This window comes from Azolla caroliniana, unplaced genomic scaffold, assembly GCF_043228905.1.
Source record: "Azolla caroliniana isolate FFs.n. ecotype wild unplaced genomic scaffold, voAzoCaro1.0.p SCAF_21, whole genome shotgun sequence".
NCBI lineage: Eukaryota > Viridiplantae > Streptophyta > Polypodiopsida > Salviniales > Salviniaceae > Azolla > Azolla caroliniana.
The window spans coordinates 1,005,000-1,149,178 of NW_028230456.1; the positions used below are offsets into that span (position 1 = coordinate 1,005,000).

Genomic DNA, 144,179 nt, shown 5'->3' on the forward strand with positions numbered 1-144,179 from the left:
TAGTAATGGTGGATGCTGACGAATGTTCTGCAATTGAGTATTTTGATGTGAGAAAATACGATCAATACAATTAGTTTGTAATTGGTGGATCACATTTGGCTGAAGCATGATGACAACTTGTAAGAGAGCACCCAACCATTTTTTTCTTCAAGTATGTCGAGTGTAAAATATACGTGGGCCTCACAACTGAAGAGGCAAAACTCTTGGCATGGGACCACAACAATGACAACGATTGCCGGCAAAAAATGTCATCCATCGAGCGGATAAGGTTCTTCCACCATGAGTACTTGGACGTCAGACAAAAGTTCGGCGTAAAGCTTCACCCTAGACTACGACGTCAATGTCTTCGTGAGGTCGGGATTGTTGTTGACGATAATGTTAAGTCAGATGGTCTTCGTAAGTATGAGTCATGGTTTCAATTATCCTTTATAGATGGGGAAGTTTGGGACCTTCAAGATCAAATTTTTTCAATGTGGGAGAATAAGGAGGTCAAGGGTCAATGGCAAAAAAAGGGTAGAGTAGACCCCCAGCTCAAATTGAAATCACAAGCGGCGAAGAAAATTGACCTGACAATTGAAGAAGCGGCCGACGACATGAAGCTATCTCTATGGAGAGCAATGCAAGGCATTAAGGATGAGCACCTATTGGTGTCAGTGTTGTCAAGCGTTGGGGCCAAAGAATTGAGCTTAGAAGAGATGGTCATTAAATTCAACAAGTCTTGTCAAATAGTTAAATGAAACAGTTATGGTTTTATATAAAGTTCTAATCTCTATTGGTGATTTCACGGTCATAAGGTATATAAAGATCCACGAAGTTATGATGAAACAACGTGGATGTATAACTTGGGAGCAAGTGATTGAGGATTATCCTCTGATGTCTTCATGTAAGGCGTTATCTAAGTATTCATTGCATTCAAGGATTGGGTTAGTATTAGTCTCTATCATAATGATTTCTTAATATGTAAATGTTGTGTATTAATAGTTGATGTCTTATTTTCTCTATTAGAAACCTTGTCGTGGCAAGAAACCAAGAGAAGTCAAGGATATACACGACTTTCCAACATCCTTCCTTACACATCTCAAGAGAGCCAGAAAAGAAAAAGACCGCCGCTTAGTCAAGGTGTACTATGAAATTGAAGAAGATGGCTCCTTCAAAACATTTAGCCACATGAAAGACATTACAAAAGATCTCTACTATAATGTGATCTATGTCAATGTTGTAGAGATGATCTAGAGAGTGCCAAAGAAAGACTATACACTTTTGATTGCAGATATACCTTATGGATTTCGAATGGCTGGATCATCATACGACGATGAACCGTTTAGGTTCAAACAATTAGAAAAAATGGTTAAAGATTTTGCTGAGCTTACGACTGCATCCTTGTGGAGGATAGTTGTGTTTTATAGCATGGACCAAGGGTACTCGGTAGCTCAAGCATTGAGATCTCGTTGCCACGACATCGAGAACCTTGCTTGGTAAGGATTATTTATAAGTCTCATTCACCATACTTTCGTTCTTAATTTATCGAATCTATTCTTAACTCGCCTACTATTCATTGTAGGATAAAAACCAACATGAATAGAGGACCGACCTTTCGACGAAATAAAGAATCAAAGAATCAAGGAGCATTATAATGAAGTTGGAGGTTCAAACCTGCTAGTATATCCAACAGTCACACACAAATTGCAACATGTCACCATGATAGAACGGGGACTTGTCAACCCATACGGAAAACCTCAACGACCTATGATGCACTTGCTAAATGTTCTCGAACGAAGGAGATTGGATATTAGACCTATTTTTTCGCACATGTATCTTTTGAACTGGGTTTAGGTTGCTAATATATTCAATATTGATTCTTATGGTTGGATAATTGAGTCTTCTTGCCCATTTCTTTACAGGTACAATGTTTGCATGCACATTGAAGCTCTTTAGAAATATTGTAGCATTGGTGAAGGACGAGAAGCAGGTTATATTTATAAATATGAGGACTAAGGCCTTGTGGGAATGCCCAGACTATGACGAGAAGGTCAGTGCAAAGCACATCGTTGATAGGGAACGGTTTCAACTAGCTTCCCGACAGCCTATTCCTCCGTTAGTTGGGGAACCGGGGGAGCTAATTGAGCTTGATGACTAGCTTACAATAGTGGTCCAATTCCTACCACAAACCTTTTAATTCATTTGCATACTCGGTAACAATCATGTTACCTTGTTTTGCTGAAATAGCTCGCATTCTTATCTCATAGAGTTGTGTTGCATCACATGCCTTTGAGTATGTCTATTTAACTGCCTCCCACATTTTTTGTGCGGTGGACAAGGTAAACAAGTATCACTTATCTCCGATATCATTGAATTCCACAACCACACCATAATAAGTGATTTTTCTTCATCCCATGCAACGAATTTGGGATCACACGCTTTCAGTCCATTTCCAAGTATATGCTTTTGCTTCCCTCTTCCTTTTAGGAGTGTGTGGACTATCTGTGACCATTTGAAGTAGTTTTTTCCATTGAGTCAATTTGCAGCTGGAATAGTTGGTAAGTCTCCTCCACCTAGTTGAAACATAGTAGTTTCGACTGTATGTCCACTAGGTATGTTGCTCGCATTGGATGTCTCAGACATCTTGAGAATTCAGTTATTGGAGGGGAAGGTAAGAAAAAACTCAGCGATGAAGTCTGATAAGAAAGAGATTCTTGGAAATGAAGAGAAACAATGAGGGCTTAAGAGAAGAAACAATGACAAGGAGATTCTCAACAATGAGGGCTAATAACAAGGGAATTCTCAACTATGAAGGCTAACGAAATAACAAGGATAGGAGTGTATCAGTTTGGAGGCAATGAAGGCCTAAGAGAGAGCAATGAAGGTTCTTTGCTCTGATACCATGTTAAATTGAATGAAAAAGAAAAACTACCCTTATCCTTTTACATAGGGAATTGCCCCCCTTTTTAGTGTCTATTTTTAGAAATTGTTACACGAAAGACTGTTACAACATTTAATATTTAAATACTTAAATATTAAACAATTTAATATTTAACAGTTTTAGCTAAAACGATACTTTATAACAAAGTCCATTGTTGTTAGCTATTGTTTCTCATCCTTTGTTAGTAACATTGCCCAATCTTGTAGCCAGAGGTGATATTGTGGGTTTGCATCTTCCTTCTAATGGACATTTGGTGGCACAGGCATTGGCTAATGATTCTTTTATGTTTCTAGAAGCCTCAAAAGAAAAACTTGAAAGGAGTATCATGCAAGTTTGGGATCAATTTGCCTTGGTTTTAGGGTTCCATAAAAATTGGAGGAAGTCTCACCTTATTTCTTGTGCGAAGAGTGCTTTGGAATGTTTGGGATGGCGAGGGTTAGTGATTACACAAGGATTAATTTATCGGCATTCGGGATATCCATTAGGTGTTGATGTTGAAAATGTTCAACTTATTTATTGGATTAGTCGTAAACTGAAGGAAAACATTATCTATTGGAAGTCTCAATTATGACCCTTTCATGTACGACTCAAAGTGGTGCAATGTATCTTGATAGCCATGTTATTATATTTTTTACCATTGCTTCTTTGGACTAAGAAAGCATTACATGTAATCTTTACATTGATATATCAATAGAACGTAATAAACGTGTTTGTGCGAGCATACAAACGTTTGAAAACGAATACATTTGAAAAGGGAAAAATACGTTTCCTTTTCCTTTATTTAGAAATTAGCTCACCCTAGTGGAAAGTTGTTGTGCTACTATTGCTTATGTCTTGGGTTCGAATCCCAATTTTCTCACTTCTCGCTCTCCCTCCCTCCCTCTCTCTCTCTTTAATGTCATGTCATGTTTTCTTCATACTCTCAAATATACGTTTTATGAGTTTTTGAACATTTGATTATAATTTATAATGACATATTTTGATTCAATCTCTATAGTTCATACTCATTTTTTTGTAAAGTTCTAAAGTGGAGAAATTGACACCTTCACTAGTTGCGAGATGAGAACATCGATAATTGCAAGATGAGCTCATCATCAATACAATTATGTCTTTGAATTATTTGATTTTTATATTCATGCTTTCTAATGTTTAGTACTTAAGTAATTCCTAGGTTTTGAACTTTCAATTATGTTGAAATTTGATTCAATCAATATGTAATATAGACCATAACCATTTTTTGAAATTCCAATCTTTATTTCTTTTCCAACTTATAAATCCAATCCAAGATTGAGATGATTTACCATACACGTTTGATTGAATCATTCTCAAATGTGAATGCACAATGTTTACGTATGGTTTATTCTATGGATATATGCATCTACTTGTGTCGTTTAAGGAAGGTGATGGTTTTTAAACGATTCTTTGATTGCACTTAAAGTCCAACCTTAGATCTCAAATCCAAAAATGGCTCACATTAATTCTTATGCAATTGGGTACCATCGAGTGTCACATCTATAAAAACGTGTCTTGCAATGAATCTAATTATAGAAACACAGTTCAGTTTGAAGACATTTATTTGGTAGTCTTGGCAAAGTTTCATTTTCACATTTCGAAATAAGAAAATCAGTGATCCCATAGAAATTTATATATCATGATGTCTTTTATGCCTATAGAGTGTGATTGACTTTTATAATTCCATAATAGATAAAGAAGTTGATAAACTCTATTCATGTCTTCGAAGTCCAACATGATCCAAAGTGTAACATAATAATGAAATATGACCTAGAGAACGAAAGAACAATAGATTTGTATCATCTATTTAAATTCACGTTGTCATTCCTTTTTTGTTTGAGCTGACAACTTCAAAATTCCACGTGACATTTGGTCCATGATACCATTTCACAAACTCTACTCAAATCGTCGAACGTTGTCGTGATGTTATCGACACATAGTGCAAAACCACCCTCGAAAGAGAATAAAATAGTAGTTCAAATAAACTAATGTTGTGAAGTCAACTATTATAATAAACAAAAGGATAAAAAGTTAGAGGTGGTTCTTTCAAAAGTTGAAAAAGTTGAAAAAAGTAGGAAAAAAAGGTTAGGTGTGGAAATGAGCAAGGTAGAAAAAAAAGCTCATAATTTCCTCGTTCGATGTCCAAATTAGAAAAGAAAAGATTCATAAGAAAGCTAACATGGAGGGTTTTCCAAAAATAGGAGCTGACAAAAGAGAAATAGTGATAGAAATAAAAAATGCCTCATATAGACAAGTTTTTTTATAGGAGAAAAAAAAGCAAGCCATAAAAAACCTATAATTAAGAGCTATTCTTGAGAAGAAGGGAGATATGGATGGGGATTTGAAGAAGAAAAGATTTATGTTTCCTCTCTGATACTCTTATACCCTAAAAGGGAATTAGATTGATCAATTGAGTAATAAAAAAATTTCCATGTTTCCTCTCTCATACTCTCTTACTTTAACTTTGTTTATGTGTAAGTATAATTAAGTGTTATTCATACTTTCTTACTCCAAGCGTTCTTACTCATAAGCATAATTAAGTATTATTAGACCTCGCATAATCTCTTACTCGAAGATTTTCTTGTGCATAACTATAACTAAGTATTAATCAATCTCTCATACTATCTTACTCTTATTCGAGGGAAATATCTTGTCTTAAAACTTAAAGTGCATAAATCATTTTGCCCTAAATCCTTACGGTCCAGAACCTTGATGGTTTCGCATCACGATCCGCATTAGTTGGCAAATTTTCACAACAACGTCTACATGATTGAAAATGTAAAATGAATCATGAAATATGGCCTAAAGAAAAAATGGTATGTATAGAAATGTCGTTTAAGAGACTATAATGGCCTATAAGGCCAAACAAGAGGTTGCTTTAGAAAATATATTATACTCATGCTAATGGTAAATGGAGATAATCTAACATGGTTCATTAAATGACTTCTATCGTTTATTGTTTAAAAAGATTCATGTAAATTGAGAGCCAAATATACATAAAGTTCGTTTCATAGTTTAGACCAAGAATTCTAAATCTCGACTATAAATATTTGGTCAAGTTTTTTATTATCTTATATCATACAATTCCATAATAATACATTGCTTGCCTTGAGAACAAACTTACTTCTATACAAGAAGTGGGTAACAAGTCCTCACTCTTAGACTTTAAGCTTCTCCTCATTGTGACAAGAAAGTTGCACATTGTGCGCATTTTTGTTTGATCGATTGTATTTCATATGGCTCTTTACAAGGTGACCAGCAGTTAAAGCTGACATTAGCGAAAGCTCTCCAGCAAGCACCGCTCCAGCTATAATTCTTGCCAAGCATTGAGCATTCGCACCCGGACAATCTACATTGGATCCTTTCACACCAAGAAGATTCAAACATGCAGATTGAGCAGCTAATTGTGTCCCACCACCAATCGTGCCCACCTGAAATAAATAATGTGTAGGTTAGCAAAGGACATCAAGGTTCATACACAATGGATTAGGACCTTTGTAGGGAAGACACAAAACAACACACCCACATAGACTTATCATTTGTACACTAGACAAAACACAAAATCACATGGGCTCTTTGCCACCTAGAGATTGTCTAAAATTTAGTGTTTGTAAAGTTTATAACTAATCCACATCGGGAAATCTCTATAACTTCATGTACATATCCCAATTAATCCAATGGAAAAATGATTAGAAGTTCTAATGCATAACAACTCTATGGGAAAATGTCTAAAAACATTCTCATCCATAATACCTCTACTTCACATCGGAAAATGTCTAGAAAGTTATATGTGTTTATGTAATATTACCTCTAGTGTAGGCATAGTAACAGATATATATAAATCACGAGCATTGTTTGTTGGTTCCATCAATGTGATGCATTGTGAGCTCTCAACATTTTGGGCTGGATCTTGGCCAGTTGCTATAAATAAGGCGGTTACAATGTTAGATGCATGTGCATTGAAACCCCCAATGGCCCCAGCTATTGAAGAGCCCACTAGATTCTTCAAAACATTTAGTTCGATAAGATCCGGAACGGTTGTCTTGAGCACTTTCGCCACAACATCTTCCTTAATTATAGCCTCACATACCACAGATTTTCCGCGTCCGTGAATCCAATTTACGGCTGTGGCCTTTTTGTCGGCACACATGTTGCCTATGGCAAAAAAACATGCGAGAAAGAGTTAGAAAATAAGACATATTTCTAGATATCCTAAATAGTATGAGAATGTAAAGAAATGCATTATCTATGTACATACCAGAAATGCTCAAAACCTCCATGTCAGGAAACATCTCCTCGAGATAATGTAGAACATTTTGAACCCCCTTGGAAATCATATTCATCCCCATAGCATCACCGGTGGAGCACACAAACCGGATATACAAATTGCGACCGGCCAAAGAACCTTGAATACTCTGAAGCCTAGCAAACCGACTAGTTCTGCATCAAATTTCTAATAGTGTGTTAGTGCAAATCCCTGAATGTCATAATGATGCATTTGAGGAAACATGCCTCTCACCCGCAACATCTTGTTAAGTTAGGTGATGTAAGAATCCTAATGGAAGTATCTAAGACTTCTAGGGTTTAATGCAGCCAACCCAGTCTGGGCCCTACCTAGGCCCAAAACACTATGACCTTGATCAACAATGCAAGACTTGTAGGAGTGGCAAGACATTGTGTAACGATCTAGTGTGGCACAATTCACTCATATATAGGCATAACGCCAACAATATCTACACTACAACGGACCGTGTGATCATAATAAGGAATACAATACAATGATAAATATTACCTATTAAACATGGTGGCGAGATTCTCGAAATTGTTGGGTTGCTCCAAGAACGACTTGAGTTTGTAGGCCCTAAGGGCGGTTGTGAAGCGAACGAGGGGAGCTCGTGTCATGCCATCTTTGAGAAGAACGCTAGTTGCACCCCCGGATAGTAGTATAGCCTTGCAACCCCTATTGGTACTAGCGACAAGGCACCCTTCCGTGGTGGCCATGGGCACCATATACTCGCGGCCATCGAGAAGAAGAGGGCCCGCAACGCCCACAGGGATGTTGACGTGACCGATAACCATCTCACAGCATTGGCCGAGCACGGAAGAGTAGTCGAAACCCGACGACTGTAAGGCGAGGCCTCGGAGGGAACGTCCGGTCATAATCTCGACCGCGCGGTTTCGCACTACGGCGCCGTGCTCGGGGCCGAGCTGGGTTTCGAGGGAGTGAATGGGCAGTAGCCCCGCATGGACTGCCAATGCAATGTCTTCATCACTATATGTTTCATCTACACAGAAGGCTTGAGCAATGGCTGGATTTGCCCTAAGAATAGGTTGACCATTGAGGTGGGTGGTGTGATGAGCATAGGCATGACCATCCAGGTTCTCTTCTCCTTCATCTCCTCTGCTTTCTAGTTCTTCACTAATAATAGTTCTGGTGTTGATGAGGTTCTGGACATAGTGAATACCAAAGAACCCCCAGAGGTATACAAGGGATGCCACAAAGGCGAGCAGAGCGATGAGGTCTGGGAGCGTGAGGGAATGAGTGGCCCGTCTGCTCATGCTAGGACTCATGGTCTTCTTCCTCTCGTCCCAACGGTGGAGGAGGAAGAGAGTGGCGGCTATGAAGAGGAGGAAGAAGAATTTGTTGGTGAGGGCCATGGGGAGAGGAAGAGCATCAGAGGCTAAGCCCCCCCACCCCCCTTTCACACCATCACCATCACCATCACCATTCCTATCCCTACCTATTAACGCCTTCCTTGCCACTAAATTACAGGACCTCTCCAATGGCCTACATGATCTATCAATGCGATTCAAGCCTGACATGATCAATGGATATAATTGGATGTAATGAGGGATTAGGGGAGGTAGGAGAGGGAGGGAATATGAAGATTAAGGGTGAGCTTCAAAGCTTGAATATTGCTATCATTCTTCTTCTCCTTACTTAGAATTAAGAGCTAGGCATAAGGTTATATATATATAGATAGATAGATAGATAGATATGCAAGATATTTTGTGGGGGAGGAGGAGGATATATATGCCCATGACATGCCAAGCTTAGTTTCTAGCAATTATCACACCCAAATTGCTTCTCAAAGCAAACACCCTCTTCTTCTTCTTCTTCTTCTTCTTCTTTAATACAATCATTTTCCTTAACTTTTATGGCTTCATTTTCCTCACCTAACATATATATATATGCAAGATATTTGTGGGGGAGGAGGAGGAGGAGGAGGAGGAATTACAGCACGTTTTGCTGGGGTTTAGGAAGGTTGGCGGCATATTTTGCCTGCCTATTGGCCATTCTCAGAGCATGCCCCACTACCCCCTGCAATTGTGGTACCATTCCATTGATTGGTGTTGTGTGTTTTCCACACGCATGTTATTTATATGATTGTGTGCGGTTTTTTTTCCATAAGACAATAAAAATCGCCAAACTCATTATACATGCACATGTATATGTATGATTATGTGTGGCTTCAGGATACATCACTTCTTTTGTCACCCTTGCCCTGCCCCCATCTCTCTCTCTCTCTCTCTCTCTCTCTCTCTCTCTCTCTCATCATGTTCAACTTTGGCTTGCCTTACTCCCCTTTTTTGGATGACATTGATCCAAGAGTTTGCATTTCTCCCTATCTTGTCATTGGTGTTACACTAAACATTGCACATGACCTTAATTGCACATGTGCCATGACTCATGACCCTTCGACCATCTCAAAGGTTTCAATGATTTGTTGACCATCCTTCTCTACCCTCGTCCTACTACATTTCACCTACATATGTGAGAGTCTGGAGTCTGGATTCGCCTACATATGTAACTTTTATTTAATTATTCAACTAGGGAAAGAGTTGAAGGCACTTTTTTTTTCTTCGATGAATAGCTGGTGGAAGTTCAAGTTATTTTCATTTCTTTGAAATTTTATGATGAAAATAGTACGTATGATATCAAGATTTCTGTTATTTCTATGGTTACAAGTTGGTATTGGTTTCTAGGAGGAGCAATAATTTACTTGTGTCTGGTGTCGTGGATATGATGCTTTAACTAGCAATGACTACGAGTGTTACCGGTCACCCATCTTTTAATCGATCATATAAGTTACCTCCTACACCTAGAATGAGTGTTTGTTCTCTTAGTATCAAAAGTCCAACATTGCAATTATTCCTTTAGGAGGAGGCACAATGTTTAAAAAGATGTCAAATGAAATTGTTGGTAGAGATATTTTAATATAAGCATGAAAATTAAGAAACACATAAGAAAACAAAGAGACAAATAGAGAAAGAAGGGCGTCAGTCCACCCGTCCATGCTCGAGCGAAGGGATCAAGAAGGACTCAAGCCTTGAATGGCATTCCACACTACCGTTATGGGCTCCAAGTTGTACCTTGTACGAGAATGCGCCTACCACAAGAGTACGTTTACCACAATATCAAAGTCTTGACAGTGTAATTGAATGAACCCCCAACAAGGTTAGCTACGCCTAAGGGTCATCGACAAGCTCACACTTGACCCTTTGGTTTGTCTCAATCCCTAGAATTAAAAGTAATCATCCCTTCTCTACATTCTTGATTAACCCTCACAGTCTTTATCTTCGTGTGTAGAAAACTATGGTACAAACTACCACGGGATAAGTTATATATGGTTATGCCTATAATACTTCCCAAATCATGACACCCTAGAATGAAGGCATAGTATGCTGATTTCAATGATATATAGATAGATAGATAAATAAATAAATAAATAAATAAATAAACATAGATATCTATAAAATTGAAATTATTTAATATATTATCGTTTACATAGGGATCAAGAAGAAAACCAAATAATTTTTTAACATTGAAGGTCTAGAAAGAGAGTTTGAGACCAATTGGCAAAGGAAATCATAGAGGTGAAGATTTTAGACAAGTCTAAAGGGATTCAAATCATCCTAGTTGTTGCTAAACTCATTGATGTTTGATCATATGCCCACATGTTGTTATAATAATCATATTAATGTTTTAGTCTCCAAAATTACACAATGTCTTAAGGGAACATATCCACCAAGGATACACACGTAATCATCTGCAAATGGGAGATTATGTTGTTGTGTGGTTGTTAAGTACATTCCGTACGAGTCATTGCCAATGAGGATATTGGCATTGGTAGCGAACACATTGATACCAGTATCATACATTCTCAAATATACTATGAAAAAGGTTTAAAATCCACCATTTTCTTGATTTTAAAAAAAAAACAAAAAGAGGAATCTCAAAACGTTTAGGGTTTAATTTATTTCACAAACTTTACAACCAATGTTTTTTATAAGAAGTGATATTCATAGGAATCAAATGAATTCAAAACACATGCTTTTATATTACTCGATTTGTTACAAGTGGAAGGTAGTTACACTTAATAGCCAGAAATACATTCATGATCACTCCTTTACGGAGAATCATGACTATAACTAATATACAATGAGGATTCTTCCTTGTCATCCTCGAATGTACCAATCAATACATTATCTTCATCATAAACCAAATGGTGTGACTCTAGATTATATGTAGCAGATCTTGTTTGCCTTTGACTCGAGCCACCCTTTAGACATGGTAATTTTTCTTTTATTATATCTATTGTTGACTTCCTTAAACATCTAGTTGTTGTAAGCATGAAGTCGTACATGATGATATCCACATCAGAGATATCAAGGGTCGAGGTGTTACGAATGTTTCGCTTCCTCTTCCTACGTCCCCTTGTTGTCGAGCATTCCATCATCTCCAATGTATACTTACCCGTAAAAGCATTTTGACTTCTAGTGTTGTACCAATGCACTTTGATAGACTTGATCGTGTTTTCTATTTCATGCATTAGCACTTCTAGAATTTTACCAATCCAAAATTGGTAGCCATGTGAGTTCTCATCAGCAGGTGTTGCAATCAACATCCCCGATGTGAGCTCTTGCATTTTGACTTCTAGTCTTGTACCAATGCACTTTGATAGACTTGATCGTGTTTTCTATTTCATGCATTAGCACTTCTAGAATTTTACCAATCCAAAATTGGTGGCCATGTGAGTTCTCATCAGCAGGTGTTGCAATCAACATCCCCGCTGTGAGCTCTTGCAAATTGCCTTACCATCTAGCTTCAACTGCTTTGGTCATCCTTGGTCCCACATAAATGTCTCTTTGTTGTGGATGGACCAAACTGTCATTAATCACATTTTCTAGTTGCTCCGGAGTTTTATTTACACAATCATGTTGTAGCGACCATGTGAATGGCGTTTCCAAGGTCCAATTATCACCAGATACACAATTGTCAATAATTCCTTTCTGATCACTAAAAAATACATCCCACCATGACGTCTCTTTTTGTGCGGCATATTTCTTTGTGGTTTCAATATGCTTTCTTTTTTTTGTTAAGGTTTGGAGCCATAAGTGTTTTTATTCTGATACCAAGTCACTATGCAACTGTCCTTTCTTCTGAATTGGCATTTGTTTAGCTCCATGGACTATTGTACTCAGCATACAAAGTAAGAACTAGCAACCACCTTCAGGTTCCCATTTTGTAGAAGATGAAAATTGTTTGGCATACAAAAGCATAGAACCACTTATTTCATTTTTCTTTATCATAAAAATGTGATTGAAGCTTATATTGTTTGATTGGGCGAGCACTTTAACATTCCCAACACCCCCATCTGATATATATCTCTTAAAGTCATATACCTCCTTCAAGTGTAACACTTTTGGGCGTGGTGTATATGCATCACAAATGACATCAAATAGTTTAGGTAATGTGAAAGCATCATGCCGAGACAACTGTCTGGAGAATGTGCTAAACATCTTATCTATATGATCATGTGTGTGGCCAACCAGAAGAAAATTAACTTTCACTTTTCTAAATAATCCTTGGTTGACCAACATACTTAGATAGCCAAACACAATTGAAATTTTGTTCTCTCTAGCAGTATTGTCCAATTGAATGTATAGAACAGGGGGGAACGGTTGGCCCCAAGACATCAAAACTCGGTGAATCACTGTAACTGTTAGGTTAGGGTCATTGTGAACATTGGGGTATGTAATGAAGACGTGAGGTCCAACTAACCTATTATAAGCCAAGCATCCCACCAAGTGCATTTGAACAAGGCACTCATCATTGACATCTTTGGGGAGCCTCCGCATATGCGGCAAGCACATCTACTTCTGGTCCATGCCATCTATCATTAAGCATGTGTATTGTTCGGGCCTCTTCAAACACTTCTCTCTATGATGCATCGCCTTCTTTCTTTCTAACGATTGTGCCTCACAATGCTCCTGTAGTAACTTCTTACTCATATCCTTTTCCATTGATGTCTTTGCACCTTTAGCCAAACTTTTAAGATTTGCACAAATTGAGCAATACCCCGTGTGTACTTTACGCGGAATAATAATATTAGAAAACCATGCTCTCCACAATCTTGTGAATTGGTTATATGTGACATATTTATTACTTGAGTCCACCATATCTAATCAATATACATCATAAACTTTCCGACGTGTGTAATTATCAGAGAGGTGCATCCTGCTTGTAGTGGGCATTACTTCACAATTTAACTGAAAGTAACTTTTCATCCAACCAATAGCATGTCTTCCAATTGCACCTTTCATACTTGGGAACCTCTTGTTGGGATTACGGTCCCTCCGGATGGGATGGTCGGATGTCCGGGAATCGGAAATGAAGACCCGAATGAGATGAAGACCCGGTTCCGGATCCGGATGATGAAGACCCCGGCTACGGAGCCGGATGACGAATGTACCCGGAGAGAGATCCGGATGCGGGGACATATTTGTGAATATGTTTGCCAAGGGCCCTTGAGGCTATATTTGTAAATAGCCCGAAAGTCATATGTGTATAAATATGACTTAGGGCAAACAGTTTTTAGTTGTTGCTCATTTTTCTGTTTTCCGCTTAGAGGGAGCGAAGTGAGAGCAGCCGAGAGAGAGAGTGAGAGAGAGAGTAAGGAAGAGGTCGACGCCTCTGTGTAATACCGCCGCCTGTGGCGAGGACAGCGAGCTCAAGGTCGTCGCCTTGCAGCTCGCCATTGTACATTCCCTGCGTATAGTGATAGTTGGAGTCTTGCACTCCCGTGGTTTTTCCCGTCTAGGGTTTTCCACGCTAAACCCTGTGCATTCGAGTCTCTCTCTGTGTTTTCAATTTACTGCTGCATTGATTCGTGTTTCCTCGGTTGTGGCCGAGAGGTGAAGGTTTTGAAAGCGTCAATTTCTAACAATCTGGTATCAGAGCGACTGCAGTGCAGAAAATGGAAGGCGGCAGCAGCGGGCAGCCGGGGATGATGGTGCTGAATGCGCAGAACTACGCCGACTGGAAGATAAAGATGGAGGATCTGCTCATTGTTCGGGACCTGTATGAACCGATCGACAAGTCGGAAATACCCAAGGAGGTACTTGAAACGGAATGGAGGCTTCTGAACCGGAAAGCCGTTGCAACCATTCGGCAATACGTCGACGTGAGCGTTCTACAACATGTGGCGAACGACACCAACGCATATGAGATGTGGCAGAAGCTGTCGGGCCTCTACGAGAGGAAGAATGCGTTGAACCGGACCTCCCTGATGAGGAAGATAGTGAACCTCAAGTACCGGGACGGCGAGAGTATGGTGGAACACGTAAGCACGTTCATGGGATTCGTGAACCAGCTTGCGGCGATCAAGTTCCCGTTGGAGGATGCAATGCAAGCCATCATGCTGATGTGTACATTGCCGGATAGCTGGGAGAACTTGGTGGTGACTCTCAGCACCTCCTGCACCGAAGATAACTTGTCCCTACAAACGGTAAAGACAAGCATTTTGAACGAAGAAGCGCGTCGGAGAGATAAAGAACCGGCCTCCGATCCGAAGATGTTGCTTACCGAATCGGATCGGGGAAGACAACGGAACCGGAGTCCGCAAAGACGGGAGAAGTCGGGGACCCGGTCGCAGTCAAGAGGAAGGCCCACATGCTTCCACTGTGGGAAGCCGAGGCACTTCCGAAAGAATTGTCGGCATTACCGAAAAGACAACGGAGCCGACGACACCGATTCGAAGAAGTCTTCGGAACGGAACGGTGCTTACCGGGGAGCCACAGACCGGAATGGTTCGGATCGGCGAGGGCAGGACCAGAAAGGAACGACGGCACTCGCGGCAAGTGAAGAGGAGATCATGCTCATCACCGAAGAAGGTGAACTAAACATTGCCGGCGATGAGACTACCTGGGTGGTCGATTCCGGAGCGTCGTTCCACCTGACCCCGGAAAGAAGATACTTCTCATCCTACACAGCCGGTGAGCATGGCTGTGTTCGGATGGGAAATGAAGGTACGTGCCGGATTGCCGGCATAGGAGACGTGTGGTTGACAACCTCGACCGGATGCAAAATGTTGCTGAAGGATGTCTGACACGTTCCGGAGGTTCGATTGAACCTGATTTCGGCCGGGAGGCTAGACGATGAAGGCTACACAGGTAGCATCCGGAACTGCGTAATGAAGTTCAGCAAGGGGAGCCTGATAGTGGCTCGGGCCCGGAAAGTCAACACACTGTACCTTATGAATGCCTGGTTGTGTCCGGAGGAGTTGAACGTGGCAGCCGACACTGCCGGTGAGCTGTGGCACAAGAGACTGTGCCACATGAGTGAGAAGGGGATGAAGAGGCTTGCAGAAGACAACCTCATTCCAGTGAAGCATGTGCACCTGGAGAAGTGCACCGATTGCCTGGCCGGTAAGCAGAACCGAACCTCCTTCCACTCAAGGCCACCGACGAGACGTAGCGCACCATTGGAGTTGGTGCACACTGACGTGTGTCAAGTAGAAACGAAGTCACATGGCGGAGCCCAGTACTTCGTGACATTTATTGATGACCACAGCCGGAAGCTGTGGACGGCACCGTTGAAGACAAATGACCAAGTGTTGTGCGTCTTCAAAGAACTCCACGCGAGAGTGGAAAGGGAATCCGGCAAGAAGCTGAAAGCGATACGAGCGGATAACGGAGGGGAATACCGGGGGCAGTTCGAGGAGTACTGTCGCTCGAAGGGAATCTGGCTCGAGTTTACTGTGCCGAAGACGCCGGAACTGAACGGGCTGGCCGAGAGGATGAACCGGACCATAATGGAGAGGGTCCGGAGTATGCTGGCGCATGCGAAATTACCCAAGGGGTTTTGGGCTGAGGCAATGTCGACGGCGACATACGTGATAAACAGATCACCCTCAGTACCTTTGGACGGAGACACGCCGCAGAGAGTGTGGACCGGTAGGGAAGTATCCTACCGGCACCTGAAGGTGTTCGGGTGTCTCGCATATGTGCATGTGGCAAAGGACCGGAGAGGAAAGCTAGATCCAAAGACCCGGCCATGCATATTCCTCGGTTACGGCGATGACGAGTTCGGCTACCGAGTATGGGACCCGGTCGACAAAAAGATATTCCGGAGTCGTGATATCATCTTCATGGAGGACAAGACACTCGCCGACTGGGAGTCGGAGAAGAAGATGAAGAGCTCCAAGTCGACCGGTGAGGATCAACTCTACGAGGAGCAGTCCCGACCGGCAAGGGACCGGTTAGCACTCGAGGATGCGGCCGAAGACGGTGAAGAAACAGAACCGGCCGAGGAAGATGAAACTGATACCGGAACCGGCCCCGATCCCGAAATGGATTCGGATGAAGAGGAAACGGAGGAGTCGGTTACCGAAGCTCCGGAACGGAGATATCCTCTAAGAGAGAGAAGGGCTCCCCGGAGATTTCCGGAACCAGAGCACGTGCTGCTAACCGACGAGGGGGAGCCAGAGAGTTTTGAAGAAGCAAAGCTTGACACCCATAGCCGCAGGTGGTTAAGTGCCATGCAGGGGGAGATGGATTCCCTGCATGAGAACCACACATATGAACTTGTGGAGTTGCCGAAAGGAAAGCGGGCACTTCGAAACAAGTGGGTGTTCAAGCTGAAACCGGGAGATGCCGGAAACCCCCCGAGATACAAAGCCAGGATCGTGGTGAAGGGGTTCCAGCAGAAGAAGGGCGTCGACTTCGACGAGATATTTGCCCCGGTAGTGAAGATGACCTCCATCCGGACGGTGCTGAGCATAGCGGCAAGCATGGACCTCGAGGTAGAACAGATGGACGTGAAGACGGCATTCCTTCACGGTGACCTCGAAGAAGAGATCTCTACATGCAGCAACCGGAAGGATTCGAGAAGAAAGGGAAGGAGCACCTGGTATGCCGGTTGAAGAAGAGCCTTTACGGACTGAAGCAGGCTCCCCGGCAATGGTACCGGAAGTTCGACTCTTTCATGACCAACGAAGGGTACCACAAAACGCAGTCCGATCACTGCGTGTTTGTGAAGAAGTTCGAAGGAGGAGACTTTCTAATACTCCTCCTGTACGTGGACGACATGTTGATCGTCGGACGGGACCAGGTCAAGATACGGATGTTGAAGAAAGCGCTTCACCGAACCTTCTCAATGAAGGACCTGGGTCCGGCGAGGCAAATACTAGGGATGCACATCATCCGGGACCGGAAGAAGAAGCTGTTGTGGCTGTCACAGGAGAAGTACGTGACAAAGGTGCTTCACCAGTTCAACATGTCGGAAGCAAGACCGGTCGAGTCAACCCTCTCGGCAAACTGCAAGTTGTCCAGCAAGCAAAGCCCCAAGACAAAGGCTGAGAAGGAGGACATGATGAAAGTACCATATGCCTCTGCCGTCGGAAGCTTGATGTACGCAATGGTGTGTACAAGACCGGACATAGGATATGCAGTCGGAGTAGTGAGCCGGTACATGAGCAATCCCGGCAAAGAGCACTGGAACGCGGCCAAGTGGATACTCCGATACCTGAAGGGCACGGCAAACGTGTGCCTCCGATTCGGCTCCGGTAAGCCCGAACTCGACGGCTTTACCGATTCGGATATGTCGGCTGATGCAGATACCAGCCGGTCCACATCAGGGTATGTGATGACGTATGCAGGGGGGGCTGTTTCGTGGCAGTCGAGGCTGTAGAAGACGGTTGCATTGTCAACCACGGAGGCGGAGTACATGGCGGCTGTTGAAGCCGGCAAGGAAATGATATGGATGAAGGACTTCATTAGAGAGCTCGGTATCCGGCAGGAGGAGTACCGACTCTACTGCGACAGTCAGAGTGCCATCCACCTTGCGAAGAACGCGGCCTATCACTCCCGGACGAAGCACATCCAGCGAAGATATCACTGGATCCGGGAAAGGATAGAAGACCAGGAGTTCATGCTGACGAAGATCCACACGGACGAGAACGGGTCAGACATGCTGACCAAAGTGCTCACACCCGACAAGCTGGAAGCATGCCGAAAGAGGGTCGGACTGGAAAGACATCCCATGCCGAAGTGAAGGGGGAGTTTGTTGGGATTACGGTCCCTCCGGATGGGATGGTCGGATGTCCGGGAATCGGAAATGAAGACCCAAATGAGATGAAGACCCGGTTCCGGATCCGGATGATGAAGACCCCGGCTACGGAGCCGGATGATGAAGACCCCGGCTACGGAGCCGGATGACGAATGTACCCGGAGAGAGATCCGGATGCGGGGACATATTTGTGAATATGTTTGCCAAGGGCCCTTGAGGCTATATTTCTAAATAGCCCGAAAGTCATATGTGTATAAATATGACTTAGGGCAAACAGTTTTTAGTTGTTGCTCATTTTTCTGTTTTCCGCTTAGAGGGAGCGAAGTGAGAGCAGCCGAGAGAGAGAGTGAGAGAGAGAGTAAGGAAGAGGTCGACGCCTCTGTGTAATACCGCCGCCTGTGGCGAGGACAGCGAGCTCAAGGTCGTCGCCTTGTAGCTCGCCATTGTACATTCCCTGCGTATAGTGATAGTTGGAGTCTTGCACTCCCGTGGTTTTTCCCGTCTAGGGTTTTCCACGCTAAACCCTGTGCATTCGAGTCTCTCTCTGTGTTTTCAATTTACTGCTGCATTGATTCGTGTTTCCTCGGTTGTGGCCGAGAGGTGAAGGTTTTGAAAGCGTCAATTTCTAACACCTCTTTACAATTGAGCATCTGATCCCCGCAAGGAAGACGTTGTTGTACTCTATGTAGCCGCATGTTACTAACACAACGTAATTTTGAAGGCAACTCTACAGATCTGATGCGCATGGAAGATATAATACTCGAATGATACTTTGATCCCCGTAGATTTGTCAAACACCAGTTGCATATGTGAACCGAGGTAAATGTCTTGCTCATCACCAATCATCGAGAAATAATGCCACCTTAATTCTCGCAACTTTGATTTTCCAATCATAGACATACACCCACGTGCGCAACATGTTTTGCTAACATCAAATCCTATTTGCTTATCTGATGTCACCGAGTTAAATCTGGCCATACGAATTCTACGTGGGATTCTTCTAATATGCATAGGGCTTCCAGATTTCTCTTCCTGCACAGAAGTTGGGGTAAACTTGTTACAATCGAATTCATTGTTGTCACCATCGCCCATGATCTTCAATGTTTCATTAGCACTACCTTCATTCTCTGTATCTTTATTAATATCGTATTCTTCAATAGAGAACTCTTCACATGTGTCATTATTTACATGTGTTGTAGGTGAAGATGAGCTCAGACAATATTCTTCGATAGAAAATGGTGAATCTGTCGACAGACAATACTCTTCGGTAGAAAACGAATAGTCTGATGACAAACAATATTCTTCAATCGAGAACGGTGAGTCTTCACTCATGGCTTAAGGTCCACACAGAGCTCTTTAAGTTATGTGCTTAGGCTAACATAAAAAACTGATAAGCTCCTCTCTAAACATATACTCCTCTCTAAACATAAAATCCTCTCTAAACATAAAATCCTCTCTAAATATAAAATCCTCTCTAAACAGAAGCTCCCTCAATATAATGTCTATATTATTTAATATTATATTAATACAATAAATAAAGATATTATTTTTAATATAATAACTATATTCAACATATTAATAATTACTTAAACTAGTTTGTATAAAGTTAAATCAAGTATAATATGATTACAATCATTACCAAGCCATATATATGTTGGTTTAAAGTTAAAATCATTGGTTAATTAATGGCACCCATATTTAATATAGAACATCTCAGTCATTGGTTCATTCATGCCCACCATTTTAAATATAAGACTTTTCAATCATTGGTTCATTCATAAACCTCTATCATTGCTTCCTTCATGACCTTCAAAGTCATTATATGTTAGTTTGACTATAAAATAATCATTATTATGTTAGTTTGACTATTTAATCATTTATGCATTCATAAGCATCATTTATTTCAAATCCATTAGAGAGTGATTAGTACACTCAAGATTAGGTACTAAATAAAGTAATTATAGTTAAAGTGACTGTGGTTACTAACTAACTAACCTTAAGGTTGCCAACCCTGGTTAAAGTGATTGTGGTTACTTTAACCATTGTGGTCAATCCCTATAAATAGGAAGACCTCCTCATATTTCAATCACACGCGTAGAACAAAGCACAAGAGCACACAGAGCACGAAGCACCAAACTGAGATCTCCCCCTAAGCATCAACAACGTCCACCATGTCTTCAAAGAAAATCGAGCGCCAAGACTCAGGTAAGCGTCTGACACTCTAGACCTTTTTGTAAATATGTTTTGGCACTCAAGAACTCGATACGCCATATCGAGTTCTTGTATAAAGTTTGCGTTTTCAACAGGAACTCAATACGCCGTATCAAGTTCCTATTTACAGTTTTTGTTTTAAACAGGAACTCAATACGCCGTATCGAGTTCCTATATAAAGTTTGCATTTTCAACAAGAACTCGATACGCCGTATCGAGTTCCTGTATTATGTTCGTGTTTTATAGATGTTTTCAACAGGAACTCAATACATATCGAGTTCCTGTATTATGTTTGTGTTTTATAGAGAAACTCGATACAACGTATCGAGTTCTTGTATAAACTCCGTGTTTTATAGAGAAACTCGATACAACGTATCGAGTTCTTGTATAAACTCCGTGTTTTATAGAGAAACTCGATACAACGTATCGAGTTCTTGTATAAACTCTGTGTTTTATAGAGAAACTCAATACAATGTATCGAGTTCCTGTATAAAGTCTGTGTTTTATACAGGAACTCGATACGGCGTATCGAGATCTTGTATAAAGTTCCTGTAAAACGTTTGTGTTTTATATAGGAACTCGCTACGCCGTATCGAGTTCCTGTGTAAAGTATGTGTTTTACAAAGGAACTCGATACGGCGTATCGAGTTCCTGTTTCAAGTTTATGTTTTGCACAGGAACTCGATACGACGTATCAAGTTCCTGTGTAAAGTATGTGTAACTCGATACCCTGTATCGAGTTCCTGTATAAAAACGAACTTTATACAAGAACTCGATACGGCGTATCGAGTTACTGTATATAACACAAAATTTAAACAGGAATATTGTGTCTTTGGGGGAACAATTTAGTATATGTGTGAAAAGATACCAAACTTTCTGTCAAATTCAGACTATTTTAGTGACATTTGCCATATTTTGTAACAACTAGGGGGCTTACTTAAAAAGGTTTTATGACCTATTATAGCTTAAAATAATAGAAAATAACCCACGAATTACCTTTATGATACCAAATTTAAGTCTGCCATATGCAAATTCTCTACAATAAGGATATGGAATCAATATAAGCCATACCTACCCTTCAAGATAATATATATCCTTGTATACTTATTAAGATATATAATTTTTGAAGTTGAATAACCCTTACTAGAATGGATTTCCGAATAAAGGACTATCATGTTCACTCAATACATGATTGATATTTATAGTTTACCACAAATCGCCTGTTAGTTTTAGTCTTCGTCTAATTATGTATATTTTAATATACAACCTTAATCTACATGACCACCTAACTTATGTTTCCGCATGTCCTTTCTTAAATAGGTTGTTTGAGAACTTGTCGAACCGACCTGTGAAGAAGATAAAGCTTCGGATACAGGGCTCTCTAATTGAGACCCAGACCCCAATAGTTCCTGAGAACATGAAGAGAGGAAAAAAACTTCTCTTCAACGAGGAGACAAAATCTCAACCATCCAATGAAGTCAGCCAAAAGAAAATGTTAGCAGCTACTGGTGGTGAGGACCTTCCTGACCGTGATCTAATAGATAAGGAATGGTGTATGCAATACGTCGACTTCAAGAAAAAAGTTGTGTTGTATACAGCAAAGAAGAAGGGCGATGGTCAGCTTGAAAATGAAACCGCATTTATGTATGGCCATATTGTAATGATTGACTGCTCTAAGGGGGTACGTGAAGTGTGCCTTTCTGAAGATCTACTAGTAAAGGAATCTTGTGGGCCAGAATCTTTTAAAAAAGATCTAGAAAGCTCACAAAACCTTATTGTCACCTTGAGGCCTTATATACAAGGCCATGTAACTCTACGGGAGCCCTTGCCCTTCCCAATGAAGGCCCCGAAAAGGGCATCTAAAGTGCAATCAAGACCAGCAAAAAAGAAGACCACTAAAATGTTGGACTCCGACTCATCAAGCTCAAACGAAGATGAGGACACTAAGGGGACGCCAGGAGCTGAGCTGGCATCAGGTGTGTTGTCATCCAAGCAGAATAAGATACACAGAGAGTTAATGCAACGTAAATTGGTCAGAAAAGGGCAAGTGTTTAATTTGCCTATAACACACATCCATCGGCCCCCTATAGATGAAAAAATAGGATGAAGACCACTTGAGATCAGAGAGCCACACCGAATGCATGTTCAAAATCTCAAGAAAAAAATGAAAATTAATCCACATGCTACCGTTGTGCCTTTTATTGTTATGGTAGATCCCGAAGAATGTGAAACCATTGAAAATTGCGACATAAGAAAGCATGATCAATACAATTACTTTGTAATTGGTGGATTGCATTCGGCGGAGGCACGTCGACAACTTGTGAGAGAACATCCAACGACTTTCTTCTTCAAGTATGCCGAGTGCAAAATTTACGTGGGCCTCACAACTGAAGAGGCAAAGTTGTTGGCATGGGACCACAATAACGATAATGACTATAGGCAGAAAATGTCATCGATTGAGCATATAAGGTTCTTCCACCACGAGTATTTGGACGTCAAACAAAAGTTCGGTGTGAAGCTACATCCAGGCCTACGATGTCAATGCTTGCATGAAGTCGGCATTGTGGTGGATGATAATGTTAAGTCTGATGGTCTTCGGAAATATGAGTCCTGGTTTCAACTTGCGTTTAGAGATGGAGAAGTATGGGACCTACAAGATCAAATCTTCTCAATGTGGGAGAATAAGGAGGTCAAGGGTCAACGACAAAAGAAATGTAAGGTAGACCCTCAACTAGAATTAGAGTCACAAGCGGCCAAGAAAATTGATTTGACAATTGAAGAAGCGGTTGACGACATGAAGATCTCTTTGTGGAGAGCGATGCAAGGTATTAAGGACGAGCAACTTCTTGTGTCTGTTTTTTGTCAAGGGTTGTGGCGAAAGATTTAAGCCTTGAAGAAATAGTCACTGAGTTCAATAAGTAAGTATTTCAAATAGTGATATTGAATTCAATATGGTGCAATTGAAAGTTCTAATCTCGTTTTCTAATTTCATAGTCATAAGGTGTACATGAAGATCCAAGAAGTTATGATGAAACAACTTGGATGTATAACTTGGGAACAAGTGACCGAGGATTATCCTCTAACGTCTTCATATAAGGCGTTATCCGAGTATTTTATTGCATTCAAGGATTGGGTTAGTATTGGTGGTTTTTCATTAAGCTTTCCTCATATGTAGAGGTTGTGTAATAATACTTGATGTCTTATTGCTTCTATTAGAAACCGTGTCGTGGCAAGAAACAAGGAGAAGTTAAGGATATACACGATTTCCTGACATCCTTCCTTGCACATCTCGAGAGAGCCAGAAAAGAAAAGGATCGTCGCTTAGTCAAGGCATACGAAATTGAGGAAGATGGCTCCTTCAAAAAAATTAGCCACAAAAAGGATAGTACGAGAGATCTTTACTACAACGTGGTTTGCGGCGATGTCGTTGACATGATCCAAAAAGTGCCAAAGAAGGAATATATGCTAATGATTGCGGATATTCCATACAGATTTCGAATGGCAAGGTCATCATACGACGATGAACTGTTTAGGTTTAAACAGTTAGAGAAGATGATCAAGGATTTTGCTGAGCTAACGACTGCATCCTTGTGGAGAATAGTTGTCTTTCATAGTATGGACCAATGGTACTCGATAGCTCAAGCTTTGAGATCTCGTTGCCATGGCATTGAGAACCTTGCATGGTAAGTATTATTTATATGTCTCATTCACTATATTGCCTTTCTTAAGATTGTTCAATCTATTCTTAACTCGATGTAATATTTGTTATAGGATAAAAACCAATGTAAATAAAGGGTCAACCTTTCGGTTCATAAATGTCATTGAATACATTACGGTTGGCTACTTCAATGAAATTAAGAAACAAAGAATCAAGGAGCATTCTAATGAAGTGGTAGGTTCAAATCTACTAGTATATCCATCAGTGACACGGAAATTGCGACATGTCACCACGACAAAACGGGGACTTGTCAACCCATACCAAAAACCTCAACGACTTATGATGCGCTTGATCGAGATGTTTTCTGTAGAAGGAGATTGGATATTAGACCTCTTTTCTGGCACAAGTATTCCTTGAACTAGGTTAACAATGTTGAGATAACCAATACTGAATCTTTTTTTTTGAAAACTAATTCTTCTTGTTACTTTCTTCACAGGGACAACGTCTGCATGTGCATTGAAGCTCTTTAGAAACACAATTGCATTGGAGAAGGACGAGGAGCAAGTTATATTTATAAACATGAGGATTAAGGCTTTGTGGGAGTGCCCAGACCAGGACGAGGAGGTCGGTGCAAAGAACCTCGTTGATACCGAAAGGTTTAAACTTGCTTCTCCAGAGCCTATTCCTCCGTTAGCCGGGGAACCGAGGGAGCTAATAGAGCTTGATGATGAGCTTATACAAGATATTTCGTTGGCTCGGCTAACAAGGGAAGCCAATGCACGTATAGCCAAAGAGAGTTCTATACAAGATGACGAAGAAAATGACATTGACGATTTGCTTGCTATGTAATAAACACTTTTAAAAACGCGAAATGTATTGTTTGGAATTCACATTATTAATACAGATTTTGGGTTTTACTTGGTGGATTCTATTCTTTATAATCTTCTATATGTTTCAATTTTATTTTTATATACTTGGTTAGTAGACTTATGACATTGGTTTCACCACGTGCATTGCTGACTACCAAATTTATGGAGAAACATGAATTAGTTTAAATTGAGGCTGATTTTGGTCAAACTTTACATTAACATAACATGGTTGTAGAATTGTTGTTATGATTGTCCATGTTGTTATTATGGATCTTTGTCTTCTATTGTTAAAACTATTATGTTTCTCTTCCCTTGCTGCTTAGATTGTGTGGTGTGTTGATAATGGTTCCATTAGCATTATCCGCATGTTTTTATACGTTGTAGTTCCACTAGCGTTATCGTTCGGAGTTTGATCCCGTGTGAATCACCTAAGGAATAGATTAGATCAATTTTAAATACAAGTGTGAAAGCCTTAATAGGTTTGTTATTTCCACCACATTATCCTAAAGTTCACTGCCTTACATTGTCCACAATTATATACATATGGTTTGATCCCATACGAACAAACTAAGGAATAGATTATATCAACTTTAAATACAAGTATTAAATACCTTAATAAGTTAGTTATTCCAATCACATTATCCTAAAGTGCACTATCCTACATTGTCCACAATTATATACATGCGAGTATGGGTCAAAGTATAAATTATAACTCATTTTATTAGTATGGTTACAAGTACACCTCATATTTTTGTAAAACTTACCAAATTAATATAAGTCTTTAACTTAGTGTTTCCCATGTCGAACATTAGTAGTGACATATTGAGCCATTGTTGAACTTTATTATGCCTACATTAACTTATCAACACGTCCAAACTTATTTAAATTTCAAATGTTCTCCACTCGTAGACCTATCATGTATTTTTATATTTGCAAATTCTAATCAAGTTGTGGAACATGTGATACTAGTGCATCCAATTTTTGTAGAGAGGGTATATTTGGATAGTTTCAAGAAGATTCTACAAGTGAAATGCACGATCCTTCCACTTGTGAACGCGAACGTGTTTAGTGTCATATTGTTCTTTTTTCTCTAGAACATTTGTAGTAATGAAGTTCATTACAAGATCTACATGCATCATGTTGTTTTGGTGTTTATCTTTGGGGAAACATCTTTCCACTTTGTTATGATCAGGATTCACATCTTCCTTTGTGGCAAGTGTACTCTCTTCATTTTAGCATTTGTTAAACATGTTCAATAAAATCATTCCACAAGATAGAGGTTTTCCAATTTTCAATTAAAGTCCGAACTTCACGATATAAATATGTGCTTGAGGGAAATGTTTAATAAAACATGTATGTGCATTTAGATAAGTATAATGAAAAGATATTAAATTTAAAAAATTGTCTATACTCAAACATGCTACAACCAATTCTTGAGACTCGACTCCATTGATGGACGAGCACACAAGGAGGACATGTTGATACGTGACAAGTTGATAGTATGTCTCCAATATTAATTTTCTATGGTTGTGAGTTGTGACTCGTAACTTATAATAATGCCTACGCATGAAATTGTATTATCTGGGAGAATTATCAACGAGAATAAATCGAGTGACATAGTCAAACGGTATTATATGTGAAGAGAGCTAGCATGTTCATCTTATATTAAAATAACTTAAAACATGTATTACTCATGAATTAAAACGATGCATGTCCTTGTATATGAGGACATAAAAAGCGTAGAAAGAGCCAATCAAGTACAATATATCCTAGAACTTAAGAGGTGTGAAAATGTTGTCATTTCTCTAAACCCCCTCGGACCCCTCTACAACTTATGAAACCAACTTCAATTGCACGTTATAACTTATGTGCTACTTTCTCGAACACATGCCATCATAGTAACTATTTGTCCTAGCTTTCCTCATCATTGTATTTGTAACTATTTTTACTATCGTTCCACATCATTGTAATTATTTTAACTAGCTTTCCATTTACACTGTAGTACCCAACCTTGTGTAAAAGTTATCTTTTGATTTTTGCAATGTGTTGTTTTGGGATATTAAAGTATAGCCTTGATGTCGTCAATACATTGCAAGAAAACCGACATTTTTCGCATCTCTTTGATGTATTACATTTAATATTGGAATTTGTACCATTTGTTGACTATCCAACATTATCAATGACAAGACATGTGCTGGTGTCAGTGATTGCACAAGAATCATGGCTTGCCCTATTGGATTCCAACATGCCTATATTAAGTATACATTAAGGACTAAACCAAATTCAAGGACTCACGAGTCAGTAGTCACAAGTCATGACTCATTTGCCAACCGCTACTGACCATACGTCAAATTGTACATGCGGCAACAATTCATCATCTCTCATCTATTTGCAATTGGCCTCCTTTGGACATTAAAAATATATCTACCACCATTCAAGTACTATCAAATTTTTATTGTTCGAATTTTCTTCTCCACATATTCACATTGACATGAAAAGCTTGATATTTCTATTTTAAACGTCAAATGCGTATCTTCATCATGCCATTTTGGCCTCTTCAAATACCATAATCTCTCTCTCTCTCTCTCTCTCTCTCATCGATCACAATCAACCTGCCGTGAACATTAAAAATATGTCTACCACGTAGTAGGTTCAAGTTACAACTTGTTTGTCCTCTTTGGGTTCTCTTATCCACACATCCATAAGGGTATGAAAACCTTGCCCTTTCGATTAAAAATATGTCTACCACGTAGTAGGTACAACTTGTCTGTCTCTTCGTCCTGAGGAAAGGTATCAATGACCTTCCATTCATTCTCGAGGTTTTTGTTTTATTTTTTTCGAGAGTTGTCCGCCCACAGGCCGAAACGTAAAGAGTATACATACATGTAACGAATAACTGTTGACGGAGTGACTTGCACGCTTTTGTCGAGACTCCATTCCGTGTTCCTAGGGCCAATGTGGGGGGGGGGGGGGGGGCACAAGGGGCATGATTGAGAGATTCATGAAAGCACAGGGGCATGATTGAGAGATTAATGAAAGCACAGGGGCATTCTGTGTAAATACAGAAAACCAGGGTTTGGGGGGGGGGCATATTTCGGAATCTTGATTAGATTCAATATTCCCTCCTCCTCCTCCTCTTCTTCTTCTTCTTCTTCTTCTTCTTCTTCTTGTTTTAGTAGTGATCTTCAAGAAGCGGCGGCTATGGCGGATCCTCTGGATCCTCACGTGGATTCCGTCGTCTTGAAGAGGACGGATGAATCCGATCATCACGTGGACTCCGTCGTCTTGAAGAGGAAGGAAGAAGAATCCATGGCCCCGCTCCTGTCAGAGATGAAAAAGCTTCTGGTCGTTGCAGGGCCCATGATTTTCGTCAACTTATTCTCCATGACCATCCAGCTCATCTCTGTCATGTTCGTTGGCCATCTTGGCGATCTCTCCCTCTCGAGGTCCACCATAGCCACCTCCTTCTCCAATGTCGTTGGCATCAGTGTCGTCGTAAGTCATCACCATATTTGATTCTTTCTCCATTCGTCTTTCTGGTTCATCCATTGATTCATTTGCAAATGCCTCTGTGTTCCTTCCTCTTTCTGATCATTGAACATTCATTCATTCATTCATTCATTCATCAATTTTGTGTTTGAAGACTGTATAATTTGCTGTTTGTTTCTGAACAGGTGGGAATGGCCACAGCTCTTGATACGCTGTGTGGCCAAGCATACGGAGCAAAGAAGTATAAGCTCCTTGGTCTTTACCTGCAGCGAAGCCTTATCGTCCTTAATCTCTCTGCGGTTCCCTTCGCGTTCATCTTCATATACGTGGGAGATATCCTACAATGGCTTAAACAAGATGTAGACATCGCGGTTGGCGCCGGCCAGTATATCCGATGCCTCATTCCATCCCTCTTCGCACTTGCAACTTCCCAATCATACATTCGATTCCTCCTCGCGCAAAGCCTCGTCTTACCAATCCTCCTATGTGGATTTACCACCCTTGTGGTTCATATACCTCTTTGTTGGTTTCTCGTTTATCAATCGAGTCTGGGGTTCCTCGGGGCTGGCATTGCTGCTAGCATCACCAGTTGGATCAATGCCCTTCTCTTGGCTTTCTATGCCTCCTTCTCTAAGGATTGTGAGACTACCCGAACACATTGGTCTTGGGAAGCTTTCCTCGACTTAAAGAGCTTCGTCTTACTGGCTTTACCTTCAACAGCGATGACATGGTACTACACAATTCTCTGTAGAAAAACATTGTTCCTTCTCTTCTTTCATCTTCTGTGTTGGACATCTTGTTTCATTTTAAGATTTTTTTTAGGATCTTTGCTTTTTTAATGACGATTGGTGAACAGCTTGATAGATGAGCAAAGAGTGATACTTAATAGCTGGGAGATCTGTTGCTGCATTCACTATCTGCTGATTTATTCAGAGTTTCATCATTGGTTCATCACTATTTGGCATGTAGGTGTCCGTGTACCTCGTTCTCTTAAAAAACCCATCGTCGGAGATGTTTATATAATGTTCTTTCTCGTAGGCCACCTCTGGAGGAAGAGGCTGCCTTAGTGTGATCCAAATCTTTTGAGTATAGAGCTGCCAGAGGTCTTGCTGCAATACCTTGTTCTATTCTTCATTTTGATGAGGTGTACAACATTGAAAGGATGGCAAGTTCCTCAATGTTGAGCCCATTGTTGTTGAACCATGCCATCATCTGTGAGTACCTGATCCTTCTGTGTATTGGCTATTAGTTTCCGTAGTTCATGTGTAAAATGGATGGTTATGCATTGTCGTGACATGGCAACTGCCGTTGTTCGTGAGCTCAAGCTACCGAAATTCAAAGTTCTACCTCTTAGTTTACTTCCTATTTCTTTGTAATCATTCATTTGCATTTGCTACTTGTAATATCTCTTTGTAACCCTATTTTGAAAAGGGAATATCTTTGTGAACAAATTAGTGGGGTTTGACTCAGCCTATGAGTTTGTTGTTTTAAGCATAGATATTGAGTCGTAATCCCCGTTATCCTTGTCTAATCATGTTGATGGAGGGAAAGAGCATGAGAGAGGTTGATTCTCAGTGTCGGCAAGGTGGTTTCTTTGAACCAAGATTTCCTCGAATAAGGTTTCCTTGAACCAAGGTTTTCTCGAGCTAGGGTTCCTCGAGCCAGTGGTTTCGCAAAATAGGTTTCCTTGAGCCGAGATTTCCTTGAACCAAGGCCTCCTTGACCGAGGGTTTCTGGAACCAAGTTTTCTCAACCCAAGGTTTCCTGCACCCAAGTTTCGTCAACCAAAGGTTTCCTCGAAGCAAACGATTTCTTGAAGCCAAGGTTCCCTTGAACCAAGGATTCCTCGAACCAGGAGTTTTTGCGAACCAAGATTCTTAAATTTGAATACCTCGAAAGAGATACTTCTCAAAAAAGGAATACACAAGGGCTACCCACGAAGGGTTCAAAATCTTCTCCCATGGTATCACGTCCTCCCTAGTCTTGATCCGTCAACTGTTCTCCCACACTTCCTGGTGGGAGACATGTAAGGCTACTAGAATCTGGCCATGAATTCATTCCGTTGTATATAACTAGGTGGTGTCAAAACCCAAACTCTAGTAGTTGTTTTCCAATTCCTGTGTTGTCTGGCCCTGAGTTGGCTGAGCTCCTACATGTTCCCAAGTCCTCCAAAGATATTGAGTGCATCATTTCTGGATCTTATAAGTCATAGATATCAAACTGGCTATTTTGTTTCCTGGCGCTGAAGTCTCCTGTGAAGAATACTTAGCCAGACTTTTATAAGCTTCCTCTAGGTGGCATGGGAAGGAATCATTAAATATTGTATACAACGTCATGATGACATAACTATAGCCATGCTACAAATGATGAAGTTAATCTTGAACATTGAGCTTCATTTGTTAATTTTTTCATTTAGAATGTTCTGCTCATAGAGAGAGAGAGAGAGAGAGAGAGAGATGTTTCTTTATTAAAATTTCAGTTTAGAGTGGTGGTGTTATGAGCTACTTGTATTGCTGTCTGGTTTGCTTCCAAATCCAGTACTTGAAACCTCCACATTGGCCATATGGTAAGTCCTAGTACTGTTTCTAATTTGCTATACCCGTATACGTCTCTCTCCTTCTCTATATATATGTCTGTGTGTGTCTGTGTGCATACAGACAGACAGACAGATATATAGATTTATCATTTGAATCCTGCATCCTCTCTTTGCTATCATGCCAGTTATAAATTCATTTTTTATTGTTGATTTTTCACAGTTTAAATATAGCTGCAATACATTTCCAAATACCATTCGGCATCGGGTCAGGAGTCAGGTATAGAAAATTTTGTATTCAATACTATTCAAGTATCACATGCTAAATTTGAAATATGTATATATCTATAACATGTATTACATTATGTGTGTGTATTTATATATATATAATATTACCATTTTGTAGTTTTTTCTTCTCAAACTTGCATGTAGCACGAGGGTATCGAATGAACTTGGAGCTGGGAATGCTAAATCGGCTCAAAAGGCTTTGAAATATGGTCTTTGTTTGTCATTATCCATCACTGCGACAATCTCAATCATCCTCTTAAGCATACACAACATGGTTGGACAGATTTTTACTAACGATGAAGATGTGATTTCCTACGTATCAAAGATTACTCCCATGCTTTCGCTTTCCATCTTCCTCGATAGCACCCAAACAACTCTGTCAGGTTAGGAATAACATATCAATGCAATTGATTATTATTGATGAATGCTTGGGAAAGAACATTTTAATAGCCAAGTTTCCTTTTTTCATCCATGAAGTAACAGGAAATTATCAGCAGATATCACAATGTATATGAGACTTTAGTTGGATAGCTTTGTTTTTAATTTTGCTGCGTAATAAATATATTCCCAACTGAAAAGCTCAAGAAAATCGATAGGCATTTTAGTGAATGAGACACCCTTTTCGCAAACATGGGAAATCACCTAATTGTTTCAATGCTTATGTGTAATGAGAAATTCAAAAACATTATGCTTTCTTATTACCAAAATTACTCATGTTTGGTAGCGAAAAAACAACGTAGGATAGGCATAGGATTAAGGAACTTCAGAAGCAACATAACATTCATGATATACTTAGAATATACAGTTAATGTGCCCCTAATTATCATAAATAAGGAACATTTGCTTGGTTACCTTGACTTAATAACCTTGATGGATTTAGCATACTATCGATTGGTTTTGTTTGACGAGAAACTGCCTAAAATGTATCATTTAAATTTGTTTTTTGGACTATAAAACATTCCCAACTCTAGAACGCATATATTTGTAAGTTAAAATTTTTCCAGCAATTTAGGGTATCATTTCTCCAAACTTTAGAAACCAATGAAATTGTTTCTGATTGATGGGAGACCATCTAAGCTAGCACTGGAAAGCACTGAAACTTGTTCCAATTGATGGGAGACTATCTAAATTACATTTTCAGCCATATAATCTGTTTCAAATTAATGTGAGATTATCTATGTATTGCTTCTGATTTGTTCTTTTTCTTTTTAAGGTGCTGCTCGAGGCTGTGGATTTCAACGATATGGGGCTTTTATCAACTTAGGTTCATATTATCTTGTTGGCTTGCCAATAGGATGCACAGTGGCATTCACAACATCTCTTCAAGGGCAGGTATGACGACCACAATTTTGTGTGTGTATATATATATATATATATATATAATGGTAATCCAACGGGAAGTGAACCCATGACCTCTGGCTTGCATGAAGGGTACCAAACACGCTGCATTTCCTGCATTTTGTTTTGTAAGTAAACAATTATACAATGTATTAATGAAGTTATTGTGGATTTTCCAGGGGTTGTGGCTAGCTGCATTGTTTGCCCCTTTTTCTCAAGTAATTTGCCTTTCGATTTTACTTGGTAGAGTTAACTGGGAAAAGCAGGTCCTATTCTACACTTGTTATAAAAAGTTTCCCCAATATCTAAAGCGTAGAAATCCCATTTCTCATTAAATCTGCCCATCTATAAGACAAGTATGAGAACTCATCTGTAATCTGAAAACCTCTATATGTAGGTGAAAGAGGTTGCGTCCCATCTGAATGCGTCAACAGAGGCTTTGTTGCCGAATGACACACTTACTTAGGGAGCTTTCAGATATCCAACATGGAGTAACGGAGATTGGTTTAGAATATTGAGCATCACACAATGGCACCTTTGATCATCAAAGGGGTTACGGAATTCTCTTGAATGTGGGAAAATATTTATTGGTTACAAGAAGTTATCATGTGAAGGACAATATGTTTCATAGCCTTTCTCACATTCTTGCTTGCAAATGTAGCGATATAGACTATTTGGCTCGAAATAAACATGTACTGGATTTGGAAAATAGTTTGAATCCCTTCTTAATTTGAGCTTTTACCTGAACTAGAATGCTTATGTGAAAAGACTAACACGAGAATAAACATAATTCCAAACTTATAATTAGTTCCGTTAATGAGAGTGACATTACAAAAGCACTATTGCTACCCGGTTCAATTGTAATGTACAGGAAATATTTTCAAGAATAGTGCCTTTGTATATGATAAAACACATAGTCGCATAAATGTTAAATGTTACATGGACAAGTAGGGCAAAATCTCTCCATTAGATGAAGAGTATGCATCATAACACCACTACATGCATGCATAGGCTTGGCCGTCAATATATAGGCTGTACATGTGTAAGGCCCTGAAATTCAGCTGGGACATGGGAGAGATTGGACTGTCATGTGAGGGCATTGTCATGTTGATGTGATTTTAGGTAGTATTGTCAATACTATTTAGGAGTGATATGAGAGCTGATTGCTTTTTTAGAAGGGGAGTTGTTTATCTCAAGAAAATAGATGAAAACTTGTATCAATTTCATTTGAATTTTTTGAACATAGAAAGGGTTACTCTTTTCGTTCACCCAATCTCATTTTCCTCTAAGCACCTTGCTAACCACAATGGCTAAGTTGGGGAACGATATGTACTTGCACATAGATGTAACTCCTCTTCAAGATGTCGTAGCCCAAGAAGCATCAATGAAAATAACGAATAGTCTATGACCCATACACGGTGGAGAGATGGTTGGAGGTGATGAGATCATTAGTTTGATAAATGGAGATCAAACTTAAATACATGCTGCCACTCAAGTTTAAAAGCTACATCCATAACACAACACCTATTATTTCAATGCCGTGTATCTCCCCCAAAGCTGAACAATGACGCAAGTTAACACTTTCAAGAAACATGTCTTGATCGCAGTAGATTATTTGTAGGGGAAGCCAAGAAGTTGTTTCGATTTAGACTTGGCTGGAGCTTTGATCTTTGTTTGATCTTGGACCAAGAACTTGGAAATAGGTTTTTTATGGTTATTAGAGAAGTTTGTGTTCGTTCCTGATCAGTACAAAGATGTGTCATCAAAAGTAATGAGCCAGTTACACAGTTGTTCCTGAAACTTTTCTATGATACAATTAGTACAGCCATTATCTCATGACAGATTCATAAATTTAAATCATGTTTGAACAAGGAAATATACATTATGAATCAATAGCACTTAAAAACACAACATGGACAATTCAAGTATTTCTCACTAGACAATTCACACTAATAAAACCAACACAACTATGTACAATCAATATGTTGAGCCTGGACGAACTGAAACATCAATACATCAAACTAAATACATTAAGCCTATAGAAAGGAAGAATTATTAAGAACGCAGCTTAATGCAAATGTCACATTTATTCATTGATATGGAGATGGAGAAAATCGAGACATTCTTATCAATAAGATGGAGAATATTTATATTAATTACATCACACTAAAAACGGGGACAGACGAAGGCTAGGGGCCTTCTACAAATTAGAAATAGGGATTAACCCCAGTACAGTGTAAAGCCTAAAGAATGAACCTTACGTGTATGCAGTCTTTCTTTCTTTTTTATGAGGATTTAGAGTTTAAATAAGAAAAAAGGTGGTAAACTAAAATGCATGCAAACAAATGAAATGAGTAAAGATAATCTTCAAAAAACAGAAAGCCAGTCGAACTACTGAGTTGTTTATCCTCATTCAGGAAGAATTTAAGGCTCATCAGGGGGAGAGTAGCTATAGTACGGTGGTGGCGAAGGGGAGGTGGATGGGTATGGGCTTTGGCCGCCACATGGAGGGCAAGGGGGGCAAGAAGGTGGGGGAGGAGTCTGCTGATGGTGTCGTGGAGGCGGAGGAGGGGGAGGGGGAGGGGGTGATGGAGGTGATGGAGGTGATGGAGATGGCGATGGGAGCTCACAATTTGATTGAGATGGCGGTGATGGGGAAGGATAGTTGTGCATTGGTGGGGAACCATAACTGGCCATAGGAGGGCACGCGGGCGTCCCATATACAAGCGGAGGAGGTGGTGGTGATGAGGTTCCATATGGAGGAGTGTACGATCCCGACATAGGAGGCGGTTGCGGCCGGCCACCAGGACTGGCACCGGGCACGGGAGGAGGTGGTGATGTTCCATACGGAGGAGTGTACGATCCCGACATAGGAGGCGGTTGCGGCCGGCCACCAGGACTGGCACCGGGCACGGGAGGAGGTGGTGATGTTCCATACGGAGGAGTGTACGATCCCGACATAGGAGGCGGTTGCGGCCGGCCACTGGGACCGGCACCGGGCATGGGAGGAGGTGGTGATGTTCCATACGGAGGAGTGTATGGTCCCGTCATAGGAGGCGGTTGCCGCTGGCCACCGGCACCGGCACCAGGCACGGGAGGTGGAGGCGGGCTCCCATATGGAGAACTGTAAGGCGTGGATGGGGTAGGTGGTGGTGGGATCCCATAAGGTGAACTGTATGGGATGGAGGGGGGAGGGGGTGGAGGTGGAGGTGAAGGTGGGGGTGGGGGTGGTGGTGGAGGTGGAGGCGAGCCAGACATGCCCCCCATGCCAGGAGGTGGTAGCGGAGATGGTGGAGGTGTTGAGGGTTGTTGGGCCAATACCACGGAGATCAACCCCAACAGCCAAAACAAGATCAAGTTCTTCTTCATCTTCATCGTTGGTCCCATTTCGCGTTGAAAGCAATCCCAATTCGTTCTTCCAGAGGAGGGGGGCCAGGAAAGGCAATGGGGGTTTTTTTGGCAGTTAAATAAAACAGCAAACACACCCTGTTCCTTCCTTGCTTCCTTCCTTCCCTCCTTTCTATTTTCTGAAGCAGAGCATGCAGACCAACATCTGTCTACCCGGAGACCTTTTTTTTCAACGCTTGCTTTCCGTCTTCATAGCCCCAACTCTCTCTGAGAGGGGAATGCAGGGAGGCAGGGCCTTTGAATCCTTCTCCCACCACATTAGCCTTTCCAATATCTTCCTTTCATGCATACATGCATACATACATATACTATAGCATTTTCTGACCCACATTTTGCTACGTTCTCATGTTGTGTCCGGTTTAGAACCCGACTATCAGCCACCAAGGAGGTTGTTCTCCGATGAAACGCATAAAATGTTGTCTTATGAAGTGATGGCATTGCACTACATCACACATGCTCCAATGGCTCAATCCCTACCATGTACTACCCTCGTTCCAAAGCTCCTCATCATAGCCCTCATTCCTAAGCCCTATTTATTGTTGCCTCTCTACCTAGTCGTTGGGTCTAACCATTCCCATGAGTACATATCTATATTGTATTTGTTGTTTTGGCCTGCACATGTCAATTAGAATTGCAAATGGAACTTATCGATGTGATGAATTCACGTGGATATCACCCCAATCATGTGTTGCAAGATCATTTAAATAATTGTTTTAGGAAGACGAAACTTTGAGAATAAACCCAAATTACATTTTAGACAACAAAGTTAAGCACCTTACAACAAAGGCACTTCACCAACCTTCTTTTCAAAGTGATTGGATGGAAGATAAGCCTAGTTTTACATTATTAGACTACTCAATTAAATTGCATTAGCGCACACTAATAGTCCATGATAAGAGGTAGTCCACAAAGCCACTCATGGAGTTAGGATAAAAGATAGGAAAATTACAGGTTAGGCCTGCATACTAGGCCATGTTAATGCCAGAAATGAGGAATAGAAACGTGGTCCCCCTTCTTACATGTTAAAGTGCGGATGTGGTTGATGACCTAATAGCCTGGTGAACATACAACATTAGTTAGGTTAAAAAAAAAAGTTAGCTTGTTTCAAGACTTTTTAACATACATGGTGAGAAAGCCTACGAAATTAATGTTACCGCTTTTGAGTGTTACAAAATATCCAATATTGTTTTCTTGAGATCATTCCTGGACTCTAGTGCTGCCTGCATAGCAAATTGTATTTTCGAATTTATAACTTTTATCGAAAGCCAAAAGGCAAAGCATCATTTGAAACTTACGTTCTGTAAGGTAAGGAGTTGTTGCTCAGCCTCCTTTATATACTGCTCAGCAAATTCATTCGCCTTCGAGTATAGTTTCTTGTGTGCAATTTCTGTTTGGCGTTTGAAAAAGGTATACATTAGTGACTTTCATGCAGCATTTCGACAACTATATGCAAATATTGCACCAAATATTACTCTGCTTATCACAAATACTGTTAAGGTAACTCTCTGAGGTTTCGACTTGAGCAGAAATATCTTTGAAATGCTTCAGGTGAGTATGCATTTCATCCTTCCACTTTTTCTGGGAGGTTTTGAATGCTTCGTATTCATCTGTTCATCGTGAGGTAGGGAAATTTCGTATTGAATTTTTGTGAACTCATTTTTCATATAAGAACTGTTAGGTAGCGCAATACCTTGTAATTGTAACTGTAATTGCCCAAATCTCTCCATTGAGAGCTTTTTGTATTCGTTTCTGCATCACCAAAAAAGGGGGGCAAAGACAACTCATACAATTGTACTATTGACATGAACAAACAAGAGCAATTTCTTTTTATAGACATACAGATCTGATTCAATATGCCCCTGAGCTTCTTTACATCGATTCATGATTTTTTCCTTTGTACTGGCAAGAATTTCTGTGGATTTTCTGTCCCTAATGACCTTGACCTTGTTCATTATCTTTTGAAGTGCGTTTGCAAATAACTGCATCTCCCTGATTAAATGAATGTGAAAATTAAGTAACCATGAACTTTCTCTACAACTCACAAATAAATTCCAGTCCTATTGCTGTGGTCATTAATTACCCGTTTGTATCATCATCATCATTATCAACCTTTGCTATTTGTAGATGTTCTGCAGACACCAGATATTTGCTCAGATTCCAGGACCCATTAAGAGTGTAAATCTCAGGGTTCATTGATAAACCTTGCAGGAAGAAGTTCATCTGTTCATTTCTACTTTTTGTTCTTCTCTGTGCTTTCTGATACTGTCCATCAGATCTATAGGTTGCATCTTTTGGTAACGGAGAACTTTGAAAGCATCTTTGATCTTTTTCTTTCAAATCTGCAAATTAAATTTCTCAAGAGTGCAGAACTTGATCCGCTTTCTTACTTCATTTAACAAAATGTTTCACAAGAGTAATGAGCATAAGGTGACATACCACATGCTTTTTCAGTTTGATTCTCTTTAGAAAATGTAGAAAAGGGATGAATCTTATCTTCTTTCTCAAGAGTTAGGTTTGTGCATCCAAAAGAAAACAAAGCATCTGTTCTCGGGGTGGAGGCACAACCATTAATAGTAAGAAAACCATCTGATTTGGGTAGAGTAATACAATCACCAAAAGCAAGTAACTTCTCTGCACATAGGAATCAAATCATTTACGTCTTTTATCTCTTATAGAAAAGAGCAAGGTTTGTCGATATAGATAAACACTTACCGCTCAGGGGACTAGGATTGATCAAAGATTCAGAATCTATATTATTAGAGGATAACCTAAGCTTTTTCACTGGGCCTGTTTGAATACTGTGTTCTTCCTTTCTTCCCTGTTTAGTGCAAGAAGACCTCTTCAGCAGATAAGGTACTTCCATATTATCCACGGTTGGCTTAAATGGTGTCCTCAGATAATCTGCATCAATTGCATTGAAGAACTCATGGTTTTCTTGGTTTTCATCTGCACTGGGTTTGCAAAGACTTCTCTTGCATTGCTGGTCATTCTCAAAGCAAAATACGTCCTTATCCTTCTCAGTTGCATTTTCTGTGCATACAACTCTATCATCTTTCTCTGTTTCTGTTTCTGTTTCTGTTTTCAGGTTCTTTGATGATGCCTGCCTTTTTTCTGAGTTCAAAGACCGTTTCTTTTTGTGCTTATATGTTGTCTTTGCTACTCTCTTGCTATTTGGGTTGGACTTACCTGGTACTGCACTGGTATGCCCACTATCACTTTCAATAGGATCTGATGTAAAGTTATCTTTCTTCTCTCTGCTTGGTACATTCAAGCTAGTATCCTCAAGGATATGAAGAATTTTTGCTCTCCATTGATCAACCTTATTAAAGTCAGCTATTTTATTTTCAACTACCACAGACGCATCCTTCACCTTAACATTACTCTTAATTACAGATTTCTGCAATGCAGCAGAACCAGGATTTGTCTTCCTGGCAGCATCAGGTTTAAACAAGGGTTCACAGTTGCTTGGATTAGAATACTTGGGAGCTTCATCCAAAAGCAAATGAGAATTATTTTTTAATTTGAGATGACCTGGATGTTTTAGTTCTTGCTTCGTACATTTGGGGGAGAAACCCAAAGCATTTTTAATACTATCTTCAACTCTAGTATTGTAAACACTAGTTGAACCTCTATTTGGTTTAGGCTCAACATACATACTGGTTTCAAGCAAAGCTGAACTCGGTTTCAGGTTTGGTTCCATTTCTTGTTGTTTATCACCAATCACTGTTCTTTGTGGACATTGGGTCTCTGGAATAGCCATCCTGCACTCAGTAGCCTTGGCAACTGTTTTGGAAATGTTTCCCTCTTTACTGATCATATCTCTGCTGTCAGCAGTAACACCATTGGCTGTCATATTCTTATTGTATTGAGGGATCGTTTCCTTGGATGATTGTACATTTAAATTCATATTCTCTTCTTGGATTTCGTCATTAGATGCTTTTTCATTTGATTTCCTGCTTGGTTCTGATATATGTTTGGAAACACTCTCATTCTCATGCGTTTCCTTAAAGAAATCATCTTCAGGCATGGCATTAGAGATGCTTGAAAGGATTGGAAATCTGACTTTCTTGGGCAATGGGATTCCAAATCCAATGGATGCTTTACGGAAAAATCTGTGCGCTTTGCCAGATGTGTGTGGTGTAATAGAGGTGTTTGCATTACTTGGCTCATTCCTACTATCCTGTACATGACATGCTTGAACTTGATCATTTTTCAAGATGCTTTTACTGTCTTTTATACTATAACACCCCACCATGCTTTTACTTTCTTCTATGCAATGCTCATTATAATCATGCGAAAGTGTACCTTTTACCTGTTTCCTCAAATGATGTATTCTTGGAAGAACATAATCCTTCACAATTGCAAGGTCTGGCAGATATATTTATTAGTTGAATATTTGATGAATCCTCCTTTATTAAGTGATCACTGAGTCAATGAGGTGTGTGCAGACCAATTAGGGAGTTTACCTTCTGGTTTTAAGACTATTACGAATTTAGTCATTGTTACTTGATTTCTTGTTTCCTGCATATATGACTAAACAGCCTTGAATGAGGTCTCATATTTCACAAATGAAATTAGTTGGGAATTGGAGGCAACAATTACCTCTTTGTATAGCAATCCTTGCACAACCATTTCAATGTGATTGTTTGAACACACTGTTTACAACAGAATGTTTTAAGCAATTAAACTACAATTGACTACTGCCAAAGCATACATGTAAAGGAAACACAAAAGTAAATCAAGAAGTGTTGCAAATGCGTAATTTTTAACTGTGTTTATGACTCAGTATGCCACCAGAAAGTCATTTAGCATGCAGCGAGGTAGTAGCCATAGTAAATGATTTAATGCTTCATACCACATGTTGAAGATGTACATAAGGAGAAAAGAATAAGCTGTTGATTATAAATAGAGTAGTCTTGACCATGTCTGCATCAGTTTCTGGCGTGAAACTTTTTAGTTGCTTTGCATACTAATTCATGAATCTTGGGATTGACATTTAGAGCACTAGAGACAATGTGCAACCAGAGATCAGGTAATGTTTCATTACTTATGGGCAAGGTTCCTTCACATCAATGAAAACAATAAGAAATTATTAGAAAATACAGCAAATCCATAAAAATTTAGCAGAATTGGTAGGTTTACATTCAATTTTGTTCCTCATAATGATTAAATTCTAACGACAAACATTGCATGCAATTTCCAATTACCCCTTATGTGCAGGAATTATGAACAGGTCGGGAATCAAGAGAGATATTTTTATCCTGCTATTCCTAACAAATAAATTGAGATATACATTCTAGGTAAGTCATTATCAAATTTCTGGGTAAGTGATCCTTGCACATTCTATTGCTGTTTATCAAATTGATGAGCAGTGTGCAAGGATTGTTTAGGGAATCAAAGTGAATCTCTGAGAGCTAAGATTTAGTAACCAACAATAGTGTGATCCTAGGAGCCAACTTTTCGATATTACTAGTTACACTGTATTTTCACCAGATCTAGCATCTCTGACAATAATATGATTGTACTCGTAAATTGTGCTTTTACAAGATCTAGTAGTTCTTAAACATAAACGCTCTGGAGTCTGTCCCAACTAAATACTCCATAGGAATTATGCATCAGAGATTTTACTGTCAGTGCAAAATCACTATTTGTGAGCTACCATTACATAGAAGAAACTTACACTGAAAACGCTTGATTTTTGTGTAGAGAACATCCAGAAGAGAAGTTTCCTGAACATTTGAAAACTTTACATTGTGTTCAGATAACAAGCAACTGGTGGATGGAAAAAGATGTGTTACTTACAGATTCTGAATTCAGAGCTGCATATAAACTTATATGATCAGCTGCAAAGTGCACCCATCTTTCACATTTCAAAGGTGTACTTATCCCATTACACATGATGTCCTCTCCTAAACATGAAAGGACACTGAAATCCAAAAGAATATATATATATCTTCAGTTCTGAAATACCAACATTAACTTTGGAGCTTCTCAAAACGATGTACCTTCTAGAAAGACCAAGAGAACCATTTAAATGGTCAAGAAAAGCTCTAGTTTGTGCATGCAACTCCGGCTTTTTGACCTTATGAAGTGAGATTATCATCTCCTTTAGTTTTCTGTCTTCTAGGGCATCAAGCAAGTGCACGTGTTTTTTGGATAACCTGTAGAGTATTTCTACGATGCTTGCTTGAACAAAAAAATCTCCGCATTGTGGCAACACTTGTTTCACTATTTTCTGCCTAAAGAATGTCATGATTTCAATTAAACGTACTAGAGAATCAAAGGACCTGATCGTAAAAAAGTAACAGAGAAAAGATGCACCATTGGAAACTAAAGTCCTCGGAAACAATCCTTTGATTTGTGGGACACATTAAAATTAGTGATGACAAGGTCTCAACAGCAGCTCGTTGAAGCCTGATTCCAGTTACTTTTGATCCTGCTAATATGAGCAGGCGTCCAAGAAAGTGTTGTCCAGCCATAATCTTGCCTGAAAAGTGAAAATGTCCGAACGAATGTATGAGGTTTTACAGAAATAAGTACAACATCACGACGAGATGTTAGTTCTGATGAAAAAGGTAGCAGTTTCTAAAGGATAATTTTTGAAGGAAATCTTACAATCTCCATGATCCACCAAGTCTTCTATGAAGAAAAGCAGTTCACAGATGGAAACAGATATCTCAGGCTGGCTTAAGTCTCGCAGGAGGAGATTATCGTAAAGATTAGCAAGATGAGGAATAACTGAAGAAATCCACCTTGAATTACTAGATGCACATTTTCGCAAGCCATCGAATAGTGCTCTCAAAGTTGTATGATCAAGGCAAGCTGATAATGAAAACTGCAAGATTTCGCCACATTAACTCTATGTAAAGTGCGTCTATGGCATGGCAAACTGATAAAGATCAGAGAAAGGAAGAACGGACAGATCTAACCTTGGAAAACGCATCCAAAATCTCTTGCAATCCTTGAGTTTTTTCACCTGAACGTAAATAATCTAAGAGGTGTTTGTCTGGAAAAGCGTTTGCAATGTGTACAGGATCATCCATGGTGGAAGCTTCTGCAAATGTGAAATCACAAGAAACTATCCTAGATAGGCCACAGTAGAGCTTCTATATATAGACAGAGAGAGGTTTGGAGTGACTGATCAATGTAGAATGCGTTTATCTGTAAAGACGTTAGTCGCATTATGAAGGAATACTTGCAAGAAACGTTCTTAGATAATCTCAGAGAGAGAGGGAGGGAGGGAGGAGCTTATAGAGCTTCGCAAAAACTGATCAATCACGAACGCCTTTTAAGAAATAAAAAGTCACAAAACATTTTAGTTTCGGAATTGAAGCTTATAGAGCTTGGCTTAAACTGATCAATCAAGAACTTCTTCTTCTTCGATTCAGATTGAGGTTGAGATTGACAATGCCTTAACCAATCTTCGCCAGTGCGTTCGGGGAAGGAGCTTCTGAATCAAGATACCATCAAGAGAAACGCACTCAGGGATTCTTTTGCTTCTGCTTCTGATTCTGATTCCGCTGCTGAAGCTTCTGATTCTGGTTATGGTTTCTTCTGAATTTTGCTGCTTCAATCGCAGTGTCTATTTGCATTTCTAACGTACGAAGACCTTCATATGATGTCTCTCTTGCAGACGTCTATGTCGATCTAATACACAAAGAGCGCGAATGCTTCGTGAAAATCGTCAAACAATTTAACTTGTGTTTATAACTTATCTGTGCATTTCATCCCCAAAAAAGCCAAAAAATTATACATAGTGTGTGCTCTATAAACCCTAACCCGATATTCTATTACCAGTACTTTCCATCAGACAATGGAAATCAATCTTAATCATCTACTAGAGATTCTATTTCCGTCTGTTTTCCATTAGACAAATGAAGATCATTCTCATTTGACCTAATAAAGACTTTATTATCACTCGTTTCCATCAAACAATGGAGATCACTCAATTCATCTAATGGGTAAGGATTACTATCGCTAGTTTCAACAAGATGGTAGAAATAACTCAATTCATCGAACATTTAGAGAATATTACTGCTTGCTTCAAGGTGGAGATCATTCGAGTTTACATAGTTTCATCAGACAAGTGAGATCGCCTAAATTAGATTTTATTCTCCTCTCCCAAGATCAAATTATGACCCATGGGATCAAGGAGAAACATTTCCATGTAAAAAGCACATGGATTTTAGTAATGGAATGTTTTCACTCAATGTTGGTTAAGAATGGGAGCAAGCGAACGAGACAGAGAGCCAAGTTTCATGTCACATATCTTGTTCAAGTACGATTGAGCAACTAAATTTAAATTGCACGTTAAAAATAATATATGTTATACATATTGAAAGGCATAATTCAAATCGAGTTGCTCAATCGTTCCCAAATAACCAAGTTTTATGCCTTATATATCTCCAATGTATGCAATGCAAGCACCTTTCTAGGAACAATAGTTTGTTAATAATATTACCAGACAAATAACCAAGTTTCATGTTTTATATGGCTAACGTATGAAAGCACTCTTCTAGTTAGTTGGTTAATAATAGTACCAAACATAAGTAAGTTCTACAAAGGTGCATTTTCATTTTGGAACACCATTTGTAGACACATATAATGTCCTCTTTGAAAATACACTTGTTTTAAGTAACAATCAAATTGAGAGTGCTTGTATCTCACCTTGAAAACAACACTTTCTCGGCAAATGGCAAATGCTCTTTCTTGCTTGCCAGCTCATATTGTGCATTTTGTGCACATAGATAGAGAAAAAGTTTATAGGTCCCACCAAACAAACCCAAAACCGGCAACATTAATAGTTTTTCATGGGGAACAAAGAAAGATTGACTAATGAGGCCAAAAACATTAGGGTTACAAGAGCGTGCTCATTCTGTTTGCATGAAAAATATTGAGAGAATCCCTAAATTTATAGTGCGTACATAATACAAATGTGGATAACAACAAACAAGTTGTGGTTCCCTATATTAAAATATGATATATATAACTTAACGAACAAGATTTAGAGGTCCCCACCAAAACCATCTAAGAAACTAACTCTACCTATATATATGTTTTTCATGTAAGGAGTGGAAGATTTAACTTTTCACTAGAAAAACTATGAAAGACACGTGCTCTAGAGAGATGTACTAATTGTAACACTGATAGAGGCAAATGGATATGCATCGCAGGTATTTGGATCAATGGGAATAGCAAACGCACGAATACATGTGCCAAACCATCCCTCTTGTGCCCGCCTTCAAAACCAAGAAATTGTAAAGCCAGTTGTAACTAACTGTACTTTCTCTTGTTTTCGATAAGCCTAGTGTGAAACTGGTGTCGCTGTAAGACTACTTTCCCTTGTTGTCCGATGCCTAGCGTGAAATTGATATCTCCGGTCTCATCACACGGGAGTGAAGACAGGATCGGGCCGCATCGGGCTCTCTAATGGACGTTAAAAAGATATCCATCTATCTATTCTCTCTCACTTTTGTGTTGGAACTTGGTACAATTGAATATGTATGTATCTTCTTGTTGGGACGAAACAGCTATAGAAAGAAAATAAACAAATAAAATAAAAGAGAAAAAACAGAGTCTCGCTCGCTTTTGGCATCAACAAACAGAGAAAGAAGTTGAAGAAGAAGAAGAAGAAGTGCAGTCGCCATGGTAGCTCGGCCTCTGGTTGTTGTTGGATCGGCGAATGCAGACATATACGTGGAAGTGGATCGCTTACCTGCGATTGGCGAGACTATAGCTGCTCGCTCTGGCCATACCCTCCCAGGTGGCAAAGGAGCCAATCAAGCTGCCTGTGCTTCTCGCCTCTCCTTCCCTACCTTCTTCATTGGTCAGGTTAAATCATATATCTATATCTCAGCAGAGAAATACTCGTCGATTTCTATGCACTCTTTCATTCTTATTGATGTAAAAATTCGTACGAAACTCTAGACGCTCAAAAGTTCTTTTTCCTTGTTTTTTTTTTTGGGTTGCTTGCTGATGTTCATTCCATATCCTTACCTAGACATACAAAGAAAATGCATCAATTGTTTGCATTTTATTTTATTTCTTGTTTACATAAATCTGCACATGTTCCCTTATAAACTTCTTCATTTTACAGGTAAAAGAATCCTCTTCTGACCGTCAATTTTTTAGAAATTCAAACAATTCATGGCTGCTTCTCATTTTCTTTTTTTATTAATGTAAATTCATCTCGTCTCTAGTTTCATGTGTTCTAGCCCAAAGGTTGATCCTCTAGTTCTGGGAAAATCCAGTTGATTATCTTCATTCTTCAATTGGAGCTCTTGTATGGACCTCTGTTTCTAGAAAAAAAAACTTGCATTATCCATTTACTTGCCTTATGCACAACAGCCATCTTGTCTCTCTTATCACAAGAGAAATACATTTCGTTTTATTGTTTTGTTGCAGGATCTGTTCAAAGTAGATAATGTCATTATGGGAGTCACAATCTTGTTGATAATGTTTTAATAGTGACAAATTTGTCTAGAATATGCAACTATTTAAAATATGATTATCAGAGTCAAAATCCTTCTAATTCTCTTTATTATCACATATTGTTTCTTTTTTGTGTTGGTGAGCTGATCAATTCTTTGCTATAGGTAGGTGAAGATGCACATGGATTGCTCATCCGCAAAGCTCTTGCTTCTTGTGGAGTCCAACTGGATCACCTAAGATCTGTTTCTGAGCCGACAGGCCATGCTGTTGTTATGTTACAACCAGGAGGTCAAAATTCTATCATCATTGTAGGAGGGGCAAATGTATCCTGGACAAGTACATCAGAAGAAGGCAATGCAACCTTGTTTCCTTCAACAACACAAGAGATTATTCGTGGAGCTGGTGCTCTTCTCTTACAAAGAGAGGTTCCAGATGCTGTAAATATTGAGGCTGCCAAGGTTGTTTAACGTATGACATAACATTATATTCAAATGAAATTATCAGAAGAGGAAACCCTGAAATGCCCCTGAGTTTTCATTATTTCCCCAAATGCTATTTCCATAAATGCCTTGGGTCAACCACTGACAGAGAGGAAAGGGGATATGGATCGATCACATGATTGCTCTAATAGCACATAAAGTTGAATATATATATATACGTCGACCATATAATTGCTTAAATAGCACATGAAAACACACTTTCAGAGGTTGATTGAGGACATTTGGGAGATAAGGAAAGTTGAGGGCTTTTGGGTGAATATAGAAAAAACCGAGGGGTATTTTAGAGTTTTTCCCTTACCAAACTACCATCTAGTTTGCTACCATTCCTAATTGCCAGTGAAGTTTGCCAACCTCCCAAAACAACAAAAAGTAAATAGATAATTAATAGGACAAATTTACCAAAAAGTGTCGCTTTGGAAATTTAATTTATTCTTAATTATAGACCAAATTATTTTTGATGAACAGTAAATCATCATTACACTTTAATTAGCATTGATTACCTTTGGGAAGGTTAACTTTCAAATTTCCGGAAGCTAATTAGGTATGCATGTTTGATTACACGTTTAGTTTTGTAAATAAAATTAGTTTGAACCCTTGTCATTCAAGGTGCTTATTGAATTTTCCTATTAATGTAAATTCAAGGTGCTTGGATTTCCCTACAATAGAAAGAGGCAAACAGTCTAATTTTGTATCTAAACTTAATTTTCACATGATTAGGAGCCCCAATTTTAAACAAGCATACTTAGATAATTTTACCTACTGAAACTAATCAATTTCCCAAAGTGGCATTTTGGGAATTCAGGAAACTTGATGTTGCATTTTAAGAGCTTCTTTTATGATTCTCTCACACATATGCTGTTGTTGGATGTTGAAGATCGCCAAGGATGCAAATGTACCTGTCATCCTGGATGTTGGTGGTGCTGATGCTCCTTTACCTTCAGATCTTCTTCAGTGCATTACAGTGTTAAGTCCAAATGAGACAGAACTTGCACGGTTGACATGTGCTGAAGTGGAGAGTTTAGAAGATGCAATTAATGCTGCAAAGAAATGTCAAGAAATGGTAACACACCATAAAATTGAGTTTTCTTCTTTTTTCTATTTGCAGTTTAATGAGTGATGTTGTCTCCTTTGTTTTTTTGCAGGGTGTCAAACAAGTCTTAGTGAAGCTGGGTGAGAGAGGTTCCCTTCTCCTGACTGAGGATGGGAATACTATAGTTCAGCCAGCCATTCTTGCTTCTAATGTGGTAGACACTACTGGTGCTGGTGATACATTTACTGCTGCGTATGCTGTAGCTCTTGTGGAGGGTCAATCATTAGCTGAATCCCTTCGTTTTGCAAGTAACTTTCAAGCCTATGGTTTTCTGTGTGAGAGATACATTTTATTATCGAGAGATCATGATCTAGTATGGTGGGATAAGAGGGGGTCATAGTTCAGATGACTCTGGCAACTATATGGAGATCTTGAAATCAGTAGTTTGATACACCGATGTGGCATGTCCAACAAGAAATATAATGATTTGAACCCACTCACAGCTATCTAGTAAAATAGTGCAACTAGTAAGGCTTGATCTCTGATGCATGGCTTAGTAATATTATTACCTAACCACAAGAGAGAGAGAGAGAGAGAGAGAGAGAGAGTGTGTGTGTGTGTGTGTGTGTGTGTGTGTGTGTGTGTGTTCATCTTCCTATATCTCAGTGTGTAGATGGATGAGACTATTGGCCCTCCTAGCACAGTAGGAGATAGATGTCATCAAACTTTTGAATATAAGGGAAATCTGTTAGAGGTTACATACCTAATCAGTAGCCTCAAACAAGTGGTCATATCTCCTCCAATGTAATCTGGTTTTATGACTTCTCCATGTCTCTTCCCATGTAATTGGGATCAACTTAATTGTAGGAAACTTTCTTTGCCGATATGATTCCCGAAAACTGCAAAACAAATCTGCGATGCTGTAAATGTAGCCGCTTTCATGATCTGTCTGAAAGCAAGTGTAGGACCAACGAACTTGCTAATAATTCTCTGGCTCAAATGAGAGGCTAGAGGTAATGAGCTGGAGCCTGAATTATTCATACATATTGATTTTTCTTTTTTGTATTTTCTGCAGCTGCAGCTGCATCATTATGTGTTCGTGTTAAGGGAGCAATACCTAGCATGCCTGAGAGGAAGGCAGTGCTTGATTTGCTGCAAGAAGTTGGAACCCACTGATATTTTACCAGCATTTTTAACAAAGATAATAAAGTCATTTTAATAAATCCCCATGATAAGTCTTTTCAGAACACTCTTCCTCTGTTGACCTCCCTATGGCAATCAATACATAAAATTGGATCAAACATTGTCACCATTAATTGCTAGCACTTATTCTTGGTTAACATAACATGACTTGCAGTTTTTCTACTTTTTCACACGAAAGTCAGAAATTTGTATTATGTGTAATCAACATGTGGCTTCAAAATGTTTGTTCTGGTAAATTTTCTGATGTTTCATCAACATTTTCTCTGTTTTCTGTGACTTTCTTGATCCAGATTTTGATTCGTGTACACGCATAATCGCATCCGTGTACATATATGCACTGTAATTTCCTTGTTGATGGCTCATTTCTTCATTAGTTACTGTTCTTATAGTTTTATAAATCTTAAATGACCATAATTTTCTGCATGTATTTTGAATACCTTATATTCACATTGAATATTTCTTCGATAGAATCTCATGTCCATTGCCATGGTGATTCGTTTTTTTGGTGTATTTTCACATTTCACTGTTAAAATTCAGATGTTTTCTGGCATGCCAGGGAGAAGGCTACTGCCCACCCAAAAAGGGAAAAATTATAAACAAAATAATAAAATTGAACGAAGATGAGGTATACTACTCATGATGGTTATTAGTGTAGAGTATTTTGAAACAACATACATAGGTCATATTTGACCTTGAGGGTGATAGTAAATCTGTCTATTGCTCTCTCCGAAGTAAAAGTAGTGTATGTATTAAAACAACATGACAATAAAAAGAACCCTTGCAGTTCTTATTATGATCATGGGAATGTTATAACTTATGATAAGATGAAGCCTCTTTAAATGTTGCAAGACTAGTTGACATTAAAGGCAACTCCTTGGAGGGCAAGGTGTTAGTTCGTTTCAAAAACCACCAAATCAACTTTTCATTTATTTTAGAAAATTAGCGTATATATTAAAACAACATACAAAAAAATTTATTATAATAATGAGAATGTTGATGGTGAATTAAATCGTTTAAGGGACTAGGTGCCATAAAAGATTAACTCCTTTAAGGACAAGCTATATTTAGAGGTCAATTGTGAAAACTACCAAATCAAACTTCCTTTCAACCTAGATACTTATGGTTTTGATTTGAAACTGTCAAAGAAGAACTCATTTCTCTTGTTCCATTTGTATCATAGAACCCAATGCCTACAATTGTAGCTCCTTGAATGAAAACAGTTGAAAGTAGAACAATAATCTTCTAGTTATTGATGTTGAAATCTTCTACACAATAATCCAAATGGATTTAGTAACTATTCATGTAAGGAATATGTGTCTACCATCCTTAAGCATTGTATGGTAAAACATAGAGTTGTATGAGATCCGCAATGAACTTATTCTAATTTTAAAATGTGTTCTAATGTGGGCTGCTATCTACTTGGGATTTGTTGGGGTTAGATGTCCTTGAGTATGATGCATGGAGTTGGATTAATAAAGTAGATCTTGGTTATAAAACAGAATATAGATAAATGTTCAGTTGGTTGGATGAATTTATGTCACGAATGATGATCCATTCATTCCGAAACAAGTGTGTCCAGAGGTTCCATCATGAAACCATTTTTCCATTGTCTTGGAATGTACAAAGCAAGGTTTTTTATCTTTGTTGTGAGGGAATCCCTTGTATTTAATTCTACTTTTCTTTTGTGGAATTTGAGATCCCCTATTAGTGCACCTACCTTTGTTGAGACAAAAGATAATTCTCTTTGTTTGGTCATGGATTACCTAGTGTTTATTGAGGTCACAATTCGAAATGGATGTGATTTACCTCCAATCTCAATTTTGGGGCCTTTTAACAAAGCCAAATACTATACAAAGTTGAATTGTAGATGCATACAATCTTGTTCAAATTCGTCCAAGTGACAAATGGAAATTTATGTGCACACTCGACATGGATTTTTTAGCACACAAATATGCCTTCTGGTTTCATGAATGTTTTGGAATACCGGGTCTCACAAAAAGGCATTTCAATGGATCCGAAGAATGTTCAAATGGGTCTATGTTGGGAAACGCCTCATTTAAGGTATGTTGGCTCTCACACAACGTAAACAGAATAATCAATTGTGACGTCCGATGCAACCAATTACAAGTGTTGTACTTGAATTAGTTATAGTCTTGCTCTTATGAGCCAATAGATTCAATCCCTATAAAGACCAAAACAGTTTGGAGTGTGTGGTTTGTCACAAATGCACTTTTGGGCTAACAACCAAGAGAAACCATAGATTGTGTTGTCTCGTTAGCACATGCCAAAGGAGGAAACCATAGTATATCCGGAGTGTTGCCCATGCCAAAACTAAGCAATTTTCCAAAAATCCAAAAGCAAGCCCTGAATTATTGTGCTTTGGTGGGTGACCCCCATGTTAGCGACAACCTATGCAACAACCAGGAATACCCAGATAAACTAGAAATCTGAAGTGAGTTCCAGAGCTTCAGTGATATGATGAAGGGGGATGTAGCATGGGACTCAATTAAAGTGAACATCATGTTTCCATTCCTAACTCAACTTGGCAAGCCAAGCCAGAAGCTCCAAACAGGGGTAGCAATCTAAATCAACACTTGGTGCACAGCTGATGATAGGGGGCAATTGTTTTGAATGAGAAAGTGTATGGAGATGTGCTCAAGAGACAAGCATAGCATAACTCTAACAAATCAATTTGGCACCATTAAGAAACATTGATGAAGCTAACTCTCCATTTAGGAGTTGGGTACGCAAACGAATCAAAGAAAGAAACTTTTCATCTCTTGGCTTAAGCGAAGCGGAGTGGGACGAACTTGTTGCACATCTTTAAATTCAGCAAGGCTGCATTGAGAAAATGGGAGCATGGCCCCGACCCAAGATAGATCAGGAACATACATGGAGCAAAAGAAACATAGATTGGACATGGAAAAAGTAAGCTATAAACTGGGCTTTGTTGCAGGTAAATGGATTACGTAGGCTAAATCTTTTTTGTAAAATTACAAACAAAATCACGTAATAGCACAAGATCTTTTTTGATGTTGCATTCTTATTTGTATCTTTTCATGGATGCTTACGAAAGTGATCATTTGTTTGTGTACATCTTTAGGTAGTGGCCTCTCCACAACCTATCAAAATTGTACGCCCAACCCAATATATTACGTCTACCATCTTAAGAAAACTGTGAGCATGATCTTTAGCATTTACTTTAATTGTGTGTTGCTTTATCATCAACATAAGGGAGGTAACAGAACGGTCTTCATCACAATTTCTCAGTGTTCTTAGTAACTTGTATAGGCGGCAGACCTTCAGATGTACTGAACAAGGCACATGCAAGTGCTAGTTTTTCACTGCATGCTATCCAAAATAACACTGCGGTACAGCGCTTTGGTGACAGTTTCTAATAAGTTACTTCAAACATCTGTTTCCAGATGGTTCCTATAATTTACGCCAAATACACATTCATATTGGTGTTGGTCCACCACCCAAAACCCAGTATCTTCCATGATTTATATCTTTTTGTTTATCTTGAAGATGAGAAATTATTGTGAGACGCAATCATTATTGAATCTCACAGCCCATTTTCGCATCTTCGAGTCATCAATATATCATTCTCTTCTCATCAAATCCTCAATTTATTTACATTTCAATTGTTGTATATATATTCTGCAAACTGACATAGGCAGCCACATACGTTTTATCCAGCTGCATAATCTGTTCAAAGCTGCATCTGCCAAGTCTGACATCTGTCCATTTGTTACACACACCCAATATAGTCGAGAACAGAGGAATATGGTAAGAATGAGGCACCTTATCAAGCAAGGCTTTCACCTTATTGAGCTGTCCTGCACGACCAAATAAACTGACCATACAGTTGTAATGTTCTAATGTCGGTGTGAAACGATAGACATCACACATTTCGTTGAACAACGTTTCTCCCTCCTTCAATAAACCAGAATGGCTACATGCTGCCAGCAAGACAATGAAAGTCACTGAATTTGGCTCAATACCTTCAGTTTTCATTCTTCTGTAAATCTTCAAAACCACATGAGTTTGACCTACCTGGGCATACCCAGCAATCAAGGCACTCCAACACACAACATTCCGTTCAGGGAGCTGATCAAATACTTCCCGTGCTTGCTCCAGTGCACCACACTTGGAATACATATCCACCAATGCAGTACTTAGCAAGACGTCCTGCTGCAACAACCCTTGCTTTCTAACCTGAACATGAATATCTTCCCCCGTCTCTAGAGATCCCACAGCCCCACAAGCTTTCAAAACACACATAAAAGTTACCGTATCTGGATAGATTCTGACAACTTGCATTTGTTTGAAGTATTTCAATGCTTCATCACCAAGCCCGTGTTCGACATATCCATTGATCAGAACACTCCAAGACACAACATTCCGTATCAAAAGCTCTTCAAACACTTCTCGTGCTTTCTCCAGTGCACCACATTTTGAATACATGTCTATCAATGTGTTGCCGAGCACAATATCCTTCTGTAATAACCCTTTCCTTCTTACCTCAGCATCTACATCTTGGCCTATCTCTAGTGACCTCAGAATGCCACAAACTTTCAAAATGCAGATATAAGTTACCACATCTGGATATACTCCCACATATTGCATCTGCCTAAAGCATTTCAATGCTTCATGACCGAGCCCATTTTGAGAATATCCAGCGATCAGGGCATTCCAACACACAACATCCCTCACATGAATTTGCTCAAATACTTGTCGTGCTTTCTCTATCGCACCACATTTGGAATACATGTCCACCAATGAAGTGCCAAGCACAACATCTTTCTGCAATAACCCTTGCTTTCTAACCTCAGCGTCTATTTTTTCCCCAATCCCTAGAGACCCCACAATACCACAAGCTTTCAAAACAGAGATATAAGTTACTACATTTGGACAAATCCCTGTATCTTGCATTCTTCTAAAGCATTTCAATGTTTCATCACCAAGTCCATTTTGGATATATCCAGTCATCAAGGCATTCCAAGAAACCACATTCTGCACTGGAAGTTGCTCAAAGATTTCATATGCTTTCTCTAGTGCACCACATTTACAATACATGTCCATTAATGCAGTGCCGACTATGACGTTTTTCTGTAATAACCCTATCTTTCTAACCTCTACATCTATACGTTCCCCGATCTCTAGAGACTTCACAGAGCCACAAGCTTTCAAAAGGGCAACATAAGTTATTGCATTTGCATGGACTCGTGCATCTTGCATCCTCCTAAAGCATTTCAATGCTTCATCACCAAATCCATTTCGGGAATATCCGTCAATTAGCGCACTCCAAGACACAACATCATGCATCGGAAGCATTTCAAATACTTCTCGTGCTTTCTCCATCTCAGCACATTTGGAGTACATATCCACCAATGCAGTACCAAGCACAACATCTTTCTTCAATAACCCCTGCTTCCTTACTTTGGCATCTATAGCTTTCCCGGTCTCTAAAGACCTGAGAGCACCACAAGCTTTCAAAACGCATACATATGTTACCAAACTTGGATCAACTTTGGCGCTTTGCATCTTTCTGAAGCATTCTAATGCTTTATTGCTGAAGCCATTTTGTGCATATCCCGAAATGAGGGAATTCCAGGACACAACACTCGGGGTTCGAATCTGATCAAACACTTCTTGAGCTTTCTCGATCTCGCCACATTTGGCATATGTGGTAATTAGTGCAGTTGCGACATAAACATCGTTCGCAACTATGTTTTTCTCGACAGCATCAGCATGTATCTTCCTCACCTTTCCCGTGTTCTTTTCTTTCTCGCATGACTTAATGATTTTCAAGAGCGCAGCTCGACATCCAGACTTTACTTTCGGATCAGTTAATTTTACTGCGGCGCTGGCCAAGCTGACATCTACATCGACTTGCTTGCTTGGATAATTTACCGGGCTGACCTCATGACCAACCAGCTTAGCTGCAGAACTGAGGCCAGCTGCCGTCATCACCGACTAAACTTAACTAAGTCGAGCACATTTCATGGGTGGATGAGGTCTCATCTGCTTGTTTCTGTACAGAATAAGATGTTTTCTCCACGATGGGTATGAGAGCAAAACCAAAAATGTCTGGATCATGTTCCTCAGGGTTTCCAAACGCAGCAGAAGAATGAATGCTCAGAGGTGAGGTGTGATGGTGTTTTTTCCAAGCTTTTACCTTAGTTACCCTGTTTTGTCTTGAAAGCTGAAGGAAGAGTCCATACCCTGTTCAACAACCGCAAGTCCAGCTCCAGGGATAGATAGATAGATAGATATACATACATACATACATGATAGCATATGAGAGAATCAACAACAAGGCAACTCTGCATTTTCTAGGAGTTGTATGAATGAGAATGAGTTCATGAGGTCCGCGAGAACCCGTGGTCTCTGCCCACGAAGATGTGTGTTGGTCATCGCCCATGCCATGCCATGCTGGTAAATGGTAAATGTGTCACGAGCGGTTCTGCAATGCCCACGAACGTGTGTTGTCCATCAGCCATGCCGGTAAATGTGTGTTGATATAGGAAGACGGTCCAAATTTTCATGCTTGGTAGGCAGCATGCAAGGAGGTCCTCGTTATGAATCCTTCTTCCCTTCCCATTTTGAGACTCTTGTTTTGTTGTTCTTACCTTTTTCAATGAATACCTTAAGTTTTCTAGTAGTTTGTCTCCATAATAATAAAGTAATGTGATACATCAAAAACACACAAGCGACTCTTAGTAGGACATTTGACAAGATTATTAGACAATGCATTTGACATATTTAGGCCAACCTTTTTCATTGAGACTAGTTGAAGAAATGGTCTTTTGGAATTAAAATAAGCATTTCCCATCATTACACCAAGTAATTTCATTGAGACCCATTCGACAAAGGATTTGTTACAATGGACTAAGCATTTACCACCATAAATGAGTATTGCATGAAGCATTTGTTGTGTGATAGAATAGCATAAAACTTGACTTATCATCATGGTATACATAACATTTTTATAAACCTCGTGTTTATGTATATTATTTGACAAAACATTAAGGATACGTGCTACATTTCTAGAAATACTCAAGGTTGTGTCAATGCTTCCCCTGATACAAGAGGGAAATTTGATCATATTCCATAGTTGTATCAAAGTGAGTCAATATTAATTTATGGATAAACTCAAGGTCATAGTGAAGCATTTGAATGTAGTGGTGCTTCTCGTTGGCCCAAAATATCAATAATACTTTCAAATAGTTTGGCATAACATTTTGACATTTATGAATGAGACATTTTTTCCCCAGTGAACACCTACTAACCAATGAATGCATGATTAGTCAATAGTTTAAAGCATAGGAATGAAGGAGTAACTAAATGCCTTAGGTGATGGGTTATATCAAATATGTGTATTCCATGAGGTGCAAGCATGAATTGAATCAATCAATATGATGAAGCAATAGGTAATTCCACTTTTATTTGATGAGGCGTATTAAGGGGGGCGGTAAAATTACACAATTGGGATCTATAAACAAAATGTTTCATGGGATTATAAACCCAACCCTTGAAAGTTGTTGACGATAGAACCCCCATGAATCTACAACCCATATAGTTCCAGGAGATGTCTAAATTCAATCTTTGCTATTGGATCGAGAGAGAAGGGTTGATCCCCCAAACAAACACATACGTATGTAGATATGTCTATGCAAACAAAATATATGGGCATAAATATTGGTTAGTAGTAGTTGGGCAGTAACACATTGGAGTAGCGAGGCATGGGATGGATTGGAGCTAGAGAGAGAGAGAGAGATGTAGCTCAATTGGTAAGGTTGTCCATTGGAGACCTGAAGGTCATATAGCATCTAGTGTATTATCAAGAGAATATGTATGGAGTAACAAAGTGGCAAGAAAGTTGTCTCTCGACCACGAGACCTAGGATTAATCGTTGACAACTTACCACTAAGGTAAGCTAATTCGGAGAAAGAAATATTTAGAGATAATTAAGAGGCATTCTTGAAATTTCTAGAATGAACCATATGTATCATACGTGCATTCGCGTTCGAGAATGATTCAATCAAACGTGTATGGTAAATCATCTCAAAGTTGGATTGGATTGGATTGACTAGGGTCTATATTATATATTGATTCACTCTCAATCCCAATAAGTGGACTCTAATTCATTGTGAACCACCAACATAAGTATGGTTGCAATATTTACATTGTATGACATGCATACTTTTGGGATGCGAATCAAGACATCTCTATCACCCTCACTTTAGAACTTTACAAAAAAATGAGTATGAACTATAGAGATTGAATCAAAACATGTCATTATAAACTATAATCAAACATTCAAAAACTCATAAAACGTATATTCAAGAATATGAAGAAAACGTGACATAGGCAGTAGTAGCATAACAACTTACCACTGGGGTGACCTAATTTCTAATAACAAAGAAAGAGAAAAAGAAACGATCAAAAACTCATAAAACGTATATTCGAGAATATGAAGAAAACATGACATAGGCACTAGTAGCATAACAACTTACCACTAGGGTGACCTAATTTCTAATAAGAAAGAAAGAAAGAGAAAGGAATGACACTAACATAAAATTTTGCCATGACATAGGCAGTAGTAGCATAACAACTTACCACTCGGGTGAGCTCATTTCTAATAACAAAGAAAGAAAGAAAAAGAAGAAAAAGGAACATGACACTAACATGAGGATAGGAGAAAGTTAGGGATTGAACCCAAGACACAAGTAATAGTAGCACGTCAACTTAGCACTAGGTTGTGCTTAGTTCCAATAATAAAAAATAAAAGAAACACTAACATAAAATTTTGCTATGACATGGTACTAATGAGAGAGAGAGAAAGAGATGAGAAAATTGGGAATCGAACCCAAGACATAGACAGCAAAAGCATGACTCCTTACCACTAGGGCGAGCTAAATTATAATAACAATAATTGAAAAAAAGGAGCACGTATTTTTCCCTTTTCAAACGTGTTCGTTTCCAAACGTTTGAATGCTTGCAGGAACACGAATATTACGTTCTATGACCCCAAGTTTGGGGATTTTGAAAGGGCACTTTTGTAATTTCAGTAAACATAGAGACAATCTTCTTCTTCTTCTTCTTCACCGTCGTTCTTCTTCTTCATCCCCCGAGTTTCTCCTCAGCTCATGGAACACTCACAGGTGATTCATCTGTGTTTGTGTGCGTGCTTCCATGTCTTTCTTCACGAGGAAGAATTTGTATTATTTTCTCTGCAAAAAATTGGTGGCCCTTTTGTGTTTCTAGCTCCGTTAAGCAAAGAAAGGAAGGGTGCCTGTTTTGTCTGATTTTAGCTTTTGCAAGAAATGGACAGTGGGTTTCTTTTTTTGTGTGTCTATTGTTAACGAAGGCAAAAGAAAATTCGGCAGTTTCTGTTAGAAGGTGTTTTATGAAGGTTTATTTCTCATAAAAGAAGAAGAAAATCGGGTGTTTTGTGTAGAAGAAGAGAGGAAAAAACATAGGTATTATAATTACTGAAAATCGAATCGCTGTTTCAGTCAGAGAAAATGTACGTTGCCGTATGTTGTGACATTCTGGTCTTATTTAATAAAAAAAGAGATCAGTTCTCAGATTAATATATGAGAGACGATGTCAAATTCAATAAAAAACAGAAGAAATTCGTAAATTGATGCTAGAAAGTTGTTTATGCACAGAATCCCTATTTTTTAGATGAATAGAAATGGTTCTATTTTGGTGTCTTATTTCTTCAAGGAAAGAGAAAATCTCTGTACACTGTTGTTAGAAAGTGTTTATGAGAGAATTGGGCTCTCCTACAGAGGTAGAAAGTCTGGTAGTAAATGTATATTAGAGATCACCATTTCAACTCAAAACTTGATGGATAGAAGTAATAGAAGGTAACTGACAAACAAAATAAGGTTTGATCCATTTTCATGTGCACATGTGATACATATGGAGAATTGAACATTATCGAATTATTGTTAGAAAGTGTTTGTGAGAGAGATCACAACCTCCCTTGAACATAGAGGCACAGAATGTTTGTTGGAAAGTGTTTACGAGATCTCAAATTTCAACTTGAGATTTAAATCTTAATGGATGACCGTGAAAGATCTTGGTTATGAGGTCTCAAATTTCAACTTGAGATTTAAATTTTAATGGATGAATGGGAAATATCTTGGCCCACACCTTAAGTTTATTGTGACAATGTGAATAAGATTTGATCCCTTTTCTTGTTTGCTATTCCATATATCTGGAGAATTCAAACACTATGAAATTGACAAGCTAAATTGAACCTCATTTTTGCAGCTGCAACTTGGTCTTCTGGTTCCTCTTGAAGAAATTGATGGGTTAGGCACCAGCGGTCGGAACATCACCCTTTTCGAGGGATATAATTCAATTGGGCGGAATGACTTAGCGATCACTAGCAAACATGTTAGCCGCAAACATATTAGCATACATGCATCTAATGATGGCACGTTCCAAGTCACAGTGGTGAATATCCTTAGTTTTCTTCAAACAATTTAGAAAAACATGTTTGACATATGAATCAATGACCAGAATGTCAAAATCAATTGAGATACCTAATTCTCATCTGCGCTGTATAGGGCTTTGATTTGCAAATCCACAATAATTTTTTTGATCACTCTCCTACAATGATTTCTTTTTGATTCTTGAGTTTCACTTTTGTGGACTTCCAGGAAACACACAATGTGGTTAGGGAGGTTGTTTGGTAGTTTGAGGATTTTAGCATTAATTCCTCTTTGAAATGAAACATGGGTAATGGAAGAATCATGTGTACAAAACTCCCATCATGCTGTTTCTAGTTGTATTGTACCACACTTCTAGGGAATATGTGGTTAATGTCTTTGGCTAGCATCCTGGACATGTTTCCTGATTCCATTCATGATGGCATATGATGCTGCTGATACACGTGCATGAAGGCATGTAGCATAAATCTTGTTCAAGAAAAACTCATCTGTAGGCCACATTTCCCAATGATGCATGTGAAAACTGTCTGCCCGCAGATTCCATTACCAGGCGGTCATCTCATATTCGTAATGTACCGATGGGAAGTTGGAACCTGTATATCATAAAATCTCACTCTGGCAAAGCTTATCATTATGACTTTTGAAGGATCTGAAAACAAGGATCTTATGAGACAGAGATCAAACAACACAGTTTCAAGGAATAACCAGAGTTCTTTATTGGTCAACTGATAAATCATTAGCTAGTAGCTGCATATGAAATGTTGTTTCTAAAGTACTTGTTTGATTCACTTCGTTAACTCTGTATGTAGATGCTATATATCCTCATTGCATCCGGGATGTATGCAGGAAGGGCAGAATCCTATTGTATTGAGAACAGAAAGTGCAAGGCAAGAGATCAAGCCTCAAGAGAAGCGGGTTGTACACATTGGGGATGTTCTAGAATTTCTTCCAGGAAAATATCCATTTAAATTAACTGAATATTCAGGTAAAAGCTGGGCCTCTGTGATGTCTTCAGAGGAGAACGGGCTGTCTCTTAAAAGGAAGAGGCAAGAACTGATGGATGAAACTCTGGCTAGGGCATTGCAGGTAAGCAATGCATGCTTGTCTGTTTAATAAATTATAACACATATTTCCCTAATGGTTTTAGTAGTTCATTATATGTGTAGGATATGGAAGATAGACCTGCTCAAAATTCTTATGATCATGCATCTAACCCTAGATCAAGTTGGAAAAATAATGCTATAACAAATAATGATTCAACATCGTGCTCAAATTTAAAAGGAGCTACTCAAGGCTGTAATCCAAGCACCTTTCAGCTTTTTAAAGTAAGAGGTTTGCCAAGCTGGGCCAATGCTGGTTGTGTTGGCATTCAAGATGTGATCGAGGTAGTTGATTTTCCTATCTTATTTTTATATACTCCACTTTATTTCTTCTTCTCTGGCATCTATAGTCTGTTATGGCCTGTGCATATTGAATACTTAATGAGAATTCAAATCTCTCGGGTGCTTCACTTTATTTCTTCTGCTCTTGAGTCTATAGTCTGTTAAGGCCTATGCTTATTGAATACTTAATGAGAATTCAAATCTCTCGGGTGCTACTGCACTCTTCAGAAATAAATAAGAAAAGGTTAAATGACAATCAGAACTTTGTAGAAATTAAACTCCTAATTCTCATCTGAGATCGGGTAATACTTTTGTATTATATTGAAATTGTAACTGCAAGGGGTTGGTTCGTTTGGGTTCTGAGAATGATATATGCAAACCACAAGTGTTTGTTTTGAAAGAGAGTAACTAAATTCCCACTATCAATTTTAGTATATAGTGAGTGGACCATTTTTACAAAGGGATTCAACAGAAAAATATAAGCTGTGGAAACTGGCCCCAAACTGGGAATTACCAAATGTTTGCACCCATAGAGGAATTATAGGGTATTTGCATGGAAAAGAGAGTATATGTTGATAATATCAAAGCAGGCCACACATTTTGGGCAGCATCATTGAATCTAGATGAATTGTATTCCTTAGAAGAACGACTTTTTCTTTGGATTTTATGGTTCAATATCCAAGGAACTGAAAAATATTGAGATTCAACAGAGTTTTGCATTCGATGAGGGATGGATCAGTGAGCAGCATTTATCACAATACTAAAAATTGTGAAACAGGGTAACTTTTAGTAGAGATTGATCCCATCAAGGGTTACTTCGATGAGGGAATGATAAGTGCATTGATAGCAAATGACTTTCCAATCCTTGTGGATGATAAATTATTCTCTTATATTCTGGATGCTATAATATCCTTATTGGTCTTGGTGAGGGAAGCTAGGTGGGATTGATGGCAACATCCTTTATTCATTATCTACTTTCATATGCAGCAATATATGGTGTTTCTGTATATGCTATATGACTCTCTGTCAACCTCAGGTTTAGAAATTCATTTTCTAAGAAAAATATTGAACAATTGATGTAAATGCATTTTATGGGTTTGACATCTGTGATATATTCTGAATGCATTTGGAGAATGGTGGTGTGGACAAACTTATTTTATGGTTAATTCTGTTTGTGGTTAGGTAACTGAACGGGTATCATATTTAAGGGTTTTCAAATTTCTGGCAGGGTGATATTGAATTTGCAATGCTCTCCAACTACATGATAGATATTGAATGGTTACTGTCTGGTATGTGTACCATATCAAACTCATTTTTGTAATTGTATGTGTGGTTCATGTATCACTTTTAGAAAGTTTAGTGTCATGACCTTTCCCACTATGAATGGAAGAAAATTGTGCTTTATTTTTTCAATGTTTAGTCATATGTCAATAGCATTAATTAAAGTCCAAGCGCTAGTGATCTGTTGGTAGTAACTTACGTAGTTTCAACATCAAATATGAGCAGCACGATTTTCATATGAATTATGTCATAACGCCAAATACTAGTATGGGAGTCAATGAAACTGATGGTGATTAGCTGGCCAAGTAGCTTTCTTATGGTGGGGGGGGGTGTTCACAAAGACATTGCACAAACACAAAAGCACAAAGAAGGCGCCAAATCTTAAAACAGTAAATTGTTATTCATAAATTGAAATTTAGTCTCTTGTTTCCTCATCATATGATGTTAGACAGGCATGATAATGTGAGTGTCATACTCAAATGTCCACCAAGAAGGGTCAGCACATATGTCTGTGCATTATTTTACATCGAGAGTTTTTACAACAGAATAGTAACCCCCCTTCTCAGGAAGAAGTCACATACAAGATGATATGTTGATTTGGTCCCATAGGTCAAAATTGGCCTCATCATGGACGATAAAATATTTATTCTATTCTACATGTTTCTTTGTCAAGGAACATGTATCCTATGAAGGATGATGTCCCTTCTTTGGGGATGAATTCGCTAACTGTACAACCCTATATCCTAAAGTTGTGATATTCTTTGCACTCTGTGCTACTAGATTACAGCTCTCTTGTTCTTCCCTTTGACATATCCAATTATGTGTAGAAATGTGGATGTCCCTATGCATGGTATTTATGATTGGTCATCCACATTGGACACCCAACTGTACAGACCTATATCCTAAAGTTGTGGTATTCTTTGCAGTCCATGCTACTAGATTACAGCTGTCATTGTTCTTCCATTGAGTATCTGTAGAAATGAGCATTTCTCTATTCATGATATTTATGATCGGTGATCCGTATTGGACACTAGGCTAGCTTTGTTTTAGATGCTATATGAAGGAACCCTAACCTGAGTTCTATTATCCCTACAGTCACATATGAAAACTCTAGCTCTCTTATCCTAATAGAGTTAGCTACAATACATTTAACTTAGTGTAGTTTACAACAACTTTGTGTTTGCATTGGCATGTCATCTGCAATTATGCTCCATTTTAGTTCCTACGCATCAACGGTCCACATTCTTTGTTTTTTCAATCTTGTAATGCACACATCGTACAATGATGCTTTAATTTGAATAGTATTTATCTTTGATACTCCAGGTTAAGGGATAGCTTCATTTAGCTAGATGCACGATATTGCTTCTCCACCTAATGACATGGAGGGTTTTTATTGCATTCTGTGGAAAGTAAATAAAGTTCCTTCAACAAGTTGTCTGTTTGTCTTGTAAACTGTGTAGGTGGTGTTTATAATGCTAAAAGGGCTTATTGTGTTCATCAAATACATGGAGGAAAACTGGGACAAAATTACAAGTACAACTTAGCATGAGCATGAATAATTGGTATCTGGGAATGTCCTATAAGATGCCCAATTGAAAATTGAAACCGGATTTCCAAAACTATGGAGTTTTTAAAACATGGAAGATACTGTCTTTCTTTACTTATCTTTCCCACATTTTCTGTGCCATGCTATTGCAGCTTGCCCAATCCTCCAGAAGATTCCAAACGTGGTAATTGTACATGGTGAAAGTGGGGGTTCACTTGAGATGTTGAAGGTATGTAATAAATTAGGACATCTTTACCTTTTACCATGTTATAATGTGCCATGTTTCGGATTTCCTGTGTCTTTGTTTCTTTCCATGTCAAGATTGCCAAAGATTAAGTTCTATAATGTGTTTAGGCAGGAAAGCCCCCAAGATGGCTGTTGCATAAGCCACCTCTTCCGATATCGTATGGTACTCACCATTCAAAGGCGATGCTACTTATTTATCGAACAGGAATTCGGGTCATTGTTCATACTGCAAACCTGATTTACGTAGACTGGAACAACAAAACTCAAGGCTTATGGATGCAAGACTTTCCATACAAGGAAGTAGGTAATTGTACAACATCACCATTTGAAGAGGACTTGATTGACTACTTGCAAGCTTTACAGGTTGGAATTCTGACTGATTCTTCTTTAGATAAAACATATACTGAATTATTATGTGAAGTGATCTACTCTTGCAGTGGAATGGATGCAGTGTTACTCTTCAAAAGAGTAAAAATACTCAGATTAATGCACAATTCTTTCGAGGTTTTGACTATAGTTCAGCAAAGGTACCTCAGTTCTTCAGCTTCCTAGTATTTTGCTAACTTCTGATGATACATTAGCGTGATATTGGTTATAAATTACACATTCAAAAATTATTATATAATTTTTCTAAAAGAACAGAGAGGTTGTAGGGGCCTAAAAGAGACGATGTTGTCAACCACTCACTGGAAAATTTTAAACTTGATGTAAGGCTTAGAAAATCTTGATTGGATGGACATATATTAATATCTGATGGATTTATATCGGAAAGAATTGTGTTGCGGCTTTGGCCTTTCGAAGATGCTAACACACAACATATTGTTTCATTTCATTATTTGACAATCTTGAAACTTAATATTGATAATTGATAGATCTATATCCTACAAAATGTTGAATATATATTGCTAGTCAAGAATATCAAGCATATAAAGACACCCTTCACATATTTCGTTCCTTATTTCTGCTTAAGGATTAAACTCAAAAGCCTGGCTCAACCATTACTTAAATGGACATTAGAAGCAGTTGATGACTATGTAGATCCTGGGTCATATATTGTTGAAGAACTCTTTCGTTTTTGTTCGTTCTATGGGATATAGAACTTCTGTCTATATATTTTTGAAAAGTGCTCACCATGATAGTGAAAATGGCTATATATTATATGCAAAGATGGTTATGAGTGGAATGCTCTATTATCAAAATTTTAGTGTCATTGACATTAAACCTGATATCCAATCCTTTTCTAATCTTATGGACCAATTGTTTACTCAGCCTTTGCAACAATAACAAATTTTCCTGTTAAGGTCCATGCAAGCAATACAAAGACCCTTGCTTTGTTCCTTGACGCAAGTTTAGAACCTTTCGTCAATTTCCAAGCTCCACTCTCAAAAGTCATGCTAAATCCAGGCACATCAATTTGATCAACAAACAAGCTTTTCTCAATGCAGGAACATTTTGGTGTGCGTGTGCTACTTGAGTGGGACCACGAGGGTCTTGGACTAGGGAGGACGTGAATGAAGGTGTGATTGGAAAACTGAGGAGACGGCGAACACTCAAAGGACTTGAATGCTTGGAGGACTGGAACACTTGAAGGATTCAAATGCTAGGGGACTTGAATGCTTGGAGGGCTCGAATGCTCGGAGTACTCGAGCATAGAGGGGTCTCAAACGCTCGGATAACTCAAAGGTAGCGAAGAATTCAAACGTTGCCAAGGACTCCAACGTAGTTTCAAGCACTTGAATGATGCAAAGGACTCGAATGTAGACGACGATGTGAATGTAGACAACAATGACGATCAAAAGGAGAGGATGATCCTACGGTTAATGGTTTAATGCACACGACTAACGCATGATTAATGACAAACACCAAGTTTTAAGGCCTAAAACATTCTATTAGACAACGAGGTTTCTTTTACAAAATGATGAGCCCGCGTCTCCGATTAATGCCACAAATGCGGTGGCTTTTACAAGGTTAAATCTAAAAAAATAGGAAATGGGAGATCGCCTCAATGCCAAAATCCAAATGTTGAAAATGCAGAGATCCAAAGTGAGCTCCAAAATGCCAAAATCCGAAATTTGAAAATGCAGAGCTCCTAAGTGAGCTCCAAAATGCCAAAATTCGAATGTTGAAAATGCAAAGCTCTTCTCCCCAAGCCGAATTGAAACACCCAAAAGCAAAGGAAAATTTTTGACGAAGAAGAAAATCAGTTCTCCTCCCCTCTTTTTATACTAGAGAGGTGTGTCATTTGCATTAAATGTTATTATTCCCCCTTTCTTCGAAAATCAAAAGGTAATACATATCCCTTAATAATACGCAATGCATTGGCAGAGATTCAAACTCTGCAGCAAATCTACTAAGTCAACGGCTCTAATCACTAGGATATTTAGTTTTACTTATTATATATCTATTTCCTATTTACATATACACAGCCTATGGCTACCCTATTTTTTCCCTTTTCCATGTTTTCTATCTTTGAGCACGCCACATCACGACATCCACCTCCACCAAATTGTTGTATTGATATGGCGTGCTTGAAAGTGGAAAACATTGAAAAGGGCAAAAGTAGGGAAGCCACAGACTCTGTATATGTAAATAGGAAAATGTAAATATAACTAGTAAATGTAAACTGCTTAGTGGTTAGGGCCATTGACTTAGTATCGTAAGTGCAGAGTTCGAAGCTCTGCCAGTATGGCATGTATTAAGGAATATTTATTCCCCTTCTATTTTTCGAAGAAAAAGAGGAATAATTGCATTTAATGCAAATGAGGTGCCTCTTCCCTATAAAAGGTGGGGATGAGGACTCATTTGCTTTTTCCTTGATTTATTTTCTTTGACTTTTTTCAGCTTAGATTTTTGGCATTTTTGTTGGCTTTGGGGGAGAAGGAAGAGCTCCTCAACTTTCGATGTTTCTCTTTCGGGGATTTTGGAGCCTGACATTGGGATTTCAGGAAGGTATATCATTTTCTTCGCTTCTTCTTTGCTGCCTCCTCTTCTACTAATGAGGTTGTCGCGGTCTTCATCATCTCAAATCTCGTTACGCGTGGACGACTTTGTAAAGGGATTCGGCTAGCTCGCATATCGGTCGTTCGAACGGAGCACAGAGTGGCTAGAGGACACTACTCTGACACAAATTCGCTGTAACCGTCGGTAGTAGTTGCGGTCTCGGCGGTCCACTTGACTCACCCTCCCTAAATCTCTAAATCGCTGCACCGTTCTCCCATTTCTTCTTTTTGTCTACTTTTAAACTTGTATAAGCCATTGCATTCATGGTGTTATTTTTTGAAGCCGACTTAGCATATGTAAAAGAAACTCATTTTAGCCTAATGGTGTGATTTGGGCATTATACTTGGCCTATATTATTGATCGCTTGCTAAAGTCGTGCGTTAAACCGTTAATCGCGTGATAGTCCCCCCTACTCAATCGTCGAAACTCATTTTTCACTAATGGTGTGATCTGAGTGGCTGCTTCAGTTATATGCAAGTCCCCTCCAATGTTCGAGTCGTCTGAGCATTCCAGTCCCCTCTACGTTCAAGTCCTCGGGATGTTCGAGTTCCCTCAATGTTTGAGTTCTCTGAACTTTCAAGTTCCTTCTACGTTCAAAGTGCCCTCAATGTTTGAGTCCTCCGATCATTCGAGAACAATCTTCATTCACATCCGCCCTAGTCCAAGACCCCTGTGGTCCTGCTCGAGTAGCATACGCACACACATTTATGCGACACCACCCATCCTCCAATTTATGCCAAGAATGGTGGGGCCGAAGGTAGTAAATCATTGTTTGCCTCATCTTTGTTGTACTAGTCATCTCCCCGACCTGATCCTTGCTCGTTCTCGTGTTCGTCTTCCCTGAGGTCATTGAGGCTCGGCTCATCTTCACCAGAAGTTCCAAGCCTCCCTTCATTCTTGTTGTAAACTCTTTAACCGTTGTAAAAGCCACCATACACGTGGCATTATTTGGTGCATTAGTGCTAATCTCGTGTGACTAATGCTAATTGTGTGTTGTACCCTATGCCATTGCGTGTGCGTGTGTGCGTGCGTGTGCATGGGTGAGTGTGAGGAGGGTTAAGCAGTTGCCGGTGAGCGGGCTTTGCCTCTCTTCGTTTGCCTCATTTATTCGCCCCTTTGTTTGCGTCCTTTGTTCACGTCCTACGTTCGCCTCTGAACCTTCACCTCCTTTGTTCGCGTTGTCTCCTTCGTTCACCTCCCAAGTGCATGCCTCGGTCTTTGTGCACAAATTATAAAAAAAGAGGAATCACTCAAAGAAATCAACAAAAGGTCTAAAGAATCTTCTCACACGGCATCACATTCTCCCGGGTTCGAGTAGTACAATAATATAAGCTCTTCAATGACCACATTTGAGACCAAATTGGCCTTCTCTTTGTCCTTAGAACTATATATATCGCTAGAATTTCTCTTTTGCATCGTTCTTCCTGTCATTGGCATTCTTCCAGTGTGCAAATTCTTTCTTAAAGTATATGCAATCAGGTTTCCAGTGGCCTTTTTCTACAACAATGGTAGCATATACTATTAGACTTGACTTTCCTCTTGATCGTATTTCTTTTTTCTGCATTAGAGTGTGTGCTGCTTCTTCTACAAGCAACATTATCAGAGCCATTACTTTCACCATTGAAATTCCTTCTTATCCCTTCATTCAAGATAGAGCCTTTAGCCCCATCAAACGTGAGAAAATGAGATTAACAATTTCTCCCAACTTCAAAGAAGACTTAGTAGAAGGTATATGGCCTTCTGCCTATCATCAAAGACTTGCATGCCGAAATCTTGCAACTGATTGAATATGCCCGTGAAAGTGAATATATACTCATTGGCAGTCTTTGATTCATCCAATTCTATAGACACTAGCTTTCTCATCAAATGCCCTTATTTACAAGTGTTTTCATATGTTACTCTTAGCTTTTCCCGAAATTCATAGGTACTGTTGTAGTTCTTGAGGTTCACAAGGATTTCATATGCCAGAGCCATTTGAATACATGTTACAACTTTCTTATTCCAGTTAGACCATCCAAGGTCTGTGAAAGTAGTTGCTTTCTCATTTTCCAAAGCATGTTCTTCTCGTACAATGATTCAAGAGCACTTGTAGTCTTGGCCATTTAAACCAAAAAATAAACTTGGAAATTAAGTCTATTGATGTTTGAAGTTAACTCCAAAAAACTGAAATTTAAATGTAGCAATTCGAAATATTGCTGCTATGAAACAAATAACTACTCAACAGGGTTCTAGGAACCAACGGGAATATGTGGAACGATTTTGGATTGAATTTGAATATACGGGTGTAACAAAGTTTTTTCTGCACTGGAATAAAACCTCTCCAAGAAGCGTCACGCGGAAAACTAAATCAGCAGCAACATTCTTTTGTTTGTAGAACTTTTTTCGCGGGAGATATCACCTATTTTTAGGAAACTAGAGCCAGTTTATACCAATCAAGTGATCCAAATATGTCTTAGAAGCTCCTAAGAGAGCTGCTGTGTGAAAGGGCTTTTATAAATATGCAAATCTACAGCTCTTAGATCTTTATATCCAACAGTTTTGGCCTCTTATGCAACATAATCTATATTTGTCTCTCAAATAAGCGGTTAATAATTGGGAGCAATGCTTCGCAACAATATAAAAGATAGGTCCTTGCAGGAATAAGTATTTGAATTTAAGAAATCCAACCTTAATGTATTCCCGTTTTTTATAGAGAATTTATGGATGTGTCATTTACTCATTGATATGCCAAATGTCTCCGGTGTATCAGGTGCGGCTGATTGCGTCTGTGCCTGGGTATCATCAAACTCATAAACTGAAGAAATGGGGTCATATGAAACTTCGCGCTGTACTTGATGAGCATAGGTTTGAGGAAGAATTTAAAAACTCTCCTCTCGTCTATCAGGTATTTATTTGGTTTCCTTACATGTTCATTACTTCCTTTTTCCATTTGTAACTTTCTGTTGTAAATTTGCTTCACGTGATGTTGTGTTCTCGTTGAATATTGTAATATTTTCTGAATTATCATGATTGGACAAATTTTTACATTTATAGTTCTCATCTCTTGGGTCACTGGATGAGAAGTGGCTAGCAGAATTCACTACTTCTACATCTGCTGGAAGGACTTCACAAAATCACCCACTAGGTCTAGGGAAATTTCATGTATTATGGCCAACTGTTGAAGATGTGAGATGCTCTATTGAGGTAAAAAACGTTTCTCAATTTCGCGAACTTTTTATTGGGAAAGCAAAGTCACATAGAAAAGAATTCAAAACAAGTGGCATAATTTTGGTTGTTCTTTCTCATTGTGAGATCCGTTATTACGATATTTATCTGTAGGGCTATGGAGCAGGGAATGCAATTCCAAGTCCCTTTAAAAATGTAGAGAAGGATTTCCTTAAGAATTATTGGGGAAAATGGGAAGCAGATCATTCAGGGAGAAGGTAGTGCATCTATATCTTGCCACCAGATTCCAACAATAATTTGTACTGATTGAAAACCCTTACATTTTTGACAGTCGGGCCATGCCACACTTCAAGTCATATTTGCGATATTCCGGGCAAGATATGGCGTAAGAATCCAAATATTTCATTTATATTAGACTAATAAAAGAATAACATACAGTAAGGGCATTTGCTTTAATGCAGTTGGTTCCTTTTGACATCTGCTAATTTAAGTAAGGCCGCATGGGGGGCTTTGCAAAAAAATGGATCTCAGTTCATGATTCGGTCTTATGAGGTTAGTTCTTTCTTTAATGTATATTCTCTTCATTTAGTTCTAGCAGCAGCACAATTGTCTTTTCATTATTTAATCATGCTTCTCAATGTAGAAGTGAAGTGGAATCAAAGGTGCGGAATAAATTCGCGAAATAATTACTTTTGCTGTATTGTGATTCTTTATTGAAGTCTTTGAAAAACTGTTTCATCACATCCTGTAGTTCTCTCGCTTCGGTTCATTGGAACATATTCAGGAATCAGAATGATATACTAATCATGCTTCGTAAAATAGATCTGATCAGATATAGCTAAATACTACTAAATTTCTATATGTTTGAAACTATGAAAACCTACATGTGGCTACTTAGCCAATTCTTTATATTTCTGAAGTATGTATTAGAATGTTTACGCAGAAAGAGATTATGATTTTGAATTAAAATGAATGGATCTGGGATGGACGGATTTGTACCTCTGAATATGGCAAAATCAGTGTTTACTATTTGAAGTGCAAGCAAAAATTCTGAATAAATGCTTGATTAGTTTTACTATATTTTGATTCCTTCTTGAACACTGAAAAACTGCGTTCTCTTGAATGCATTTTAGCATATTCAGGAATCAGAATCACACATGCCCTATTTTTTAAAGCAACTTTCAAAAGAAGCTTAAAAAAAGTTGGGAATGACCTCCATTAATCTGTGTCATCTGGGGATGCTGTGTAAAAATCAAAGGCTATATGTGTGTATGTTCAGGGATGATTAACCAATGGTCTGCAAAGATATCAATTTCGAATTTGTATGGCCCATGATGCACTTTTATTTACTGCTGGCGGTAGTCCCTGGTGCAACTATTCTTTTAGTCCAGATGGTCTTGTTCTGAAGATTGTAGCCGTTTTTGTCTTCCAGCCTCTGCTGCCCTTCTATACTATGGTTCTGCCCCTGCCCTGATATATTTGGGCATCGGTCCTGGTTTGGTCTGTATTTCAGAGTTTCAGTTGTTGCTGCATGATGTGACAGATAGTAGTCATTCCTTATCATACGGTTTCAGGTTTATCCCCCACAAACCCTAGATGAGGGGCATATATGCCTCATCACAGATCCGAATTACAGCCACTTTAGATTGATGCCCCCTTTATCCAGATAGGATCCATTTTGAGTCATATATTTTCCGATTACATTTTTTCAGTTGCATCATTCCAGTTCCTTGTGAACATATGTATTATCATTTATTCTCTCTTTTGATGAAAAATATAAATTGCACTTATGGATAACTGTAATTTCGAATCTCAATGGCCATTTTGCCCTCTTTAAGACAAGTTGATAGAATTGATTTTTTTGTCAGTGTTGCTGAGCTTGTCTCACCTTTCATAAGGCTTATGGGCTGTTTTTCTATGAAACTTTTTTCTATTAAAATTCATGCATCTTTTTGGATTGTGAAGTGCTTTGAACTTTTATTTACAGACATATGATGGTTAGTGCTAATATGGTTTAGTGAGTTTTAATTACTGAAATCGGTACTATATCATATTGAAGTTTTTAACTATTTTTTTGAAATGTTGAATATCATACAGCTTGGAGTTCTATTTCTGCCATCATTGCAAAGTACTCAAACAAAGTTTTCATGCACAAATCAGAATGTAAGTTGAAATCCTTCACTTTTTACTAAAGTTGGGCAGTGTCTAAGAGACATAAGTTGACGTAGTCATTATTTTCCAGCATTTTGGTCTTTGCAACATTCAATTGATTTATCCTTCTATAAAGTTAATGTATGATGGAAAAGTGTGAATGATGTTGGATAATTTTTTAGCAGGTAAAACATGTGGAAAACAAAGTGACAATAAGCATGAAGGACAGGAAAACAACAATGTTTGCCACGACATGTTATGAAAAAGGGAAGAACGAACAACAAGAATGCAATAGATTGTTCTTTCCTGTACCTTACAAGATTCCCCCGAAACATTATGGCCCAGATGGTACTTTCATAGCCTTTGTCTGTGATACTTGTCTTATGAGCATTTATTATGTTAATTTCGAGAATCATGTATGTGGTCTTTTTTCAAAGCAATTTATTGAACCTTCATGCATGGGAGTATTAGTTGTATTCATACTAATAAAAAGCACCGTCGTAGATATCAATAAGTTCTTTTATGCTCTCTGAACAACCACGTCATCAGCTTACTTACAGAGGAAGCTCTTTAAGATAGTATTCATTTTATCTTTTATATAAATGAAATAATAGTATGTTATTTTCGAAAGATTTTGTCAGGTTTGTTTAAATATTTCAACCTCATATGTTATCTTTAAATTTTATGAGGGTTCATATCAATTTCTTTGCAGATGTCCCTTGGTCATGGGATAGGCAGTATTCGAAACCAGATGTATTCGGAGAAACATGGCCTCGTGCTGTAAATTTGTATGGTATGAAGGAGTGACGTGCACAAAACATTTTGTGTAGCTTGTTAGCTTATAGTTTTAATCATATCGATTAAAATGGGAGTTTGATGGGACATCAGGAAGGATTTTCAAGTTTTTATACCCACTATGGAAGGTTCGTTTATAGCCATCTCATTAGCATCACTATAGTTGAATCGTATGTGGAAGCCATTTGTAGCATCTTGTTTGTATTATATTATGTTAGTGTAAATATATTTGGAGTAAAGTATTTATAGCATTCATTTTGTATTTTTATGTGGATGTAAATGCAATCGAAATTCCTATTGGATGCTATTTTGTATCATATCATGTGAAGATGAATATATGTTCCGTACAGAGGCTTTAGAATTTTTTTTTGTATTTGTTATGTTACCCTGAATTTATTTTGAAAGAGCATAGTGAAATTGTTGACAGTGTGATATGGTTATGCTTAAACCTATTTTACAAGAATACAGTTAAAATGGTGGAGATAGTTGAATCATGTGGAAGTTAAAATGTGGTTATGCTTAAACCTATTTTACAAGAACACATATGTGGAGATAATTAAAATGATGGAGATATGTTGATGTAACATCTAGTTTGTATTAGTGTTTGTGTAAATATATTTGGAGTACCATTTAAGTAATTTATAGCATTCATTTTGTTATTTTGCTGTTGACGTGAATGCAGTCAAATTTTGTATGGAATGCTATTTTGTATCATATATGTGAATATGAAGGCTTTATATAGCATATAGCATTCATTTTGTTATTTTGCTGTTGTGAATGCAGTGAAATTTTGTATGGAATGCTATTTTGTATCATATCATGTGAATATGAGTGCTCATCATTTGCTATAAAGGCTTTAAAGCATTCTTTTCGTATTTGTTATGATATCCTGAATCAATTTTGAAACAGCATTGTTGAGAGTGATATGATCATACTTAAGATATTTATTTTGAATTTTGTATACAATGCTATATTGCATCATACCATGTGAACACAAATGCATGTCATTCGCTATGGAAAGTTTTAAAGCATTCCTTTTGTGTGTTAAGCTATCCTGAATCTATTTTGAAATAGCTTAATAAAGTTATATGATTTGACTTAACATATTTTCAGAGATCACAGTTAAATCGATGGTAATTTCATGGAACCGAAAGTGCTAAAAATAAAGACTTAGATCCTTGGGAGATTTAATTTGGCTCCTTGATAATGCACAACAAGAAATGGTCTTATTATCACATACTTCAATTCTTGATAGCCATAGTACACGATTATATTTAATGTATTTTGAAAAGAACACACTTAAAAACTTATGGTAGTTACCATATTACAGATTTGATCTGGCTACCTTGCAACACATAATATGAAAGTTATGTTATCCTTACATTTACTATACATCACAATGTCCCTAATGTACCAGAGATTATTACTCATACGTGAGTTTTGTGCATGTTCATTCTAGAAAAAGAATGATTTAAATAAGAAATGTCGTTGACTATTAGATTGATTAGAGATTTATCATACTACACTGAACACAATTCTTTCTTCAAAAGGTGAAAGAAGTTAAGATGATTATGATGTTTAGATCCTAAAAAAAGTGATCAGACTTTGTAGATGATGATTTACACAATTTTCAGCAATTATAGTGGTAACTCCCAAAGATGATAAAACAGTAGATGATTCATACAATATTACTGTAAAGGCAAGTCATTGCAAACTGCCTACAATGTCTTGTAACAATGGTAACAAATGAGTCATTTACCTACCCACCAGTGGTCAGTGGCTAGATGCTAATTTTGAGATACACCTCGACTATTGAAGAAATGAATCTCAAGCTAACATAAAGACTACTACATTGTAAAATTTGATTACCATAACAAACAGTGTAGTATAAACTGAGCTTTTGGAGGGTCTTAAAACTGAAACCATGAATCTGGAGGTTTTCTATCTTAACGCTCATTATACACTTTGCTGCATGGTTGTGACAACACATGTAACTAGAAATTATGGGAGTTTGGGGAAACAAACTTCAATCAATGCATTTCTACTTTAATAAGAGAACAAAGATATGGAAGATACATACCCATAATTTGAAAGGTCAAACCAAGAATATTAGAATCCACTCTGCATTTTTCTGAGCGTGGAGCGATGAATGCTTTAGAAAAAATACAACCTTATGACTGATTGTATACCATGTCCATCTAGATTGTTGTTAACCTAAACTAGATGACACAAGGATTTGATCCAGTCTGCAAATAAATAGTATACAAGACATTCCGAGGCATGTATCATTTATTATTATACACACCATTAATGATATACATTCTACGTATATACACAGACAAACACTGCCACAGAGGGAGACAGAGAGAGAGAGAGAGCTGTTCAGTTTCCTCCAGCCTTCCGTAAGTTATTCACCTTCTTGTAGCCCTGATTTGACACTGATAATACACTGCTCATTGAGGAAAATGCTTACTCTAGCTTCAGGTTGTTGCAAATATGAGAAAGCTCGGGTCTTGCTTGCATCCACTCACTAAAGAGCCTTTCTCCAGCATTTGTGCTATTATGTAATGCAACACAACTGAACAAGTATGACCGGAATGCTATAAGGAAGCAGTACCTCCTGTAAGATTGTTTTAATGTAAAATCAGTCCTCTATTACTGAACACAGAAGAACCTTAAGGCTTATATTGCAGTTTTGGAGAGTAAAAATTGACTTGTCTTGAATGCTTTGATATTCTAAAAACTCCTACAGATAAGAAAATTTCAAGATATCTGTAGCAAGATTTTCATGTCCTTTGATAACATTTGGCTCTACTTTATCATCAAGGTTTCTGAAAAGATTAACTCAATTTTACAAAACAGTAGGAATTGAGGAGTAGTCAACAATAACCTACATTACATGAAATGCTAACGTATTTGCATTCTTTTACGTACAAAATTTCCCTTTCTTTTAATATCGCCGATGATTGTCATCAATATTTTTTATTAGCAAGACTTTGAGTTTCCTTCCTTTGTACCGAACTTGAGACTAGGATGATACGTGGTCTAAATTGGGAGCATTTTAACTGCACAGTTAGCTCTTCTCAGTGTTTCATTAATCAATCCAGTGTATTATGCGTAGGCAGCTCACTCAATCAGTCCCACTCAGACTGATAAGGTCCTTTTGGGGGGTTGGGGAGGCAGGGGTCAATCCCCCATCGAATCAACAAGTAACTGTATAAATCAGACTGTTTTAACTCTTTGTGAATAATAATTGGTTTTTCCACTTAGATATGTACAATGTAGCAGCATGGGCCCTGATCGTGCAGAAAGTACTTATATCTCATCTGAGCAGATTGTTTTCATCCCCCTAGGGTCTTGTAATGTCTTTCTATGGTATAACAGGCCTTTTGTTTCTTTATTTTGTTTCAGACTTGGAACTAGGATGATATGTTGTCTAAATCGAGAATAAAAAAATAACCAAACCTTTTACAGGCCTTTTGTTTCCATACTGTCCCAACTTGGAACTATGATGATATGTTATCTAAATCAAGAATATAAAAATAACCAAACCATTTACATGCCTTTTGTTTCCATACCCTCCCAACTTGGAACGAGGATGATATGTTGTCTAAATCAAGAATATAAAAATAACCAAAACATTTACCTAAGAACTTTAATGCCCATGTCTAGGTTATGATTTCTGTAATCCTCAATGGCAGAACTACCACATTTTGACTGCTGCTTGTAGAAAACAATGTCCTTGTGGAGATTCCCAGCAACTCGACATCTGTGCATATAGAAGTAGTGCAAGTATAATATATGTAGTTCACACTCCTAAATCCTACATTATTTCATACAGTAGTACTATATCAAAACAGGGTATATATATACCTGTCAATTACTTTATCAACTTGTGCTTTACTGGCAGGGCCATTCGCCAATACCCTAGTCAAGCTCAAAACATCACGGTAATCACCCTCTTTATATGTTTCGTCAGTGTCATCGTAATGTTTTGAGATCGTTTGAACTACCTCTGGTCCTGATGGTCTTTTTGAAGAAGAGGCTGATCTTCTCAATAATTCATTCTTGGCCTGAAATATCAAGCAAGATATTGCCATTGCATATGCAACCCCGCCATATCCAGTATGAGATATAAACAAATAGTTTGTTTTTCCATCATCCCTGCACAGAGAGAAAATCAAAGAATGTTTGTTAATTGTAAAAGGACAATTTTGAAAGATTGTATTTCAACATATGACGCTAATGCTGCTGCTCAGATGTGTTGTTTTATAGAATATCAGTTTATTATGTGACAGCTCAAATAAAAAAGAAGTTAGAAGCAATAATTTGAATGGACCACAATGGGCAATAATGATAGTGCTAGAAAGGAACAAATTCAGTGGAGGATATGTTATGGTTAACTTTCCATTCAACCCCTGTTGGAACCTTATTAGGCCATAAGTTATCATGAAAGAGAAGACTAACTTTTTTCTTACAACTCATAGACTAAAGCAACCAAGATCAAATGCTATGCCATCTAAGGCGATCATAGTAGTTTCAAATTGCTATCTCAGTATAAACCCTAAACCGAAATTGCTACCTTGATATAAACCCTAAACTCTATAACAGAATTCAGTAGCGTACAATATCGTACTTTATCCCATGAGTTGCAGGCTCTTTAGATAGATTGTTGAAGAGGGTTCTTACACAGCCAAATAGAGTTTATACCGTGCATAATCATGTGCCTATTAGTGAAGGTAATAGAGCATCAAATAAGAAATATTATTAAGTTTATTTCCTTTTAATAAGCAAAAGAACATAATAGAAATGACATATACAACGGCTTAACTAGAAAGAGACACTTGAAAGAGAGAGAGAGAGAGCAACAGGAAAGAACAAGCAAGAGGAAGGAAATAAAAAAACAGGTTTCTATAGTACCAACACCCACTTTTGTACACGCCTCTGGATAGCATCGACATCAGCTGGAGTTGCCTCCCGTTCTCGTGTCAATGGAATACGTTTGTAGTCAATGTTGTAACCAAGGTTCTTAAGATTAGCATATACTTCTGCAGGTGTCCATACATCAGCATCTGTGACCATTTCCCAGTATCCAATAATTTCTGATCGGTTAGATACAAGATTCGTCTCTTCGCGATGAAGCAAAACTCTGCCTGCAGACCTTGAGGCCTCACTAAGTATATCTTGCTTTAATCTGTTCTCCATCTGTTCAACCTATGAACATAACAAGACAATGCTTCTTTTAAATGTCAAAGGTAACAATTCAACTATCCAACCATTTTTACTGTGGGATGCAATTACTCTTACAGCTGGGCCAGAAATGCCAACATGCTTGAGTGTATTAACTGGCTGGTCTAGCTCACGCAAAACAAAAGGCTTTCCATGAATATAAACCACAACTTCTTCTCTTAAATCAGTGACAACAACATGGAATAGATCATCTGACCCTGAAGGTTCTGCATTAAGGTGAGCCAAAATTGCTTTTGCCCCATCCACTGTAGGGGTGGCAGAACTGTATACTGGAACCTCATCAACCTGATGAGTTCATAAAATTATAGAGAATTAGTGTACAAAAAGTACTAATTAGGCTCTGATCAACATATGACTGCCTTCACTTACATAAAAAATTTAGAGCTATGTTGATACAGACACAGAACAGCTTAGATGGTCATGTACTTTTCCCATGAATGTTCATTCATTACTGAATATTTAAGTTCGACTCTTCTAAAAAGGGAATATCACGTCATTATTGACCTATGACCAAAACTATAGTGATGGGAACTGTAAAAGACCTTGCAAACATGAGGTGATCCCTCGATATCGATGTATTCTGATGATGTCTTTTGACCAGGGAAAAAGTACATTTTAAGGATCGATCGTTTAACAAGAACTGAGCCACTTCGAGCTTTCACAACTGCCTCCATGACAGGATCACCTTCATTTTCTTCAGCAAAAGGTGAAACTCTTGATTCCTGGTGAAAACGAATCCAATGACAGCATTATTGGTTCAAGTTAGTCCTCTAACGCAACAAGTAGTTTATATAACCAGAGAAGAAAAATATAATTTGTTGTCTTGTATGTTGTAATGCGTATCTCATAAAATCTTATTCCTATCACACAAGATGTTACGGATCTGAAAGGCATGATATAGGTTCTACGACCATTGATGCTTAGGTATTCCTCTAGTGAAGTGCATCAATTTTTCTGCCATGACCTTAGATTATCTCTAAATTAACACTAAACCATGGGTATTACATCCATACTCTAATCCCATCACCTGTTGAGTAAGTTATAATCATAAGAATAAACCTGTCTTTGAGATGCATCCTTAAATTCAGAAAATGAAAAACGGCTACTTAACAGAGAAGGATAGGAAATGACCGGAATCGCAAACACTTGTGAAGGTCTTAATCGAATATTCCACTTCATCTCTTGAATTTCTGGCATTTTGTGAAGCCATGCCTTGAACGTAGTACCTACACACCCTGGTGTGCAAAACCCATCAAAAGCTTCACTTCCAAGATATGTAATAAATGCAATCAGCATGAAATATCGTTCCAAATATTCAGTTCCTCGATCCAACGCAGCACGCCTTCTGTGATGTTCAAGAGTCTGATTATTAAACACTTTTCTGTAGTGCAGAATGGCCTGGCGCAGGTTTTGCATTCCAGCACATCGGTCTATAATAGCATCCAAAGTTTCTCGGTTCGCTACACCATTTTCCAAAATTCTGGTAATTTTCCGCACTAATGGTATATCGTCCATAACAAAACTTGATACAGAATTCTGTTTTTCTATGGCAAGGATTGCACTGGTACTGTTGTACGTTTCCATCTCATTCCCTGCCTCATCACCACTGCTTGATTCCATGTCAACATTTGAAGCTACTCTAGGGATACTCGGCAATCTCACTGGCCGCCCAAAGTCACACCGTAACTTGACAAGACATGCAATAACAGTGCCTGTTGCAGTACGACCACGCCCCATCTGATAATAGTAAAATATTTGAAATTTGATTCTGTCATTACGAAATTCTAACAGCATTTCCATGCACCTAACACAAAAGCACCTGTTGTGCCCTTTAGCATAACCCATATCACCATATATATGAACAGTGCTTACATATCAACTGTTCACTCCTATGGTGTAAGGCCTATCATCATACAATGCCCAAATCCAAAATGTGCAATCATCTAGCAGCTTCTTCAATGTTAATATTTGAATATTTCTCCTAAGTTTTCATTAATTAACAAGCCAGGAGGCCTACAATTACCAAATGTCCACATCTATACAAGCCTATTCAAAATATATAGACCCAAGTCCACAAAAGACTGATGCAATAGTTCCTCAAACAATCATCTCACTGTCCTGAAAGCATCCACATAAAAACTAGTACATAGACAAATTTTGATGATAGGGAAAATACCAAAACGACCATTCCCAGTTAAAGTGCGGAAGCTCAAACAATGACACGACAAGATCAGCCTTTTGTACATGGTTGAACACATATGATGATTAGACAAAGCAATTCACAGTATAAGAAAGATATATTAACGTCTTTTAAGACGCCAAAATGGCCTATAAGACCAAACAAGAGATTTCCTCTTAACTGTTGTCTCATCTTTGAGAACAACAAATCAAAATAGAATAAGTATTAGTTAGTAAATATAAAAGTAAATAAGATAAAAACAAACAAGGGAAAAGAAGAAAGAAAAATACACAGAATATGACCCTGGATATTGTCCAAGTTATGGTTTGTCATCAATTACTTTAGCGTAAAACCTTGACCAAGACAGTTCGTTACCTGGCAGTTGAAGACAAACGCAGTATTTTGGCTTGCTGAAGCAATCGTAGCGGCAATAGATCCAAAATCAGAACTTCTAGGTGCTTTTCCATCTGTGATAGGCAAATGTATATATTCGACAGGAAAGCCATCAGATTGTAGTTGTTTGAAAACTTCAAGAGGAGTTTGAACTGTTTGCGCTGTCACCTGCTCCCAAACATCAAATATTTGGCCATCCTCTGTCTCATGGTTTACCATTATTGCACCATCATAGCGTTCAGCCTCTCGTAGTACATCTTCTTTTAGCCTGGCCTCCATCTTTTCAACCCTCTCTCTGTCAATCCCCTGAATACAAACAAAAGGTTGACAATTTAGTATTGCTACTAACTTTTTCTCTCAATATAACCAAAAGTTAAAATATATCTGATTTGAGAATCTTACATGTGCCGATAACAAGATTCTTTAGTCTCTTTTTATCTTATTTACTTTTATGCTTACTTAGTACAGCAACATTTATTTTATTTTGATTTGTTGTTCACAAAGACGAGACAACATTTGAGACGTAATCTCTTGTTTGGTCTTATAGAACAGTTTGGCCACTTAGAAGACGGTAATACATCTGTCTTTCTCATAGTTCAATCTGTTCTTAAAGGGCTTGTAAATGTAAAGCCTGATTAAATAATACTACTTATCGAGTTTGATTGACTTACAGTATATTCCAACATATTCTTGAATGGTCGCTCTACCTCTCGTAGCACAAAAGGCTTTCCATTAATATATATCACAGGTTCTTCCCTCATATTGTGCCACAATACGGGTCGTCCCAGTCTACAGCTACCAATTCGATGCAATACACCAAGTATCCCATCAATAGTTGGATTAGCCACACCATATACAGGGAAGCCATCCACCTCCCTGAAATTTGGAGCCCCTTCTATTCTTTCAAGTAAATTCAGATTCTGACATCCTGGATAATGATCACTTTTAAGTACCGTTTGACGTCCAAGAACCTCCCCATTCCGCATTGCAATAACAGCTTCTGTGTTGAATGGGTTTCCAGTGTCAAGCATAGAAGCTTTCTTGATGAAACCAGATGGCTTAGGGCCATAACTTAGAGAACGCATTGGATCTCTTCTTAATAGCCTGCAGAATATCCATAACAATGAGTCTCTCTCTTGTTTTTTCTAAGATAATCATTTTCATCATTAGAGAAATACATAATGACAGACAGGTTACATAATGCTCAGATTTCTGAAATATGCCTCATCGTGGAAAAAAGATTCATAAGAAACACGTTCCTATTTATGCATGAAAGAACAAAATTATTTGGCAAGATTCATATGGATGACATCCATAAATAACTCAATTCTTGAGTATTTTATCTATAAATGTTTTTCTTTTAAGGATCAGTTGAAAATTATGCACACCAATATGCATTTAAGAAATCTTAGCACACCTTCTCAATATACTATATAACTCTGGCCTGGCTTTCATCCAATCTTGGAAACTGCCTTGTTCACTGGAATGACTGAACAGAGCAGACTGATCGGTATGTATATATACAGCAAAGCATATGAGGAAATAGTATCGCTCCAAGTATTCCACGAAAAAGTATAAGGCAGACTCCCTCTTTTTCTCATCAGCTTGGCGATGGATGCTGTTACGATATCCTGCTATTGCCTCTCGTAAATTCTGCATCAGCAAAATAAGAAAGAAAAAACTTAGAAAAATAGCATTCAAAAAAATAAAGATGGGTTTGAGAAAAATATCCCCTAAAACATTTGGCTTGCTTATCACATAAGTAGTAATCCATATAAAGTGACTGGACGCGTTTCATATACATGGGTTTCTGTTATAGGTATGATATTACCACAGGCATAAGATATACAAATAATGTTAACTAAATATCCATAAGATGGGCCGGAGGAAACACACCTGCATTGCAGAGCACATGTCAATCACCCGGTCGACCTGCCTTTTTCCTTCAACTCCCCCCTTGAACCAACAAAAGTAATAATTGTGAACCAATGGATTATGAACAATCTTTTACAAAGGGATAGATTTTACATACCTCTAGTACGCGGATGAGACTGCGAATAACAGTATATTCACCTCTCCGTATTGCCTCTTCTGAATCAGGCACATCTTGGCATAGAGCTCCAGTTTGAAGCACTTGTCCGTAAGAGCTTGATCTCTTTATTCCTGTTTTAAACACACCAGAATATGATGTATATGTAATCCACTTATCATCTGAATGATTTCATTCCATATAGAAGTAGATAATCTATGTGTTTCTCATAATAATACTACTCGTCCTAGCACCCTTTTTAACTGTTTTACTCTTTTGTTAGATACTCAGAGTAACACATGAGCTTAAGCAAGAGTCACCTGTCAAACCAACTCGCTTTAAATGAACAAGTGTAGCAACTACCATTCCAGTTGTTGTTCGCCCACGGCCCATTTGACAATTGAAAATGATTGCAGTGTTTATATCTACTTTGGAAACACGTTGCACCTGTGGTATGAGAAATGACTCTAAATGTCATCATTTTATACCGTAACTGAGAAAACAATGACAAAAGCAGTAGTAGCAACACTAATAGAGATGTTATCCACCTTGATAGAGATGCCAAATTGGAGAGTAAAGAGTCAAAATAGTAGTGCGTCCATTTTAAAAGTTTGGACTTTGCACCCAGCTGTGATCAATAAAAATGTGAGCATTGCGATAAGGAATGAGGGAGGGTGCTTTAAATGCAACACATGGTCATTCTTCTTGAGACACACAAAAAACTACACCAACCCTACCTGGAAATGTTGCTTTCCACCTTCTATGCTATAATGAGTTCTTCATACATTCTATGAACTCAAGAACTCACAAACATAAACTGATACTTGTGTCACTATCTCATACAATCTTGTGGGATTTTATGTGCATATTGTACAATTGACGCATGATTGCAGTCTGCAGGGACACTATTCTAGAAAAGGAAACCTGTCAATATATGTGGTGATGACTATAGTATGAGAAAGAAATTTTATTGGCCTTAAAATTTTGATAAGAAGGGTCATGGGATCATAGTCTAGATGGATGTGGACCAACTTGCACCAAAAATTGCTATTGCCCGGTTGATTGTAAACATGGTGTTCCTCTAATTCCAAATCGCTATGGCACAATTAGCAGATCTGTTCCTCCATAGCTTTGCAAGCATATCTGCTTGTTTCAACTTCTAACTGATGTATAGAGGTCATGAGTTGCCCTATCATCCAATAAAGAGAACAATAGACATGTGGATGTGGATCGACCTATGCTACAGATCTTTCAAAGACAAGTGTTACAATATATCTTACTTGAGAATCTTACATGTAGGTATAACAAGATTCTTTAGTTTCTTTTTATCTTATTTATTTTAATTTTACTCAGTAACATTTATTTTATTTTGATTTGTTGTTCTCAAAGACGAGACAACACTTAAGATGTAATCTCCTGTTTGGTCTTATAGGCCATTTTGGCCTCTTAAAAGACGTTAATATATCTTTCTTTCTTCCTTCTGGGGGCATTCTCTATGTCTCCCAATCTCTGGAAGTATGATCTCTATGAATTTTTTATCAGTATACTCCATTCCATCACTCTAGAGAGAGGTTCAAATCCTTCTTTAGAAAGAAAGATATATTAACGTCTATTAAGAGGCCAAAATGGCCTATAAGACCAAACAAGAGATTACATCGTAAGTGTTGTCTCGTCTTTGAGAACAAACAAATAAAAAAAAATAAGTAAATAATACTCCGTAAATATAAAAGTATATAAGATAAAAAGAGACGAGGGAATCTGGTTTTTGGCACATGTGAGATTCTCAAGTTAGATATATTGTAACTTTTGTCTTCGAAAGATCTCTAGCATAGGTCGATCCAGAATGGAAATGTCTCCGAAGCAAGGGAAGCACCTACGATGGCGGCAGATAATGGCTTTTATCTGTTGATGACAGGGTGTCGATGACAAGAGAGAATGATATCTTCCTCTGTTTCAGACTGGACAATGACATCCATAACTCTCCTCACATTCAACTTCCCAATTGCAACGCTGGCAGATGCAATCCCCTACAGTTATATGCCTAGTTCATCCAATCAATATCCTCAGATCACAAAATAATGTCCAGACCTTCCTATAGTTGTGCTAAGATTAGTGACATGTATATGAAACCAACTGGGGATATGCATAAGAATAGGAACTTGTAATTGGCTATCAGTGTGCCTAGTTTTGTTTTAGATTAATTGTGTTTCCATAATGATATCTGTCCTTATCACTTGGTCATAACTTATAATGCACAGTCAAGGCTACTCAAATGGTGGGAAGTAAATCCATATACATGCCATGTACTTGGAACTGATCTTTTGTTTGTGTGTGCTAACAATTGATTTCAGCTTCCTCTGCTGGTTGTATGGGCAAAGAAAGAGGCAATTGTGGGTAGCGATGCCTAGGTAATTCCCAGATTCCAAGTACACAATTTATAGCTGGGAAAAGTTACTTGCAACAATTGGAATTGCTCCAACTCGGCTCAAACTACCTCATCTGATACTGAGACTGATGTTGACAAAAGGACTAAAGAATGGGAAGATAATTGGGGGGACAGATTCGGTCACAAGAGTAATAAGATGACAATCGGACTAGGAGAGGGACATAATAAGTTAAATGGGCGATGGAATGAGGTTTTAAGGAGTACTAAAGGGGTTGATGGGATCATGAATATTACCACTATATATTTTTCTGCTGATTAGGCCAAAACAATTCAGCATCACATGTGAGCAAAGTCATAATAATCATTGTCATGGTTTGTTCTCGTAGTTAATACAAAAAACTACAAAAGGGTGTATATTTATATGTTGGTTCAAGTCTACATCCATTCTTGATTTTGCAAGTGAATCACCTTATGGCATCAATACGATCCACACCTATGTAGCAATGTCTATGGTAGTGTCCAATCACTATGATCCTCATTGGAATGTAAGCTGATCAGACTACGTTTACTTGGGTGCAACGTTAACAGGTTACACATAGCAGTAAAGAAGTAGAAAATATATGCAAAACAGGTGCATATAACAATATTAATATAACATGCATAGCCAAAATGCACACAGAAAAGTTATAGAAAGTAGGGCCTCTTCCAATAACAATACCTACCAAGAAATCAAAATCTCTCTCCTTTGGAGACTTCTCATCTGTGATCGGTATTCGTTCATAATCAACACGATAGCCTTCAGCTTGAAGTGCTTCATACACCTGTATCCTTCATTAGAATATTAATTATATGTATATGGAAAAAAAAAAAATGGAACTATACAGAGGTAAGAAAACATTTCTCTGGGGTATACCTCATGTGGAGTTTGCACAGAATTGAAAGATATTGGTTCCCACTGATCCACCATCTGGCCATCAGGAAGCTCGTCATTTACCAACACCTTATTCATGAAACTAGAAGAAAGAAAGGATGTATTATATATAGTCCATTTTGCCAAAATATGTTTAATCTTTGCAAAATACTAGGAATATATTTCCTAGCATTACCAGGCAGCTTCCTGCAAGACGTCTTCTTTAAGGCGAGTTTCCATCTCCTCAACTCTTGCTCGATTAATGCCCTAGAAATGCAGAATAGACTTACAATTTCTTATGGGTCATTTACAGGAGCAAATTTTCATCTTTCGAAAGGTTAATTTTGCCAATGAAAACAGATCATGCAAGTGTGTTGACGGTCATTAATGACATAATTGAGTGATGTCAGAAAACTCACCCTATATTCAAGATTTGTGAAAGGGTGCTCCACTTCTCGAAGAACATATGGGCGGCCATTGATATATATCACCTGGAAAACTTATCCAAAATATATCAGAACTGGGTTTGGCTTATCCCTGGTATTTTTCAAGCGAAACAGAAATTAGCCTTCTGAGAAAATAACATACTGGTTCTTCCCGAAGATTGTGCCAAAGGACATGTCGGTTTGGACCATGTCTGCTTGCTCCCACCAAATCTAAAACCCTTCTAATGCCATCGACAGTTGGAATAGCTACACCATATATAGGCAAAGACCCAACCTGTCATAAATAGAGGAATATGCCAAGAAACTGAGTCCAAAGGTACATACAAAATGTCAAGAATGTCAACACATGTTCAATGTTCCTCATGTGTGTAATATGTATGAGACCAAAAGGATCTAGGTTTACAAATCTACAATTCTCATAGAGCTGCGATTTATTGGCTGCAAGTGAAATCATTTAACAATGACTTAATCATGGCCTTTTTTCATACCTGAAAATATTTTTATTTTTTGAATTATCCTGACGTTCTAAAGTCATTTTTTAAGAGTTTTTCTAACATAACCAATGATGAGCCTATGGTGAAGGTAATTACTAGCTTTAGAAAAGTAAATGCTATAACTTTGTAGCAATAAGATGATATAATAAACTCTATCCGGGAGTCCTTCATTTAAGAATGTACTATATTGGGATCCATGAGATAAGATAGGCATCTGTTCAGCAAGTCAGAAATTGGGTTATGAACCATAATTAAAGAATGGATGAGATGGAATATGAATATTTTGTTGGGTAACATCTGGTCACAGATGTAAAATAAAATTTGGTAGATACATAGGACTAGATACCCTAATTATCTCCTCCCTAATTAAGCATAATTAAAGAAGTAACTAATTACAAACGAAATTGAGCGGTGCACACTCAAGCTAACTGGAAACCTTCAATCCTGAACTGATATTAGGTCCCATTAAATAAAAAATATGAAACGAAATTTCCAGAGAATTCATTTAAGATCAATATTTAAATCAAATTGGCCATTAAACTATGTTCAATACCATGGTAACTAGTTGGTCAAAAAACCCATCTACGATCCAGGTTTAAATCAAAATGCCCAGTAAAGCAGATTTGGAACCATGAATATACAGATCAGAGTAGTAAAGATTCAAAATGTCTGCTATACTAATTAAAAAGCACAAATATATGACAAATTTTGAAGAGAATTATAAAAAGTGTGTATGAAACCATGGATGTTCAACAAATTTTGAAGAGTATTAAAATCAAACTCCCCATTGACAAATTTTTCAAACAAATATTATAAAGACCAGATTTAAAAATCGAAGTTACCTTCAGCCTATTTATGAAAGCATAAATAATATTTATTGATTTATTTTGAAGAGAACGAAAATCGAAATTGGTATTAACGTATACAACAAATTGCCAGACAACCCGTTAAAGGTCTGGGTTAAAAAAAACAAGTTGTCCACCATGAAACCGTGAATATGCACCCAATAGAATTAAAATCAAAACCAAGGATGAATGCGCAACAAATTCTACAAAGACCCCATCTTAGGTCAAGCTTAACATCAGAATTCCCACTAAAACATGACATTATGAATATATAATAAAAGTGTCAGAGAATCAACGTCCAAGTTCGAGGCAACGGCATATATACCAGTTAAAATAAAATAAAAAAGACTACAAAAGTATGTGTATAACCTTGAATTTAACAACAAAATTTGCAAGGAACCCATCTAAAATGGCTATTTAATTCAAACTGTCCATTAAATCAAAGGTTGAAACCCAAAAATTTTTAGTGAATTCTTATTAACAAAACGACCTCTAAAGGCATGTTTAAAATACAACAAAAATTTAGGAGAATCAACTTTAAATGACCCTCAAAAGCATGTCTAAAGGCATGAATATACCACAATTTGTGCAGAGAACTAAAAATCTAAATTATTTTAAGCTGAGAAAAAAATGCTTAAACAAATGGGGGTGGATGGTGTCGTATGTTAAGGAACAATAGTTATAAAACCAAATGTTCAAATATGCCAAGGAACGATAGTCACGAAATTAAATTTTTAGAAAATAATAGGTGAATAAATAAAGATGGGAAAGAACGATTAAAATTGGCAACAACTAATGAGTTACCGGAATAACGAAATCAAATTTAGCGGTGATGGAATATGATTTAAGGATGGGGGGAAATGGGTGGATATAAATGGATAAATCCATTAATTTACCTGACGATAATTAGGGGCTCCGTCAATGTGAGGTTGTAATCGTTTGTTCTGGCAACCTGGGAAATGGTCTGTTTTGAGGATTGTTTTCTTTCCAAGAACAGATCCTTTTCTTCTGTCAATTACAAGCTCCGGTTCCCGACTGATCCCGGACATAACTTATCCAAAAACAAAAGTCTAAGAGAAATAGCAGTTGGCAATGGCGAGGAGAGGAATGTTAAAAAGAAAGAGAGGGAGGGAGGAGGAGGTAAGGTTTTGGAGAGTAAATGGAGAAGGTGACACATACAGAAGAATTAGGTGAATATGTACATACATACATACATACATACATACTGATATATATGTATATATATATATGTCCATTCCATACATATTTCTCTTTCTTTATCTCTGTTTTTTCATTTTCTTTCTTTCCACATACATACATATTCATATTGTACATACATACAAGGAGGGCCCCCGCGATACTCACACACATCTCGATCAACAACAACAGTAGCAGATGATGCCTCTATTGACCATACGTTTGCCCGTAGGTCCGACCCGAGAAGAATCATGGTACCCAATTACTGAAGCACTCGAGCCCACCAAAGTCGTAGATGATGGACATGTCAAGACGAGATAATACTTTTGTCTCCCCAACTCGTCACATGTCGTCGCAGACCACGTAACAGAAAACATGGCCCCAAAAATGAACCATCGAGACTCGATGATATGACGACGACATGAGTTTCTTCGCTTTGTTGTATAACTTGGTTGCTCGACGATGTGGCAAATATAAGGATGAATAGTTAGTTAAGTAGTTGAAGATGTGGTGAAGACAACTCATGGTTGCTTGAGTTGTAGAGATAGATCGGTTCACACTATTCACTTGGTTATACCTGGAAAAGGTGTCACTAGCCTTAGTTGTGTGATGTGAAGATTAAGATGAGAGAGTTTGTTTCAACATGTCCACACCATTATATATTATGGATTGTGCATCCATCATCACTTAGATCATGATTTCACCAACCGTCTACGTTATATTGCTGAAAAGGCTCCAAATTTTGAAAAGTTATTATATTATTACACTATGCCAGTGGTATTTAGTTATACATGCATTCTAGGGAAACACAATGTAAGCTACAATTGGTGAGATTTAAAATGTAATAAGGATATCATTTTATAATCATAACATCAATGATTGTTGGCTACACACACACATGGGGAGAAGGTTGCATCAATGAATGTTATCTTAGTAGAAAAGCGTAGCAATAATTTGGAATAAAAGGCATACAAGTGAAAGAGTCACTATGTCGATTTGGAAGGTTGTAACTACATTTGCCTTGTTGGATAGCCTTAAAATTGCAAAGGGTCACAAATCATCTTATTGCACCTCAATGTTGCTACCTAGGATTATAAACGAAAAGAAAACATTGTCTAACAATATATTTCGAGGGTGTTACACTAGCTTTATGTTGTTGGGTAACTGAAAAATATGTGAATGTGTCATGATTTAATTACAATGTCACCATAGTATCCCTTGCTTAATGTTTGTACAAGGCTTTGTTTGCCATTGAATAAACACTTGTATGTCGACAAGCTTTTGGTGTGATGACTCAAAATATATTTGATTACAGTATTGCACTCCAAATGATGATTAGTTGGACATGCGTGATTTGATATTTGCATGCCAACAATATTTAGCAACACATATATTAAATTTGGCTACATGTAGATTTACAAATTTGAGACAAACCAAAACATGACATTGTAGTGGTAAAGATTTCTTTGCAATGTCACAATTGTAGGCTTCAATAGGTTTTGTGTCACATCCAATATGAAAAACTTCCCATTTGTATTGGTTCACTAACTGTTTGCATCTAAAAATGGCATCACAACATTGAATTTTGCACTATCAGTTTGGCCCTTAAAGACGGCTTTACAACATCGTTGGCATTGACATTTGTTTCCATAACACAAGGAGCGAAAACAATAACGTTATTGTTAAAAGGCAATCTGACACAGTTGCATTTTTGGAAGCTTTAATAGAATGTGTTGTGCAAAATATTTCAATCTTATCATAGTGACAACTTTTTAGTGTCATTAAAGATTCTCTACCTTGAGAATCGAATTGTCATCCCTAAATTATAATTTCAATCACTTTTGTGTTATATAAATGGCTTTTCTTCTTCTCTTAGATCAAGATAAGAGATAACAAGGAATCACGAGCTCTTACCATTATTTAAAAGCAATATTATCAAAATTAGATTATGTATGAATTAATTGTATTTGGAAGCTCACAAAAAGGGCCTTGGTTTTCCTCCCCTGCTCGCAATATACATTGATGAACGAGCCAAGCAAAACATAAAGGTCTCCTCAATAGTGGTTTTCATGTTGTATCACAAGGGCTTCTTTCTATTTTAATTAATCAGTATTGATTTTCATGTTCTAGAAGCCTTGATGTGTTATTCCTGATCGTGATTTCATGCATATTGACATAATCGATTGCTTTTTTCGTGTTCTCTAGTTGCATACCTCGACCTCTCCATCCTTTTAACCATTCAATTTGTTGGGATTAGATTTTGAACTCTATGGACAATACACATATCTATCAGCTAACAACACCATGGTCAACTTGTTTATGACATACATTAGAGCTTTATGTTTTCACCAAAGCAATCATTACCTTTGGCCTTTCTCGAAAGATATAGAGAATCATATCAACGTAGAGATATACTAGTAGTAATTTCAATGCAATAACATTTTTGTCAATTTTCACCTCACATTGAGATTCCGTACTAGTAATATAATGTATGATAAATACAATCATGAACACCACATCTATCAAGACAATAAGCATATGCTGAATTGAAACCATTTAGAAACCATGATAGGGTTGTCCAACCTTCCATTGCCAGATGGATGCCATAAAGTTGCCGATGTGATGTTTGCATACATTCAATATTGTTGGACACCTTTAGCATTAAAGTAATACCTTTACAAAGGGTAGCATGTGTGTCCCACATTATCCATAGAGGCATGGATTGTTTACACAGTGAAGTTGTAAAACATTCGGGTTCTAGGCAAACTCTGGCTTACTTCTCCTATTGGCATATTGATGGAAAACAATATGGATGCATGATGTGATGCTTAATATTTAGTCTTTTGATATTACATTTATACCTTTCTTTTAGAGCTTATGGATAAGAAAGATTCAACAATTATTATACGTTACATTTTCAGAACTTTCCACGTGCCAAATTGAAACAAAATACATTTCTAAAGGAAACCACACAAACATGAGTTGGCTAATAGTGAAGTGAAGTAAAAGTAGACAGTTCATATCTTTATCATGCATAAGATAAAACAAACAACATTCTATTGTAACTTTTACCTCGTATGGACATTACTCGCTAGTAATATTAGTTACTACTATAAATAATATATATATGTATGATATAGAGACATAACTTTATCCATTAGAACACTCCTCTTTTGGGAAGAACATGGCAAGTTTCAATATTGTTGATACTAGCTAGACACATGGCACTTGTTATATTAGCATTTACTATCCTTTTATCCAAAGTTAATTCAGATTGCGTTGTTACGATGAGAAATACAAAAGCGTTACGATAATCTAATACAATTTACGCGCAAATACTTTTCGTATGTTCTTGTGTAGCTGTAATTCTTACTTCATGAAAATATTGAATGGTCATAACTTATATTACCGGACTATATCCATGTAAAATAACTTTCATATTTCTACCCTCTTATCATTTTATAGATGATGCAACATCTTCGTGTTATACTAGCTGCTATTTCACCATAAGAAATTATTGATATGTGCAACTTTAGGACACATGGTGAATTATGTAGTCACAAATATATGGTAAGTTTGTGATAAATGGTAACTAATTCCTTACCAGTACAAAACAAATAGAACATTGACATATAATACCTTAAAAAGTGTTCTGAAAATTATAAGCATGTACAACTAGTCAATAAGTGAAGTAAACTTTTTTACTGTCTAGACATAGTTAATAAAGTTATTAGACAAAGGAAACTAGCCGCAAAACCGATTAATGTTAATCAATTATGCACCAATCATTAAATTTCAATAGGGATATCTTATTAGTGTTAATGAAATCATACAATATAGATTGGTGTCATAAATGTGATGAGAGCACCTCTTTGGACAACTGAACACAAGAAGTTTGGTTCTAAAACTCAGGTTTATCGATTTATATGTTTAAATGGTTTGGTTTAAAGGTTTATTGGTTAACTTTTTTTTCTCTTAATGGTTTTTATCGATTTAATTAATGTTTTTTTTATTGATTTAATAAATTTAACCTAAATGCTTATTTAATTATATAATTATTTAGATTTTAATTAGTTTCAATTAAATGGATTGAGAGTTCATAAATGATTTGGTTTGTTTTTGTTTTATATAAATAGTTCGGTTTAATTCAATTCGTCTGAAATCGAACCGGGCCCATCACTAGTATTGACAACTAATCAAACTATTAATGATCCTCAAGATATCAATCCTTGTATGATAGCATACCTAAATTCCCCATCCCCAAATCACAATACACAAATGTTTGTCTTAATCCTTGATTGTGATGATTGGTTTATCTTGACATATATGGTTGCCTTTACTCTCAATAACAATACTCCACGTTCAATTCTTATAAACCCCATATAACATTATCTTGTTTCACGATATACTATTTCATCTACAACTAGATGAGCATACATGATGTATTCCAACTTTACAAAGTAAAGCTTGTTTCTTATTTGACACTTCCATGCTTCCTCCTATGCATTGAGTAGGTCAAGCTCTATAACAATGATGTTGGATTATATTATAGCGATAAAAGAAAAACTTGAATTGATTCTATTGTTCAAAGAGATCGTGCAAACAAGTGCAACATGTTTGGGAAGTTATCAAGAATCTTTGTTTTTTTAGTTTATTTGTTTGAATGAAGCATAATATTTTGAGGTAAATATGCACACATTCTTTGTGCAAACTCACCACATGATGTTTGTGTATTATTGGAACCAATATTACTTCACCAAAATTTGAAGGTTGAATGAATATGAGGTTAAGAGTTCACAAATGTCACATGGTCATAAACTTACAACTACACAAAGTGACATCCATTTATATTGGCATGTCATGCATTTTATGCTTGCATGCATAACTTACTTATGAGTGATTTCTCAAAGTGCTCACGCATGCCAAAGATTCATATCAAGTCTCAAGTAAAGACATCATAGTTCCAAAGTTTCTTCATGTACCTAAGGCAGACTTTTAAATACGATCATGATGCCGTTTCAAAACACATGCCATTGTATAAAATTTCCATACCCACATTCCTTGATTAACTTATGAATGTATAATCAAGTAGTCATTAAAATATGTCTTGAAGTTTCCATGACACTATCATGGGGATAATATCCATATTATTTAAACATAATTACTTCTCAATTCCCACACCATAAGATGGAATATTTTTTGCAACAAGTTAAAAAGTTAATACAAAAATATCAAACCTAAGAATACTGATGTTGATATACGAGACACTTTCAATGAAATACAAAGGAGTATATATCAAGAATATGATTTAATGGCATGTGATCAAATAACATCCCTTGATAAAGGTGTATTGATTCATTTTAAGATAGAATAAAGTTTAGATATAAATACACGAGACCCGTTGCATGGGGTCCCTAAGGTTATCTCTTAGAGGCCATTCTAAATAATTTAAATGAGCATCACTTAAGTCACTACAACATGACATCGATTTATCTCCCAATTATCCAAAATATAGTTGTAACCCCAATCCCTAGTTTTAGTCATCAGTTTCACACATGGGCCAATACATTTGATCCCTCCACCCTCACATGCATATATAATTATTGTTATTTGTATGACAGAATTACCACAGTCATCTCATTTATCGCTCACTTGAAGAAATGTTTTTGTTCATGAAGGCTAATTCAAGAAATCTTTCTTACCTCATCTACCCATGCACATTAGATTTTGCAAAATCCCAACTAAAAAATAAAAATTTGAGATGAACACGTGAATATGTTCTAGATTAAGCAGCAACATAAAGTTGTAGCTCTCAAGAAATATATCTTTACTCAAGAACTATAATATGACTAAGAAAATGTCAAAATAGGGTAAAACCAAGGTATCAATGGTAACATTTTCCTAACGGGCAATAGGTAGATTGTGTTTAATGTTTTTGGACAAATACACGATATAGAATGTACTAACCCCCAATGTTATGTAGCGAGTCTAAAAATTCCGCCATGTAAAATTGAGATTGGTAACACGCTATATGACCAATTTCCTAATTTTACCCATATTGGTTGCAAAACCCATGGAAAACAACACAATTACATTGTGAATGGAAACGTTGAAAATGTCCCTAAAAAAACTCCCTAAAAAGTGTGAAGAAATCCCTAGAATAGCTTCTTTATTTCGAAAACATTTTTGTTTAAATTAAATCATAAAAGCTTATTCTATAAAACCTACTTTACAAATCCTCCATACATTATTATAAATATGGCATATATATTATATGTGGGCTACATTCCAAGCACAAATATAGTCTCATTGACACAGTGGAAGATACAGACGGTTTAAATGAAAATGTATTGTAGAAAATTCATGATATAACGAAGAATAAATGTACCACTGAATCTTTTCACATGATAAGATGACAAATTTGATAAAACTAAACAAACGAACAATTAGGCCTGATGACCAAGATATTAATGATCAAACTTAACATACATGTTAAGCTAACATTTGAATTAATAATGTCTTCTATCTCATTCAAAATGTTCTCGTGCTCTTCTTGTTTGTCTATCTATTGATAATGTGAGAATGATAATCAATCATAATCATATTTGGGAGATTATCTAATTTGAGGTTATGAAATATCATTTTGTCTTCTTTCATGTGATATTCCTTGGGATGAAGTGATATTGATTTTAACATACACTAACAATGACGTGAATAATTAGCTTCTTACCTTTCATGAACATCCCAAGTCACTTATAGAATCTATTAATTTACATGTGTGATGTGATAATACCTTTTTTTGACCGTTGCTCTAAGCTCTAACAATATCACACCCAGAGATCAAGCATACTTTGATGTCGATCTAAGTGACATGTTATGAAAAACTTTTTTAAAGGTTAAAGGCAATGACGTTGTGTGAACCACCTATGTTTATAATGTGGTGGCCTAAGACATATAATGGTGAATTGTCCACATAGATCAAGACATGAAGTTAACCAAGAAAGTGCTAGTGATAAATTTGTTCTAGCATCAAGTTCTTCAAGGTTTAGATCTCCAATTGTTGATGGAAACTAATGTCTTTTAAGAACTTCCAAGTAAAGCATTCCTGATTCTATTCGTGCATATATTTGTACAATTCTTGCATACACAAAATGTCTCATATCATATCGTTCTAGAATATGCTTCTACTAAAGATCTAGGCACTCTTGTAATAGAAGTTCAACCTGTAAGACGGGTCTTTATATTGAAGCAATATTTTGTAGTTCCCAATGGCTCTTTTCATCTTTGGGTGGGTCATGTAGTATTACCATGAAGACATTTGCCATCATGAAGATTGGACGAAACAATTGGACGATAATGCCAATTATTCTCAAGGAACAATGCCAATGATGAAGATGGAATGATTGGCAAGAATGGAGGAATAGTGTAGTATCCAAAGAAGAAGTCACAGATCAATAGAATGCAATAAGACAATAAAGCCATGGCAATATAGGCTACAATAAGGGAGAGGTTCTTGAATGTGTTATGCCAAATACTAAACACACTAGAAGAAATAAGAGAGGACTAAGCACAACAGGAAGGAGGAGGAGACAAGGAAGACGAAACTCTAAAACACTTCACATTCTCACCGTGTGGAGAGGATTGCTATTAATCTATTACCATATTCAGATGAGTATCTTAGAAATACTTGAATACGAAGTCATAAAAGGTCAAGTCAAGCATATGATATAATACTTTGAGAGTATGGTATTCTTTGAATAGAGAGATTTCTTATTAACCTTCCAAATTTTGGTTTGTAAATTCTCTCTTCTTCGTAATTAAAGCCTCCTACCCCCCCTCGTCACTATTTGATATAGAATTGATAAATACGCACAACCCCTGAATCTAGGGCTTGGACGGCTCTGAACTCGTTTCAGGAATCCTCGATGATCAGACCGTCCACTTCATTATATCTAAAAAAAAGAAAATGATAAAAAGAAACGAAGAGAAATTGAAACTAAATGGAAAAGTTAAAAAGAAGAGAGATAATACACCCCTTTTTTTCATTTTTTATTCCCCTTGTGTTATTGCCCCCTTTATTCTCTATATCTATGAATATCTAAGAGAAACGAAAAATAGAGTTTGCAAAGATTATACATTAGTCTCTTTCCATACATAAAATATACTTGCAGGTTTTGTTCCTTTAGGATCTTTGCATTTGGAGATCGATTCTTCATCAAATGCATTTCTATTTCTCAAGAAAATTTCCCACTAGAACTTTTTCTACTTTATCCCTAAGTTGAAGGGTAGTAGCTAAAAAATAAGACATAAGAATATCCACATAATTACTTTGGATTTTGTCAGTTTACGGGTAAGAAAGATGTTTGACTTAAACTTGAGTCCATCTCATTGTTATGCCTCTTATGCAGTTTTGAGCAGACCCACTTTATCGAATAAGAATGTGAATGCTTTACATAATTACTTTGGAATTTGTTGGTTTACAAGTAAGAAAGATGATGTTCGGCTTAAACTTGAGTCCATCTCATTGTTATGCCTCTTATGAACTTCCGAATGACCCACCTTTGTCAAATAAAAATATGAACGCTTTATTGAATGATCAGGTGTCACTTTGATGATAAAAATGGTGATAGTGGAGATTTAATCAATTCAAATGCATAATGTACAGGTGCTAAGGCAATGGTTTATTTATATCTCAAGATTAATAAGGTTTGTTATAAATTGATGGTGGAAGATAAATAAGGAATGCGTACAATATCGCTTATCAAGGGATACTTACAATGGTGTGATAATTAATCTTAGATTATGGAAAACAATGAAATGAGTATTATTAGGTGAGATAAAGTAATGTATTTAAAGTTATCTTTTTATTTAAGGGCAATATCTCTAAAACAATGAGGAGAAATAGTGGCAAATACTCATGTTAAATTTAGCCATTTTGGGCTAAAAAATACGTTACATGACATAAAGAAAGGTGTTGGGTTCTTGTTTTGAATCACAAAAACTTAACCACTTTAGGGTTATGAGAGTATTTATAGATAGGGGGATAAAACCTCCTAAAGAGGGAAAAAATGGTCCTGTTGTCCTAAGTGTGTTCACACACATCACTATCCAAAGTGTGTTCAAACACATCACTACCAAAATATGTCAACAAATCCCCCTCGGGATTGATGCGGTGAACAAGGAGCTGGCACTCATGGCTAAAGAAGTGCCAAGCTATGTGGATACAGATCAATCCACAAATGGGATTAGGCCCAAAGCTTTGCGGAACGCTTCGAACTTCTCCCTAGGTAGAGCCTTTGCGAAGAGGTCTACAATGTTCTCCTGCGTGGGCACATAAACCAAACTGATCTCTCCAGCAAAGAACCTTTCCCTGACATAGTGATAATGCACCTCAACATGCTTAGTGCGAGCATGGAACACATGGTTCCTCACAACTGCCATTGCGCTTTGAATGTCAGTGAAGATGGTGGTGGCTGGTGGTGGCAGAAGACTGACCAACACCCAAATCAGCTAAAAGGCGTCTGAGCCACACTCAATTGTAGTTGTGAAAGCTGCCCTATACTCAGCCTCATAACAAGAAGTGGCCACATTAGGCTGCTTCTTGCTCAACCAAGATATGCATGAGCTACCAAGCATGAAGCAAAAACCACTTGTGGACACACGAGTGTCATAAAAGCCAACCCAACCAGAATTAGAAAAAGCATGCAAGTTTGGCGGAAGTGATCCCCCCTTGGTATAAAACAACCCAAGTGACCGGGTACCACTCAAGTAGCGAAAGATGCGCTTAGCTGCCTGCCAATCTCCTAGGCAATGCGTAAACCTGCTCATCTGAGAGACAGCAAAGCAAACTGAATATAAGGTCGGGTTATGCATAAGTAAATCAAGCATCCAACTGCCTACTGATAGAGAACAACATCAAATGCATCTCCAGCATCATGAAGGCTCAAACATAAACCTGTCTCCATGGGAGTGGCAATAGGTTTACGGTCTTTAAGGCCAAAACGCTGCAATAATTTGTCACTGTATTTCGATTGACACAAAGCTATTCCACCATCAACTTGCATAAATTGAATGCCCAAATAATGATGCAAATGGCCCAAATCTAACATCTCAAAAGAGGCATGCAAATCAGCCTTAACGTCGGCAATGTGCTTCTCATTGGGACTAGTGAGCAACATATCATCAACATACACAACCATGATCAGAAATAAATCATCAGCACGCTTAACATATGAGGTGTTTTCAGTTGGACTATTCTCAAACCCAAATGCAATCAAATAGGCATGTATCTTTTCATAACCTGCACACTTTGTGTTCATGCCCTTTCTGCACAAAACCATGGGGCTAAGATACATACACTTCCTCATGAAGATCACCATTTAGAAATGTTGTTTTAATGTCCAATTGGTGTACATTCCAACCACGATGAACTCCCTCCTTTTTAGTTTCCTACGATATAAAAAAGGGACTTGACAATAAAAAGGGGACAATAAAAGAGGAACTTGACACTAATAAATTTTTATAATAAATGTAAAAGCATTTGGTTTATTTTTAATAAATAAATAAAATAAAATAAAGGTTTATTAATTCTTCACTTTTTCTTCTCCCAAAATTTATGGATATTTTTATCTAACATTAAAAATGGGATTTCACACTAATCATATTTCTATTATAAATATAAAAATATTCGTTTTTTTAATAAATAAATGAATCAATTAAATAAAATAAAGGTTCATAAACTCTATCCTTTTTTATTTGACACTATAAAGGAGAGTTAATATTAATCATACTTTTATAATCTATTAATGATTGGTTGTTTTTTTTAGTGAATTAAATTTATTTATTTTCTAAAAATTAATTAATTAATTATTTGTATATTCATTTTGCAAAACGAATGGTTTTATATGCAAAACGAATGGTTTTATAATATTCTTAGGGTCATTTCGTATTCTCGAATATTGCGAATATCACGCATGTGTCAATCTATGGTTAGAGCCATTCACTTGGTACAATGGGTGCAAAATTCGAATCTCTATAGCGCGACGGGAATTAAGGGTCAAGTCTTCATTACCACCATTGTAATTGTTCACTTCGAACATTTGTATACCCTATTTTGTAAAGGGTTCTTGCTTTTGTTTACCATTGAGTCGTTACAAGGAGTGTGAGTGGCTTAACACAACAATGTAGATGATGTAAGAGGAGGAAAAGAGACGAGAGACTACAAGTAACTAAGGTGAGAGTGAGAGTAGAGGTGGACGAGAGAGTGAGAAAAAAACTTAAGAAATTTTCACTAAGAGAAAATACCTGGCCAACAAGGTTTGCTCTAGAGTTAGCTCCTCAATGCAAAGGTCATTTACAACATGGGTGTAGGTTTATATAGGAGAGAGGGTGAGAGAAGGGGAAGAGGGAGAGGGTGAGCGAGGGAATACTGAGTTAGTGATAGGTAGTGGAGTGATATACAATTAGTGGGGGTGGGCTATGAAAGAGGGGGGGGTTATAAGTATGTGTTTAATATGAAGTAAGAGGATTTGGGAGGATCTTTAATATTTAGTTTTGACAAGGAATGAGTGAATGGACTTGGACTTAGTCCAACATATAAAGGGTCTAGGTATTTTGGATAGTTCGGGGTCTATGAGTGAGTGAGTGAGCGTGAAGGTTTTTTTAGTATGTGGTGAATTCCTAGCCTAGGGGTATCCCTTGTATATCTAAGTTTGAAGATAGGTTTAGGGTATAGGGTAAGTTGGGAAATTTGGGAGAGTAAGGGGAGGAGATATACAACAAATTTGTAGAAAGTGTGGAAGGGTTTTCTCTCATTACCCCCCATTTTTCAACTTCCAAAACTAAACTTATCTAAACACTTAGTGCACTCACGTTAGAGTACCACTTTCTCTCCTACTAATCCTACAAGTCCATCACGGGATACACAAATGGGCTCCAGACCAAGACATAACAAAGGGGTTACAATTGATCGGGCAATAGCAATTTGTCGTGCACGTAGGCCCCGCCCCCCATGGACCACGCCTTCGACACCCTTGTCATCGACAGATAAAAGTGATTATCTCCCGCCATCGTAGATGCTTCCCTCGCTTCGGAGACATTTCCATTCTGGATCGACCTATGCTAGAGATCTTTCGAAGACAAAAGCTACAATATACCTAACTTGAGAATCTCACATGTGCCAAAAACCAAATTCCCTCGTTTCTTCTCTTTTTATCTTATTTACTTTTATATTTACTGTGTAATATTTATTTTATTTTGATTTGATCTCAAAGACGAGACAACACTCAAGATGTAATCTCTTATTTGGTCTTATAGGCCATTTTGGCCTCTTAAAAGACGTTAATATATCTTTCTTTCTTTCTTTCTTTCTTTCTCCTTTGACTACGTGATCTATCAACAAGTCAAAGGTACAACCATGGGTAGTAATTTTTCCATAGTTTATGCCTACCTATTCTTAGATCACTTAGAGAACTCTCAACCACCACACCCTAATCTTTTCTAATGGACTGGTATTGAAACCCAATTAGAAGACTACCTCTAATTCTATAACACCTCCACCAATAATTGTATCAAACTCACCATCACCACTTCCCCCTTTAGATTACCGTTCTTAGACTAATATATCAACCTAGAAAACTCACATTTCTCTTTTAATTGTTACCAAAAGCCCCAAAATGCATACCAATATTTCTCATTCTCATCAAATCACCCCCTTAGGGTTCTTAAAAATGAAAAGTCTATTTTTTAGTAGATTAGTCAAGAGAAAGTACCCCCTTAGGGTTCCTAAAAATAAGAAGTTTAATTTTTAGTAGATTGGTCAAGATAGAATATATCCCCTCATTTATAATAGAGAATTACAAGAATGTCATATTTAGCATTAGGAGATCACTAATATATAATAAAAAACCCAAAAATACCCTTCTATCCACCATCTTCAAACTTAAGATATACAAGGGATACCCCTAGGATAGGAATTCACTACATACTAAAAAACATTCATGTTGACTTACTCATAAACCCCGAACTATCCCAAATACCTAGGCCCTTTATATGTTGGACAAAGCCCAAGTCCACTCACTCATTCCTTGTCAGAACTAAATATAAAATATCCCCCCCAAATCCTCCTACTTAATACTATAGTGTGAAGTCGATTTTTGCTCATAGGAAAAGACCATGAAAATACATTGGATGTGAAGGTATAAAAGAATAAAGCACAATATGAAAGGTCCAAGAGTTAAAAGATAAATGAAATTGAAGAGATATAAAGTTAGAGGCGTTTTTCAAAAGTAGAAAAAGTAAGAAAAAAGAAAAAGAAGAAAAATGCAAGAAATTAAGCAGAAAAAGCTTAGTAGAGAAAAAAGTTCATAACTCTTCATCTCTTATCCAAATTTCAAAAGAAAATATTCGTAAGAAAGCTGACAAAGCAAGCTTTCTTGTATAACAAATTTGGATGACAAACCCAAAAAAAATGATATGAAAAACGCACCACACAAACTCCAGGATATGTAAAAGAAAAGAAAAGAAAAAGCAAGAATAACGCAACTAAAAACCTATAAGTATGAGGGTATTCTTAGCAATTGGGGAGGGGGAAGAGTAGAATATCTACAAGAAGAAGTGAGAAAGAAGAAGATTAGAAGAAGTGAGAAGACGATTAGTAGAAGAAAGAGAGAAGACAGAAAGACTATTTTAGTAATAGTATATTAAAGTAATTATTTGGGGTTGTTACTCTTGGAGTCTAAGAGGATTGTATTCTTTTCTTAATAGTATATTGAAGTATTCTTTCCTCTTCCTCTTCTCTTCTCTATCATTTTTCTCTCTCCTCATCATTTTTCTTCTCTTGTAGATCTTCTATCCCTCCTTCCTCCTCCCAATTGCTAAGAATACCTTCATATTTATAGGTTTTTAGTTGCGTTATTCTTGCTTTTTTCTTTTCTTTTCTTTTTACATATGCTCGAGTTTATGTGATGCCTTTTTCATATCATTATTTCTGTTTTATGTTTCCAAATTTATCATAAAAGAAAACTCTCTTTGTTAGCTTTCTTCTGAATCTTTTCTTTTGAAATTTGGATAAAAGATTAAGAAGTTATGAGCTTTTTTCTCTAACTTGCTTTTCTGCCTTTTTCCTGCGTTTTCTTCTTTTCTTTTCTTTTTTTGGTTTTTCTACTTTTGGAAAACGCCTCTAACTTCATATTCCTTCAATTTCATTCTTCTTTTAACTTTTGAACTTTTCACATTGTGCTTTATTCTTATACACCTTAGCATCTGATGTATTTACCACGGTCTTTTCTTACGAGCAAAAATTGACTTCACACATAGCCCACCCCCACTTAATTGCATATCACTCCACTACCTGTCACTAACTCATTATTCCCTCTCTCCCTATATAAACCCACACCCATGTTGTAAATGACCTTTGCACTGAGGAGTTGACTCTAGAGAGAATTTTTTTCTCTTAGTCAATATTTCTTAAGTTTTCTCTCTCTCTCTCTCCCCTCACATTAGTACTCCTAATATCTCCAACTCTTTTCCTCCTCTTATATCATATACACTATTATGTTAAGTTGCTCGCGCTCCTTGTAACAACTTGAGGGTCAACAAAAGCCTACAAAAAGCTTCTTTTGATCTCAATATTGTGTAAAACCCTTTAATCTCGAGCTCATTATATTAGTCGTATGTTTTAAGCCTAAGTTGAGAGTTAATTGTTGTTCTACTACGTAAGAGTGAGAGGTGAAAGGAGGGGAACTTGTTGCTCCCTTCAACTCGTCATTTCTTTCAACTCGTGGGAGCCTTCGACTCCACGCTTTCGACTTGCAGGAGCTTTCGACTTGCAGGAGCTTTCAACTAGCGGTAGCTTTCAACTAGCGGTAGCTTTCGACTCATGGGAGCTTTTAACTCCTCTGAGCTTTTGACTCGTGGGAGCTTTCGAATCCCAATCTTTCGACTTGTGGGAGCTTTCAACTCATTGAAGCCTTTGACTCCCCCTATCTTTCAACTACTATGAGGTTTCGACTCCTCGAATCTTTTCACCCATGGCAAATTTTGACTCTTTTGAGTCTTCGAATTCCTTATGTCTGTGCCCTCCTAGTCCTTGCATCCCTCCCTAGTCCAAGATCCCATGTGGTTCTACTCGAGTAGCACACACATGTACGTTTACGCAATACTATCATGAGTAAGAAGATTGCCTTCATTTTGTTGTCAAAGATATGCAATAATATATCTTGAAGTTGATTGAGTATACCATTGAATGTGGAAAGGTGTTCAGCCTACAAAATAAAAAATAACTAGGAGTGCACACACACATATTAATGTGTTATCCAAGATACATGGAATATGCTCTAATAAGAAGAGCTTTAAATATTGATGGGACAACTGAGTCATGACCTCTTAAATACCTATTTAATGCTAAGTGGGAATCTTGTCCAAGGATTCCATTCAAATTATAAAACATTTTTTAGAATTTGTACAATTCTGAAAACGAGATTGTACAACTCTAACAAAAAATTAGAAAATATTAAATGATAGAAAAACGTTTATCTAATTTATTTAGAGAAACGTAAAGGGCCTTTAATCCCAACAAGGTTTAGTAACTCAACCTCCCAATTTTGTCATTATAGGTGCGAAACTAAAGTTTGGAGGCTCCTTAAAGCTTTGTATGTCTTGAAGCAAGCAGCTCGAATGCGGAATGCAAAGATCCATGTTCACCTTCTTTGACTTGGTTTTGTGAATAGCCCAACCGAAAACACTCTCTATGTCCGAGAGGATGGAGAAAAATTACTAATTGTTGTGCTTTATGTTGATGATTTGCTAATCACAGGACCTAATGAGCAAGAAATTGCAGATTTCAAAGTTGATCTTAATTAGACATTTGAACTTACAAATCTCAGTCATCTCCATTACTACCTTAGCATTCAATTCATTATTGTTGGGGGAATATTTTTGCGAATCAACGGAAGTACGTCAAGAGGCTCCTACAATGATTTAGGTTTGAAGACTCCAAGATAATCTCCACTCATATTCTCTTATCAAGATAAAGGAGAACCAACTGATGTACTCTTATACCAACAAGCTGTAGTCTGTTTGATATTTTTGTGCAACACGCAACCTGGCATTCAATATGCAGTTTTGCAATTAAACAAGTTTATGCACAACCCTGGAACAAAGTGGCAACTTGCAAGCAACCAAGCCAATTTTCCGTTATGTCAACCTTCATTGATAGTGAAGGGGCTGGCTGCTACAACACTCATGTCTCACACAGTGGCAATTGTTTCATGATCACCATTTCTTGTGTTTCCTGGCTCAGTAAGAAGCAGCCAACAATGGCAACATCAAGTTATGAAGCTGAGTGCAGCATTCAATGTTACAGTAGAGTGTGTTTGGCTCAAGAGATTATGGTTCGATTAGACACGTGAGCAATCATCTCCTACTTGTATATTTACAGACAGTTGAAGTGCCTTGGCTGTTGCAAGAAATCCCATCTTCCACACATGAACAAAACACATTGAAGTGCAATATCATTATGTGAGGGAGCAATTCCATGCTAATGAGAGAAACTTGGCGTACGTACAAACTCAAGAAAATGTTGCCGTCATTTTTACAAAGGCTCTATCCAGAGGAAAGTTTGAATATTTTCGCAAGGAATTGGGTATTCTTCCAACACCTGGATAGTGATCACATTCAAGATCACACCTTTCACTTCAGGGGGGTTTGTTTACACTTAATGTGTATCCTATGAAAGCTTTGGTGAGAACACAGTAAGAATGTGTGAACCTAGTTAAGTAAGTGTTGAGTGTGACCATAGTTAGAATAGTGTAAGTAGCAATGGGCCCGGTTTCGGCTCAAACTGAACCGAACCGTTAAGCTATCGTTTAAAGGTTTATAAGTTCCAAAATAATTAAATGGTTTGGTTTGGTTTTAATTATTAATAAACGGTTCGGTTTTAGTTCGGTTTGGTTCTGAAACTGGGGTTTATCGGTTTATAGGTTTAAGTGGTTTGGTTTAAAGGTTTATAGGTTTTTGGGCTAACTTTTTTATCTCCCTTAAATGTTTATGTAACTTAATGGTTTAATTAATGTTTTTTATTGATTTAATTCACTTAACTTAAATTTTTATTTAATCTAATGGCTTAATTAATGCTTATTTATTTAATTAATTAATTAAACATAAATTCTTATTTAATTTAGTGTATTTTTATTTAGTTAATTTTTTAATTAGTTTGGTTAAAATGTGGTTAGGTTTAAACTTTTTATTAAATGGCTCGGTTTGGATTCAACTTTTCCCTAAACAATTTTGGTTTAAATAGTTTGGTTTAATGGTTTGAAAGTTCATAAACAGTTTGGTTTGGTTTTTATTTTATATAAATGGTTTGGTTCAGTTTGTTTTGGTTTCAAGGCAAAGAAACCGAACTAAACCAAAACCAAACCAGGCCCATTGCTAGTTGTAAGTAAATGAGATTCATATGTATAACAGTTAACCCCTATTGTCAACCTTTCTAACTATTCAAAATATCAACAAACAAGTGCACCTTGTTTTTTTTGACAAACCAAGCAATTCTACTTCTTGTTGAGAGCTGGACAGAAGAACTGGAGGTCATCCATCATAACATGTACATCCACTATTTGATTAAATGAGTTGAGGAAATTGAGAAAGCAAAGAAAGAAAAGCAATTTCTAGCATTTATGAAGCAACAAAACCAAAACAAAAACTTCTGCATACCTAGAATAGATTGAACCATGTTGGTTGAAACCTTCAGTAGAGAAAGAACCTTAAAACCTTGTGTGGGTTAATTGTTGCCTTTCAAACTTCTTGCATTGAGATATTTCACTATTCCCATCCCACATGAGGAATGCCAATGGTCAATTTAATAATGAGCATGAAAATCCACAAGATGTTAGAATAAAATGAGTGAAAGGAATGAGAAAATCATACCCAGTATGAGGCATATCTATACTCTCCATCGGAACCAACAGATGAGATAAAAGTACAAGGTTGAGGTGGCGATGATGAATAGTCTAGCCATAAACACTGGAGCCCAAGTTTGAACCGAACAATGGCATGTTGTATGCAGCAAATGGCAATCATTAATGAGTAATCAACAGTGACAAATCTTTTAAGAAAGACATGCACACATATTTATATCTTGTTTCTAGATGAATGGAACATAAGGAAGAAGTAGGAAATAACCAACTTTTTCTTTTACCTCCCCAAATACCTTTCACCAACTCTGAAAGAGCTGTTGTATGTGCTATTTGACCAAGTATATGATTAATTTGTTCCCGTTTCCATTCCTTAGGGGGTCAAACAAGCTCATTCAGGAAGCATGGATGCACAAACTAAGTATATGCTAAGAATAAGAGTGGGCTGGCTAAATATCAATTTATCCCAGATACAATCGATGTGTATATTTGTGGAGTAAACGATGTCATGCTAAATTTGGATCCTTTTGCACCCTACAGGAAGTCACACAAAGGATTGTCAAATTCATCGCATTACGCAGTGGCGAATGGCTTTCTCCACATAACCGGCAATTTGCCCAAAAATTGTAAAGCCACACCAAACTGTTGGCATGATGAGGAATGTCATGATACAAGAATATGCTTGCAAGCCAAATAACTTGGAGGATTTGCATACACAAACGAGAGGGCCCTTCCAACACATTGTGAGAAAGAAGAAGATATCTTATTTCACAACGTTGGAAGCACAAGTGTATTGCTTGTCCCTGAGACAAGGAAGTAAAAGAGTATGGAATGTCAAGCAGCCCAAACCCATATGGCTCACATCCATTTGAATCTATGTTTGTTATGCCATAAAATGTAAGAAATGCCATTGATCAATAACAGCCTGTACCACTTCGTTTCTGCCGGTAGAACAAATCTTTAATAGAGCTAAGTGTGAAGGATTCCCTAATGGCTCGACAAAACAAACCATTGTACCAATCTTCAAGAGAGGAGACCCCATGATATTAAGCAATTATAAGACAATCATGCTTGGTCATTAATTGGCTAAACTATATGGCTCAATCCTGGCTGCCGGTCAACTGGATAGGCTGGCTTTTGTGAGGGATTCACATATTCACCTTTTGAGCTCTTATCCTGGAGGGCAGAGCCCATAAGGAAAGGAATTACCAGAGCTTTGTGGATTTCTAAAAAGCTAGTACCGCATGGTTGCCTCATGCACCAGATAGAAGCGCCCTTCGTGTTCCCGTAGGAATGCAATGGGGAATCTATGTGCAGTAAGAATCTTTGTGAGGAAAAGCTCAATCTCCCATCAGGTTGTGGGAGGCAGTGGCTGGTACAATCAGAGTAAAACAAGGATGCCCATTATCACTCACTCTCTTCAGTCTCTATGTTGATGAGATATCACATTAAATAGAGAAATTTTGCGGTTCGGGAGCATGCTTAGCAGGTATAGCCATGCAGACATTACATATACTAATGACATTGTGCTGATCTCTGACTCTCCTCGGGCACTACAATGACATCTAAACACTTTTAAATAACTTTGTACAGACAAAAGTTTGTCATTAAACCTTGACAGAACTAAAATGATGGTGTTTAACACCATTCAATCATGGGTAACGAGATCAGAACCATAATTCTTCCATGGAGAGGAATAGATGGCATATGCAAAATCCTACACACACCTAGAAGTAACATTCACAAGGCCTCAGTTCTCCTTTCGGAAGGCTGCCAATGCTCAAATTTCTCGTGGATAAGCAGCCATAGGTGCTTTTGATAGACAATGTGCATATATATATGGTTCCAAGAGCCACAAACCAAATTGTGGCTATTTGAAACACTTGTGACACAGACTCTTCTCTACATAGTAGAAACCTGGAAAGTGAGTCTTTAGAAGGTAAACAACATGACAGGTTTTGAGAGAATTTAGTATTGATGATTGCCCGAACGATAGGGAGCAGGAGCAAAGTATCGGTGCCCCATGATCTAATTCAGACTGAAATAGGAACAGCCCCAATAATCACGAAAAGTGGCAAGCATCCACCATGACTTTGGGAGCTCTGTAAATGAAGGTAATCAAGCTTGGCACTTATACCATCAAAACAACTTGCAAAACACAGAGATAATCAATGTTGGTATGCTAAAGAGCAACAATCACATGATATAGGCATAGATGCAACAATCCCTATTCCAATATAGCCCAGGTATATATATGATATACTAGATATTGCTCGTGGAAAAATATAAATACATATTCATACCAAGTATGAATATTACATCCTCTTTGGGAGATTCTTCTAGACTTCCCTTCCTACTCTCTCCACTAGATCGCAATACATAGTACTGGTGTCTTGTTCAGACATTCCGGACTTCTAACTTTCTTTCCCTATCATGTACTGTTACCAAATAATGGACAGCAGACTCTTGAAAAACCATACAAGTTGAAAAGCCTCCTTCACCCATTTGAGAATCCCAAACCTGAGTTCGAGAAAACCCACATCAAAATAAAGCCAAACCCTCGTTTGTGATGTACATGCATGGAGCCATTAAATATGTTGATGAGAAAACACGAGCTCAAAAGCAAAGAGAAGAAAATCCTTTTCCAACATTTACAAAACAGGAAAAGCAAGACAGAAATTTCTGCATGTCTAGAACACCTGTTCGCTGAGAAACAACCTTTAAACGTGTCAAGAGATTGATTCAACTGAGAGGAATCCTTGAAACCGTGTGATGGTTGATTTACAAGCACTGCAAAGACACTAGATCACATTGGCATTGCTGCTATACTCAGAATGGCTTTCGGATGAAGATGGCATAGCAGCAGCAGCAGTAGTATACAAGAACACAAAACTATGAAGGTTTGGAGGTCTCCTGGATTTTGGATTTTGAGTTTTGGTAACTCTTGGTTTTGGTTGGTTTTGGGTTTTGAGAAACTAAAGATTGTTGGAGTTAGTAGAAAACCTGCAAGGCTAATGACATAGAGGGGGCGTTGGTGCTGATGCTTGTTCTGTTACTGCAATATTTCTTCAAGGCTGCAGGTCAATGTTGGTGGTGCTTTATTTCTGTGGACCAAAGATATTGCAGGAAGTCTCATTTTTGTTTAAGAGGGAGAGAGACAGAGAGACGCTGAGCACCTTGTGATTATGTTTGTTGCTTTGAGATCCACATATAAGTAAACATGGAGTTCATCATGAAGCAGACTAGGAAAACGATTCCCACCTCCCCTTTGTCTGCTTACTTCTTCGTTTTCTTCTTCTTCTAGGCATCACCATCAATCATCATTCTCATCCTTCACCAAACGCTTGGCTGTGAATTTTAAATTGAGCTTCTTTCGCAGGAGAAATTGTTTCACATATGGAAATTTGGGCCTTTTAGTGAGTGATTGCCTCTCCAGGCATAATCACATGTGTATCATTCATTTTTTAATATAATCTTGTCGTCCATGCCATCTATCATCGTTCTCATCCTTCACTAACAGCTTGTCCATGAATTTTGAATTAAGCTCCTTTTGCAGGAGAAATTGTTTCACATATGGAAATTTTGAGCCTTTTGGTGAGCGATTGCCTCTCCAGGAATATCCATGTCTGTATCGTTCATTTTCTAATATAATCTTGTTATACATGCCAAGCACAAATAAATAAAAAGCCTGATTCATTGGACTGCTCTCTCTCCCCACTATCATTTGAAAGCTTACGCCGTGGCAGTATTATCATTCTTTTAAGATACAAGAGAAGAAATACAGAAACTGGGGGGAATACCGGTAAATGTGAATCATTTATCTATAGAAGCAACGCAGAAACAAAACCCTGGGGTTTTAGAGTAAATCGAGAAAGAAAAAACATGAAGAGAGAAAGAAACAAAAGGAGAGACAGAGAGAGAAAGGGAGAGAATACTGACAGGGGCGCGATTTGTGGAGAGGTTGGTTTGTTTGTTTGTTTGTTTGTTTGTTTGTTTGTTTGTTTGTTTGTTTTTGCAGGGGAGGGAGACGGCCATGGAGCATGATGGAAGGAAGCTTTTCTTCTTCCCCTTTGCAACTGCCATGTCTGCTCCGCCATTGTGCTGTGTACTGTGTACTCTTGAGGAAGGAAGGAAGCAAACGAAGAAGACAAGCAATAGGCCGCCCATTATATGGGCGGGCGGACATACATATGCGTTGTTGCACGCTCACCCATAGTACTTAATATACTCGAATGAATCGGGAAACATTCTTTTTCATACGAATCCAAACCGAATGCGTATGTTATCAAAACATTCTTTATGTTTTTTTTTTACACTTTTTACCTTAAAATTTTTCTTACCTTATAATAAACAATGAATACAAAAGTATAAAGTATGGTATTTACCATACTTCGAGGGTGTGTACCATACCCGAATGGTTGAAGCATTCTCGAATGCGAATGGCCGTATGGTACGTATGGTTCATACTATGCTCACCTTGCACCCCTAGTTTAGGGCCTAGGCCTCATTCGGGTGGGCCAGGCCAGGCGGACATATGTGTTGTTGTTGCACCATGATTTGGGGCTCACTTGGGTGAGGCGACATACAAAGCTCGTGCACCTCCCCCCCCCCCCCGTCCAGAATCATGTGTCATCCCTCAATGTGAATCGATTGCCCCGCTATTGGAATGCTTTACATTCTCGATTGTTGTGATTTATATTTTTTAATGTTATCGTCCATGTAGTTGGTTTCGCGCATTTGATTCACCGTGTTTATTGATTGATGTTCTATCCCTATTGTCATATAGTAAATGGACACCTGATGCAATATATCCATTCTCTTTGAGTTGAATGTACATCATATATTAAGTGGCATACTCGATTCTCCACCGATATGGGTGTGTACATATGTGCAAGCATCATTTTCAAATAGAGAGGTTTTTTATTGCATAACCACCCCCCTTCTTAGGAAGGTGATATGTTCATTTCATCCCATAGGTCCAATTTAGCCTTCTCATAGTGGACATACAAAGGAAAACACAACATGCTCATATTTCCTTTAAGGTCACAATGGTCTACATAGGGATGGTGCCCACAACTTCTCTATCTAAAGCTAAGTTATAAAGGATCGTACATAGTTCGGAGCTTTGCCTTCAACCTTCGTGGTCCCTCTTCCTTTGCTCTTCATGCTCGTCTTTCATATGGTTTCCGACCTCTTGCTTTTCTTTGAATTTCCACATTTCAATAGTTTACCAAGCCCTTGGTGGATTGATCGATGTCCTCATTTGAGTGACAGTGCACAATTTATGTGAATGCATGCAAATCGTTTTGTGATCGAGTCTCCTTGCCATCACATAATTCTGGATATGTGCAAACTCATGATTGGCCAAAATCAATAATGCAATCAAATGATGTAGTAAGTCTTGGCAGTCCTATAAAATTGTAGACTCACAAGAAATAGCCCAAGAAGATATTTTGGTTGTTCAAATATGACATTTATAGGTTGTAGCATCAGTTGAAGAGACGACAAAAGATTTGTAAAGTGCTTGAAGAAGGCACATTGAAGCGTAAGACATGTATCCAAGAGTGTTTGATCAAGAATGGGGATTGAATGTTGGTTTAGGACAATTGTGTTGGGGAACAATAAAATGTCATGGTTTGGAAGTTCGCAGAGCCAATTTTTGGCACATATGTTTATGTTTAGCTCATGCATCAAATTTCTAGAAACTTTACTTGAAAACCAATACAAATTTGACAAAATCAAAAGCATCAAGACTAGACATTAAGGAAGATAATGACATGAAGGATGAAATAGGCAAACAATAAGATAATGTTGTGAATATTTTAAGTAAAATCCTTAATTGCTCCTCTAATGTATTTGGTTATTATGTGTACTTCTATATTGTATCGTTGGTGTGGCTATGAATGAGTCATTATACCTCCAAATCAAAACCTTCTAGCATGTCTACTTCATTATATTAGAAAGAATAAGGCTCAATGAACCATCATCTAAGGAATGTTGATCATAGGGGCTCTAAATATATGCAAGTTCTTTTTGGAGGAAGAAACCCCTATAAAACAAATATGGTTGCCAAGACCAAGGATGAACCATCACAACAAGACATCCTACACATGTGAGATTTCACCATTCCAAAGACAAACTACCATAATAGTAAGCACATCGAGCATGTGGGAACTCTCGCCAATTTTGGGAATGTAAGTGGCTTCATTTTCTTCACAGTAGCTAGGTACACCCCCCTCCATGGGTTGATCTCTAACATCACGTCAAAGTAGCAATGTCCAAACTCTTGGCCTCAAAATCTAGTTGAATGTGCCTTTTGGGTAAATTCACATGCTAGTTAAGTTTTATGATCTTTCTCAACATGTATCATCGATTTGAGTGTTAAGAAACCTCTCCTTACTTGGCAAGAAGTTGCTTTGAGAGAAACCTCTTGGAAATCCACAACTCAAAAACATGAAAATGCAAGAAAAAAATGGGGTGACTTTCATATGAATGTTTGGTCATGTCTTACACAGGCGACTCGTGCATATTGGCTTTTTGAGTGATAAATATTGATGGTAGCTTGGTAAGTTCCATGTTTACAAGAAAACATATTTTGATATGTTAACATATCATCACATCACATGTTGTAAAGGGAAATGAAATTGTCGGTTCCATTTAGGGAATAAGCTAAATTATTCAATTCAATATGCTACGAATAAAACTCTTGCTAATAAATTTTATTTGTACTTTCAAAGGGTTTATATGCAAGAAGGGATGTTGAACCTTTTCATGGATGACATATTGAAGATTAAGTTGATGCCATTGTTAGCATCTACTAAGAGTTCTCTGGTCATAACTCTAATCCTACTAAGGTATGTGTACCAAGGGTTAGATAAACTCATAATATAGAAGCATATGGTTTTTAATCTAGTGACAAGAGATCACATGATATGTTGTAAAGGAATTTAATGTTATCACAAATGATAAGATCAAATTATATAAATGCCTTACCATCATCCATGAAGGCTTACTCCATAAGAGTTGGGTTCGTGTAACATGAAATGTGCTTTAAGCCATAGGTAGGCACCCTTTCTTTATCAACATCACATGATAACCCCAAGAGTTTCCAAAAACATTACGTTGGCAACTCAATACAATTGATGCATGAAGCACAACCACCAAGGATCTAACACTAATGTCAATAACAAGGTGATTATGTAGGTAAGGCCATGGAGCTCACAAGGTTGTCATTCACATTTGATGATAGAACACCATTAAAGCATATATAAAGAAGAGAATTTGGAAGAACATGCAAGCATAGGCAAACATTCATATCTCACATGGTGCTCCTCCAAAGCAAAAGAGACTCAAATGTGAAACTCAAATCATCATGATGGACATTGCCCAAACATCAAAATATGATATATGCACACATAAGCCCAATTCTCTAATGCGTGAAAAGATTTAATTTGATGTTATGAATATTCAGAGCTCAAGGAGATCAATCCAACAATTCCTCATTGAAACACACCTAACACTAAAAATAGAAAGAATAGAAATCATAAGTTCATATGTGACAAAAAAATAGCCAACTTGAAGCTCTTGATTTTGCAATATCCAACTATCATCTATTTGTTTTCTCATAAGTGGTGACTTCTAAAAGTGGATTTTATACCTTTGTATTGGATTATTTGGCTCACAAAGTATCATTGTCTTCTTAGAGACAATGTCTACTAAGATGCACATCATCCACCTCAATCCATTTTCATGTTTCTCAACAAGCTAGAACCTTTGTGCAAATCGACATAAATTGTCCCTACAAACATTGTCATAAGAGTTGTATTGAAACCTTTAAAATGCCAATTAAAGCTCCAAATTACGAGTCACGATCATATACAGATCAAAACATTTTTTTTCTTACTGCATCACAAGAGTACTTTAGGCAAGGGTATATGCATAGAAGATGGGTTTGGTGATATAATGTGGGGGTGACTCCAATACATGGTAGCATAAAGAGGGAGGTAGTTTGGAATGACACTATGTGGTTTAAACTTTACACCCCTACATGTTGGGTAAGTGAATGTTTAAACGTTCAATAATATTCCTGCATTCATGTGCACATCCCTCATCATAACAACTTAAAGTCGGCATTTCACTTGCAAGAAAATTGAAATTGCATAATAACAGTTATTAAATTTCCTTGAAACCCTTTAGATAGAATTTGCAGTTGTAACACAGAGGAACTTAAAAGAATGAAAACTTAATATCATTCAAGCCCTTTAAAAAATCCTTGTTAATGTCTCCAACATATGATACATATCCCAAGATATAAGGTAGTTTAACATATTCAACAAAGCATGAATAAATGAATCGTTCATCATTTCAGAAGCGAAAAGTCAGCAAAAATAAAGCCTCAATTAAATATTACTTTTTCCAATTAAAGAGTGAATCCTCTGTATAATAAACCTCGAGTAATGGCATTGCACGTCCACATTATGCCAAGCCACCACTGGATGCAGTCCTTATGATTTGCAATATGGCTGCAAAATGCAGAGACATAATCAACTTATTTTTCTCCTTGCGACACCAATTGCTCACAATTCAAATATTCTACTCAACTTCCCAAGCAAAATTTAATTGCTCGAATATTATTGCTTTCCATTAAAGCTTCTTACTGATATTAGTTTCTCAAATATCATATTCCTTGAGAGTTTTTCCAGGGTGATCATTATGTTGCTTGAATATTGTATAGCATTTGAAAGTTTCAGCGCCATAAGTCATACTAAAATCTCAATGTTGCATACTTTTCAAATTTTACCTGAGCCAATGACTACAAAAATAAACAATCCAAGAACGAAAGGTCCAACAGGATAGTTGCCACCCTTCTTAATTGTTGTCTCGGGCACAGCTCCTCTCTTATGGATATTCTTTTGGAACTTTGCACTCTTCATGTTAGCCAATCGCTTGGAGGTCGTCTATTCACATTGCATAAATGAAGATTCCATTAGAAAAAATTTGGTAAAATAAAAAAAGACACAATGCACAAAGCACAATGTGACGTTGTAATAATGCTAATTTGCAAACTTGATGAATCAACCAAGATAAATTTTAGTAGAGATAAAAAAAACAAATAGTAACAAACTATAAACATGATTGCTAATTATTTATTTGCCTTCCAAAAACAATAAATGGAGTCTTGGTCAAATAAACTATGCTTAAAGACAAATAACTGATAATTACACAAGACACGGTGTTCATATGTAGTTAGGATAAGGCAAAATGCATTGTTTGAAAGATAAATAAAATCATCCTATCCTTTTGGAATAACACATCCACATGCCCACACAAGGTATACCTCTCCCCTGTACACTTTGGCATAGTTTAATATACTCATATGAGAAATACAGCTTTCATACACAAATGCTACAATTCTTCGCTTGTTCTGGGAATTACAAGACCATAATGTACCAATGAGAATACAAATTGAAGCTTAATTCACACATAAGTGTGGTGTCTTCATTGTTCATAATACTCTCAAGCCTCCATACTGGCCCAGGATCATATTTAAATATAACGAACTTTGGACTTCCCCTCCCATGCATCAGAAACTTTTGGCCACAAATCCATTCCTTTTAAATACTCTGAAACAGGAGATATAGGTAGAGTTGCATTAATTATCTTTTCTTACTAATAATCACCATGAATGATCTCTCTGAGATGCAATAAACTCATCTAATATTTCTTTCGTCAGCAACTTCCATAGCATTATACACGATCTATTACATCATCTCTCCAAATATCCTACAGATATCCACTAATGACTTAACAATAACCTACAATCCTCTCTCCATGGTGGTTATGATTCCTGAAGTAGTTTTGATTTAGCCTTTGTGCATGATCAATGACATCATCTTCACATGATCCATGCCATTAAGATGAACATATGACTCGTACCATCGTCTTTGCACACCCCCTCACATCATGATGTATACACTGGCAAACAACATTATTATATCTAAACGGGCATATAGCATCATTATCTCTACATGAACCATCACATCGTGAAAATCATATGTTCGATCTGTGCATCACATCATGTGAATCATATGTATGGTTCATCAATCACATCATGTATACATGCCTTATGGTATCATCTCTCCAAATATGAAAATTTGGGCAAAGTATCACATTTAGAACAATGAAATATAGGTATATTCCTTCTAATTTCACATCCATCTTATATCTGCATACAATCAGAATCCACATAAACAAAACTGTGACAACAGATCTCACATCTTTGCGCCATCAGATACACACAAAAAATCAGACAGATATCTTTCTACGGAGATGTTTCGAAATCTCAAAACCCTAAACAAAAATAATAGAGAACAGAGACTTACGACAATTCTTAAGTATGTCCTAGAAAACATTATACAAGACAGAAGACAAACGAAGAAGAAGCAGCAGCTTATAGGTCAGAAAGAAATTTACCATGGTGGCGATGGAGACGAAAGGAAACCAGGCAGGGGAAGGAGGGGGCAAAGGAAGGAAACGCCTGTGAAGCCTGGGAAAGCAAAGAGATGGAAGACGAAGAATTTGTGTGTGTGTGTGTCTGTATATATATATATATAGAGAGAGAGAGAGAGAGAGAGAGAGCTGTTTTCTTTGGACACACAAAAGTCAAGTCACGAAAGTCATTGGTCTTGAATCTTGACTTTTAGCTTCCAAACCTTTTCTTTGATGGAGGCTTCATAGCCGCCGACTCAGGGAGACACACCCACAAACACACACATAGAGAGAGAGAGAGAGACCCAACTCTCGATTCTATGCCTCCCAGAGGTGCCCATAAATATCATGACGGTGCACCACTCAATGCCCATCTTGCATTTGGCCGTTGACGGTGTGCCACTCACATGTGATCTTAGTGCACCTTTGAATTGGTCTTTGATGTGAGTATTGCATGGGCCCTTACTCTTTGACCTCACACTTAACAAGGCTTATCAACGGCTCTATGGCTAATGGATTACTCATCATATGTGCAAGCTTGCATTTCTATATGACTTTGAACTAGTCATGGAACACCCTTGTCCTCATCTTGATCTTAAAAGCACCTACATTTTGTCTTATGCAAAAAAAGAAGGGATGATATGTAAAGTAACGCATAGTTTTCCTTGACATGCCCTCAAAGAGAAGTTATATGTGTTATTTGTGAGATTCATTGCCAATTCATTCCTTTTTCTTTTTCCAAAACTATACCATAGTTTCCATTACCAATCCAATAAGTGTATACAAAGCATATAATGATACAATCTAGTGGAGGGTAAGATAGCAGGGGGAAAAGTAGAGCCCCCACTCTGTCATAAGGTAAAACAAACTCCACCTATGGAGGAAAGAATCGTCGAGGGGGGTAGATATTGGCAATTTATTCCTATTTTCACAATCATAATCTCTATTTGAGCAATTCTATTGTCACATTTGTGTCTCATATACTTTTAGACTTGGAACACTCAACATTTCTTTGCATTACATGTAGCATTTGAGTTCATTGGATGGTTGTGGAATGGAAATCTTGTAAGTGGGGGGCGGGTCACGTCTATTTACAATATCTTAGTTGGAATACAATTATACTCTAATATCCTTTATGTGCAACAAGAGCTTGTAACCAAAAGTGTCACAATGGGCTTAACATATGTCATGTGTGTAATTGTATTACAATGATAGTTGAATTCGTTGAACATGGGTTCAAATTATGGATCTTGAGAGAGTGCAAAATTGTTCATATGGATGGAATGGTTGAATACACATGTATTGAGTTAAGAATGAATCTAATGCAAAATATAAAAGGTTTTGGATGTAGTTCATAAATCCCACCATTCAGCATCAAAGTTTCATCCTGATTAAACGGGCGAGTGTAGGACATAGAGCAAATCCAACATTATGCTATGAAATAGTTCTATTTTTGAAGGTCCATGCTCTTTAAAAGAAAGAGTTGTTGCATGGGCCACCCACAATATGATCCTTGAGGATTAAATAGTACAACCTAAGCGGTCAAGTAGTGCATTATCCTATAACTACATAATGAAGCAAATACAAGAGAAGATAGATAGAAGTAGTTGATGTTGGTTAATCCTAATACATGAATGTTACAAAATGCTGTAATGTGCCTCATGGGTTTACAAATTGGCCCATGAATGTCCTTACACTAATCGGCTTACTACTTTAAAGGGCCATGATTTAAACACCCTACCTTTTCTTGATATTTTCTAGGTTTCTCTAGTCCTATCCTCTAATCATGCAAAATTACGATTTTGGTTACATGTCCCTTATTGGACAAGTTGTGTTTATTAGCCCAATTAGATAAAATAATTTTTAAATAATGATACAATCTGATTTGATTAAACAAGTTAATTATTAGAAGCAACCTAATTAGATACAAGTAATTAATTATGGTACCACCTAATTAGCTCAGACTAATTGATGATGATTCAACCTAAAGAAATTATCGACTGACCCACTTAGGTCAAAGAAGTTAATTGTGATGTAATCCTAATCACAAACAAACTATAGGCAAGGTTCTTTTTAGCATTTGCTTCAAATAGCTTGGAGTCCAAATGAGACTCATTGTACGTTTACATCTACATGGTTGGATTAGAGTAGTTTCAATATTATGCAAAATAATACTATGTTATAATTGAAACAATCCCGGAGAGGGATTTGTACATAATCGTCTCATTTGTAAAATTTTATAACTAATGGAAGGAGTTTTTTTTTTGGAAAAAAAAGAAAAAAAGAAACAATCCGGGAGAGAGGAGAGCCATTTATCGGGGGTAGTGGCAGTAGAATGATTTTCAGGTAAAAAAAGAGCCAAATATTGAAGCCTTTTATAATGACAAAGATTTTAGACCTATACAAGTGATGATGTAATTGTGTAGGAATGGCATGCCAGGATATGGATTTCGCGTGGAAAGAATTCTTCAAAGATCCTTCTCAATTCACCCATCTTCAAAACAAAAAGGTAGTATAGTCGGGAATTGATTACTCTGTTTCTACCATACTCTGTTTTCTTTTTGTTAGAGTCTGTTTTTGTTGTTGTTGTTATACTCTGTTTTTTTATCTCAGTACACTGTTTTGTTCTATACCAGAAGGGCTCTGATTTCATCCATAGAAAAGCAGGGGAAACTCTGTACATTCAAAGCTTCCTTAACCCTCAATGGGTTCAAGAGGAATTATCAAGAAGAAGTCTTATCTATGCAAAAACTGTAGAAGAACCGCATTTTCAAGACCATGCTGCCCTTTTATCTACCATAAAAGCTTGTGGTAAATACAAGGACCTATCGAAAGGGAATCATATATACGAACATATTGCCCAAAGAGGGTTTCTTCATACTGATACCTATGTAGCCTCTGCCATGATTACCATGTATGCAAGATGTAATGCACTCTCCAAAGCACAACAAGTGTTCAATAACATCCCAGTTCAAATCCGGAATGTCGTCACATGGAATGCATTGATTAGTGGATATGTGCAACATGGGTTGTGTGAAGAAGCCTTGAATCTCTATAAAAGAATGCAAGAAGATGATTTGAAACCGGACTCAGTCACATTTTCTTGTGTTTTGAGAGCTTGTGGAAATATTGGAGCAATGAGAAAAGGTGAAGAAATACATGCCGAGGTCATGAAAATGCATGGATTGCTAGAAAAGAATAGTGTACTTAGCAATGCTTTGGTGGGTATGTATGCAAAATGTGGTGCACTAGCAAAAGCACGAGATGTTTTTGATAAGCTTCCTGCTCGGGATTTAGTGTCTTGGAATACACTCATTTCGGGGTATACTCAACATAAGCTCCATGTAGAAGCCCTTCATTGCTTTGCAGAGATGCAAGATGAGGGATTTTCACCTGATGCTATCACCTTTGCTTGCATTTTAAAAGTTTGTGGGAGCATAAAAGCAACTGAGAAAGGGCGAGAAATACATGCTGAGGTGTGTAAACGGAAATTATTGGCCAGTAATGTCATGCTCGGGAATGCTGTTGTCAATATGTATGCAAAATGCGGGGTTCTTTCAAAAGCTAAAGAAGTGTTCGATGAGCTTCCTGTTCACAATGTAGTGTCTTGGAATGCATTGATTGGTGGGTATATCCAACACGGACTTTACAATGAAGCTCTCTTTTGCTTTGCTGAGATGCGAGACGAAGGCATCTCACCAGATTCTGTCACTTTTCTCTCCATCTTGAAAGCTTGTGGTAGCATACGAGCAATTGACAAAGGAGAAGAGATACACGATGAGCTTATGAATTGTATCCCATCAGAGAAAACTGGTATTGTTCTTGGTACTGCTTTGGTAGACATGTATGCAAAATGTGGTAAGCTTTCAAAAGCACAGGAGGTTTTTGATGGTCTCCTGGTAAGAGATGCAGTCTCTTGGACTGCACTCATTGATGGCTATGGTCAACATGGGCTTGGCAATGATGCTTTGACATGCTTTGGAAGAATGCAAGATGAGGGCATCTCTCCGAATGCTGTGACTTTTGCTTCAATGTTGAAAGCTTGTGGCTGCATAGGGTTGCTCCAAAAGGGAAAACAAATACATGCTGAAGTGAGCAATCAAGGACTCGTAGAAAAGGATATTGTTCTTGGCAATGCACTGGTGGATATGTATGCCAAGTGCGGTGCATTGGCAAAAGCTCAAGAAGTGTTCGATACCCTTCCGGTAAGGGATGCTATCTCTTGGACGGCATTGATTACAGGCTATGCTCGGTATGGTCTCAGTGACAGATGTCTCTTGTGTGTTGACAACATGCAGGACACTGAGGGTCGTTACTCAGATGTGGTCACTGTATCCTCTATCTTGAAATCCTTTGGAACCATAGAGTCGACTCAAATGGAAGAAATACATATTGAAGCTAATAGGCAAGGGCTCTTGGGAAAGTATGTGATGTTTGACAATGCATTCGTGGACAGGTATGTGAAATGTGGTCGTATTGGAAAAACAAGGGAAGTGTTCGATAAACTCAAGGTAACAGACACATTCTCTTGGACTGCATTACTTGCAGGTTATGCCGAACTTGGGGAGGCGAAAGGGGTGTTTTCATCATTTACTAAAATGGCTGCCGAAGGTATAATGCCAGATGCAGTCACTTTTATTGTTCTTCTCATAGCCTGCAGTCATGCAGGTCTGGTGGAGGAAGGGAAGCTCTATTTCGATCTTATGACTAATGGTTATGGTCTCACCCCAAGCTTAGAACACTACACTTGCATGATCGATCTTTTTGGAAGAGCGGGGCATTTCGAGAAGGCAGTTTATGTCATAGAGAAGGTTGCACCTTCTCATCGTAACCAATTATGGCTGGCCTTGTTGGGCGCTTGCCGGAAATGGGGAAATGTGAGGCTCGGTCAATGGATCTTTGAGCATTCAGTAAAGTTGAATGAAAATGATGCTTCCTCATATGTATGCATGAGTAATATATATGCAACTCATGGAAAATGACAAAGAGATACAGGGGAACAAATAGAAAACAGAGCATTTATAGAAGACTATACTAACCACAATCGTTTGTTGTTGGATTTCAATATATTGAAGAAAATTCATGGAAGAACAGACTAACCACTGATATCTATTGTTGGACTTTGATATATTGAAGATCCATGTAACACCACCAACCCTCACCGTATGTATTTTTGCACTTACACATATTGAAGAAGATGCGATGGAAGAATATACCAAACAACATTATTTATTGTTGGACCTCAATATATTGAAGTAGAGATTTGTATTTAGAATGCCCTTCTAGAGCTCTAGAACAAGGAAAGCAATGAAGGGAGGATTGCACGATATTTGCTGTATTGGTTTAAGTGGAATGATTTGGAACCAAATTGTAATTGTGGAGAGAAATAGAAATTTTATTGCATCAATCCTTTCTAATTCATCAAACAGGTTGTTGATGTTTTCCATATCTAGCGACATTTTATGTTCTTTTTATGAGTCTCCAACACATTACCTAGTCTTTACTGTCTTTTCAAAATCAGTTTGAAAATGCATGGTTGGAAGATTGGGGATGTTTGTCATGTTTTGAACCAATTAAATGTTGGGCCAATAGCATTACTTGGGAAGTAATTTTATCATTGAATGCATATTCAAGGGTCCTTGCATGTTTATGGTTTTGTGTTGGTTGATTTATCATCGATGTGTTTTTGCTCTTCTTTTTTAATAATTATAAACAACTTTTCTTGATGGACAACTGGGAGAAATTATCTCCATGTGATTGGGATTAGGAAAACAATTGACCCTTGTTTTTTGTATGGATCTATTGCACATATGACCAATCTGGTCTACCATATATTTGATGTAGTGTGACAATATCTCTTTTTCCATGGATTTTCAATCTTGAGAATATTGGTCATTGCCGAAGTATTTTAACTCGAAATCAATTGGTCATGTCTATAGTGTACACATCATGATTGCCTTCTACTTTATTTATTTGGCAAATTTGGGATATATGTAAAGGTCTAGACTTCATATTATTGGCAACTATATGAATTATTTGGAGATTTGGTGGTGAATTCATGACCTAGTATCAATAACATAATAATATGAAATAGTTTAGAGATTCACATGTTCCTTAGCTCAATACATTGATGTGCATGTAGTTTAGGTGAAGTGATACATAGTGTAACAAAGACATAAAAGTCGAGATTTGAAACCAGTCCCTTCTATTGCCAACCAATTACCTTGGAATGAAGCATCACAAATAAAAAATATTCAAACATTTGTCATGAAATTCCATCCATATTTACATTTCATGAATTTCACAAATCAAAATCTCTTTTGTCTAGACGAACTCTAGATGTATAATGGAAGCTAAGTTGAGAACATGGGCTGATAATAAGGAATTGTAAGAGGGCTTACAAGAACGTTGGTTTTTGAAAACACCATAACACTATTGATCACATTGTCACTCTCCTAGTGCTAATGGAAGAAAGTCATTTGAAAGGCAAATGACTATATTATTGCTTCATGGACTTCAGAAAAGCTTTTGATATGGAGCCTCATGAGCATCTTTGGAGAAGCATTCAAGGTTCCAACTTCCAAGTGAATGTATGGTTGTAATTTCTTGAATTTAGTGTGTGTGTGCGTGTGTGGGTAATGGAACTTTAGATTTTTTTACGAACACTATTGGTGTTAACCAAGGATGCCCACGCTCACCAACTCTTTTTGGTTTAAGCATGGATGAATAGGAACAAATTGTCGACTAGTTTGTAAAGAAAAAAGTCATTGAAGAAGTTAATATTGGGAATATAGTTATTATGCTTTTTTTATAAGCAAATGATGTAGTGCTTTTTGAAAATACTTTAGTAGATGCCCAAATGCTTACAAAGTGTATGGAAAACATTTGTATCTATAGTAAGGTAAGGTCAATGCCTCTAAAATGAATGTTATACTTGTGAAGATTCAAAAAAAGGACAAACCATGCATTGTATACAATAATAAACCACTTGAAACAACAAAAATCTGAAAATAACTTAGTCGTGAGGTTCTCTCTAGTCATAGATGGAATGAATGTGCAACTTACTACATTAGAGAACATACACAATGGTGGAATCAAATGTTGGGTTTGCGGGAAATACGTCTTCAATAAATTGTTAACAATGCTGCTTTTCAATAGTCCAATTGGAAATAGTAAGAAAAATTCCAAAACTACTTCCTTATGAAGTTTCTTTAAGACAAGCTACAAATGACATACATGCTCCTCCTTATTGAGGAAGGATCACTTCACATTGAGATTATAGACATGAAAAAGTTTTCAAGCACATGCTTAAGGCTCAAAAAAGCCCTCACATTTATTTCTTAGGATTGCACAAGAAAGGATTCACAAAACACAACAAAATTTGGCTTCTTCAAAGGCGGTAATATATCTATCTTTCTTTTTGCTACCTAATCTTTTAGTGGTTCAATGTGTCGATAAATGTTTTGAGCCCACCCACATGTGCAAGTCAATTGTATGATAGTTTGAGTATTTTTTATTATGCCCTTTCTTCTCTCATCCACACGTGACATGTGTCACATACCGATTGCGCTCGGGGTCATTGCTAATTCTAGTAATGCAAAAGGCTTAACCACATACGATTATTAATGCAACTTTATTGGTTGGTACTTACTAGTATCCAAAACAAATACTTCAAGAATGTGATGAAACCACCGTAGCTAACCTAGTGATTGTGTCTCGTGGTGATGAAAACATTGTCCATGATCTCTCTTTTGAGATTTTTTTTCTTGTAGTCCCAATTCACTTCTTTTGTACCATAGTGTCATTTTCCATGATTGGTATCTTGATTCAAAGGGCTTGCCCATTTGTCACACATGCTTTAAGGAATTCTTGCCCTCTTCCTTTTCTTAATTTGCTTTGGAGTTCTCATTCATCCCTACACCTCATCCTTACTAGTATGTGTACCACCTTTAATACACTTCTCACAATGCCGTGCCCTCCTATCCTTCATATTTAGTTACCTTTTAGGTACTTGATCTCTTGCCTAAATAAATCCAGCCTAATCATTGGGTCATGTAAATGGTTTATATATTTCTTCCTACACTAAAACTTTTCTTCATCCAAAAAAAGTTATAGTATGACGTGGACGATCTCAATAACACAAATTTTTTAGCAATCTCCTCGCCATCATTGATGCTGGATTCCTAACAATGGTATATTTTACACTTTATGTAACTTCTACTCAATCACTAGTGCCACATTTAATTGCTTCGGTAACTCAAATTGTGATATGATATCATTAAAGTAGCTCTTATATTAGCTTTTAATCTAGAATAGAACATAATGGAATCAAAATCTAATTTCATTTCAGTATGTACTACCAATTCTTTTTACATGAAATTTGAGAATATTAATACTTTGGATCCCTGGAAACTTGAAACATACATTAAGTTCTAGATTTTGTCATATTCATTCAAAAAATCTAAGTATATATGTATGTATGCATTTGAAATTGTTAGACAATCAATGGGGATGTGTGAAACATTTTATTTAGCAAATAATCATAATGAGTGATGACGATTTCATTGATTATAGGGTTATGTGCATGTTCAAGTTTAAGGATGAAGATTTTTCGCTATTTTTTAGTGAGTTGACAAATAACAATGAATTATTAGCTTACCCTTTATCATATAATATATACTCATATTATGCAACATTCCCAATGATGAATTGCTAACCAAGACACAATCTTTGAATAAACAGTAACTTAATTTTATCTCTCTCTAGAATCAAAAGTTATCTATTTTACCATGAGAACCTATAACAACGTCACTTTCATGGGATATCAATGTTCAGAAAAGAATAAAGTTCCAATATTAATATCAACTAGTAAATTCCCCATAGATTCCTTACAAAGAGAGGTAGTCTCTTAATATAAAATATACAATCATTCAACGTTTTACATGCCAATTTTTGGTTGTAGTGTTTCAACATATTTTGTTCCTTTGTGGACACAAGTAGGAGATACATAATCACCACATATAGTTAGAATGCAAAATACATTTGCTATGGTTAAATACTTCCCAAATATGATATGTTTATAATAAAGTATAATATTAGCTTTGTCGCATGTATGGAATTGTCGTGCCTCATCCAAATATATGCATTGAACGGATTATGGGTGGTTAACAAAATTTCACGAAATTGATCTTACATGTATAATTAGGGCATCGTGTTTCCTTGTTGATTGATGAACAACCAAGTGATTTTCTCAAATTTATTATGTCTAGTGGAAAGTTTTAAGACAATCATGCCATGAATGCAAATTTCTAATCTTATTTTGGATGTACTAGAAACTTGCCCACAAATGATTGTGGATTACATTTAAATCAAAACCAAGTCGGCATACGCAAAAATTGTAAGTGACAAGGAAAAATGTTCTCTCTTTTTAAATTATAGTATTAACACTTACAAATGGGCTACACAAGTAAGAGAAACAACCAATAGGCCCTTCCTTATGGTTGGATAACTTAGGATTTGGTAGGAAGTTAGCAATATAAATGCTTGGAAAGAACAATAAAACAAAAGCAAAGGATATTTTAGAGATTGTATATAACTTGGATTGCCAATGGAGTGATTGATCGAATGTAGTGAGGGGATTGATAACAAAAACTTGTCAGATAACATCTTGACATTGGCCTTGGTCTTGTAATCAGGAGGGAATAATGATCATGAGAGGGTTGGGGGAGTTTCCATTAATATATTAATGACATATCACCTTTCCATATCAATCAATCAATTCCAAAGGAAGCCCACACAAAGCCCACAAAGAGAGAGAGAGAGAGATAGAGAGGGAGGATGTTTTCTCGATATGGGGTCTTTGCAATCCAAACTTCTATGCATCATATATGTTTTGAGACAAAATATTATAACGTGGGGCGATGTCTTTATCAACTTGTCCCTCACTCTCTCACACACAAAATTAGATTTTCCATGGTACACACATTCACACACATGATATTAATAACTAGTAGTTATATATGTACATATGTGTAATGTACCTAGGTTCTACACACACACACACACACAAACACACACATATATATGTGTGACAAATTCACAAAAGATCATAGAAGGCCTCTACTACATGAATGAGATAGAGGATAGGAGTGCCTTATACAAATTCATTGCCATGAGGAGATCATCCATGAAGGAACAATGTGGTAGTAGGAGTCCTAATAGTAGTTACAAGGGCCTCTTGTTGTATGACCAAGTGCAAGAGAGGCTCGACAAGCTTCTCCACCAAGACCCTCTAAGCTACAATTGTATCCACATGCAAGAAGGCCTCCATTACCCCGAAATCGAAATCGACAATCTTCACAACAACAATAAGAATAGTAATACCAACATTGGTTCGATCGGAGATGTGAGCCCGTCGGGACGACAAACTCAGTTCGTTCGCGACCCTAGCTCTTATAGTGGGGCGCCGGCCCCGTGGGGCAGTAGCGATGACATGGTGCTAGGAGGTCCCGATCCCTGCCTTGGCCCTAGCATGGGTACAAGCACTCGCTGGACCCCAACGCAAGCACAGCTAGAGGAGTTGCACGCGTGGTTCTACGTGGGCGGCGTTAGGACTCCGTCGGCGTCCCAAATAAGCCGCATTACCGCCCAGCTCCGTGCGTACGGACGCATCGAAGGCCGCAATGTCTTCTACTGGTTCCAGAACCAGAAGGCCCGTGAACGTAAGCGTGCCATCGCCCAGCAGAAACTAGAGCAAGAACAAAGACAAGGAGTCCAAGAAGGTCAAGGTCAAGGCCAAGGTCAATGCAGAAGTCAAGGTCAATATAGAAGTCAAGGTCACACAATGCAGCTTGGTCAAAGTGATCATAATTATGTGGGTGCCCAAATTAGCTGCACTACCGCCACTACAGCTTTCTCATCATCCCCTGACTCCATTCATGATACTGAGAGAGCATTCTATACTAATAACTGTGGTAATCCTCCAAATCTGGCTGCTTCACCGTCAACGGGAGGTGCAATAGACGATGAAGATGGCGATGGTGGGAAGGAGTTAGGGCTATTAATGGAACTCTTTCCTCTCTCTTCTGATCATCCTCTGCACCATCAAGCTCATCACCATGAGTACAGATTCATACCAAGTCCCACCTCTACGTACAGTAGTAATAGTACATTAATTTCATCATCCTTTTCTTCTTCTTCTTCTTCTTCTTCTTCTTCATGTACTCATCATCAGCCTGCACCTTATAATCATCACCTTATAAGCATTAATTCCACAGTTACACCTCATCATGACCTGCAGCTTGACCTTAATCTTGCCCTTAATCACTCATAACTAAATAGATCAATCAATAAATGCACTTTATATGTATTTATAAGTGATTAATGGCTTGCTGTTGCTTAATTACTTGTTAATCTTCTTTTGGGTTTGGGCATTTAAAATAAAACTTGCTAGATAATTGTATGACATCATGAGAAGCAAAGAAGAATGGTAATTTGATTTTAAATTTCATATCCACATTAACTTGGTACCAATGACCATGACCTAATTATAAGTTTTCCAAATGTATACTTCAATATAATTAGTCACCATAACTTATAATAAGATGTACGTATGTGTCATTGCGACGAAAACTCCGACCCGTCGAACGCACAATGTGTCCTAACATTAGTGCATCGTTGGGTTCGTTAATGTGTCCACACTTCACAAGTTATGCGAGTTCCTTTGGGTGGTCAATATATCATCACATTAATGGTCCCCCCCAACACGCAACTAACATTTATAACATGCCAATTTATGTACAAAAAAATATGGTCAAGTCAACACTTTATGTCAAAATGTTATGGTTCCTCAAGGAAGACAACACATCATTTTTTTTTTCCAAAAAAAATAAAATTCTTCATTAGTAAAACTTATGCATACATGTCGAAATGTTTAGGTGGAAAACATCACAATGGCTCAGTAGCCATGATGACCTATAACAAACCACAAAGAAGTAGAGTGAAAGACTAAAAAGAATGACATTGGCCATCCTACACTCTGGAAGGAATGGATTATCCTCAGAATTTTCCCTAATTTTACTTTCAGGCGGATAAGCTTGACTTGAATTCTCCACACAATAATCCCTTCAACACACTTGGCAAATTTCTGTACTTCAACACCTACTTTAGTTGTTGCATTTGTAGACACCAAACTTTCCATGATGCACATGCAACTGTTTTCTTCAACATGTGTGTACCTGAATGTCCACATGAGGTTCCCCCAATTCTTTTTTGTTTTCTTCAGTTTTTGCCTCATTTAACATCTTTGATTGAACATCGTTTCCACAGTCTGTGGCTTATACTTTACTTGCATTGTGTTGAAGTTTTGAATTGCAAAATTCAAAATATATTGGAGAAAAGGACTTTGGAAGTGTTAATTCAATACCATTCTCCACAGTACCATGATACCTCTCGCTGAATACAACAATCACCTGAAAAAGAAAATGATTCTATTGTCCTCGTCCCCTCATGAAAGGATGCTTCACCACCCAACAACGTCATCGCTCATCCTTATCAAACAAAGAGAATATGCTTCCTTTCCCCCAACCAACATGTCACCGATTACCACCAACATCCACATCAACCATCTTGCCGTAGACTAGCAAAGTCCTGCACATACCAAAAAACATAATGACACTACTCTCTTTATCCCCTCATGAAATTCCGCTTCTTCCCCCGACACCATCAACACTCATCCTTTACCAAAATAGACAATGTTCTTTGGTTTCCACATCAACCATCTATTCGTTTACCACCAAAGTCCTGTACAAACAAAAATAGAGTGAATGTGCTGTCCTCATCCCCTCTTAAAAAATTGCTTCAGCCCCCAACACCACCATGATTCATTCATCCTTAGAAAATTGAAAATTTGCTTCAATGACCACATCAACCATCTCATTGTATACCACCAAGGACCTGTACCTACAAAAATAGAATGAGACTACTCTCCTAATCCCCTCATGAAATTATGTTTCATCGCCCTACACCATCTTCACTCATCCTTTATAGAAATAAAAAATGTGCTTTGTTTTCCACATCAATTGTCTGTTCGTTGACCACAAAAGTCATGTACAAACAAAATTAGAGTGAATGTGTTGTCCTCATCCCCTCATAAAAATCTGCTTCAACCCCTGACAACACCAACACTCATCCTTACAAAATAGAAATGCTTCAGTGACCACATCAACCATCTCGTTGTATACGACCAAAGTTTTGTACCTACAAAAAATAGAAGGAGACTACTCTCCTAATCCCCTGATGAAATTATGCTTCATCCCCCTTGTACAATTGAAAATTGCTTGGTTTCCACATCAATTGTCGTCTCGATGTTTATCAACGAAATCCATCGGAATCCTCGACCATCTCGCCAAATCCACCAATATTGAATATTAATTAATGTGGACCTCCTATTAAGTCATGTTGTATGCAATATAAGTATAGGTAAACTATCTTCACGTGTGGTACAATCTTTTGGGGAACGTTGGCTCAACAAACAGTTTTTTATCATCATCATAATTTATCGTTGACTTTACATGTGAAAAGTTTTCAGGTGTACGCTACTTCAAGCTCCTTGGAGGGAGTCAAGTTCTTCTCCCGGTGTTATGTTTGGAAGATTATCTCCTCTTTGGCCTTATAGGTTATCTGGAAAGCAAGGTGTTCCAAAATATATAATGCCGAACAAACTAATGTTGAGGATCAGGTTAAGTCTTTCTGAGAATTATTGGTAAATACGGTTAAAGGTGAATATGATAGTTACAAGGGTTATGGAAATGTAGCTAACCGGAAAAGAAGGAGAATTCGAAGAGTTTGGTCATCTATTCTATTATGTTGGATGCAGGTGATGATGTTAAGTGGAACTATGTTCCACCTCATTAGTTGTTTCCGCCAAGACAACACATCATATTAGTTCCGACACGTTACAAATATTCATGTGATGATACTAATTATGATTTGTTGTCTCAACTTTTTTGAGGGTTTATCTGATTGATTAACGATAAACTAAATATTATAATTATGGTTGAGCCAATAACATGCTATAAATGTTGATGCCATGGCATCCATGGTTAAAAGCAATTAGTATAAGTGTTTTCGTTGTTCCAGGCGGCCAATATGTCATAATAACTTCTTTTGCTGAAAGTAATATGTTAGTATTGTTACCAACATGGAGATAAAATGATTGGGTGTTAGGTGTTTGACACTTTATGTAGGCATACTGTTGCTTAGGATGGACAATATATTGCAAATGATTGACATGAACAAAACCTCATAACAATTGTGCCGAACACATGGTAACATTATTGCCTAGCAACCCTTGGTGAAAAATAGTTGATCTTGTCAACACTACGTGGTTATGTTGACAATTGTTGAAACTGGACAATATATCATACGATATATTAAGTGAAAAACAATCCTATGCTTGTAGAGTCTCATCTGCTTATGTGTGATGCATACATGATGCTAACGATGACATTTAAGCTATGATTGGGGTGATGTTTAAGCTACCCCCTGTGTAATATTCGTTAAATAGTAAACTTCAAACATCAAGAGACATAATGATTTATTTGAGTTAATTATGGATAATTGGTCAATGCAACACCTTAACAACATGAATTTGGGAATCAAGGAGAGCAAAGTTGCATAACTCATGATAAATTGTAAAACGTGACGAAACATCCAACTACTTAACTTGGAAGTCAATGAAGTATTATTTACATTGCAAACACAAATGATGAAATCTAACGAATAAATAGGTACATTTGTTACAACCTATAGGATATAAACAACTCTCAACATTGTAATTATATTGTTCCTTAAATATAAGATTTTGACATTCAAATGATCAAAATGCCACTCAAGTTCATCAAATTGCTTGTTCCTTAAAACTATTCATCTTCGTTTCACAAGACTAAGGTTCAAATTTTGGACATTGACTAATAGTATTGACTTAATGTTCAAAATTGCCGAAGGACATAGGAGTTAACTGGTGAGCTTTGTCAATTAGGAAACTATTCATCTTCATTTACAAGGCTAAGATTCAAAATATTGAAATTGGCCAATCAACATCGCCTAATTATGTTGACCTAATGTTCAAAATTGCCGAACAATAGAGGAGTTAATTGGCGATTTTTTTCTTCCCAACAATTTCGTTGACCTTTGTGATCATATTGGGGAAAAACCCCAAAACTTGTGAAAAGGTCATAGTTCTCATAAGTTTCCCTTAAGAATGCTCTCTACTTGACAATAAGCTTTTCACTACTCCTAGACCTAGTTTAGATACTGATTGCCAAGCAGTACTACTTTTGCATTGTTATCACCCCCCAAAGAGAATTTATTTTGTGAACTTTCTTAGGGAAACTCATTTGTTTTTCCATATTGATTGTCGAGGCTTTTTTACTAGTTTGGGGGAAACAAGAAACTGTCGACTTTTTCCAATGGAAAATAAAAAAATACATATTGTTAATTGTTTTGATGAGCTCTACTAAACCAAGTGAAAGAGAGGGCAAACTACATTGTTGAAAAATCAATATGCATTTAGTTATTATCCCTACAACAATCGGTTAATTCTCGGAATTCATTGCCAATAGGAGACAATGAGCCGAATCATATAAAAGCGAAGTTTGTAGCAAAGTTGGAGCTGGAATCGGAAACATAAATAAACAATACATGTTTGTTTCCGACATTTCGGCCAAATTCTCACCAGAAGATAAGTAATATAAATGTATGTATAGGAATGCACAAGAAATGCTCATCCACCCTTACGACCGGGTTTTTTCTCTTCTATTCGAATAGATGCTCACTTGAAAAGCAAACAAAGACGAGAAGAATTTTCTTCTTGGCATGGAGATTAGATGAAGCTCACATCAAAGGGAGAATTGTCCGCCCGGACAATGGCCGGACCGACAAGGCCGATGCGGTTGGACAGTCACACTTTCCACGTGTCAATTAGTGTGTGGTCGATCGGGCTTTCCAAGTGTCAATTGGTTACTGGCTGATGGTCCGGACAAAGATATGTACATATGGGCAGACAGACAGACAGGTTCAGAGAGGCACATGTTTTCCTTGCCCCTAAATCCCACGGAGATGAATAACAAGATGAACAGAACAGAGGTATGTCATTATCCTAACTCATTCTCAGGAATTAATTAGTTCATGCCCACATGAATGATATATTATTCATAGATGAACTGTGGTCAAAATCCATCCAACCCTACTCGCATACACCATCATGATCTACCCACTCAAGATAAGCAAACTCTTCTTGGATTGATCAAATCATGTCGAACACATCAAGATCTCCCCAAAGCTAGAAGAATCCATTCACAAATGATGCAGATATGTTCGTTTCTGGATGATTTTCACATAAACAATGCGCTTCTTGGCATGTATGCTAGGTGTGGTGCCTTTGAAGAAGCAAAAAAAGTGTTTGATGAGCTTCCTAGAAGAGACATTTTGGCTTGGAATGTATTAATCTCTTGCTATGCCAAGCTGAAGCGTTATAATGAAGCTTTAATCTTTTTTCAACTTATGAAAGATGAGGGTATATCTCCAGATTCCTTCACTTTTGTTTGCATTCTAAAGGTTTGTAGCAACATGGGTCTTATAAAGATGGGTGAAGAAATACATGCTGAGGTGAAAAAGATTAACTGCTATTTGGTGAAAAAAAATATTGTTCTTGCCACTGCATTGGTGAACATGTATGCGAAATGTGGTGAGGTTGAGAAAGCTAGAGATGTATTTGATGAGATTTTGTGCCGAGATGTGGTATCTTGGAGTGCAATGATTGGTGGATACGCTCGGAATGGGCTTGGAATTGAAGCTTTGAAATGCTTTAGAAGAATGCAAAATGAGGGCCTTGTTCCGGATGTAATAACTTTTGTTTGTCTGCTAAAAGCTTGTGGAAACATAGGGTGTCTTAACAATATGGAAGCTTGTGGAAGAAATATATGGCCCCTTGAGACAGAAGTTTTTGGAAGCACAAGCTCTCTGGATATGGAAGCTCGTGGAAGAAGAGCATGGGCTCCTGAGCTGAAAGCTTCTAGAATCATAGGGTCTCTTGAGATGGGAGAAGAGATACATGCTGAGGTTTGTCGGCAAGGTATTTTGGACAAAAATATTGTGCTTGGAACTGCTATAGTGGCGATGTATGCAAAACATGGTGCCATGATAAAGGCACAGAATGTATTCGATAAGCTTCTAGTCCGGAATGTTATTTCATGGAACTCATTAATCACAGGGTATGTCCAATGTGGTTCTGCCGATGAAGCTTTGAAATGCTTCGGGCAGATGCAAGATGAGGGCATTCGTCCCAACTCTATCACTTTCATCTGTGTTGTCAAAGCTTGTGCGAGCATACAATCTCTTGAAAAAGGTGAAATGATTTATGACGAGATAGGCAAATGGGGATTACTGGCAAAACTTGATGTTGTGCTTGGCACTGCATTAGTGGACATGTATGCCAAATGTGGGGCTCTTGTAAAAGCACAAGAAGTGTTTGACAAACTTTTGGAAAGGAATGTTATCACTTGGAATGCCCTTGTGGCTGGATATGCACAACATGATCTCGGTCATGAAGTCTTGAAACATTTTGAGAAGATGCAAAGTGAGGGCATTTCTCCGAATGCAGTCACAGTAGTTTGTATATTGAAAGCTTGTGGAAGCATAGGGTTTGTTGAAATGGGAGAAGAGATACATGCCAAGCTGAAAAACTCGGAATTCTATTTAGAGGAGAACATTGTGCTTGAAACAGCTTTGTTGGACATGTATGCCAAGTGTGGCAATATGGGAAAAGCACGAGAAGTTTTTGATGGGATTCAAACACGAAATGTTGTATCATGGAATGCTTTGATTGCTGGTTATGTTCAAAACAAGCTTGATGATGAAGCTTTACTCTGCTTCCAACAAATGTATGTAGAGGGATTTGTTCCAGAAGTGATAACTTTCATTTCTACTTTAAAGGCTTGTGGCAATAGAGGGTCTCTTGAAATCGGCAAAAAGATCCATGATGAGGTTAATAAGCTAGAATTACTAGGAAAAGATATTGTCCTTGGGACAGCCATGATGGACATGTATGTGAAATGCGGTCTATTGGTAAAATCACGAGAGGTGTTCTGTGAGCTTCCAGTTAAGAATATTGAAGCTTGGAATTCACTAATTATGGGGTATGCCCAGCTAGGTCAAGCTAAGAAGGTTTTGCACATATTCCAAAAGAATATAGTAGACAAAGGTATTATGCCAAATCTAGTGACATTCATTCTTGCAATAACCGCATGTAGCCATGCTGGCTTAGTAGAAGAGGGTCAAATTGTTTTTGATGATATGGAAAATGTCTTTTGTCTCACACCGACTTTAGAACACTATGGTTGTATGCTCGATCTTTTCGGGCGAGCCGGACACTTCGACAAAGCTGTGATTGTGATAGAGAAGGTGTCTTGTTTTGAGCGTCTTCCATTGTGGCTAGGTTTGTTAGGTGCCTGTGGAAAATGGTCAAATCTTGACCTTGGGAAATGGGCATACGATCGATCAATGGAGGTGGATGACAAGTGTAGTGCTGCACATGTGTGTATGGGGAATGCATATGCGTCTGCTGGCATGTATGGAGAAGCTGAAATTATGAATGGTGGAGACTGAAAATGAAGTACAATACGGAAAATAGCATGAATGTTTATCACACCAATTATCCTGAAGAGAAACAAAATGACCTCTGCTTGAGCCAAAAAGCTCAACTCCTGGACAAATCGCTAATCATTGAGTAAATGTCCTTTTGGTATGCTATGCATAACAAAAGAAAATGACAAGACACAAAATGTAGAGGTAAATAGTAGATATTGTACAGTTGTAATGAGCTAGTGATGGATCATGGGAGCTCTACATCTAGAAAAATCAAATGCAACTATACAATGCGTGAGTTATTTACAAACATGAGATTTTAATTAGTTTTCATATCATGGCACAAAATCATAATGATAGTTTCTTGTATTCCTTTGCAGCTGATAAATGGCATATGCCAAAGACAGCATAACATCAGTTAGTCATCAAAAGGAAGCTAGTGGGCATGTGTGAGCATGCAAGACATACCTTCCTTTTGATGACTAACTGATGTATGCTGTCTTTGGCATATGCCATTTATCAGCTGCAAAGGAATACAAGAAACTATCATTATGATTTTGTGCCATGATATGAAAACTAATTAAAATCTCATGTTTGTAAATAAGTGGAAGGAACATGTTTTGAACCTTGTACCTCTACATGATGAAGCACTAATTATTCCAACTAGCAAATAGATAATAATTAAAACAAGCAAGTGCCATCAAGCATGGGTGTTAGGTTATAAGCATGTGCACACATTTCCCTAACATGTGAGCACCTATATGTATTGGGGCTCCTCTAGAGGTGATAGTGGGGGTTGAGGGTCTCTGTTGATAATTAGGGTTTTGGACTTGCTTCAATCTAGGCTTAACATAGAGATAATTGTGCATCCCTATTGTAAATTTCCACTTATAATAGCTAATCATTATGCATTAATTTCTATCTTTTCCATTACTATTCTCTCTTTATAGAAACTCTCCATTCTTAAATAGATTGATATATAACTACTCTCACATTACAATGTCCTTACATCTATCTATCTATCTATCTATATATTTCTTTTTTTAAATGACATTGTAGTTTCCATTACCAATTCAATAAGCGTATACAAGACATATAATGATACAATCTAGTGGTGGGTAAGATATCCCCCATTATGTCATAATTGAAACCAACCTCCACCTATGGAGGAAACAACCATTGAGGGGGTACATATTGCCAATCTATTTTGTTATTTCTCTCCACAAAAACGAACAAATCCTTCCACTCATTTTTAAAATATTGTTGTTTCAAAAAAATGATATCTTCATTACCAGTGAAGAAGTCATATTGACCTTTTAAAATTGAGATAAGCATCGACCAAATTTCCTTCACACAATGAATAGAATTTTGCTTTATTTGATGAAACACATTTTTGCATCGATCTATCCAAATATTCCATAGAACCACCAATGATATCATAGCCTATACTGTGGCTTCCACATTCAACCAATTTGAGCTTGAGTATAGTATGTCCTTAACTTGCCTTCCCCTAGTTTGAAGGGTAAATAGTATCTTTTCACTTTCATAATTTTGCTTATCCACATTTACATCCATCCAAGACATTTCCCCATGTAATCACATGATGTCCATATGCAACATCAATGAGGAGCAACATACGTTTCCAAACAGAACATGCAACCATATAGTTCCATAAGGCATGTTGCATTGATTCCAAATGAAGCCCACAAAAAGAGCAAGTTTTGGTTCCCTCTTCCCTATGCATATATTCCAAGACTGGAAGTGCATAGTGGACACATAACCATCTAAATGTAATGATTTTGTGAGGAATCTATAGAGCCCACAACCATTTCCAAAATGTCAATATTGAATGCATAGGAATACTATTATTTAACCATACCTTAGTTCCAACTGACATAACTGGATTCCTCCTTCATTGGAATTCCCTACCTAATTTTACAGAGTAGTCAAAGAAAGAAACCATCTTATTATTAGCATCTCTCCACCACCATTCCGATGGATCCCACTCTAACTCCAATAAGGGCTTACTACCACAAACCTAGATATCCCAAAAGGGTTTACTTTTTCAGGATGGGGATCAATAATACATACCTTCCATGTTTTTGCAACCACCCTAATAGGCTTCCACTCCACTAATTTGAGAAGGTCATCCTCCATAGAGACCCATTGCAATTTTCCCTCCAGAACTATTATATATGCTTTAAAGAAAGATTCATTAGATGTGTAAGCACTTGCTCCAATATAGACATTAAAAGAAGAGAATGCCTCGTACCATACATGATTTGAATTAAAAGAAGAAGGCAAATTCCTATTACAAGCGTTACTCATCTCTCGGATTATTAACATACCACCTCTTATTGATTTCAAAACTTGTTCCTTAACATCCCTCGAGGATTGATTAAAGTTTAACCAAGTACCAACATTAGCTGCAAATGCCTCATCAACTGCCGTGCAATTTAATCTTATCCTTCCCAACATATTACCATAATCATCCTTAATGAAGGGGTTCTAACATATTGGTTGCCTTTTCCACTCGCCCTACCATAATGTTTATGCACAAGATTAGGCAGCAAACATTTCCAAGCTCTTAACAAAGAGTTAAATTTTTTATCCGAAGTGAAAATAGAAGTCAAAACCATATCCTCTTGGACAAACCACCACGTGACCTCACATTTCGCTTCCAATGTCCACCTCTAAACAGAACCAATTTCTTCATACGTTCATGAAGTAACAACTTCCATGGCTCATTCCCTAGCATTGTACTTCTCGCAACAAATTTCCCAAGTAATGCTCTACATTGAAACATTGGGTCTATCAACCCTAATCCACCTTCATGAGGAGAATATATTATTACCTTCCACACAACTTTAGATCTGGCATTTGCATCAGATGCACCCGATAAGAAATTGTGGACAAGTCTCTGTACCTGAGATATAATAGATCTTGAAAACAACCAAGATGAGAAGATACACCACGTCGAAGACAGAAGCACATGATTAGCAGTTATAATTCTTCTAGCCAATGATAAATGCCTCGAAGACCAAAACAACAATTTCTTCTTCAATGACATCAACAAGGCGGCAATAAGTTGATCATGAGTAATATCAACACCAATTTGACAACCAAGATATCGTACTGACCTCCCATGTTGAAGCCATTGAAAATCCGGATGTGGCAACAAATGTGAAACTCTATTATTCTTCATTCTTATTCCAATTTATAATAGCACCTGATAGCTCACAAAATTCTTGCACCATGCATTGAACATTACACAAATTCCGTTCCTCCCCATCCACAGATAAAGTTGTATCATCCGCAAATTCATTATCAAGCACTTGCTTATTATCTAATCCCCATTGCAACCCTTTAATTCATAAGGCACGATTATTAAAATACACATGAAAAGCCTCAACTATTAATAAGTATAGGAAAGGGGCCAATGGACACCCTTGCCTAACCGACCATGAAATAGAGACGGGTACATCAACTTCTCCCGCCACATATACGGAGCTAGACACATTCTTATACAAGGCTCTTACCGCCACTACCCAAGCCATTGGAAATCCTAGTTGTAACATAACTTCCTCGAGGAAAGACCAATCAACTGTATCATATGTCTTTTCGAAGTCTAATAATAGCACCACTAGGTCAACACCCTTCTCTTTTGCTAAAGCTGTAAGCTCCCAGAACATGAAAATATTATAAAACATAGAACGCTCTTGCATGAAACCTGTTTGCGATTTATGAATAATATCATTTAATAAAGGTTGCATAAAGCAAGGACTTTAGCATAAATCTTATAGATAGTATTCAGAATATTTATAGGCCGCCACGTCTTAAGCAAACCAGTGTAATTTAGATCTAGCTAGATGGGTTCCTATCTACCATAAGTCACAACAAAAAGAAAATAACTCTCAAATTCCTAAACCAAGGTTTATATAAACAAATGGAGAGCCTACATCAATTGTAAAAGGAATAGCGTGCGGAAGCAATAGAAAACCAAACACAGAAACGCAGGTTTAATGGAGAGCTTGAATATACACAGTACGCGGGAGAGACAAAGAAAGAGCAGAACGTTAAAATTCTATTACAAAACAATAATAGTTCTCTGTGCATACAATGTGCCCAACAACACTATTCATACAAGTCCTAAGAGGACTGACAGAAGTATGGTGTACTTCAATGCTCACACGAGCGTCTGACCCTAACTACGAGACATTAACTACCTAGTAGTCTAGGCTGCTACTAGGCTTCCGGTTACTGTTGGATCCAACTAACCAGCTCACCGGCTCACCGATCCGGCTCATCCTTCCGAATACCAATCCAGCTCAGGCTTATTCAACCGATTCGGATCCGGTTGAGCTTGCCACTCAACATCAATTAACACCCTCATAAAACAACTCTTTTTCTCATGTACCTCACTCTTACAAATAAAATGTTTACAATTATTAAGTTCAAATGTGATTGAGTGATTAACCCAATCAATGGACAAGGGTTTTTATTAAAAAACCAAGGTATCCTAAAATAACATCTACGGATTGTAGTTTCATAACATGAAAGTCAAGCTTCTCCAGATAGGTATCTATTTGAATTGGCAGTTGACAAACAATGCCACTGATGTATTGAACATATGTCCTTCTACTATTAACATTCAATGTCCCTCCTTATCTATAGTCTAGTTTTACATATTTAAATTATTACACTTGCATGTCCTATTTTATATGAGATTATATGTCCCCTCACCAGACAACTAACACTTGGCATGCATGTGGGACAACGACTTGCCGAGAAATAGCCTACAACAAAAGAAATAAGTCTTTTTGAAATTAGCATAATCACTAAAATTGACAAGCAGATGACCCATTCGTCGTCTCTAGTGAGTTGTCAGGTGTATAAGTTCATGTTTCCACTTCCTTCACTACTTTCATCTATGATGATGCCATGAGTATTGTGGATCAAAAGGTTGCCCAAGTTTGCCAATGCATGTAGGGATTGTTTGGACACAATGTGGTGGTAGTGGGTTTGGGAGGATGATTATGATTGTGCATCCACTTGCACCTTCATCCCTTCGTTACTATGTTACACAAAGGTTGGGAACTTGATATTCATAATTTTTTGTATTGATGATCTCACCTTTGCACATACTCAATGGTTTTCTTCATAATTTACCATCTTCAACATCATTGTCTTCTTCATTTGTTTTTCCTCTTTTGCTTACCCTTGCTTCTATATCTTTATGGGAAATGTACCAGGATACCCCTGGAAGTTCGTCTATTTACCAGAATGCCCCTGAAAGTTCCAAATTTACCAAACTACCCTTATGTCCAAAAAATTACACTTTATAAAGTAATTATACACTCAAATCTACAAGCCCTATTTACAAAAGATGGAAGAAATGGACCCGAACTAACCCTATTTACCAATTAAGTGTATAATTACTTTATAAAGTGTAATCTTTTGGACATAGGGGTAGTTTGGTAAATTTGGAACTTCCAGGGGCATTCTGGTAAATAGACAAACTTCTAGGGGTATCTTGGTACTTTTCCCTATCTTTATTTACTTTCTCGTTTGTGTTTGCATTACTGTGGTTCTTTTCATCTTCTTCATCATTAGTCCATGTCCCCTCCCCTCTCTTCCTTCTTCTCTCGTTGCTACAAATTCATTTCCATGGATTCCTTTCTTTCTTCTTTCATCTTCTTGTTATTTGTGAAGAAAACATTTGCATGATATACAAAGTTTCTATTAATGTTAAGAATGGAAATAATTTCATAGATGTTACGAACATATATCAAAACTCCAAAGAGGATATGTAACCTCAAGCATTAAACCCATGACCTCTTCAAAGAAAATATATAACCTTAATAATTAGGATGCTCCTAACTTTTTGTAAATTGCCTAATATATATGTAAATTTATGAAATGATATCATCTTGCACAAGGTAATGCATGATCACCAAGTGACATGCTTACATGAATGCCAAGTGGTAATCACGCATGCATATGAGGTGATGAGCATGCATGTATCCAAACTATGCTATATATAAGCATGTATTTGAGTATTGATGAACCATTTTGGTTCAATGTCAGTCTTCAACATATTCTTGTATCTCTTGTTATTATTATTAATACATTGCCAATATCTCTTATTTCTCTCTCATTTCTTTCTTCACATTCTCTTCTTTAATTCGATTTTGTTCTTGGCTATGACCGTAACCATAGTTGTTTGTTTCCATAATTGTATGAGGTGCAATATCTTTGAATCTAGAATATTGGTTATAGGCCAAATGTATCCAAGAAATATATTCATGTTATAATTTGCAAGGAATGAACCTTTATTAGGTGGCAATGGCTAATGGCTAATGGGCTTGTAATGTGAAAGGGACATTTTTAGAGTTTCAAACTATACAGAAGGGCAAAAATTCTCATGTAAAAGGGGTCCCTAACTTTGAGGCATCCTTTTCTGTCATCATTATCTACCTTGCATCCACTTTGGGTAAGTCCAAACTCTTGGCCGAATTGGCAACCTAATGCTGATTTTCAATGGGTTCCTAATGGAAGGGCTGTTAAGTATTTGGGCTTTTTGGTGGGAATAGAGATTCAGAAAAATCAGCAACTTGAGCAAGTGAAAGACAAAATCAGAAAAAAGCTTCGGTTATGGGCATCAGTAAAGCTTTCCCTTGCAGGTAGAGTGGTTGTGGTAAACCATATTTTGTTGGCCACCATGTGGCACTCGTTGGCATGCTGGATGTTAGATAAAGAGTGCATAAAAAATATTAAGGCAATGGTGAGAGGGTTCCTTTGGTCGGGTAGAGACCATGAGACTGCTTCAGCTAAAGTGGCCTGGAGTTGTTTGATCAAGGAAAAAAGTCAAGGTGGACTTGGGATGGTGGATCCAGGTCACCAAAGTAAGGCTTTACTTGGTAAGCTCTTGGTGCGAAGTCTCCAACCTGGACCAGAATTGTGGAAATTGCTTCTTAGAGACAGAGCTGAACTCTGGAGTCCGAGGAATGGCGGCCCTTGGAAGGCAAAGATGTGGTGGTTGTTCAGTCCAGGCCTAACGTTAAAAGAACCTACTAGTATGGAGGATAGGGTGGCCCGCACCATAATGAGGGCCTGGTCAAGTTTAAGAGAGGGGCTGGTCTTAATGCAGCCAAAAACAATGGAGGAACAACTCCGTCAACCTCTGTTTTGGAACCCCAGGATTCGAAGTGATGATGGTATGATGCTTGGTCAGAAAAAATACTTGCCATGGGGGAAAATGGTAGGGTACAATGTTAGTTCAGTAAGAGACTGGGAGGAGTTCAAAAGGAGAAGAAGGGAGGGTCTAGTTGGAAGTCCTAGATTTACCGGCAAGCTGGAAAAGGTTACCCACTTGATAGATAAGGCTGTTGATGGTCTAGCTAGGCTGAATGAAGAAGAGGGGGTCTGGTTTGGGTGGTTTGTAGGTGAGGGCGATGCGCAAATTATCCGAGGCAGGTGCCCATCTAATGAGTATCGTTTGTGGGGCAACCTAAGTGCTTTGGCAGACAATGGCCAATGGTTGGCAGTGCGAGTGGCAATGTTGGAAGGTAAGAAGTGGCAAGTAAACCTGGACCCAGGGAAGCTGGAATCTGATCGTAAACTCTGGATAGTTGACAACAAGCCCATATGTGATCTGGATTGGGATCCACTAGAGGTGTGGTGGCAGAAACCGGGTACAGACAAACTTGAACGGTTTTTCGAGTA

At 37.6% G+C, this 144,179-nt stretch overlaps 11 protein-coding genes across 13 annotated transcripts; 6 read left to right on the forward strand and 5 right to left on the reverse strand.

The window, feature by feature from the left end:
• Window positions 1–5,981: 5,981 nt before the first annotated feature.
• LOC147850197 (3-hydroxy-3-methylglutaryl-coenzyme A reductase 1-like) lies at window positions 5,982–8,642 on the reverse strand. Its single transcript, XM_087336693.1, has 4 exons — window positions 7,725–8,642; window positions 7,191–7,372; window positions 6,741–7,087; window positions 5,982–6,363 (listed from the first exon to the last, which is right to left on the reverse strand). The coding sequence occupies exons 1-4, from the start codon at window positions 8,588–8,590 to the stop codon at window positions 6,091–6,093; spliced, it is 1,668 nt and encodes a 555-aa protein (XP_087192819.1). The 5' UTR covers window positions 8,591–8,642; the 3' UTR covers window positions 5,982–6,090.
• A 19,533-nt stretch (window positions 8,643–28,175) lies between these two features.
• Window positions 28,176–33,409, forward strand: LOC147850198 (protein DETOXIFICATION 16-like). Its single transcript, XM_087336347.1, has 8 exons — window positions 28,176–28,517; window positions 28,697–29,241; window positions 30,991–31,077; window positions 31,268–31,324; window positions 31,477–31,715; window positions 32,546–32,664; window positions 32,850–32,936; window positions 33,068–33,409. Exons 1-8 carry the CDS (start codon window positions 28,224–28,226, stop codon window positions 33,134–33,136), a joined length of 1,497 nt encoding a protein of 498 aa, XP_087192473.1. The 5' UTR covers window positions 28,176–28,223; the 3' UTR covers window positions 33,137–33,409.
• Window positions 33,410–37,193: 3,784 nt separating this feature from the next.
• Window positions 37,194–43,420, reverse strand: ASY3 (asynaptic protein). Its single transcript, XM_087336516.1, has 17 exons — window positions 43,008–43,420; window positions 42,694–42,913; window positions 42,400–42,565; window positions 42,084–42,317; window positions 41,881–42,004; window positions 41,759–41,807; window positions 40,675–40,733; window positions 40,545–40,599; window positions 40,391–40,446; window positions 38,791–40,258; window positions 38,515–38,709; window positions 38,159–38,417; window positions 37,918–38,067; window positions 37,769–37,827; window positions 37,551–37,685; window positions 37,374–37,465; window positions 37,194–37,298 (listed from the first exon to the last, which is right to left on the reverse strand). The coding sequence occupies exons 1-17, from the start codon at window positions 43,119–43,121 to the stop codon at window positions 37,245–37,247; spliced, it is 3,489 nt and encodes a 1,162-aa protein (XP_087192642.1). The 5' UTR covers window positions 43,122–43,420; the 3' UTR covers window positions 37,194–37,244.
• Window positions 43,421–45,655: 2,235 nt separating this feature from the next.
• Window positions 45,656–49,495, forward strand: LOC147850200 (pfkB-like carbohydrate kinase family protein). Its single transcript, XM_087336657.1, has 5 exons — window positions 45,656–45,909; window positions 46,674–46,967; window positions 47,884–48,069; window positions 48,152–48,347; window positions 49,115–49,495. The coding sequence occupies exons 1-5, from the start codon at window positions 45,724–45,726 to the stop codon at window positions 49,213–49,215; spliced, it is 963 nt and encodes a 320-aa protein (XP_087192783.1). The 5' UTR covers window positions 45,656–45,723; the 3' UTR covers window positions 49,216–49,495.
• Window positions 49,496–52,875: 3,380 nt separating this feature from the next.
• On the reverse strand, window positions 52,876–55,215 carry LOC147850201 (pentatricopeptide repeat-containing protein At3g09040, mitochondrial-like). Its single transcript, XM_087336756.1, has one exon. The coding sequence runs from the start codon at window positions 55,213–55,215 to the stop codon at window positions 52,876–52,878; it is 2,340 nt and encodes a 779-aa protein (XP_087192882.1).
• Window positions 55,216–58,309: 3,094 nt separating this feature from the next.
• On the forward strand, window positions 58,310–73,627 carry TDP1 (tyrosyl-DNA phosphodiesterase-like protein). 2 transcript variants are annotated; one of them, XM_087336376.1, is made up of 16 exons: window positions 58,310–58,412; window positions 59,533–59,718; window positions 60,561–60,800; window positions 60,881–61,099; window positions 62,325–62,385; window positions 64,076–64,152; window positions 64,278–64,532; window positions 64,607–64,696; window positions 69,919–70,053; window positions 70,203–70,352; window positions 70,488–70,591; window positions 70,666–70,719; window positions 70,796–70,886; window positions 72,432–72,497; window positions 72,668–72,833; window positions 73,198–73,627. In XM_087336376.1, the coding sequence occupies exons 1-16, from the start codon at window positions 58,398–58,400 to the stop codon at window positions 73,290–73,292; spliced, it is 2,004 nt and encodes a 667-aa protein (XP_087192502.1). In that variant the 5' UTR covers window positions 58,310–58,397; the 3' UTR covers window positions 73,293–73,627. The 2 variants fall into 2 exon arrangements, with proteins under 2 accessions (XP_087192502.1, XP_087192503.1); XM_087336377.1 differs by having other exon boundaries at window positions 72,671–72,833.
• Window positions 73,628–75,342: 1,715 nt separating this feature from the next.
• LOC147850203 (metal ion-binding protein) lies at window positions 75,343–89,349 on the reverse strand. 2 transcript variants are annotated; one of them, XM_087336763.1, is made up of 19 exons: window positions 89,109–89,349; window positions 87,016–87,147; window positions 86,847–86,918; window positions 86,624–86,694; window positions 86,431–86,530; window positions 86,240–86,338; window positions 83,452–83,578; window positions 83,135–83,265; window positions 82,999–83,058; window positions 82,520–82,755; window positions 81,774–82,206; window positions 81,085–81,408; window positions 79,662–80,267; window positions 79,073–79,252; window positions 78,588–78,815; window positions 78,211–78,494; window positions 77,154–77,444; window positions 76,927–77,049; window positions 75,343–75,900 (listed from the first exon to the last, which is right to left on the reverse strand). In XM_087336763.1, exons 1-19 carry the CDS (start codon window positions 89,259–89,261, stop codon window positions 75,750–75,752), a joined length of 3,801 nt encoding a protein of 1,266 aa, XP_087192889.1. In that variant the 5' UTR covers window positions 89,262–89,349; the 3' UTR covers window positions 75,343–75,749. The 2 variants fall into 2 exon arrangements, with proteins under 2 accessions (XP_087192889.1, XP_087192890.1); XM_087336764.1 differs by lacking the exons at window positions 86,624–86,694; window positions 86,847–86,918; window positions 87,016–87,147; window positions 89,109–89,349 and having other exon boundaries at window positions 86,240–86,345; window positions 86,431–86,450.
• Window positions 89,350–115,470: 26,121 nt separating this feature from the next.
• Window positions 115,471–117,918, reverse strand: LOC147850204 (uncharacterized). The gene is made up of 3 exons (XM_087336864.1): window positions 117,795–117,918; window positions 116,122–116,278; window positions 115,471–115,843 (listed from the first exon to the last, which is right to left on the reverse strand). Exons 1-3 carry the CDS (start codon window positions 117,795–117,797, stop codon window positions 115,797–115,799), a joined length of 207 nt encoding a protein of 68 aa, XP_087192990.1. The 5' UTR covers window positions 117,798–117,918; the 3' UTR covers window positions 115,471–115,796.
• Window positions 117,919–120,187: 2,269 nt separating this feature from the next.
• LOC147850205 (pentatricopeptide repeat-containing protein At2g03380, mitochondrial-like) lies at window positions 120,188–123,216 on the forward strand. Its single transcript, XM_087336619.1, has 2 exons — window positions 120,188–120,318; window positions 120,446–123,216. Exons 1-2 carry the CDS (start codon window positions 120,238–120,240, stop codon window positions 122,789–122,791), a joined length of 2,427 nt encoding a protein of 808 aa, XP_087192745.1. The 5' UTR covers window positions 120,188–120,237; the 3' UTR covers window positions 122,792–123,216.
• A 4,776-nt stretch (window positions 123,217–127,992) lies between these two features.
• LOC147850206 (uncharacterized) lies at window positions 127,993–129,141 on the forward strand. Its single transcript, XM_087336759.1, has one exon. It carries the CDS (start codon window positions 127,996–127,998, stop codon window positions 129,139–129,141), a length of 1,146 nt encoding a protein of 381 aa, XP_087192885.1. The 5' UTR covers window positions 127,993–127,995.
• Window positions 129,142–134,174: 5,033 nt separating this feature from the next.
• LOC147850207 (putative pentatricopeptide repeat-containing protein At3g25060, mitochondrial) lies at window positions 134,175–136,475 on the forward strand. The gene has a single exon (XM_087336760.1). It carries the CDS (start codon window positions 134,175–134,177, stop codon window positions 136,473–136,475), a length of 2,301 nt encoding a protein of 766 aa, XP_087192886.1.
• The last annotated feature ends 7,704 nt before the right edge of the window (window positions 136,476–144,179 follow it).

What these genes read in the sequence shown, in the direction of transcription:
- LOC147850205 (XM_087336619.1), top strand. Translation starts at nt 120,238, where the DNA reads ATGGCATGCCAGGATATGGATTTCGCGTGGAAAGAATTCTTCAAAGAT. An exon ending in CCCATCTTCAAAACAAAAAG is followed by an intron (nt 120,319 to 120,445) that starts GTAGTATAGTCG and finishes GTTCTATACCAG; the next exon opens with AAGGGCTCTGATTTCATCCA.
- LOC147850200 (XM_087336657.1), top strand. Translation starts at nt 45,724, where the DNA reads ATGGTAGCTCGGCCTCTGGTTGTTGTTGGATCGGCGAATGCAGACATA. An exon ending in CAAAGAAATGTCAAGAAATG is followed by an intron (nt 48,070 to 48,151) that starts GTAACACACCAT and finishes GTTTTTTTGCAG; the next exon opens with GGTGTCAAACAAGTCTTAGT. An exon ending in TGAATCCCTTCGTTTTGCAA is followed by an intron (nt 48,348 to 49,114) that starts GTAACTTTCAAG and finishes TATTTTCTGCAG; the next exon opens with CTGCAGCTGCATCATTATGT.
- TDP1 (XM_087336376.1), top strand. An exon ending in ACTACTTGCAAGCTTTACAG is followed by an intron (nt 64,533 to 64,606) that starts GTTGGAATTCTG and finishes CTACTCTTGCAG; the next exon opens with TGGAATGGATGCAGTGTTAC. An exon ending in TATTCCGGGCAAGATATGGC is followed by an intron (nt 70,720 to 70,795) that starts GTAAGAATCCAA and finishes GCTTTAATGCAG; the next exon opens with TTGGTTCCTTTTGACATCTG.
- LOC147850197 (XM_087336693.1), bottom strand. Translation starts at nt 8,590, where the DNA reads ATGGCCCTCACCAACAAATTCTTCTTCCTCCTCTTCATAGCCGCCACT. An exon ending in GGAGGTTTTGAGCATTTCTG is followed by an intron (nt 7,088 to 7,190) that starts GTATGTACATAG and finishes TTTTTGCCATAG; the next exon opens with GCAACATGTGTGCCGACAAA. An exon ending in TTACTATGCCTACACTAGAG is followed by an intron (nt 6,364 to 6,740) that starts GTAATATTACAT and finishes TATTTATTTCAG; the next exon opens with GTGGGCACGATTGGTGGTGG.
- ASY3 (XM_087336516.1), bottom strand. Translation starts at nt 43,121, where the DNA reads ATGGATGATCCTGTACACATTGCAAACGCTTTTCCAGACAAACACCTC. An exon ending in TGCTATACAAAGAGGTAATT is followed by an intron (nt 40,600 to 40,674) that starts GTTGCCTCCAAT and finishes TCATATATGCAG; the next exon opens with GAAACAAGAAATCAAGTAAC. An exon ending in GATGATGATGATACAAACGG is followed by an intron (nt 38,068 to 38,158) that starts GTAATTAATGAC and finishes TCATTTAATCAG; the next exon opens with GGAGATGCAGTTATTTGCAA.
- LOC147850206 (XM_087336759.1), top strand. Translation starts at nt 127,996, where the DNA reads ATGAAGGAACAATGTGGTAGTAGGAGTCCTAATAGTAGTTACAAGGGC.
- LOC147850201 (XM_087336756.1), bottom strand. Translation starts at nt 55,215, where the DNA reads ATGACGGCAGCTGGCCTCAGTTCTGCAGCTAAGCTGGTTGGTCATGAG.
- LOC147850198 (XM_087336347.1), top strand. Translation starts at nt 28,224, where the DNA reads ATGGCGGATCCTCTGGATCCTCACGTGGATTCCGTCGTCTTGAAGAGG. An exon ending in CCTTCAACAGCGATGACATG is followed by an intron (nt 29,242 to 30,990) that starts GTACTACACAAT and finishes TTAAAATTTCAG; the next exon opens with TTTAGAGTGGTGGTGTTATG. An exon ending in GGCATCGGGTCAGGAGTCAG is followed by an intron (nt 31,325 to 31,476) that starts GTATAGAAAATT and finishes ACTTGCATGTAG; the next exon opens with CACGAGGGTATCGAATGAAC.
- LOC147850204 (XM_087336864.1), bottom strand. An exon ending in TTTTGTAGTCATTGGCTCAG is followed by an intron (nt 115,844 to 116,121) that starts GTAAAATTTGAA and finishes TGCATTTTGCAG; the next exon opens with CCATATTGCAAATCATAAGG.
- LOC147850207 (XM_087336760.1), top strand. Translation starts at nt 134,175, where the DNA reads ATGCAGATATGTTCGTTTCTGGATGATTTTCACATAAACAATGCGCTT.
- LOC147850203 (XM_087336763.1), bottom strand. Translation starts at nt 89,261, where the DNA reads ATGTCCGGGATCAGTCGGGAACCGGAGCTTGTAATTGACAGAAGAAAA. An exon ending in GTCTTGCAGGAAGCTGCCTG is followed by an intron (nt 86,531 to 86,623) that starts GTAATGCTAGGA and finishes TCTTTCTTCTAG; the next exon opens with TTTCATGAATAAGGTGTTGG. An exon ending in GTTGATAAAGTAATTGACAG is followed by an intron (nt 77,050 to 77,153) that starts GTATATATATAC and finishes CTATATGCACAG; the next exon opens with ATGTCGAGTTGCTGGGAATC.